This window comes from Mirounga leonina, unplaced genomic scaffold, assembly GCF_011800145.1.
Source record: "Mirounga leonina isolate KUSES-001 unplaced genomic scaffold, KU_Mleo_1.0 Mir_115, whole genome shotgun sequence".
NCBI classification, from domain to species: domain Eukaryota; kingdom Metazoa; phylum Chordata; class Mammalia; order Carnivora; family Phocidae; genus Mirounga; species Mirounga leonina.
This window is the reverse complement of record NW_023270268.1, coordinates 80509217-80642545: the sequence shown is the minus strand read 5'-3', so window position 1 is coordinate 80642545 and position 133329 is coordinate 80509217. Positions and strand designations below refer to the sequence as shown.

The window sequence follows — 133329 nt, the reverse complement described above, 5'->3', positions numbered from 1 at the left end:
TGTTTCCCGGGGAGGTTTCTGGTCCAATAGTCGGCCATACGGGTAAGTGCGACAGAGGTCTCCTTATCTCTTAGTCCCTAGTAAATACAGGAGTTGAGCCAGATTTTGCTTCTTAGCGTGCTCCCTAGAGCAGTAGCGTGGTCATCCCTTGGGAGATTATTAGAAGTGCAGAACCTAGGTCTTCACCCCAGACCTGCATTTTTAACCAGATCCTTACGTGATTCATGTGCATATACGGGCTGGAAAAGCACAGAACTAGGTGTTCTCTTATATCCCCATAACTCGAACAATCAAGAAGTCAATAATCAAGTTATAATCCTGGTTTTCCTCATTTTTCCTATATGTCTAACAATTAAATATGGGGACATTCTCCAAGGTTTAAGACCTTTCTAAAGAGTTAGTAAGAAGAAAGGAGAAAAACAGTGATCAGGTTGTCTTGTAATTTTCCTGGTCCATGATAAATACCTAAGGCCTGTCTCTCTCATTTGCATGATTATATGTCTTCTACCTGGTCTTCCTGCCTCCAGTCCTTTCTCCCTTCCACTCTTCCTGCAAATTTCTGCTCCCCTGCTCAAAAACCTATAGCTAACTTTTGTCCTCCAGCTCCCACAGCCCTGCTCTAACCCTATACAACTACACCTTATCTATTTTACATATGGTTTGCTTCTAAGACTGCATTTGAAAATAGGTTCCCTGTTTAAAAAAAAAAAAAGGAAAGAGAAAAAAACAAGCTCAATTTGTGGCATTCTCATATTTTAGCATTTTAGTATTAGTTAGAAAATGAAAGATGATTTACAGAACTATAAATAGCCAATAAGCATAGGACAAAAAATGTTACTTTCTCTATTAATCATGAATTGTGACTTAGAACAGATAGTATTTAATTGGACAGCCACATGCAGAGAATGAAACTGGACCACTTTCTTATGCCACACACAAAACTAAACTCAAAATGGATGAAAGATCTAAATGTGAGACAGGCATCCATCAGAATCCTAGAAGAGAACACAGGCAGCAACCTCCTTCACCTCGGCCACAGCAACTTCTTGGTAGACACATCAGAGGCAAGGGAAACCGAAGCAAAACTAAAACCATTGGCACTTCATCAAGATAAAAAGCTTTTGCTCAGCAAAGGAAATAATCAACGAAACTAAAAGGCAACCTACAGAATGGGAGAAGATATTTGCAAATGACTTATCAGATAAAGGGCTAGTATCCAAAATATATAAAGAACTTATCAAACTCAACACCCAAAAAATAAAAAAAATTCAGTCAAGAAATGGGCAGAAGACATGAATAGATATTTCTCCAAAGAAGACATAAAAATGGCCAACAGACACATGAAAAAATGTTCCACATCACTGGGCATCAGGGAAACACAAATCAAAACCACGATGAGATACCACCTCACACCAGTCAGAATGGCTAAAATTGACAAGTTAGGAAATGACAGGTGTTGGCAAGGGTGTGGAGAAAGGAACCCTCTCACAGTGTGTTGGTGGGAATGCAAACTGGTGCAGCGACTCTGGAGAATAGTTTGGATGTTCCCCAAAAAGGTAAAAATAGAACTACTCTATGACCCAGCAATTGAACTACTAAGTATTTATCCAAAGGATACAAACACAGTGACTTGAAGGGGCATATGCACCCCAATGTTTATGGCAGCAATGTCCATAATATCCAACCTATGGAAAGAGCCCAAATGTCCATCAACAGATGAATGGTTACAGATGTGGTATATATATTTACAATGGAATATTACTCAGCCATCAAAGGTAATGAAATCTTGCCACTTGCAACGAGGTGGATGGAACTAGAGGGTATTATGCTAAGCCAAATAAGTCAGTTGGAGGAAGATAAATACCATAGGATTTCCTCATATGTGGAATTTAAGAAACAAAACAGAGAAACATAGGGAAAGGGAATTAAAAATAAAATAAGATGAAGACAGAGAGAGAGGCAAACCATAAGAGACTCTTAACTATAGGGAACAAACTGAGGGTTGCTGGAGGGGGGGGTGGGGGGATGGGGTAACTGGGTGATGGGCATTAAGGAGGGCACGTGATGTAATGAGCACTGGGTGTTATATACAACTGATGAATCACTAAATTCTACCCCTGAAACTAATAATACAGTATATGTTAACTAAATTGAATTTAAATTTAAAAAAAAAGGGGAGAAAAAAGAACAGATAGTATTTTTCAGCAATCAAGTTGACAAGATTAAAAATAATGTCCAGGATTATGCAGGATAAAGGTATCTCTCAAAGTGGGAGTATATAGCATTGCCCCCATTCTGAAGGAAGAAACAGATATCACAATTCTTTTAAGATGCACAGTAATTATATTTCCAGGAACTTATCCTAAGAAAATATTTAATAATGTACACAGATATTTAGCTACAGGGATAGTCACCAAAAAGTTGTCTCTAATTAGGAAAGAAAAAAAAATTTGAAATGAAATAATATCAAATAAATATGAACTAGTTTAAATTGCTTATGGCAAAATCATATAGTGGAACACTTACATGGAAAGATATTCACAAAATTTAATTTTAAAGGATGTGTTACAAATTAATATCACATTTTAGTAAAATAAATATGTGCATTTAGGTGTGTGTTTGGCTTGAGAAGAATGTAGATGAGTTGTTATTTTTTGCTCTGGAATTTCCCCTTCTGTTTTCTTTTCTGTATTTTTTAACTTATCTACATTTTTGTGGCTTTTAACTAGAAAAAACTAAGGGAAAAAAAGGTATTCTTGGGATGCCTGGGTGGTACAGTCAGTTAAGCGTCCAACTTTTGGTTTTGGCTTCAGGTCCTGATCTCAGAGTCCTGAGATCAAGCCACACGTTGGACTCCGTGCTAAGCGCGGAGTCTGCTTGAGATTCTCTCTTCCTCTCCCTCTTACTCCTCCTGCTTGTGCTCTCTCTCTCAAATAAATATTTTGTAAAAAAGTATTTAAAAAGTATTTTAAAAAATAAATCAAAAAAAAGATTTTAAATAAATCTTTGAAAAAATCTTCAAGAAAGAAGGTCTTTCTCTCAAGGCTGATGATAGAAGAGATACAGGTAAAGCCTAAGGAAAAATCACCTTGCCTTTTACAATTCTATAATTTTTGTTGTTTTTAGATGAAAACTCCAAGTTAGCAAATTGCCTTTCCATGCACAATCATTATCCTGCTGTGGGCAAGCTCAATTATTTGGGGATTAATTTTCATTAAACAAATATGTAACTACTCATGTCCCTTAAATAGAGACAGAATATAGGGCATTTGTTTCCTTAGAGTTTCTCTGTGCCTGACTTTTGTTCTTTCTGGCACTTTCTAGAACCTTCATCAGTGGGTTTCAGGCAACTGTATACTTTATTCAAACCACTCAGTTTATCCATTTTTAGCAACTACAGTTAAAATTCCACTGTTAAAGTGGAGAACTATTGGTTAAAGTTTGGGAAAGAAGGGGGTTTTTTTTCCGTTTTTTTTTTTTTTCCCATGTTAGCAGCCAAGAGAAACCAAATACAAGGAAAACCACTTTAATTTGCAAGTATAATAATTTTTATTTTCTCATGTTAACAAATAATACAGTCATTTGAATAAATTAAAAAATACAAGCAAAAGGAAAATATATTAAAATATATTAAAATTACCCATAATCCCACGGTTAAGGAATGACTATCTTTAACATTTACAAAGTTATTGTTCCAGTCTATTTTTTATTCTAAAATATGCATGTACACATGGCTTATATAACTTGAATCACAGTGTGCTTATTATTTGATGAGCCTTCATCTTAGTCAAAAGTGAGTCATGAAGATATTTCATGGATCACTATCTTACGGCATAAATTTAATAGCAATAGGATGATCTACATGAAAATTTAGACTCACAGAATGGTTGCAGTAATAGTACAAAGAAATCCTAAAATCCTTTCACCTAGATTCCCTAAATGTTAACATTTTACTGTACATGTTTATCTGTATTTTTGTTTCTCTTTCACCCTTTCTCTGTTTATGTGGGTATTATATATTTTTTTCAAAACCATTTAAAAGTAAGCTGCAGATAGGAAAATGCCCCCTTTCCCTCTAAGTTGACTGCAACTTTCTAAAATGAAGGACATTATCTTACAGTATCTTAGTTTTTAAAATCAGGAAACTAACATTGATGGGCTACTTCTCCTGATATAGACTGCATATTTCATTCAAACTTTTCTAATTGTCCCATTAATGTCCTTTATAGGAATTTTCTTTTTCTATCCAGGACCCAATCAAAGATCACACATTGCATTGATGAATTGGGTAATAGTCGAATCACAGCGAACATTCAAATTCTCCCTCTAGAAATTTTAAAGTCCTTTTCTATTCATTTTTAGAGGGAATGGGGAAGTCTGAAAGCTGCATTTCAGAAATGCTATCATAATGGTTTTTAATTCCTTTTGCTCTTCTTACTGGTGCTATTTTGTGGAACAAGGAACAACATTGATAGGTCTTGTGGGAGTTTTTTAATACACCTTTTAAAAAATCTCAGACTTCCATTTTTATGTTTTAACATTTCCATAATTTTTTTTTTGTTTTTGTAACTGGAGCCATGTAACATGTATAGGGGAAACATTTGCCTCGTTTCAACAGTTTTGCTAATTTTTAGGCGGAAAGATGACGGTTGCCTAGAGTTTACCTTCTGTTGAATTAAAAGCAGTGTTTCTGTTAAAAAAAAAGTGTAGGTCAATTAAAAAGTTCTTACCTAATCTTAAAAAAAAAAAAAATAGAAGACATTGTGGGCTTTAAGTAAGGGGTAAGATTCTCAGATTTTGTTTTGTTTTGTTTTAAAAGTCATTTCATTGGCATTACAGAAAATGGTTTTGAAGAAGGTGCTTTAGTAAATTCTTGGAATAGTGAGAGGGGAGAGGACAGGCAGAGACTGGGGCTGGGGAGGAGAGGAAGTAACAGAGAGATCCAAGTCCAGCATGCGAAGTGGACCCCTGCTCCATGCTCCACAGAAGGAGTCAAAAGGTTTAGGTTTGTGATGCCAGACCTCTTACCACTTATATCAAAATTCATATAAAAGAAAGAGGACTCGAGGGCTGCCTGGGTGACTCCGTCAGTTAAGCGTCTGCCTTCGGCTCAGGTCAGGATCCCCAGGTCCTAGGATTGAGTCCCACATCAGGCTCCCTGCTCAGCGCGAGTCTGCTCTCCCTCTGCCTCTCCTTCACCCCCCTGCTCCTGTGTGTGCCCTCTCTCTCTCTCAAATAAATTAATAAAATCTTAAAAAAAAAAAAAAAGGATACAAAATGTTCCCTGCCTTCAACTGATGTTTGCAAAGTATCTTTTAATTGAGTCTTATTTCTCAGACGATGAGAGCCCAGTCTCACGTCTCCCCATTTCATTTCTAAAAGCCTTTTTATCCTGCCACAGTCCTCTACTGTTATACAGCAAATTGAGACAGGCCTTGAAAAGGCTTCACTTTAACTCATAGTGTAATAATGTTAGAGATCATCCCTAGTTTGTACTTGATCCCAAGTAACCATCTCTTTATCATCTCCAGTGCCAAACTTTTGTCATCTAACAAGCTAAATTAAAGAATTATCAACAGCCTATTGAGTTGAAGTGAAAACATATGCACAATATGTTATTTTACAATCCCATAAGGCTGAAAGAGCTTACCCTAACAAAATACATCCACCAATTAAATTTTAGGTCTTGTTTGAAAACTTCCTGTGCTACACATTTCAGTTTGCAACTGAATCTTCTAGGAACCAATTTAAAATGCAGATTCTGCTTCCATGGGTTTGGAATGGGGTCTAAGATTCTGCATTTTAACATTCTGCTCCCTATGGGGGCAGGTATCCATTCCACTGTTCTCCGACTACATTCTGAATAAGCAGAATGTAGAAATCATCTATTGCTTATCACTGGATGGTAGATTTTTACTTGAAAATAGAGGTGGAGGGCGCCTGCGTGGCTCAGTCTGTTAAGTGTCTGCCTTTGGCTCAGGTCATGATCCCAAGACCCACATCTGCTCCCTGCTCAGCGGGAAGCCTGCTTCTCCCTCTCCCTCCGCCTGCCACTCCCCCTGCTTGTGCTCTCTCTCACTGTCAAATAAATAAATAAAATCTTTAAAAAAGAAAAAGAAAATAGAGGTGGTGTTGCCGGTTAGGAAGAACACAGGGGTGAAGTCAAGAAATGAGGAAGAACACAGGGGTGGAGTCAAGGAATCTAAGACCTGTTTGCCACCAACAAACTGGGTGACTCCAGGTGGTTCCTGTGATCATTTTGGGCCTCAGTTTCCAAAATGTGGACATCTGCAACAGAAGAGTGAGTTGTTTTTCTGGGACATAAGGTATGTTTTTAAAACAAATTTAGCAAAATTCCCCTCCCCCTACTCGTGTTTGCTCTTGCTCTCTTTCTCTCTCAAAAATAAAATAAAATCTTTAAAGAAGGGGGGGGGCGCCTGGGTGGCTCAGTTGGTTAAGTGTCTTCAGCTCAGGTCATGATCTTGGGATCCTGGGATCCAGCCCTGCATCAGGCTCCCTGCTCAGCAGGGAGTCTGCTTCCCTCTCTCCCTCTGCCCCTCCCCCAATTCTGCTCTCTCTCTCAAAAATAAATAAAATCTTTTAAAAAAATTTTAGCAAAACTCAAACCTTCAGAATGAACAAGCTTGAGTTGGTTTAATTGCAGTAAACATATTTACTTAAAAATGTTAAATGTTTTCCTGCTGAGAGTGCAATCCCAAATAGCTATGGTGTGATTATATAAGAAAATGAAAAGCAAAATTACCTTACTGAGAAAGTGACCCTTTCTCTTTATGAAGTCACAGGCCGAATGAGACAGTAAACAGAGAATGTGGCCCAAGAGTCATGAATCAGGAGATTAAAATATCCCTTCTCATATAGAAATGGATACACTACTTTTCTGCCTCAGGCATGGCTTTTAGCAAAATAGACTCTTTGAATTTGGAATGAAGCAGTTTTTCATTTCCTTTCAACATCTGGCTCTGAAATGAGGGAAGGCAAAGAAACATCTTTTGCTTTTATAAAAGCTTTCAGATTAGTCGTGGCAGAGTTCCCCAAGAAATAAATGGGATCCAATTGGAACGCCCCAAATTCCAGAACGTATAAACATTGTACAGAATATTACTTCTTAATAATCTGCAAGTGGTACACTGGAAAAGATGGAGTTTTCAAAAGAGAAGGAGAAAGGGACAGAGAGGTCGTTGCACTCGCCAGAGCCTTATCCATTCCCTTTGACAGCCTGTGGGATGAGCTGTGCTTTTGGAGAAGCGTATGCAGGGGCGGCCTCGGGGCAGCTGCGGGAGCTCCGCGGCTTCTGCGCACGCTCTCTGGCAGATGTGATGGGATTCTTTCTGCCGGCTCCTTCCTCTGCCTCTGCTCGCTCGGCGTGCCCTGCACCAGGCCGCCTGCCTCTGGGGGAGAGCGCTCAGTCCTGCCTCCCCTGACCGCCCAGGTCCCTAGGCAGCTGCAGCTCTCCCTCCCAGCCTCGTGTCAGATTCAAAGTCCTGACCAGCTTCCCGCAGCACAAACTGCCTCTTAATTGCCGCAGATCAAAAAGCGCTGAACCTGTCAATTAAAACCGAGTGGAAGAGGGCAGAGGAAGATGGGAGCGATCTCGGCATTTACCGAGATAACCCAGTTCCTGCTGGGCGGATGGCTTGCTTTCTGCCTCCCCGGCCTACTTGATGAATGGGCAGGTCATTTCTCCACCAACACCACGAACACAGCAACCGATTTCAGGGTCTGTCTTACTTACCTTACTTGATGACTTTTTTCTTTCCGATCATCCAGTCCCCTCTGTGGCAAAAGGGTTTGTCCCGAGAACTACCACATACTTCCATTAGGAGAGAACCCCCTCGGGCCTCAAACACAGATGTGAAGGAAGTGGCCTCATTTCTTCTCGTTCACTTATTATCCGTCCTTTATATTTTCCTATTATATTTCATCGACGTGGCTAAAAACGTAATTTTTAGAGCTACACTACATAGTCTCCTAGAGGAGTGAAGTAAGGCCCAGAGAGGTGCAGTGACTTGCCCAAGGCTACACAGAAGCTCTACTTAACTAATCCACTTTCTAGCAGATGCCGGCTTCCGTTGCACAGCTATGTGGCTAACCAGCCATATTTCAAGAACCCGATCTAAGACCCAGCGAGGCAATCACCCGGCAGCGTGCCCGTTAGAAGCCAAGCCTACCTCGCCACGTTGGTTCTGCCACTTAGAGGCTTCTCCTCTGCAGCGTGGGAATTCATAGTCATCATGGAATTGCTGTCAGCTGTGAGATTGTTAGTGTTGGCAAAGCTCTCTTATCCTAACAATAATGAGTTCGAGTTTAGGGACTCTTTTTTCTTTTCTTTTCTTTTTTCTTCTTTTCTTTTCTTTTCTTGCTTTCTTTCTTTCTTTCTTTCTTTCTTTCTTTCTTTCATTTTTATTTATTTATTTGACACAGAGAGAGAGAGAGAGAGCGAGAGAGGGAACACAAGCAGGGGGAGTGGGAGAGGGAGAAGCAGGCTTCCCACAGAGCAGGGAGCCTGATGTGGGGCTCAATCCCAGGACCCTGGGATCATGACCTGAGCCAAAGGCAGATGCTTAACGACTGAGCCACCCAGGCGCCCCTAGGGACTATTTATTAAGTGAAAACTAGTGTTCAGAGGAAGCTGATGGGCTCAGGAAGCACTACCCCCCAAAATACAACACCTTGGCATATTGAATATCTTCAGCTGCAGGAGTCTGGGAAAACGGCAGAATTAGGACTTTCACCCTGACCTCTCCTCTCTTGCCTTTCTTCCCTGAGACAGGTCAGGAGACTGCCATGCGAAAGGTACTCTCCCCGACGAGCAGGAAGGTAGCTGCTCTTATCACTCATGATGGGGATTTGGGGGTCGAGAGATCTGTTCCAACCGACCTTGTTAAACTAACCCTGATCTTTCTAGTTACCTCTTCACCATTCACTATGCCTTAATAGCTTAACTCCTCTGTCTTGTCGATTCTTCACAGATTTATTATTTCTTTGTCTAAAAGGCATAAAAGCTTCCTGCTCTGATAATTTCTTCAGGTCTTTATACTTTGTGGAGGCTCCCAAGTACATGTAAAGATTCAGTGAAATTTTATGCTTTTCTCCTGCTAAATCTATCTTTTGTAGACCCAGTGAGGGACCCTAAGAAGGTCAAGGATAATTTTTTCCTTCCTTACAGAGTAAAACATTTTTTGTTCAATTTATTTAATGTATCTAAATAAGTCAGAGAACAATGGTCCCTAATTTGGTAGATCAGCAGATTACCAAATTTTGTTTTCCAAGTAAGCAAATAAAGAAAAAAATCCACTTACAAGCACATCTATCTTCTAAAGAACACTAAAATTCATAGTAGAAAGGGTATAATTTGAAAAGTAAAAAATAATCCTTCTCAAAAAGGAACAATACTTCTGCTTCTGATGAGAAAAATGCGGTCATGGGCCAGAGCCCGTACAAACAGGGCAGTTTGCAAGCTCTTTGTTTCTAGCTCATCTTCTGCAAGGAAGGAGCATGCCACCAGAGGCCATGTGGGGCCCCCTTCCCTCCTGCCTCCCCACGTGAGCAGGCAGAGGCATGGCTCCGGGGCCTTCAGTGTGAGGATAATTTCCAAGTCTCTCAGCGAAGCCAGCTGCCAGTCTCCCAAGTCTTAGCCGGTGTTCTTCAAATCTACACAGAAATCCAATTTCCCAGGATCAGGATCCCCCCAACATCATCAAAAGTAGACAATAGGCAAATCTACAAAATGAAATGTAACCTGGAGAAAGAGCCAGCCTTGCCCTTTGTTGCCAACTTCATCTGCATTTCTGGAGAAGTCCGTAAGAGTGGTGTGCAAGGAAACAGATGGAAAGCTTAACAGAAGATCTATGTGGGCTCTAATTGCATGAACTGTGTCCAAACTTAGGATGGCGATGGCCCTGCTCAGTGCTGTGGAATTCAGACCGTGCCTGGAGGTGAGGTGCCAGGAGGGACAGAGACAGATGAAAACAGGCAGGGAGGCAATGGGAAGTGCAAAGGCCTGGCCCTGTTGTGAAAGGACGCTGACGACCCAGCCGTGTCGAGGTTAGTGGAGTGGAAAGTCAGGGAAGACACAGTCACTGGCTTCAAATGTCTGAAGAGCTGTCACATCCAAGAGAAAACAGAATTGCCAGAGGGCATAAGAAAGTCAAATGATTGGAAATAAAGAAAAACAGATTTATGCTACCAAGGAGAAAAACTCTTAAAGCTACCAAGAGAAAATTCAAATAGAGAGAGAGGAGAGGAAAGAAAAAGAGCAGTTTTTTGTGAGCGGTGGTGATTTCCCTGCCCTGAGAAATATTCAGGGAAGCCAGGTAAAGGTTCTTTAGTAAGCGATGCCCACACTAAGAAGGACTTAGGCCAGATAGTCTAACAAAAGGAAAGAAGATGATGCTCTGGTTCTAGCAAGGAGTTAGTGATCCTGCTAACCCTGCCAAATGATCTTGAACAGCTCCTGGCTTCTTTCTCTGTTTCCCTGGGCCCACAACTGAAGCTTGATATATCATAAACTCAGAGGATCCGTCTAGTTTGAATATGTTCTGGGTTCTATCAGTAAACATACCTGGTTTCTCTTACTTTTGATTATGGTAACTGTCATTTATTGAATATTTTCTATGTAAAAGGCACTATAAAATTTTGAAGTAGATTATATTATTATCCACATTTTATAGATAGGGAAATTAACTTTCAGAGCTGATACATATTTTGGTCAAGCCCCACAGCCAGCAAGAGCATCAAAAACCTATTTCAAACCCAAATCTGTCTGATGCTCTTGAACCCCAGGGTGCATGGCCTGAAAACAGTCCAAATTTACTATCTAGAAAGTATTCTTATTTTATTCTAGCAGCATTGCCAAGTCCTATGCCTAGAAATTGACACAAATTCCTGGTTACCCAAGGATTACCTTGGAGATCGGCATCACGAAACTGTTGTCCTTCCCAGATCTGTTTTCTTTGCTTTTAAGGCAGGCCTCCGTGACAGTGCCTTCTTTCACGTTTTGGGCCTCAGTACCTATGTAAATAACACTTTAGACAACCTAGGATCCCATGTCCTTGACCCCAAACTATAGTCTTCTTTCTTTGCATTCCACTTCAATCACTTAGTCCTTGGGCTTAAGTCCTTTTCTATATCTAAGATATCCTCCTTCTGACCAAAACAGTTCATCCTTTACACTCCCTCATTTCCCGACCCCCGCACTCTGGTCCCCATGATCTCCTGGAGACTCTTCCCTCTTCCCACAGACTGTCACTTCTGTGCCCCGGGGCCTCATTCCAAGACCTCATGCTGCCTCACCTCAACCTCCTTCTTTCCTTTTGGCCCTTTGACGTTGCTGCACAGACTCGCCTACACATCAACAGTGGATCACTTCTCACCAGCCCTGTCTTCTGCTTCCACACATAAGCTGCCGAGGCAGCCGCCACAAACCAAGTAGCCATGACAACCGACGCTGCCATAAATGTGTAGAACCCAGTCACAGCTGCCCGCTCAATCTCCGGTGCTCAGCGCTTCCCAGTCAGTCCCTCCATCTTGTCCCTCAGGCATTTTTCCAGGCCCTCACATTTTCCATAAGCATCTAAATCCCACTCTCTGGTGCAGAATAGAACTTGCATCTTATTTCACATGCCTCGAGCTTCCAACCTTGCCCCCTCATTCTCGGCACTGAGAATCAATCCCCTTCTAGGACACAAAAGAAAGAAATTATAGACACTCCATCCACTTCCCACCACCAGATCCAGGTCATCTGCCACGCTTTCCTCCTGCCATCGTATCACATGTGGTCATGCATGAATAGGTCATGTAGAAGAGGTCATTCTCCGATGTGATCTACCCAGCCAACCCCTCCTCTGTGTTTGTCTGTTACACATATAGCATGTGTATGACTCTGTGTCTCTGGCTCCCCTCTTGAACAGGAACTTTATTCTCTCATTGGTCAATTTCTCTCCATGTTCAAGCTCTTCTCTCTAGTTCATCATTCCCATCAGCATTTGAACATGCTCAAAGATCCCTGAACCCCACACTCCCTTTAATATGACTACAATGACATGGAATTAAATCCTCCCTACAGAAAAGGGCTTGGAACAGAATGTGGTGAAAAGGATTTGTAATTGTGTTTCGGTGGGTCTATGGATGATGCTTTAATTGATTTAGATTGTACTTATCAAAATTCTAAAAATTTCTTTAATTATCATCTGATACTTTCATAGGTAAAGTGTTGTTTTTGTAAAAGTGTGATTTTTCCTAACTGCCACAGTGCATCGGTTTTTATAGCCAGCCAGTCTAGTTCAAAGAATGCCCTGTCTCAGAGCACGGGGCAAAGTTTAGGCTGTCTTGCCAGCTCCGAGCGCCCTCTGCTGGCGAAAGGCGGTATAACATAAAGACAGGTGAGTTTAAAAAAAAAAAAAACACTTCATGTTTATCAATCAGCTTGCAGTTTATGTTTTCACTTCCGTTATTGTATAATGGCTAGTGAACACGTTACGAGTAGGACTCGTCTGTCTCCATGTGAGCTGCATATAATAGTTCTGTGCTGTCTCGAACAGCAGGCGACTCCGGAGCACTTTAAATACACCTCTTTAGAACTGACAGGTTTTGTTAAGTGTAAAATGCACACCACAGTTCAAGAATTATAATGGGAAAACAGACTTCAAAACATCTAATTGATAATTATAGTGATTACTTGTTGAAACGATAATGTTTTGGATGTATTGGGTTAAATAAAAATATCTTTTGAAAATTAATTTCACCTCTTCATTTTTCACCTTTTTACATACGGTTATGAAAAAATTCTAAATTATGTATTTGGTTTGCATAGTGTTTCTACTTTACAACATGCCATAGATGCTTCATTCCAAAGTTAAAGTACCATGCATACACATCAAAGTAGGTGGCTAAAAAACAGTTCATGACTCACGAAATCATCTTGCATACATATTGGGGGCATAAAAAGACTTGGAAAGTAAAGATGGGAGAAGAGTTTGCCGATTTTTTTTTTTTTAAATCAATTTAGGGTAGAGTTAGTGATGTGTTAAGTACTGGGAACGGCCAGTTCCCCTCCCGCAGACGGGACAGGGTGGGAAGTGCCTGTGCTTCATTTCAAGCATATTGAGAGGTGTCAGTTGCACCACTGAGTGAGCTTCCCTAGAGGTTGGCCGTGGGGCCCGAGGAAGCAGAGAAAGAGATCTGTGACCAGGACAGTAGCTGTGCTTTCAGACCTTGTCAGAGTTAAGAACGCCTCTTTCCCCAGGCTAGGTGTGGACTAGTGTGTCATGGCCACAGCTTCTCCACGAGGGCCCCTGGAGGGTGAGAGGGAGTTGGAGTTGGACTTGTGACTGCTGGGAATTCAGTGAGTAAAGGGCCGTGAAGGGGGGTGAAGGGAGAGGGGAGCACACATGCCATGTGACACGCACTGCCCTTCTGAGTGGGCCCACTCTCCCCCACTCGCTGCCTTCACAAAAACTGCAAAAAAATATGAGAACTCTTTCACAAATTTCTGAACATGAGATGTGTGGCATTCATTTGAAATATTCATTTCTGCAAACATCATCTATAAGCAACTGATAGGTCAAAAACACACTGACCATCAGGGAAATACAAATCAAAACCTCAATGAGATATCACCTCACACCGGGCAGAATGGCTAAAATTAACAAGTCAGGAAACGACAGATGTTGGCGGGGATGCGGAGAAAGGGGAACCCTCCTACACTGTTGGTGGGAATGCAAGCTGGTGCAGCCACTCTGGAAAACAGTATGCAGGTTCCTCAAAAAGTTGAAAATAGAGCTACCCTACACCCAGCAATTGCACTACTGGGTATTTTCCCCAAAGTCACAGACGTAGTGAAAAGAAGGGGCACATGCACCCCAATGTTTATAGTAGCAATGTCCACAACAGCCAAACTGTGGAAAGAGCCGAGATGCCCTTCAACAGATGAATGGATAAAGAAGATATGGTCCGTATATACAATGGAATATTACTCAGCCATCAGAAAGAATGAACACCCACCATTTACACCAACATGGATGGAATTGGAGGGGATTATGCTAAGTGCAACTAATGAATCATTGAATACTAATGATCAAAAACTAATGATGTACTATTTGTTGGCTAATTGAATATAATAAAACAAACGAACAAACAAAAAAACACACCAACCGGGTGGCCTCTCTGATCCTTATGCTAGACTCTTTCTAACATTCATTAATTTATTCATTAGATTTTGAGTAAGACTCTTGTTGAAATAACTTTCTAGGCCCCAAATGGAGCTGCACCTGCCCTGGGCGCCATGTCAATAAGCCAAAATGTAGACAACTTTCATGTCCCTGTAAATGCTCCACTTGATCCAAAATGCAGTATATCCACTCAGCCAATCCCCAAACACCAAGCCAACTATGCACTCTATACTCATTTCCTTGTTCCTTCTTACCACAAATATATACTTTCCATTTATATTCATTCTTTTTTGTATTTCTGACCTTTCATCCATGATCATTTTCCTTTTGTCTGAAGAACACATACATATTTAGAGTGTGACTTCCCATAGTTTTAGTTTGAAAAGTTTCTCAGTCATTTAAAAAAACTTTACTAGTGGACAGTTTTGAACACATATGAATAGAGAGAACATTATAATATACCTGATTTACCCATTCCTAATGATTTACAGCTGATCTTTTCTTACCTGTATCTCATTCACTTCCTACCCCCTGACATCATACCATTTCATCAGTGTGTATCTCTGAAACATAGGGGCTCTTTTTGTTTACAATCTGATCCCAACATCATCACACCTAAAAAATCAACACTAAGTCCTCAATATCATCAAATATCCAGCCAGTGTGCACATCTTCCCCATCACCTTATGAATTCTATTTTCAGTTTATTTGTAATTAAATTATTGCTTGCATCTTACACTCCTCCTTCTCTCCAGTTTCCTCGCAGATATATTTCATTTTGGAGAATTTTTGCTATTGTTTTATAAAGTTTCTCACAGTCTGATTTTGTAGACTGCAACCTTATTTGCTATTTAAAATGTTCATTAATGCCCTCTACTTCCTATAGTTTGGTAGATAAATCTAGAAACTTGGTAATTTTGTTGTATTATTATATCCATTTAGAGGTATATAATATCCAATTCTCTCTCCTTTTATGATACCAAATGTCGGTAATCATTACCTAAATCTATTAGTTCTTTGAGGGTTGCAAAATGATCTCATTCTATCATTTTTTATTTATTCTATCATTTTATCCTGCCTATTTATATAAACAGGCAGGATAAATGCCCAATTATTCCCCTTATTCACCAGTTTCAAAAATAATGAGTTGGCCCATAACATCTGCCATAGGTAAGTAGTAAGGGTTATTTTAAGAGGATAAAGATGCTTATAAAGACATGTATTTAAACATATTTGATATGCTTTTATTCATTTCAGTTATTATCTTTATTAATGCACAACCTCCTATCTCTGGCTGGTTGGAGCATTTGATATGACCCTAGTAGTCTTCGATAACTTCTTTGCTATCTGGTAATAAAGATATTCCAGTTTTATCTTGTAAATTTAAACTCACACCTAAAACTAGCCATATCTCTATGAAAGTCTATTTTCTTTTGGTAGGAAATATTTCAAGACCACGATTTGAGTATGAAAAAATGTTCATTGCTACCAGGGTATCCATTCTTTCTAGGTTTCTTGGCATTTTCAGTGAACAAAAATGGTGGAAAATATTGTTAAAAATATGTATGCGTGGGGGCGCCTGAGTGGCTCAGTCAGTTGGGCATCTGACTCTTGATTTTGGCTCAGGTCATGATCTCAGATTAACTCTAAAAAATATGTGTGTGTGTGTGTGTGTGTGTGTGTGTGTGTGTGGAAAGAGAGAAGATATAAATTCATATATAGATAAAATCATTTGAAATAGTTCCCTCTGTGTGGTTATGTACCAACTGGGTATAGTTAAGTTCATTGTTTCATTTTACTTTGACTTTTAAAGTTTCCTTTTAATGTATAAAATTTTGTTTCAAAATTATTTAAAGTATCTGGTTCTAACATCAGATCTACAAAATAAGGTATATGCCACCATGCCTGGGCTCTACATCTCCCCCCTACACATGTATTTCTCCTCCCTCCTTAGAGCTAACTTCAAAAATGCTGACATTCCATTTTACTTGTTATAAAAAAAATGCATACACAGTAGCATCATTTCCCCTCCCCTCCTCTTACAACTACGTGGTAGAAAACTTTAATGCTTTCTCTCCCTTGCTTTTCTCGTTTGAAAATATATCCTGGAGATCAGCCTATGGCTGAGATTTCCCTCATTCCTTTTGTCGGCTAACTAGTACTCCATGATTCATTTATGAAAACAAAATGAAATGAATTTTTCAACACTGATCTAAAAAATGACTCAATTTGCTTTCTAAGAAATTGCCAAGAGTGATGTAAGTAAAGTGACCAAGTACACAGCTCCAAGCTTCCATCCCCCCCACAGAAATATAAAAAACACAAGCAGAAATCATCAGAACCAACACTGTCAGAACTCTGGAACTTAATCAAAGACTTATAGTAACCAAGTGAACATAGATTCACGAAAATTTAACTTCAACACAGTAGAAAAGCATTCAGTGTCTTGCTTGCGTTTGCCCTATCCGCTCTCTGGCTGGGCAGCAGGCTTGAAGACAGCAGCCTGCCTTTCCATTGGGGGGACTCCATTCCTGGTTCCAGAGGAAGCAGAGCAGGATTTATCTGCACATCTGTTCTAACCTGACTAGGGAATTCGCTGAAGGTGTGGTGCAAGGTGCTCATTTCTGTTTTCTCTAACTTGGAACTCACTGAGGACAGAAAAGCAGTGGGAATTACTTGAAAACATTGTAAAAGTAAATGGACAATTTGCAGACAGCTGAGGCAAGACATTACAGTTGAGACATGTAACAGACAGCTTACGTCTTAGGAGGGAAACGTGCAGAAAGTTTCTTTGTGAAACAGAAACAAAAAAAATACCCATATTTACGGGGAAATTTAGAAAGCCATGCACAAGTCCAAGGCAAAATGAATACTCAGAAAATATTCTTCTTAAGCTTTGACCTCAGATGGACCTTAGGCTCAGTGAAAATCCAGCTAAGTGTTAAAGGAAGGCTTCAGAACAGAGCCAATCTGCAAAGACCTTAAAAGAGATTCTTTTCCTTACCCCTAGTGTTCAAGAAAATCTCCATCAAACACAAGATGAACAAAACCTAAGGAACAGAGACTATAGAGACCACAAATGAAGGGAATACAATCTCTAATAAAAAAAAAAAAAAGGAAAAGTCACTAGACAAATGACTAGTGAAGGTTGACCTTCAACAACCTTCAACAATCAAACTGTAAAATAAAAACAAAGACCCTGGGGAAAAGGAAGAACATGACGTCCAGAGATACCATATTATTCAACTGTCCAGTTTTCACAAGACATACAAACTCACAAGAAACTATATGCTATCTACAAGAGACTCACTATAAATATAATGGCATGAATAGGTTGAAAGTGAAAAGATAGGAAAAATGAGCTAAGTGGCTATACTGATACCAGAAAAAATAGGCTTTAAGTGAAAAACTGCTACAAGAGACAAAGAAGGATATTACATAGGAGGGTCAATTTCATCAAGAAAACATAACAATTATAAACACATGTGCACCAAACAGAGCCTCAAAATAAATACAGCAAACATTAACAGAATTGAAGGGGAAATACATAGTTGGAGACTTCAATACACCACTTTGGATACAACACCTAGGTAGAAGATCGATAAGGAGATAGTGCACTTGTACAACACTGTAAACCAATCAGATCTAACAAATATATAGAACACCCAATCCAACAACAACCAAATACCACTCTTCTCAAGTGCATATGGAATGCTGTCCCAGAGAAACTATGTCAGACCATAAAACGGTCTACATAAATTTTAAAAGACTGAAATCGTACAAAGTATCTTCTCTGATTGCAAAGTAATACAGCTGGAAATCAAGAGAAGAAAGTAAGAATATTTACAGTATGTGGAAATTAAGCAACATATCTTTATACAACTAATGGGTCAAAACAAAAATCAAAAGGGAAATTAGAATATACTTAGAAAAGAAAAAAAAACCAGCAAAAAATACAACATAACAAAACTTATGGGATGCAACAAAGGCAATACTCGGAGGGAAATTTATAACTGTAAATGCATGTATTAAAAAGAAAGATCTCAAATCAATAACCTAACTTTACATCTTGTGGAGCTAGGGAAAAAAAAAAAAAAACACCACTACATTGAAAATTATTAGAAAGAAGAAAATTAAATTAAGATTCGAATGGAGATGAATGAAATAGAGAATAGAAAGAGAATAGAATCAAAACCAAAATTGTTTCTTGGCAATCTGCTGGTTGTGGAAGTAAGAGCAATGGGACAGTACAACCAGGAACGCATGGTCAGCAAAGGGTACAAACTTTCAGTTTAAGTTTGGGGGATCTAGCATACAGCCTGGTGACTATGGTTAATCATCCTGTATTGTATACGTTAAATTTGCTAAGAGTAGCTCTCAAGCACTCTCACCCCACCCACCCCCAACACACACAGCCCCACGAAAGCGAAGGATGAGGGAGTTGACGCTGTGTTAGTTTCACTGTGCTAATCATTTCACAATGTATACACACATCAGAACATCATTGTACACGATACAGTTTTATCAAAAATAAAAAAAGTTTTTAAAAGAACACATGACCAGATAGGAGGCCTTTCAGCCAAGTGTTTTAAGAAGTCCTTGTGACCTTCCAGGCCCTCAGTACTGTATGGGGCTACTCTTTCTGGGGCATTTACTTAAAGGAACCCGTAGCCTTTGATAGCAGGAATTCTAGAATGTTAGACTGCTGCAATGTGCTTATTACTGTTATGTAAAAGAACGGAGTTAGAGATGGTAAGTGGTGTCCCAAGGTCCTGAACCAAGTTCAAAGCCAGGACTAGCACCCAGGTCTCCTTATTCCTGTTGATGTATTTAGTACACTATGTTGAAGCCTTTATGTCTTTAAGCAGGTAACCCAGATATAATGGGGAGCCAAATCCCTACCCCTACCCTGTGACTTGTAGTAATCCAAAGACTTCTATAAAGACTTCACCCAATTTCCAAGGTGTAGGAGGTGAATGTTCTCCTGGCTGCCTGTGTTTTAAGAAGGGGCTTTCTAGGGGCGCCTGGGTGGCTCAGTTGGTTAAGCGTCTGCCTTCTGCTCAGGTCATGATCCCAGGGTCCTGGGATCGAGCCCCGAATCGGGCTCCCTGCTCAGTGGGAAGCCTGCTTCTCCCTCTGCCTGCCCCTGCTTGTGTTCCCTCTCTCGCTGTCGCTGTCAAATAAAATCTTAAAAAAAAAAGGGGGGGGGCTTTCTAGTGTGCCGAGCTCTCCACACATGGCCACAGTTTAACATCAGACTCAGCCACTTTACACAAAATTCGCCCAATCATACTGGGTACCTCCTCCTACTGCAGACCAAAAGGAGCTACTTTAATTGCATATTTAATTTTTTTTAATTGGCCTGTAGATATGTCTACTTCTTTCACGGTCAACTTTGATCCAGCAATTCTTTAGAAAAGGAAGGTTGAAATCAATATACCAACTTTCTTCAACACTGCATGTCACTGGTGTGTCTTATGCATCTGGTAGTGAGATCAGTAGAGCTATATTACAGAGATTGTTTAGATTTCCTATTATATTTGCCAGAGAAGAAACTAAGGCCTAGAGAATGTGCTCCAGGGAAGCTAGTTATCTCTTTAAAAATTTAGTAGTCATGAAAAATAGGATCATATTTTCAAGATACCTCCTAATTTCTGCAGCATCGGTTTCTGTATCACGGCTAATCAATCAAAAAAAAAAGAAGAAACAAACTTGTAAAGATAAAAAGTTAGGGGCGCCTGGGTGGCTCAGTTGGTTGAACAACTACCTTCAGCTCAGATCATAATCCCAGGGTCCTGAGATCCAGCCCCATCGGGCTCAGCGGGGACCCTGCTTCCCCCTCTGCCTGACGTTCCCTCTGCTTGTGCTGACAAATAAATAAAATCTTAAAAAAAAAAAAAAAAAAAGATAAAAAGTTTAGCGGTAGTTGTACTTCTATCTATTTTCTCAAAATCCACAGAGTACCAGGTACAGTGCAGACTTGAGTTGCTGCACTCATGGAGTCTTTAGTCATACAGATTATTCTGTGAATATCCACTTACCTGTTTTTCACCCACATACATCAAACTAAGACACCAACCACCACACACAAAACAAAGCCACTTCTCTAAGCAACTTCAGATTTAGGAATACTTGTTGAGGACTTCAATGTACTAGGTATCAGCATCAGATTTGAGAGTATTTGTTGACAATTTCCACGTACTAGATATCATCATCAGTGCTATACATGGTTACAGAATGTGGATGCAACTGGAGTAAGAGAAAATTCTACTGTTTTTAAACAAATATCTATTAGGGTTACTTCATAAAGAAAAAATACTCCTCCTCCCAGAGCTTCCCAAGTCTTGAATGCAGTAAAGAAAACATGAGACCATTGTTAAGAAATGGATGACTTTATTAAGAGAGAAGGACAAGACTGGTGTTTGCCTCAAACCATCCAGGAAAACAAGCACACAGACATATACATACTTTGGTTTAAAAATTATTCATAATATTAATGTTAAACCTGATATTTAAACAATCAAATGGGACATGAGTGTAGAAAACAAACCATAAAAACATAAGCTTGCATAGATGAACTAATGTAGATGTAGAACTGGCATTTAAGGGAGGCGTGAGCACTGGAGAGTGCTGACTGACATGACCACCTCAACCTCCCAAGACACACGGAAGTCAACAGCACCATGTTTCTCGTGTTCCTCAATGAGGTCATCAACAGGAACGACTTGTGCTGTGTGAAGGTGAACGGAAATAGACGGTTTCCATCAGCCTAGTCCAGATGGGTGTGTACATACCCACCAGTACTCAACACCAGTCACCTTTAAGGCATCCAGAGAGTGTCCCTCACAGTTTCATCTAATCTCTAAATAGGCATGTGGTTTGAGGTGGCCTCTTTGTTTTCTGTCCTCAGACAGACAACTGGATTCCATCAAGGTTCTGTTCAGTTCCATGAAGTAGCTATTTCAAAGCTGCCTTTCCTTCTGGGGCTCGGCTACAAGTTGATGAGCACTTGGGTTAACATCTCACTCATTTTTTAAACATATCCACATTCCAGATGCCAAAGGGCTTCTTACCAAAGAATCCAAAACTGCCTGGGCACTATGCAATTTTTCTCAGGAAAGCACTTTTCTGAATTTTAAGACAAATGACAGCACCACCTCTCATTTCCTGAGCAACTTGATTTATATGTGCATACTCCTGTACTTTATAATCCAGCACCTTTTCAAAATATAATGTTGTTCTGGGATGGATTCTTTTTAAGGAAAACCCTATTATAGAGAATTCTTATTGTGGAACACCTATATGCTACCTTCCCACTGTATCTCCTCATTATTTATAATACTTCATGAAACAAATATTGGGCTGTCTTTAAGAGGCAGGTGAAAAATCTAGCTACTTCTGAAAAAGGGCATTTGGCTTTCAGTTTATAGCAAGAGCTAAAGTTTCAGGGGCTAATTCAGTGATTTCAGGGGCTAATTCAATCAGAAATAAAAAAAAATTCTGACATCAAAAACCCTCTTACTAAATTTAATAGCTAGAAACTATTTTAGCAATTATGGTCTGAAATTCACTGCAACAAAAATATAGCCTAAGTATGCAATGTGTAATGGTATATTCTCTTAGCTGTCTTTTTACTGCTCTTAGTCCTTGCTCTTTTGTGAAGGACATGTCCCTCAAGAACCCTGTCTTTCAATTCTCCTCTTCTTTCTATATGAACCTCAGCAATGAGTAATGGGGCACTAACTAAAATGCCTAATTAATTCGGTCCTCATCTGAAATGCTGGCAGTGCCGGCTCACTTTGCTATTGCAAGTTATTCAAAAGGAGAAACCCATCCTCTAGTTTGCCAAGAATAAACAATAGCATATAAAATGCATTAGGAACATGCTCCTAGGCAGTATTCACAGATACAGAAGGGAAGAAGATGGTTTCCAGCACTAGATATTTCCAACAAATCAACATGATTACTTAGATGATTCTGTCAATTTATGGCATCAAACACAACCTTATAAAAACACTCTGGTGTTTTCCTTACCACAGCAAAAATTTTCCTGGTTAATTTTCTTCTAAAAGTAGTAAAATAGAAACATTCTTCACATCTAAGGAGCTCCCATTTCAAGTAAATGTCTCTGTTTCGTTTGGTTTTCTTTTTTCTTTTTTTTTTTGTCAATGGTATGCATTTAAAAACACAAGAGGGTTGGTGAAATCCTCACAAAACAATAATTGACTTTGCTACACAATACAGCCTTTGGAAGTATCTTCTACATGGTCACTTTGAACAGAAAGACAGTCAACTCTCTATTCAGGAAGTGATAACCGGGAGCATCTGGCAAGGGAATTCTCACTCTCCTTCCGCCAGCCTGTTTTGGCCATGCCACTGCTCGTTCACAGACTGAGAGGCAACTCAATGAAATGATGTATCTATCAGTGTATAGGTCACCCATAGCTCAGTGGGAGGGAATCCAGAGTTTCGGATGGCAAGGATGTTTGCGGATCACCAGTGAATTGTGTATCTCAATGGAGAGTTGACGGTCATTCACATATAGGAAGTACAGTGCACTGACTCGGTCAGAATCAAACTAATTTAAGGCAATACTGCTCCTCGAGACACTGCTGGCAAAAAGTGCAAGCCTCATCAGAAAAGTGACTCTGTAAGAAGTAAAATTTTCCCAGTTTACCCCTTCCTTTTTGACCTCTCTGGAAGAAAACTGCAGCATTTCTAACAACAGTTAAATGTCAGGAGCAACAAAAGCCTTGACTCTCCCCTTTAATAATCCTAAGTATCATCAGAGATAAATGAGATTCTCTGACCAGGAATCTGGGTGACACTGTGCCCCGTGCAGCATTATCAGAACAGTCTCCAGTTCGCTTCTCCCTGACCACATTCCCTGTTATAAGCTAAAGGAGAAAAACAGGATTCTATCAACAGTAAGATAAGCAGTTATGGCTTTAAGACTCACAGGCACCACCAGATATGAGGAGAAAATGGGACCACTTTATCTAGTCGCTTCTCTGACTATGAGCAGTAAGTAAGGGACAAAGTACTTTAAAAATCTGTTTTTTTCCTTTTGGCTGAAAGACCAGGTTTTGGTTATTTTATGATTGTTTCTAAAAAGCCTGCATTATGAGAATATGGCACACCACCTGCAGTGAAATCTACCTGAACGGTGTTCCTTTCACACAAATACTGTTTCCCCAAAAGGGAAAAAAAGCCTTTCAGTGCAAGTTCTATTCTGTTCTCAGTCCCTCGGAAAGCTGATTACACGGGGGTCTCACTCCCCTTATTGAGAGGGAAGCTCTTACGTCCAGTCACCAGTTATCTTTCAAAAAAACCATCACTGAATAAATGACTAATCCTGATATTCCCCAAAGTGATTTTTATACAAAGGCAACACCCATTAAAAATCAAGGCCCTAAAATGTTAACCACTGATGTGGTAAACTGAATGCACCATATTATATAGCAGGTGTTTCCAAAGAACAATTTGGCACAAGACAAAAATTAGAGAATATCTGACAGTATTGAAGAAAATAATTATCCATTAAAAGTTAATTATATTTATACTGAAAAGTCCTGATATCAATGGAAATGTGTGGACAGAGTCAGCAATGACTTTATTCACCATCCAGTTCGGCTGCAGACCATAGTAGAGAAGGAAAGGGGAAAACAGGTCCGGTTCACAATTTTCTAGAGTGAGTTCAGTGGAACACAAGGCCCAAGGTCACCTTGGAAAATGTTGATGGAGATCCAAGTGGCCGCTGCAAATGTGAAAAGGTTTTCCTCCTGGGAAACATCTATCCATATTTTCTTTTCTAATTTAGATGTTTCTCTATGATCAAAAACCTATGCCTTTTTTGAAGTTCGTTAGTCTGTTGCTGGTTGTTGTAAAGTCACTCAAGAAAAAGTAATTCAAAGGTATGCAAAGTCACTTTCTAAAAATCTCAATATTCTTTCAAAGCATATGTAGCAACTGTCCAGTCTCCTGCAAAATAATTATGTCTAACAATGGTTTCACACTACAAATTTTTTTCAACTCAGAACATTTAATCTGACCCTTGTCGGACCTTGCTTCCAAGCAATGAATTACAAAAAGTTAGGTTGGGGGAAGAGGGTGTACACATCCAGAAGCCTTATGATAAGGCTCAAAACATACTGTGCTCATTCAGCAATACTAGTGTTAATGGGGCCTCCAGAGAAAAGAAGTACAGAAAGATTGCCAAGGCCAGCATATTAGTTTACATCACAACATTAAAGCATAATACATTGTGGGCCTAAAAATTAAATTGTGTGTGGTCCAGTGGTATAAAGAGGAACAAAACGTTCCCACATTTATAGAAATACAACCAAGTGAAAAGCAGAGAACACAGTGAAGAATGTTTGGCAGTTCCTTTTAATATAGTTGTTAGTTACTTCTATAGTCTTAAAGATAATAATTATAATATTTGAATGAGAATTAGAGGATTTAACTAAGAAGAAGAAAAGAATTACTCTGATACTCTTTAAAAAGTGTTTGCTTTACAAAAAAAATAAAAATATTTTAAAATTCTAATTTTTTAAAAACCTAAAAAAAAAAAGTAACAGATTTTCAATACAGATGTTGAATTGGGTGTCACAGGGAACTACATCACCTCTGGCCGCTCACTAAGACAGCTGAAACACTAACATCCAAGGCTTAAATGTTAAATGGCCTCACATTTTTTTGAATGAAAATACCTCCAGATAGCATTTTACAGTAATAAATATGATTGGATAAAGTACATGAGAAGCAAGACAAATGCAGAATTTTTAAAGTAAATCTGATCACTGCATGATAGAAAAATAAACATTTATGAAATAAAAATATGGCAAATGATGTTGCCCATTTGCCTATCAAAATAAAAATACATTGTGTTTTCTTTAAAGTTACCACAAAAAAACTTTTTAAAATATGAAGCAAAATCACAGGGCAGACAAAGAAAAACATAGCATTACTAGAAGTCAACAAGGCCTAAGTTTTGGATACTGAAAGCACCCTATAGAATGTGACTAAGGCTAGGACCTCCATCTCATCAGCCCTTGCTTACTTAACTCTGCTTCATTCATTTCATCAGCGTCATTCAAAGTCCTGTTTGTTTTTCTCTTTCCCCATTTCTTAAAAATGACTCATCTTTTAGGGTTTCTTTCTTTCTAGATGATCATTTCCCTAAAACTTGACTCTTAGCAACCTTTTACCCAAGTTTCTGCAATCCAAAAACGTTATGAACTAAAGATCTTTCTCAAAATGAAAGGACCCAAATCCACTCTGAGAAACTATTCTAAATAGCTTCCTGAATATTGCCTGACTTGAAAGACTATCCCGAAAGATAAGGCAAACAATAGGCAGTTCCCAGTGGGAAAAGAATGGATTAACAACCTTTTTCTCTAGTCATCTGCGTATTTCTTTCCTAAACAAACACTACACTGGAATGTCAAAAACATCAGATTTATACAATGAAAAATAATGGAAAGTCAAGCCGAAGGGACATTTTTATATATGTGTAGTGTGACTGCCATTTATGTTAACTAACAAGTATGGGAAAATAAGCATTTCCACAAGGTTAAGGGCTGGACAAAGACAAGATTTCTCAAAGAGGGCTTTAAAGGTCCTGTACAAAGGAATCCAATGCCATGTATCACTAATGAATATGTAAAGCCAATACCCGGGTAAAGAACCATTTTCTCTACTTCAACTTCATGTTGAATTAATCTGATTACTGACAGATAAAATATTTTTTGAGTGGCTGCCAACAAACACCACTGTTTTTTAAGTAAGAGGAAAACTTATCTATGTCCAGAGAGAATGCTGGCATTATCACTTATATAAACATCCTTCCAATTCCACTTCCCTGGGCTCTATATGTAAATGTAATAGAAGAGAAGGGGTACAAAGTTTTTCACTTTTTCACTTTCAGTTGACTTTGCACAGACCTGAGTTAATAGTTCATAGAATTAAACTTTTGCCAATAAATACTAATAAATAGCCCAGTGCCCAGAGGCCTCCAAAAGATTTGCTCTTCAGCAGAAGCAGAGAAAGTGTCAGAGAATGACATCTGGGCCAATTCTCCCAGGAGAGCTTATAAGGATATGCAAAACTGCTAGTCCTGGTGGTCAAAAACATGTTCCAACTGTTCCAGGTTTTGTTTGTTTGTTTTAATACTTTATGGTTGTCATTTTTTTTATTTTCTTGAAGAATACAAAAAGCAAAAGATCCTTCAATATACCATATACTAACGCACGAAAAAAAGCTATTTCTTATATTCTTTTATTCTGTATTGCATCCAAACATTGTTTTACTCTGATCATAATCTCCACAAAATTCTAACTGCTAAATAAAGCCTAGTCTCTAGATACCAGTACTCCACACCTAACAAAAATGACATTTTACAGAGCTTTTAGATACTATATCCCAGGAAGCATATGCAGCAGAGAGGTGGCCAATATTCAGAAGCTAGATTTTCTTGTACTGCCCAAGTGATCAGGAATAACCAAAACTTTTTAAATGAATTAAAATTATTTACGGCCAGAAGAACACTTGAAGATAAATCCCAGGAATACAAACACAGGAGGGAAAAAAATGAGTGTGGAACGCATTCTATATCATCCAGTAATGATTGCTACAGTGAGTCCGTTCTCAAGGCAGATTCCTAGGGTTTTACTGCTTATGATGGAAACCTTGGAAAGGAGAAAAGAAGAAGAAACATCATTAAAGAAAAACCTCAGAAATGCTCTGCTTTCTCCTTGCTCAGGCAAAATCATTTATCTTTATTTCTATGCATGTTTTCTTTGTTCTTTACTGTAAAATATTTACATACAGAGTCGCTGTGTTATTTCAGTATTATATATCAAATGTATGTCAAAGACAAAGGGCCTCCCCTAAAAAGTAGTGCATCAGTTTGAGGGAAAAAAATCATGAGATACTTCCAGTTAAGCCAGCCATGATGGAAAGTCCACCAACTGATGGAAATTGTAGTGTATGGGGTTGTTTTGGTAATGTCCAACTAATTCCATCTTTTACATAATGTCTTTTGTCGGATCAACACTGGATGAATGTCTGAATGGAGAGGGTTGGGGTGAGGAGAGCTTTCTAAAAAAATATAAATGCTTGGCAACCTCCCTCCCCTGGAAATTCTGATCTAGTCAGTCTGGAGTAGCTCTGTACATTGATATTCTGTAATGACCACTGGAAAAAAAAAATTAAGTTTGGGAAGACTTGGAAAAGGATAATAAAAACATGACCTAAGAAATCTTCAAAAGCTGTAACAAACAACAGACATCAATTTACAGGACCCACTATTTGTAAAGTCTATTGCAATGTGCTTTCATGTATTTAATTTATATGATCCTGACAACACTGACACTATTAAAATCACTTCCATTTTTAGATGAAAAAATTAATATAAGAATTACCTTTTCATTATTTCATTTTATGAGTATCATAAAAATACACATAAGTGAATTTGTGTATGCTTGGAAGAACAGCTACATGCAACTGATGAGGCAACAGAAGGCTGGCTGAAGACAAAACATAAGCGGACAACCTACAACCTCCCCCACCCCCCACTCCTGAGTGGGACATGTGTGACATTCTTCCAGGAATCTCCTAATCTTAATGTTAATGCCTTGCTAGAGGTGAAAAACAACATTAACTTGACAATGGCAAGGCCTCCGGTATCTTGGTATCTTGGTATCTTGTAGGTCCTCCTTAGCAGATGAAAATTCTCCTGAAACCTCCCTTTTCCTTACCTCCCCCAACACCATAGTATATAATCAGTCACCCCTCACAACCCCTGTGCAGCAGCTCTTTCTGCCCATGGGTCCTGACCCCATGCTTTAATAAACCACCATTTTGCACCAAAGACGTCTTCTTAGTAGTTGGCTCCGGACTCCACCCCACTGAATCTCACCTATCTATTCCTTTCATTTTAAAGATTTGGTACATATAAAACAAAATGAAATACAATACAATACAATAAAGATTTGGTCCAACTTAGACTTCATATTCTTTCCTCATCTCCTTTGCCCTGATTTTCTTTCGTGTGATAAAACTTTTGTGTGAATTGTACATGTATGTATGTAGGTACTTTATTTTTTATTTTTTAATTTTTCTTTTTTTTAACTTTTTATCTAAATTCCAGTTAGTTATTAACATACAGTGTAATATTAGTTTCAGGTGTACAGTATAGTGATTCAACACTTCTCTACATAGCACCTGGAGTTCATCACAAGTGCCCTCCTTAATCCCAATCACCTATTTCACCCATCCCCCCCTTGCCCCTCCTTTCTGATAACCATCACTTTATTCTCTATAGTTAAGAGTCTGTTTTCTTGGTTTGACTCTCTTTTTTTCTTTTCCCTTTGCTCCTTTGTTTTGTTTACAGTCACCCTTTTAACAATCTGATGAAAGCTACAAATTCTCCCTGGAGGAAAATGCACATACATATACAATCTTGCATTCAGGTTAAGGTGTTTTGTTTCCTGTTTTATCTTTTTTTTTTTTTAACAAATGAAGAATACTGTAATAATCTTCCAAAAGGAAGGATAACTTATTTTGCCACTCTAGCAATCTATAAGATATCATCTGATATTTCCAGCATAGCATGAGGATTATTAAAAAAAATCCTAAGCTTGATCATATATAATTTTCTTACCTTTATGGGAGGATTCTGATTTTGAGAAATGACGTGTGGAATTATGGTTTGTAAAATGAGTGTAATCCAAATCTTCAGCCTCTGTCATGGTAGGTGGTGGTGGCCTGAAGGGAAGTCAGAATTTAAAGAGATATTCTAATAAGTGGTGACCACAACTCCACCTCTCATTGGAATACATGGTAAAACATTTTGTAGAAATGCAAAGCTACAGTGTAGGAGAATTCTCATCTTAGTTCCTTGTCTACTGCGGGACCTTGAATAAATTATTTTATTTTACTGTTCCTTTGCTTTGATGCACATAATTCAATAAAAACAAGTATTTTCTGAGCACCTAATATGTGTGAGGCACTGTGCTAAGGACTAGAGAAACAAACATAAATGAGATGTGTGACCACTGCCATTAATGAGAAATCGACTTTGTTTTGGTAGGTTTTATGAAGAAAAAAGAAAAGGATAGAAGGGAAGTAATAAAGAAAGTTAAGAAAGGAAGAAAGAAAAATGGAGAGAGGGTGAGGGTAGCAGGAGGACAAGAAAAAAGGAAAGGGGAGGGAGAAGACATGGGTCAGCATATAAAATCTAGAGCAAAGTCGCTCAATCCACTAGGTGGCAAAGCAGAGCTTAGAGAAGGAAAGGACAGTCCTACATTGGCAACTTTTCATGTCAAAAGAAGACAAAATGTAAAAAACACTGGGGAATTTTTGCTACTCCAAAATTTTAATTATTTTAAAATCATGTTACAGAGATTTTCTTGCAAACATTTGGCACTGATGAAGATAAGAACAAAATCCTTTTTTTGGTTGTTGTTTCTCAGAGGTACACTTAAATGTTGCATTAAAGCATGGAACCAGATGAGGTAACAGAATACATCAAATATATAACCACGTGGTAGGATGTTTTTTGTAACCATATATGCCATGTGGAAGGCGTCAGTATACTGCAGTTCAGAAAGTTATGGTGAGTTTGGTACAAAGGGCTCTGTCATATAAGAATAAAGACAAGTGATTTTAAATCTCCCACTCAGTCCCTAAGCACCAGGTCTCTTGCTGGGTATCTGGAGTCTGACACAGGTCAGCACAGGATGTAAACTTGTGTATATACTGAGGACTGTGCTGTGGGTTCTACTCAGATGATCTCAATTAACTTTCAGTACAAGTCTGTAGGGCAGGTATCACACACATATTTTAGAGGGAGATTAGGTTAGAGGAGGTAAGTGATCTGTCCAAGCTCAGACAGTTGTTAGGTGGCAGGGGTGGGGCTCAAACTCAACTGCACTTCAAAATCAGTGTGCTCTTTACTACACTCTGCTGTGCTACACAGGTGTGTATTTTTATCAGCAGCAGTATCTGCATTCAAGACTACACACATACACACACACACGTATCTTATACTTGCAAACGGTATTTGGCTTATTTTTTTTTATTTTTTCATCCTTTTGTTATACATATATAATATATAATTAATGTGAGCATAACAAATGATATGGTATTTTTGACTTTTCTTTCTGTAACTGATAAAGACAAGTGTTCCCTTCAAGTCAAAAAAGACTTCAGTTCTACCAGTCATAGGTCACTTTCACTCATTTATAATAGCTATTTTTAATATAGGCTCATTTGATTATTCACTCTTCAATATGCCAAATATTTTTAAAGTTAACTATTACATTTCAGAAACTTGTTTTCAACTTTAATACATCTTTTTAGATAGACATCCCAGATTGGTCTATCATATCTGATGTCAAAATTATTAGTGTTCTAAAGAGCCCCAAAATTTGGAAGACTCGGAAAAACCCAAAAGATTATTTTAATTCAGTTGACTAAAGAAAACATAATAAACCATGCCTATACTGAGAAGAGATTAATTACTTCTTACTTTACTTGGATATTGCAGGGATGAAAATAAAGTCGGCCTTAAAAAAAACCTTTGGCCATGTGCTTAACTAAAAGATACAAGAACCAACTTTAAACAACTGACAGAATATACTACTGTTGCCCTAAGAGCCTTACAAACCTGATGTAGTTTTCTGAAGGATATTATCTTCTAAAAGCCCATGGGTTTAAAAATAGAATACAGTTTTTTTGTTTTTTTTTTTTTTAAGTAGGTGGGCGTGGAGGAGCCAATGTGGGGCTTGAACTCATGACCCTGAGATCAAGACCTGAGCTGAGATCAACAGTCAGATGTTTAACTGACTGAGCCACCCAGGCATCCCAAAAGAATTTGGCCTTTTAAGGACCCTACATATATTCACTTTAAGTCAACACGTCTAGCAGCTTAAGTGTGGGCAATGAGTGGCAACAGTGTATATTTTCCAATGTGATAAAAGTTAATACATAAATTAATAATTAGGACCAATATTCAAAGTTTTAAAAGAGTTTTCAAATGTTAAATTTAGTGTTACTTTTGTCTTTTTGTATATAATATTCTTTCTATTCCAATCAAGTTTTGTTTTGAAAAGCAACGGAAAGCAATAAAGAACAAAAAGAAAGAAAAAAAAAAAAAGGATTGCTTCCCCAGAGACTTAAATATTGCCAACTTCAGGTATGAGGTAGAAAGACAGCAACTGCTCCATGAACTATGACCCCAGACTGTTTGAGAGAAGTCTGAAAGTACATACACCATAACCACAGCTATTTGATCTAGTGGGATTTAGAATAGTCTACCATGTCCTCAAATAAGTGTTTGCCAAGACTTTGAGAATGCAGAAACTAATTTAAGCATGTGTAAATGTCATGCACACACCAGCGTGACCATGAAACTCCAGCCCTGCATAGGTAAAACTTTGAACTTTAAAACCTGAGATTTTACTGGGAAAATGGTTAAGCTCATCCCTCCTTAGCTGAGGACAGTGAATCCAAAGACAAGTATTGGTCCTAACAAAAAACACATCATTCTTTATACGCCCTAGGTTCTATAAAATTACAATCTTCCTGATTTGACTTGTTCGATCCAGGTTAAGAATGGAAACAAAGTTTGAGAATAATCCTGCAAGACTTGATATCACTTTACAACTGCCGACATCTGGATCTCCTCTCTAAAGAACACTCTTCTCAGACAATCCACATCTCCTTACTCACCCCAAAGTCAAGTTCCTCACTCCCCTTTTCAGGTGGCATCTTACCGTGCTGGCCTGTCATTCTTAGAACGGTGAGGGTCATCACTCTCTTTTGACTTTGAGTGTGCCGATTTAGTTGTTTTTGGCTAAGGACAGAAAAAAAAAAAAAGAGAGAGAAAGAAAAACACACATATAGAAAACGGCAAATAAACAGAAAGATTGTTAGGTTTAGAAAATATCTAAATCATGTCAAACTCTAGTAATTTCAACTTACACTTATATTCAGTTAAACAACCTACGGTATTTTTACATATGGCCACTCAGAGATTAAAAAAAAAATTATAGTCACATACGTACACTGGAAGCGGTCAGGGCAGCCAGATCAGTGGGCTAACTACACATGAACATGCTCCCCAACAGCAGTGTGCCAGCTACCCATTATTAACATAATAGCTGCACAGCAGCTGACAAGAACTTCCCGAGTCTACGGAATGTAGGTCTGTGCTCTTAAACTTATTTCTGAACATCTGACTTGGGGATGGCGATTTTCAAGCCAGGAAACTAAGGAACATTCAATCCAACCTTTCTAAGAGAAGAACTATACCAGCACCAATTACAGAATGTAGAAATTAAAGAAGTCTTGATACTTGCTAGAAATGTGGCTTTCCCCTTTTATTTGCCTGATTTGCAATTCTTAAAAATACTTAACTTCTTCATGGTTGAGCTAACAAAGAATTGAGTAACTCCCAGGCAATTATTTGTAGCTTAACTTATATAGCAGAAGCATATGGGAGCCCTTCTACTAAAATGAAATACATTTGTTAAGAAAAATCCTGAATTACTAAGAGGGTAAAAGAAAGAGAGACCTATACATAATTAATAATGCTTTCATTTGTTTTCAGACTGACAACTGAATAACTGAGCAGCAGGAAACAGTAGAGCAATGCTATTATCATGGTTTCTAAGTCCTCTTTTTCCTCCTAATCAGTGCTGAAACTGAGACAGAACCAGAGACCCAAAGGAGGAATTTGTTCGAAAGAGAGAGAAAGAGAGAACAGTGCTAAACATCACTACGTCACGAATACACAGCCTAGCTGCATCCTCCCAGGCCTAGTACAAATTCCCTCTCTGAAAACCCTTTACCTTAGGAATTCTTCCTCCCTGCAACTCTGCTCTTCTTCTACTCTGCTTTCTTCAGCCAGCTTGACCTTGTATTTGTTAGCTGTCTACACTGTCCTGTTTGTCCTCCTACATTATACAGTATTATGAGGAAAATATATCTTTGACCGTCCCTGTTAAGTCCAGAGTGGTGCACTGCACACAGTAACTAAAGAGTCAAGTCCGTGAAACTGGACGTGCAACCACCACGTACAATAATTACGTTACTTTACAGCAGAATAAACTGCAGTCACTATTTTGTCTAGTGTTTCTGATTAATGAGGGGAAGACGACAGTCCAGGCTCTTGCTAGACAGTTCCTACTCTCTGACATAAGCAATGGTTGCTGGTGGTATCTACCAGTCTGCCATGGATCAAGTTATGTCAGAGGAAAGAGAAATAATGGGTATGTGATCATGGATGGACAATATAAGCACACAGAGAAAGGAGAAAGAGAAAGAAAAGGCCACTGGAGAAATAGGAAAGCATGTGAAAATACTATATTCTCCTGTAAGGTAAATATTAGTAAAACTAAGATTGCTCATGACCAGAGGCACCTGCACCTCAACTGATCTTAAAATCAATGGAATGAGTTTTCAATCTTAGCAGTTATCTTTTCACAGTTACTTTGAAGAATTACGATTTTTTGTAATGAAGTCATTTTTACAAATTAGATTCATATACGCAATAGAGAATTTGTATACCCTAAATACAGTCGCAGAACTTATCCTAAAAGCAAAGTCCCCATTATAAAAATCAGAAAAACAATAAACAGAACTTACCTTCCAATCAGGGTCATGCTTCCTTTTGTCCAAAGACGATTTCTCCCGCTCCTTGACCTTCTTGTAAGCTTTCTTTTCTTCAGCCATGAGAAGTCTAGCGATTTCCTAAACAAAATCCAGTCAATACCATTGACTGCAGAGTTGTGGGCAAAAACTCCTGGGATATTTCTAAAGAGTACTGGCTAAACAGACTTATTAACTAATATGAACTCACCTCATCCTGCGCTACTTGAGCTGCTCTCACGTCCACCTGGGTAGCCTAGGGTATAGAAAATACACAAAAGAGTAATTTAATTAGAATCTGTGCTGTCCATTTGTGCTGTCCATTTTAAAAAGTCTTCCATAAAGGGGCGACCTGGGTGGCTCAGTCGTTAAGCGTCTGCCTTCGGCTCAGGTCATGACCCCAGGGTCCTGGGATCGAGCCCCGCATCGGGCTCCCTGCTCGGCGGGAAGCCTGCTTCTCCCTCTCCCACTCCCCCTGCTTGTGTTCTCTCTCTCTCTCACACTGTGTCTCTGTCAAATAAATAAATAAAATCTTAAAAAAAAAACCTTCCAAAAAATAAACCGGTATTTCAAACCAGTTGTAGTTAACATCCCTCAAGTTTAGTTGGTATACTTTCACCAGCCAGAGCAGGGGCTATTTTTATCAAATTCCAAAGCAGATTACTAAAGGATTATCTGAACTCAATAACAGAGAGAGAGGGATATGGAATTCTGTTGCTAATGCTTACTCAGTAAGTGAAACTGGACAGTCTATTCCCATTGTGTGGATTTTTCCACCCATAAAAAAAGATACCAGCTTCTCAACTCATAAAGGTTCATTATGCCTATTACATAATCTCAAGAATGATTCAATTCAAGAAAACCTAGTGATTATCACCTAAACTTTTGCATGAAAATTTGCTCACCAAAATTTCCTCCTCTTGCAGTTTTCTGGCAATTTCAGCATCATACCATTCTTGATCTCTGTGGGCCACTTGTGATGGAGTAGAGACAGCTTCTTTCATCCCTCTTGGCTTCATTCCTAGAAAAACTCAATGTAATGAGGCAACTGCACTTGTTTTCTGAAAAGGTGCAAAACTTAAAGAAGTTCTTCTTTAGTATCTACCACTGACAATACTGGGACCACCACAGAATTCAGGGTAGGGTGCGCCTGAAATAATTTTTCCCCTAGGCATAGAAGTGGCAAGGCAGATTATCCACACATTGAAACAAAGTTACCCACACAAAACTGCCAGGCAAAAAACTCCCCTTTCACATAGTTTCTTCAACAGCAGAAAATCACGCAATGAACTCTAAGTGAGGCTTTTGCAAAACAGCAAGTGAAAAAAAAGGTGAAGTCATTGAAATAAAAAATAAAGAAAGGTACAGAGTTGGGAGCTTTAAAGAGGCTAAACTGTCAAGACTGGATGAAATGAGGATCTTCCTTCTATTTAACTCAGCCTTGCATACTTTACTTCAGAGGAAAGAGAAACAGTATCACCTGGGAGTTATGTGACAGTACCTTTGAGCCGACCAGTGACTCCACCATAGCTTCTGCTCTGATGGTCAACAAACCCACTTGCCTTTAGATCTTTCCTACAGCTTTGATTAGTTCAAAGCTAAATTTTAGGCAAGATATAACGTAAGGGAAATACCAGAGAACATAATGAATGACCTTAGATTTCTATTCCTCTGAGGGAAAAGGTACATGGGGAACTGATGGGAAATTTTGGCATTTTACTTTGAAATGTTATAAGCAACATGTATTCCTTTTATAACTTTTAATCAAGTGGTAACTGCTAATGTTTATTTCAAAACTGCAGATATATCCCTCTTGGTATCCTGTATAAATTACAATTATTCAACAATGTGAATGTATTGTATTCAGAAGTAATACAAATCTCTAATGCCATGAACAAGATTAACCATCTGGAACAGTGACTTCCAGTAAATGAACTACTGAAGGGAGAAAGAAAATTTACTCCTAATTGCCTACTTCTTTGTATCAGTGGTTGTCAACCCTAGCTATATATTAAACTCACTTGGGGTGCTTTAAATAAACATAAAAATCTTTGACTCAAACCTCAAGGATTCTAATTTAAGTAGCCTGGATGAGATCTGGCTGTCGGTACTTTGGTTGATTGTTTTAAATCCGGCCGTTGGTACTCTGGATGATTGTTTTAAATCCTAATAGTTGATGCTTGTTTGAAATTGGCATTGAAACTACTAGTTTACTGTATTATAGCCATCAGAATAACCATACATTAAAACAATTTTTATCGAAATGCCTCACTACACTGACAAAAGGGAAGAAAAAAAATACAACTAAATTCTGGGCACATTAAGAAATTTAAATTATCTGGTGAAGTCTCTCTTTATAGAGCTTTATACCTAGCTTTGTGGTAAATCCAAAAGCCACGGACTCATCTGTCTTCCCCACAGATACAGACTATTAAACCTGGCTTTCTTAGCTTCAGGCCTATTAGCACCTGTTTATTCAGAATACAGAATCCACTTCAACTTCCCATCATTTCTAGAGCTACTGACTCTTATATTGCTGGGCTGGGCTGGCTCTAATCCAGATTTCTGAGTGGTTTGGGACAGTCAGGAAAAAGAGAGATATTCCCAAGAGTGGACCATATTTAAATGAAATATAAACCTCCCTGAGTTACCATTAGTTCGGTCATAACTAGAAAACAGTATTTCAGGGGAAATAAATGAAATTAGATAGGGAACTGGAAATTGGACAAAGTCGGTAGAAAAAAGGCTGTGATACTATTCTCCCGTCTATAGGAAACTGATACTTCTTTAAGCAGCTCAAAGCTTCACTGAGTCTCACAGGAAAGATCACACTTAGGCCTTACTCCTTCCATTTTGCCACCAGTGAAAGAAACAACAGAGTGGGATGTGCTCAGATTTCAACACACTAAACCTTCTCCACTCTTACTCTACATCACAGAATTCACTGAGAAAATATTTTGTTTTAGTATCTTTCAAAGACACTTAGAAGACATTCAGACTTAATTGGTTTGACAGGGTGATATGACTGTCACTTCCAGTCAGTTTAAAAGAAAATTATACATAGGTCAGTGGAACAGAATAGAGAGCCCAGAAATAAATCCATGGATATATGTTCAATTAACCTATGACAAAGAAGCCAAGAATATACAATGGAGAAAAGACAGTCTCTTCAGTAAATGGTGCTGGGAAAACTGGACAGCTACATGCAAAAGAATGAAACTGGACTTATACTATATAAAAAAATTAACTCAAGTGGATTACAGACCAGAAACCATAAAACTGAGAAGAAAACATAAGCTCTCAGAAATGATTTTTTTGGATTTGACACCAAAGTAAAGGCAACAAGAGGAAAACTAAACAACTGGGAATACATCAAAGTTAAACACTTCTACCCAGCAAAGGAAACCATTAACAAAAGAAAAATACAACCTATGGAATGGGAGAAAATATTTACAAATTTGATAAGAGGTTAATATCCAAAATATATAAAGAACTCATACAACTCAATAGCAAAAAACAATCTGATTTAAAAATGGGCAGACGTTCTGAATAAGTATTTTTCCAAAGAAGACATACAGATGGCCAACAGGTACACAAAAAGGTGCTCCACATCACTAATCATCAGGGAAATGCAAATCAAAACCACAATGAAGTATCGCTTTGCACCTGTTAGAATGACTATTATCAAAAAGACAAGAAATAATGAGTGTTGGGGAAGATGTGGAGAAAAGGGAACCCTTGTGCACTGTTGGTGGGAATGTAAATTGAAACAGCCACTGTGGAAAACAGTACGGAGGTTCCTCAGAAAATTAAAAATAGGACTACCATGTGATCCGGCAATTCCACTTTTGGGTATTTTTCTGAAAGGAACAAAAACACTAACTCAAAAAGATATACGTACCCCCATGCTCACTGCAGCATTATTTACAAAAGCTAAGTCCTGGGAACAACCTAAGGGTCCATCAACATATGAATGGATAAAGAAGATGTTATACACACAATGGAATATCATTCAGTTATAAAAAAGGGCATCTTGTCATTTGCAACAACATGGAAGGACCCTGATGGCATTATGCTAAGTGAACTAAGTCAGCTAGAGAGAAACAAATACCTTACTACCTCACTTATATAGAGAATCATGAAAAAAGAAAATAAAAAAAGAAAAGCACTCATAGATACATAGAAGAGACTGACAGTTGCCAGAGGCAGAGGGTAAGGAGTGGGCAAAATGGGTCAAGGGGGTCAAAAGGTACAAACTTCCAGTTATAAATAAATAAGCATGGTAACTATAGATAATAATAATGTACTGCATATTTGAAAATTGTTAGGAGAGTACATCTTAAAAGTTCTCATCACAAGAAAAAAATTTGTACCTGTATATGATGTTAACTAGATTTACTGTGACACATTTTGCAACATACACAAATATTGAATCATTACGCTGTATACCTGAAATTAATATAGTATGTTAACTATACCTCAATATAAATGAATGAATGCATGAATGAATGAATGCATAGTTAATGAGTAAGTATTTGAGGTAATACTCTCTAAGTCCCAAATATCTAGTGGGGAAACAGTTTATTTGAACTGTTGATACATCACTGGAATTTACATGTCTCACAAGCAGAAAATCTCAATATTAGATTTCTGGCAGGACTGCTCACTAAATGCAGTATGCGCTGTACCAGAGGTAAAAAGAGCTCGTGTAAGTATGTAAGAAGAACTTCAGATACTACATTGGAAGGCTGTACATTATAGAAAACAGAGATGCTTAAAAATTTTTAAAGTACAGTTAATTAAAGGAAATTAATAGAATGGCTGCTCTTATCTCAATAGCCTAAACAATCCAAAAACTAGCTTTCAGAAGATCAGGTGAGGGCCACCTGGGTGGCTCAGTTGGTTTAAGCGGCTGCCTTCAGCTCAGGTCATGATCCCAGGGATCGAGCCCCAAGTCGGGCTCCCTGCTCAGTGGGGAGTCGGCTTCTCCCTCTGTCCCCCACCCTGCTCTCTTGCTCTTTCTCTTTCAAATAAATAAATAAAATCTTTAAAAAAAAAGATCAGGGCAGCCATACTTAACGGCTGCACATTCAATTCTTCTATTTTTTCTTTTAGAGACAGAGAGAAGGGGGGAGAGAGAATCCTAAGCAGGCTCCACACTCAGCACAGAGCCTGGCAGGGGACTCGATCTCATGATCCTAAGATCATGACTGGAGCCGAAATCAAGAGTTGGACACTAAACCGACTGAGCCACCCAGGCGCCCCTGCACATTCAATTCTTAATCTAATCCTTGCTTGTCTCTTTTGTTCATCATTCTCCAGTTTAAGGACACAAGAACCTCCCCCAACAAACACAAATAAAGCTTACCTTTAAATTCTCACACAATAAGCAAGTACTAATATTGAAGACACATCTATCCCAAACTTGGGATAAGGTAAAATGAGGACTGATAGATTCTTGGATATCATGCAAGAATATTTTTTCAATAAGCCAGTCTGAAGCTTGGGGAATGTCACAGCAGAAGGGTACAAATGTTTTATGGCCCTGAGAGGCTAGAAGTTAACCTGCAGGAAGTAATAAGCTGTTATGATTTAATAGCTCATTAGAAAAGTTACCCTCAAGGAGACAGGGTTTTACTGACCTTTAGAAAGTTAACTAATCTTATATTTAATTTAGCAATTGTATTTTGCATTCCTTTTTCAACTGACTATGCAAATTGTGAGAACTAGCTCTTTGTCACCCTGCTAGTTTGTTCATTACTAACTTAAATAAAACCTTGGCCTATGCTAACAACTTTAAGTTAAACTGTGCTTTTACAAAAACAAGAATAAACACCAGTATTTAATAATTGCATTTTAAGATTGCCAGTAATCTTCTATTCTAGGGGGTCACAAAATCAAATGCCTCAGGTCTCTAGGAAGGTAAAATTTGTAAAGTTGAATACAAAATGACAGATTAGCAGCTACATTTTGGTACCTGCCTAGCCACAGTGTTTTCTAAACTACTTGTGGGGAGTGCAGGGAAGAGGGAGTTTACCCACAATTCCAGTAGGAGGGTTGTGAATCAGTGTTTCATTTCATATTAGTTTTACCCTTCCTAAGCCTGTTTAAGAAAGCCTCAAGTATAACTAAAAGCCATAAAGATTAACCGGCCCTCAGAGCACACTTAAAAAGTCAGAATCACAGAATCAGGAATGTAGAGGTAGGAGCAATCCTCCCCCATGTTAGGACTCCAACATGTCTTTCTGTATTTGGGTATAGATAGTATAACTTACTATAGATAGATTATATCACTGCCTCCTCTACTCCCACATAGCTCTTTGTTCAAAGTATATCTAATTTGCAATTGTTTGTTTACATTCATTCTACTTTCTGGTTTGACTTATGCCCCTGAGGCTCAGATCCAAGCATTTATCCCCAAACATAAAGCCCGAGGCAGGAATATTTTCAGCAGATACTCAATATGGTTGCTGAACTCGTTTCATTTTCTTTATGACCAAGTCTTTTAATAACTTAAATGACTAACATCAAAGGCAGAGATAACATGATAGAAGAAACCAACTGAATCAACCTGAATCTGCAACACAGAAGCCAGTTCCAGACCCAGAAGTAGAGGTTGGCTGGGCAGTGATAAGGAAGAAAGTAAGAACAGATGCCTCCATGGTACTCCCCAGTAACCCTTGTGTCTCTGTAAAACTTCAGGAAGAGTAAAATAGAACCAGGGAGAGGATTATGGTCTATTTACGACTTACAGTGAGTGGTAGAGCCACAAGGAAAACATCACCACAGCAGTTTCCAGGTAAGAACAGAGAGAACCATTACTGTGTCAATGAAGGATGTCAGAGTTAAACCTCAAAGATGCCAGAAATTTGAGGCTCAAGTCTAACATTCACCTCCTTGCAAACAAATGCCAAGAACATACCCGATGCTGACATTTCAGAACACCAACTGCAGCCTTAGAGTCGAAGATGGTTACAGCTTCTAAAGTCTAAAACAAGTCCAAATCACCAGGAGCAACTACAGAAACGATCATATGAGATCCAGAAAGCTGCCTCTTTAGGAAACAGCCCACCTGATTCTGACAAAAATAGCCTAAGGCCCACAATTAGAAATATGCTGTTATAAGAGACTGCCTATTCAATCTCTCACTTTACAAATGGGAAGGATGAGACCAAGAGAAGCTAGTATTTCCAGCCTTGTTGGTTTTCTAGTTAGGTAAATATTATGAAGGCAGTGTCAACACATCTGACTTACAACCCGAAATTCAGGAGCTTTGATTTGGTATCTGATTCTCTGGTATACGGTCTTGGCACATGAAGAACTGTATCTGGGGTGGGCACCTCCACTGCAATCTGGGGCTAAAAGACCTTGTAAGGCATTGGTGTATTTTCTTAGAAGGCAGCAGGAAAAAGGTACTAATATTTTTCCTCTTAGTATAAACTTGTTATTAAGTAGATACCTTTTATAATATTTAGCTCCAGGATTCATTTTAAAGCCATGAGTACAAACTAGAGAGAAAGAATAGGTTGCTTAAGATGCTTATTAAATACATTTGCTTGTATGCATATACATGATACCAGGACTTTCAAGGTGACTGTCCTTCATTACCTGTGTCACGGAGCTGGAGCTGTTCCTCACTCTCTGAGAAGGGAGGAGTCCTGGGCCTGTGTCTCCTTTCTCTGTGCTCACCTTGCCCATGGTCCCTCCCATATACAGCTTCCTTGCAATGAAGCCCTGCTTTCTGTGAAGACTTGGGTGAAAGTTGGTCTTGGTGTCTGGACTGTTTTTCCCAATTCCAAGTTCGATGGATACTGTTAGCCTCCCCATCATCAAATCCAGTGCTCAGAAACACCTCACCACTGATCTTGGGAAGCGGAGGTCTCCGAAGTCTCTCATGATCAGACCGTTTCCTTTCACGCTGCTCAGTGTCAATTTGGGAGTTGGCCCTCACTTTGCCCAAGCTATAGGATGAGAGAAATCTCCCTGATGAACAATGATCTTCTAGTTCTTCCAAGTTCTCCATTGGATGTTTGGGTTTCTTGTTCCTTTGCTTCACATGGTTTCCATCACTTTGGAGTCTACATGACCTTGAGACTCCAGAACCCAATTCCCTTGCCCTCCTTGACTGTGGCTGGTCTGAGTGGAAGTGCAGGGATGTGAAAAATAGAAATGCAGGTTAACTTAATGAGAGTATGAACTCACTATACAGGAAAGATGGGGCCCAAGTTTAATGTATTTTAAAATGGAGAAGACTACTTTTTCCACTTAACAAACTGAAAAGAGGGGACAGGCATTTATTGGAACAGTCTGTGGATACATGAAGGATTCTGGGTACCCAGTCAAAAACGTAAAAGACTAAAATAAAATTATATGAAATGTATCTGAAGGAAGAGCTTGATTATGACCAGGGAGTTAATACAATACTTTAATATTTGCCAATAACAAAACCCACAGCCATTAAATGTTAAATTCTACTTATAACACCAATTTGGGACTACTTTAGGGAGAAAATAGGGGGTGAGGGAGTCTTAAAAACAGAGAACAACTAAGCCTGGTGATAACTAAGTTTTCCAGGAAGAGGCTTTCAAATATTCTTATTGGAAATGACAATAAATCTCTATCAGAATGTTGCTAATTTCCATTTAGTTTGGAGAAATGACCCAGATTTTAGTATTTCCCTACTCTCTCCCGCCATGCAGTTCAATGTGGAAAAGGACGGAATAGAGAATTTTGAGTAAATGACTCTGTTATCTTTAGATAACTCTGCTCCCAAACTTCCTTAACTTCCGCAGAGGAAAAAATTAAAAAGGGATGCCATAACAGAATACGGGAAGAGGAGTCACTTCCACCCTGACATTCATTCCAAAAAATGATACTGTACTCTTTGTAGAAAAATACAGAGTGTGCTAACTATACAAGTCCCTCAATGTAACACAAAATAGCACACAGAGTGGTGCTTTTGTTAGGTCTCATTGAGGCAGGAGCATACTATGAAAACAAAGGAAGGATGTTACTGTGCACTTTGCAAGGCATATTTATTTTAACATTTTCTAAGTACATTCTGTAATAAAAAGACATCCTCATTCCACAGAAAACGGCTAAGTTAGCTAAGATACATTCCCTGTTGAAATTACCCACTAGCTGAACTGCATTTGCAAGAGCTACCCCAATTTGATGGGATACAGAGGAAATAATGAACTATACATTTTCTTAATTTTTAGGGGTTTTGTTTCATTTTTTTTAAGTTTGTTATTGTTAATCGAATAAAGGAACAGAGGAAGAGGAGATACGTGCTAAATGTATCACTGATGCCATAAGGGTTCTCAAAAACTTCAAATTGTTTCCTCTCGAGCTTTCCAGAAGAAACGGAAATCTGCTTCAAAGATGACATCTAAACTAAAATCTGTCTTCTAAAAAGTTTACAAAATTATCTGCAGAATTTATTAAATTTATTTTTTACATAAAAGTGAAACAGAACAATTATTCTCTATGACAGAGAAGTATCTATTCTTTTACCAAACTATTATTTTAAGTATATCTTAACAATTGATAAAGAATCAATTGACTACTGCTGTGAATTATTTTTTTTATTTTTTTTTTAATTTTTTTTTTTTAAGATTTTATTTATTTATTCATGAGAGACAGAGAGAGAGAGGCAGAGGGAGAAGCAGGCTCCCAAGGAGCAGGGAGCCCGATGTGGGACTCGATCCCAGGACCCTGGGATCATGACCTGAGCCAAAGGCAGACGCTTAACGACTGAGCCACCCAGGCACCCTGCTGTGAATTATTAATATACTACTGACTCACTACTTAAACGATGACCACATCTGGGGAACTATGGTTTAGTGTTAATACCAGTGTTCCACAGAGAGCTGCATGAATGAAGTCTGCCTTCCTGCCCCCCAAAAAACAAGAAGGGCTTTATTTCTGACATGGATATGTGAGGCTATGATTGTTTTGTTGTTGCTTTTAATTCTTTCTAAAAAGTTAACTGATATTAGTACTTCTACTTTAATAAGTAGAAGTGCTCCAAGAATTAGCACAGAGCTGGCACTATATTTTCACAGAGTTGACAGGAAAAAATATATGCCGTCTAGTTCATTTGTGGTATCTTTAAACCTGGGAAAGAAAAGACTTGGGTTGGGGAATCTGTTTGAATCCTTTGAAACCCTATCCAGTTACAGGACTGAGACTTGTATGTTTCTTGGGACCAAGTTATTTGGCAAATATAATTAACTTACTTATAGCCAATGCATATATATTTATATGCACACATACATATATGTACACATTTTATCTGTGTGCTTCCATGTTTGTCTTTCAGAATAAGATGATTTTTGCATAGATATGCAAGATACTGTTATATACATAATACTGATATATGCATAAACAACAGTACTTTAGAGTTTAAGTCCTCACCAAAATTACATTATTTGACCTTCTCAACATCCACGTGAAGGATGTATTTTTAAAATCTCCATTTTATAGATGAGAAAAAGGTTAGTGTGTTTACAGTAGATAACTTCCCAACACTACAGTTATTCTAAGGAAGGCATGGAACTTGAACTAAGGTCTTATAACTCCAAAGACCATGACTTAAAAAAAATTACTAATACACCTATGATACAGGTATGGCTTTGAAAGAAAAACATGGATTCGCAAAGGAACAAGACATACCTTTTCAGCTGATATAAATCTGACATATGTTTTAGATAATTTCAAATTTGCAGAAAATCTATAAATGATCATTTTTAAGATTTAAGCTTAAGTAAAATAAAAGCGAAAAAGAAAACCATTTCTATAATGATCTACTTTAATTATTATGTAATTAAGGCAAAAATCATAGTATACATAAAGATAGAGAAGCGCAATTAAATAATATCCCTATGTGTTGGGAAAAGACCACTGCATATGAGCTGAATTATAATGTGGTTTCTATGGAACTTAACTTGGTCTGACTCAAAGGCAAATGAATGAGGATCACACATGTTCAGCAATCTATAAACTCTCAACAACAACACAACTGAAGAGGAATTCTAATATTTATATGCATATGCTCAGGAGGTCACAACTTCACGATTTTCTTTTTTTTTACTTTAAGGTGTCCCTGAAAAACCACTGAATTCTTAACATAGTCTCCTGCCCTAGAGGATGACATCACTCTGGTTAAAACAACCAGATTTGAGCCCTGATTGAAATCAGTCGAAGGTTTTAATAGAGGAAGGCCAAATTAATACTTTAGTATACTTAATTACTTGCCATCCTAATGTTTTTATAGACTTTATAGTTTTAAACAGCTGCTTTTATTTGCAGTGAACATGATTCCAGAGCAGAAATAAAAATAAAAACAAATGAAAACTACCAGAGCACATTTCTAAGCTTTTAATTAAAGCTCAAGAATAAACTCTTTACCTTCTGGTGTCTAGCACAGAAATATATGGCAATATTTTTTTTTTCTTTTTAAATGATGTAATACATGATTTCATTAGGAATACCAGCATAAGGAAAATGTCTTTCAAAAAAGAGCTGAGCATTTAACATATGGAAGAAGAGCACAAACAATAAATAGAGAATCAACCTGCTTATTAACTGCAATAGAGCCAAGCTCTACCGATAACAACAAATTTAAGAGCGTGACTGGGCAAGATTGTACCCAACTATAATAATCCTAACATCTACATGTGCATCCCTTTCATTCTCCTCGTCAAAGACAAATACCTACTTCCTTTTTCCAATGAAATTATAGAGAAGTAATTGATAATTAGCTCACAAGGGCCTTGGGAATCACTGACCTTAGTATCTTTACTCTCTAGAAGATGCTTTAGGTTTTACTTACTTGTTATCCTAAGTCTGGTCTCCAAGCCGAACTACAATAAACACTGATACTAGGTAAGAAATGTCTTTCCTTTGACAGATCTTTAAAAGAGATGGACCAATACTTGCAAATACTCGTTTCCCAACACACTTTTAAGATAAAGAATCACCGGCACCACAATTGCCACAACAATGCCATCACCACCACCACACTGCAAAAGCAGACACGAGAGAAGAGAAATTCGGAAGGGACTTCTCTCCCTCAGGAATTTTTCTGTATGGCAATCAAACAGCAAGGAAGCATCAAGGACAAATAATGAACACAGTATCTTTGAATTTAATTTTGTCATCAGCACACATTCTCATTGGCCTATGTTTGAAACACAAGAGGCATGGAAAGAAGCTTTGTTACCCAACTGATGCATGATGTACCATCTTCATTATTAGTGGCACTCTGCGGCTTCGGACATTCTGCCCAGACTCCTTGAGAAAGATCAAGCCCAGAGACTCATCCCCATTTTCTACACCCCAGTTTATGTGCTTAGAATGTAGTACAGCATTCCAAGTGGCTACAGCACAACAGAATGCATGTCAAATCTTACAAAACCACGGTTGTTTTAAGAGCCATAAAAATAGCTCTGGTCGTTCAACTAAGGAACAGATGAATTCATTAGATTCAGGGAGTATTTGGCCACAAATCCACATGGGCCCTGAGGTCACTTTACAGACAAATTTAAAGGGGTGTCTTATGGTTGAGTCTAAGGGCAGAGTAAATCATAACGTAGCCATTGTTACCTCCATTTTCATAATAGTAACTATCTCCATAAGCACTGGATCCAGAGGGCTCTGGAAAGTGTTTCTTTCGTTTTTTCTCTTCCTGTAACTCCTTTTCTTGCAAAAGGCGAGCTATGTCCTGCAAGTACAAAGAGAATGCTAATCAATATTACCAGAAAATGAACAAATCTTTTACAATGGAACAGATTCCATCCAGTAGCCCTACAAGTCAGTGGTTTGATATTCCATTGCCAAGCTTTTGTGGGCTCTGTCCATAGCTTTCCAGACTTTCTGGCATTAAGCTCATGCTATTCAAATGCCATACATAACTGCTCAACAGGAGTGGCACATGATCCAGATGAACAAGAAAGGCTTTTTTTTTTTTAATTGAAATTTAAATTTAATTCAATCTGGAGACATACAAACCTAGTATTCCTAAAGCTGGCTATACAACAGAATTTCTAAAATACTTATTTGTGGGCCCTTTTTCCAAGCTGATGATTCAGTAAGTCTGGATGGAGAAGAGTGCAGTAATCTATGCAACTTTATAAATAGTGTGTATAATTTAATTTTAAAACTTTATAAAAGAATTCTTCAGCTGATCCTTGATTTAGCTTTGCATTAGAGTACCATTGTCTTAACTGAAAAAAGAGAAAACAGTATTATTTCTGTCTCCCCCTTGCTTCATCTCCAGGCAAGTTTTTAGCAGTTATTGAGTGATGAGTAACATTCTGATCCTGCCCCCCAAAAGATTACCATCATTGTATGAAAACAAAGGTATGTGCAAATAACTACAATACCATTAAATCATAAATGCCTCAATAAGAGGGTAAAAATGTCAATGTGAGTATAAAAGAGGCAAGTCTTATTTCTGCTTAAGTTAATTAGTGCAAGTCTTTGCATTTGCGTTAGGTTTTGAACTGGATTCCAATAGGCAAAGTAAGGAGGGAGAACAACCTCAGAAAAAACATGAATGTTTTAATGGGCAACAACCAACAGTCCATTAGAACACAGGAGGTGGGGTGTTACAGAGAAAGGTGAGGCTAGAAGAACAGTCTGAGACTGGATCACAGGCACTCCTTACATAATCTCAACAAGTCTGGAGTCCACAGTGTAAGGGATCAAGGGTTACTAAAGGTTTGAGCTAGAGAGTAACAGTGTTCTGACTCTGAAGCTTATTTCTATGAAAGACCCACAAAGCAGCACATAAACTTTGTTCCATGTACACTTTTTGGGAAAGACGGTCCCTAGGTGTCACCAGATTCTTAAAGACCAAACAAATATGCAACAGCACTCCCTGGTGAAAAATAACAATCATAGGTAGTTTGAGGTGCTTACTTTATATTTATAATAAGGAATACATGAAGTGCTTAGAATTTGATATAAATTTTGAAGCAAGAATTCATTACTACTCTCCCTTTTGCAATTTTCCAAATAAGTCAAATGAAGAATATACTAAGACTGGAAGGCAAACTTCAAAGATAATTCATCTGAATGAATCAATTACTTTCATGTCAGTGTAGAAACATGATGGATGCCGTAGCCAGGTAAATCAGCAATGATTATCCACACACTCGGCTTTTAATGTTCACCAAAATGGCCTTACAAATCCGACCTTATGTTAAATGAATATCTAAATTTAAACTTACGAATATACTATTAATATAATATCTTTAACTGATTTCTATGCTGGAAGCTTCTCATAAATTTTTGTGAAAGATATACATACCTTTCTACCAATCAACTACTCAATCATCTCTCTATATATGGACATGTATATACACACACATACATATATATCTATAGATATATGTACATATCTATATCTACATATTATATACACACACACACACACATCGATTTATACACATACATTACCAATCAATCTTAAAGTCAAACGTCTTGATTCCCTAATGCATCATTTTAATAAACCTGTTACCAGGTATAGCCCCTGTGCCAGGTCCATCATATTTGATGTCTTATAAAGTAATATATCAATCAGGGCGCCTGGGTGGCTCAGTTGGTTAAGCGACTGCCTTCGGCTCAGGTCATGATCCTGGAGTCCCAGGATCGAGTCCCGCATCGGGCTCCCTGCTCAGCAGGAGTCTGCTTCTCCTTCTGACCTTCCCCCCTCTCATGCTCTCTCTATCTCATTCTCTCTCTCAAATAAATAAATAAATAAAAATCTTAAAAAAAAAAGTAATATATCAATCAGTTCAAGAGACAGAGAACTTGTTCTCCCAAAGCTAGTATTATTATAGAAGAGTTTTCCAAATCCCTATACTTCTTATTGCAGAATAGGAAGAAAATGCAAAATTTCCCTGAGTTGCCGTCATGTTTACTAAGAACCTAATACTACAAATGGTTTGCTTTATAGGAAACAAGAAATTTCCCTTGCCGTAATGGAGTAAAAATATAAAGGAAAACTACCAGGTCCAACTGCCCGCAGAAATTATGAAATTAAACTATGCTTTAGAGACCTTATACTTGCTTTTCTGCTAGTGAATTTTGTCCTAATGAATACACAATAAAAAGCCGTGTTCTCTGTGTGAAGAACCAGGAAAGAAACAAGGATGATGCCGCTTTTTGACTGGGCATTAGCTAGTCAAAGAAAGTGCTTTTCATCAAGGAAAGTAACAGTTATGCACCTTAGCACCCACACCTGTTGCTCTCTTAAGCTCTCAGCTCTTTTCTGGGTGAGAGGATAGGCTGCCAAGGCCTATGAGGGAAAGGATCAGGGCGTCACTGACAAGGGACTGCTGTGTTAAGAGCTGAGGCATGGCCCAAGTGCGTTCCCCTCCCCCCTCTCCAGTATTACTATGCACTGCCTTCAGGGAGGTGATGTCAGGAGATAGAACCTCCCCTGAAACAAACTGAAGATGGCAATTAGTCACGGTGCTATGTGCAGCTTAGTCACCCGCGACATAAACAACCTCCCTGGTCCTCCTCAGCTTCTTTCCTGTTAAAGGTTAGTCTAGAACAGCATTTCCAAAGCTCTGTTCCTGAGAACCCCAGTCTCTAAAGGTTCTCCAAAAAACACAAGGCACTCAGTGGAAAGCATGTATTACATCTAACTCTTTAAAATGCACATTAGCGGGCGCTTGGGTGGCTCAGTTGGTTGAGCGACTGCCTTCAGCTCAGGTCATGATCCTGGAGTCCCTGGATCGAGTCCCGCATCGGGCTCCCTGCTCGGCAGGGAGTCTGCTTCTCCCTCTGACCCTCCCCCGTCTCATGTGCTCTCTCTCATTCTCTCTCTCTCAAATAAATAAATAAAATCTTTAAAAAAAAAAAAAAGCACATTAGCCTACTTTAAAACTTTGGTAAAAGAAACCTGTTATCTTCCTATAACCTAAATATACTCAAATTTATTTTGAGAAAGAAGCTTTTTACATAAAAAGTATAAACCTTATGGAATTACTGTTTCACAAAACAGAACTTGAGAAAACAAACCTAAAAGAACTCATAAGCCCTTCTGAAGTCATTTTCAATTATTTTTTAATTAATCATATTAATCAGGTAGGCTTACTGTGGGCTCATGTGTAAAAAAACAAAAAACAAAAAACACAAAACACAAAAAAACTCCATAATTAGAAGACTTTCTGGTAAATACACTTATTGGAATGAAAATTCACCATTGTATCCAAATCTTGAAAATGTGAAACTGTGAGCATAGGACAGAACACAGTTAAGGATCTCTAGATGCTAGAAAAAAAGTCATTTTAATAAAAACATAGTTTTACTGATTGCCTTCAATAAGCCAAACATTTTCCTACAGACCTATGAGAAACAGGATATATGGCCAATATTCTCAAAGTTCTTACCTATTAAGTTTTAGAAGCAAAATGATTAGTGTAATTTAAGACATGCAAAGGTGAGTGTTCTAAGAGAGGCATTATCACAAACAAGGTGCAGCAGAGCCCAGAGGAGCCTAAAACATCTTTCCCAAGTAGATGACAAATTAGGAAACCACTGGGGCTCAGGGGGTTCAGTGTCCAACTCTTGATTTCAGCTCAGGTCATGATCTCAGGGTCCTGGGATTGAGCCCCGCACCAGGTTCCACACTCACTGGGAAGACGGCTTGGGGTTCTCTCTCTCCTTCCTTTCTGCCCCTCCCCCCTGCTCATACTCTCTCTCTCAAATAAATAAATAAAATTTTTAAAAAATTACTAAACTATTATATTGGATTCCTTAGGCTATTTTTTGGTTTATATGATTTTATATCAGGGTTACTTTTCCCTGAAAGTTTCCACTTCTATTCCTCAATGGTAGTAGGTTTCAAAATGAGGAAATCTTTGGCATAAAAACAATCAAGGAAATCTAACAATGTGATTGTCAAATGACTATTGGAAAGAAAAAAAAAAAAGAAAGCCACTCCATTAGATTGCTACATTTCTTTATCAACTAGCAATTAACATCTAATTCAGTAGGGAACTCATAACAGGTATAATCTTCAGAGGGTGTAAGACCAGAAAACAACATACCAATTCTATGGATGTAAAAACATCCTTATGACCAAGATAAGAAGAGAGAAGAATTTTCTCAACCAAAAACCTTCTACTCATGCCCCCTTTCTGGCCATATATGTATAATCTTATTTTTAAAGTGCCAAAACATAGGGCATCTTTTTTTTTTTGTAGCTAAAATGTACTGTTATTTGAGCTATGCTCTAAATATTACCAACTTACATAAATATTCTTTTAGAACATGAAATTCTAATCACTTTAAGAATGTTATGAAAAAGTACCATGGTTCACACTAGATTAATTTTTAATGTAAACTGGTTACTAAGTCTATCCCTGAACAGTTCATATTATAAATGGCTTCAAACTGTTGGACTAGTGCCACAGATCTTTCATAACATGGTCATGCTGTTTACTTAAGCAAAAAAAAAAAAAAAAAAAAAGTTTTGCGCTAAAATAGTTGCACATTCACATATATTTGGATCTAGGTTCAAAAGACACATGTGTATCTATAGATATTCACACACACATACACAAACACACACACATATGCTTAAGAGTTTTATTTAAAAATAACTTCAATCAACTAAACACACATTCCTTAGCTTTACGAAACAATGACAAATGCTTATGCTATAACCCAAGAGAATGATCCCAATGGGATTAGCCCACTTTTCTTAGTTACAAACTCATACAGTCCAGTATTCCCAAAGGCTATAACCCTGCTTCAACAGGGGCCTAGAGAGCAATGCAACTAACCATAGTCACACTACGTAAAAAAGTTTTAAAAAAAAAAAGGAAGAAAGGGGGAAAGGAAGGAAGGGAGGGGGAAAGGAAGGAAGGGAGGGAGGAAGGGAGGAAGGATGGGAGAAAAAAATAAAAAAGAAAGAGAAGGGGGAAAGTAGGGGAGAAGCAGGAGAGGGGAGGCTACAATCTGATAAGAATATTGAAGACCTTTCTTTCTTTCTTCCCTTCCTTGCTTTTTTAAAAAAAAAAAACAAACAAAAAAAACTTTTCTACATCTGTCTCCCTGCATGGAAATGCTACTTTCCTTACATCTATGCTCTGTTAAAAAGCACAATAAAATTACAGCATAACAAAGCCAGAAATGGTAATTCACCCACACAGAGTTGTATAACTTCTCATGTACAATGTTGTTCAGGAAAAATACTCTGCCCCAAGGGAAAAGAGGCCTTGGATTCTACATCTGGTTGTTTGGGGGTTATAAACTACTGAAGAGAGTTGACCCCAAAAATCTCTGAAAATGAGATGTGGGTGATCAGAGAGGAATTTTCCATAGCCCTGCTGTTCAGTAAGGACTTACTAGCTAAGCAGACTCTACAAGGAAATAGAAGAGCATAGACAGAGAAAAAAAAATTTTTTTTAAAGATTTTATTTATTTATTTGAGACAGAGAGAATGAGAGAGAGAGAGCACATGAGAGGGGGGAAGGTCAGAGGGAGAAGCAGGCTCCCTGCCGAGCAGGGAGCCCGATGCAGGACTCGATCCAGGGACTCCAGGATCATGACCTGAGCTGAAGGCAGTCGCTTAACCAACTGAGCCACCCAGGCGCCCCCAGAGAAACATTTTTAAAAAAGAATTAGGACAGTTCATGAGTAACAGGCAATGTTTTTTTAAGAGCTGGCCAGAAAAACTTCCACTATTATCTCATCTCAGTCTCAGTCTCCTCTGTGAGGCACAGGGACTAAAATAAACAAATAGGCATTATCATACATCCTTCAATGACAAGCTTTATTACTCAAATTTTGTTCACTTAATATTAGTAACATACCAGTCAACTAAGAGTCCTATCTATTTTTTTTTTAAGATTTTATTTATTTATTTAAGAGAGAGAATGAGAGAGAGAGAGAGCATGAGAGGGGGGAGGGTCAGAGGGAGAAGCAGACTCCCTGCCGAGCAGGGAGCCCGATGCAGGACTCGATCCTGGGACTCCAGGATCATGACCTGAGCCGAAGGCAGTCGCTTAACCAACTGAGCCACCCAGGCGCCCAAGAGTCCTATCTATTGATAAGAGAATATCTCGGCATGGTAGGCATCTTCTAATCTAAGGCATCAGCTGGAAAATCAAAGAGTCTGAATGGAGTTTTTAAGGCTAGTCTCACAAAATCTCCCCCAACTGGATTTCTCCTTTAATCTCTCCACTGCACTGGGGAATGGGGCCATCAGAGCAGGTCAAACAGTACTGGAAGGCAAGCGAGCTGGGAGGCTAGCAAAGGCAAGGAAATGCTTGAGGATTGCTCAGATCACACCAGACTGGAATACACTTAAGCCTGTTTATTTCCCCCTTTCTAATTTAGCACACATCTCTTTCTATAAGAGAAATCAGCGCTGTTATAAAGGGCCTAGTGGTGTGGAAACGACTGGCAAGAAAGTAAAAAAGAAAGAGAAATTATTAACTTAGTATGTCCCAGAGGCCTTACATACATGATCTCACTTAAACCTCACAACAGCCCTCCAGGATATGTACAATTATCATGGCTTTTCCAATTTGGAACCTGAGGTTCTACATGGTTAAGTGAGATTCTGAAAGTCACAGCTAAAAGTTAAAGAGCTAAGATTCAAATCCAGAGCGTTCTAACTCCAAAGTTTACATGTTTTCTGTTGTGTCATAGGACATCTGTCTCAGAAGCAGTCAGTCAGGGGACCTGAACTATACAGACATTTCTCTGGCATCTTATTATAGCTGGGGACTAGTCACTGATTCTTCAAGTCTTAATTAGTTCATTTGAAAAAGAGTTAATCACTAAACTGCTTACTTTACCTAGTATTACCATGAGACTATTTCTTGTGATTGCTGTTTAGATTCTACATGCCTAAATAAAGTGTTTGGTTTCTCTTTCTTTCCTATTTTTCCTGAATGGGGGGAAAAAAAAAATCACAGGACACCAGTAGCATTTATAAGAAGCCAACTTCATTACTCTGTTATTTTTAAGATAGAAGCTTTCCTGTTTAGAAAATATAATCACTTCTTTCAGTTCCCAGTTCCATCCCCAAAGCAAAGTATTGACTACAGAGAGGCAACACATCCTGTAGTAAGAAAGAGTTCCTGTGTTGATAACAGGAAGGCTAAAAAGCAACCCCTAATTCTTACTTGCAGTTCTGATTATCACAAAATCATGGTTTGTTTCTTAAAGACACAGCTAAATACACACATACCAGGTGTCTCATGCTCACCTGGCATAGAACAAGGAGTCTTACAGGAACAAGGATGGCTCTGTGGGAGCAGCAATATATCCAGGCTAGTTTACTGATGGCCCTCATCCCACCTATTTAATAGGGTGACCATGTGTGCTGGTACCCAGGACAGGCCCAGTTTATGTAATTATTAATAGCACCCCCTTTAACCCAGAAAAGTATTTGAGTACACATACAATAAATCATATGGTCATTCTATTATTAAAATTATAAATCATTTTCTTCCTAAATATAACCTTAATCTGTGGCCAAGAACAGCAAGGCAGACACAGAATCAATACAAACTGAACAAGAACTGTTTGTAAAAAATGCTAAAAGTCCAACACAAAGGCAAGTAATATTTAACTGCAAATTCAAGTCCTCTTACCAACAAAACGCTATTGCTACTTTTAGTCATTTTCAGCTTTAAAAACAATACAATTTAAAAATACCTACAGAATCAAACAAATGAGTTAGTTCTTTGAGGCAGCACCCACAGGAGAGTGAAGCCACGAACAACGAAGAGTAAGAGCAACGGTGGCTCCTGGCTTCTCACAATGACACCCCCTGACTCTTGTTCAGCCTACACTCCCGTCTGCTCTCTCTTAAGACTGTAGGAATAACCCACAGACATACAGCCTGTATTGGGTTGAAGAGTGTCCCCTAAGAATTCATTTTTACCAAGTACCTCAGAATAGGACCTTATTCAGAAATAGGGTCTTCACAGATGTAATAAGTTAAGAGAAAGTCATACTAGACTAGGGCCGGTCCTCAATCCAATGACTGGTTCCCTTACAAGAAGAGGACGCAAAGATACAAGAAGAAGGCCATGTGACAAGAGAGGCAGAAACGGAAGGGATGCAGTGACACGCCAAGGAATGCCAATGACTATCAGGAGCCACCAGAAGGTAGGGAGAGGCAAAGAAGCATCTTTCCCAGAAGGTAGCAGGGTCCCACCAAAACCCTGATTTTGGATTTCTGGCCTCCAGAACCGTGAGAGAATATATTCCTGCTGTCTTAAGCCATCAAGTTTCTGGTGATTTGTTAAAGCAGTCCTAGGAAACTAATTCACACCTTATGTTGAATTACCGTCATTTTTTAAGATTTCACTTAGGTTATCAAGGGGCAATAAAAGGTGGTCCATGGAAGGCAATACTTGGACTATGCACCCCCAAAGACAAGAGCTGCCCTTCTGGGAACCCTACCCTGAGCCCGTGAATACTGAAAGCAGCCCTTCCTCTGTGCTGGGGAGGAGGGGCGTTATTTAGGTTGTACCTCATCCTTCTTCTCCTGAATGCGTCGTCTCTCTGCCTCAATAGCCAGCTTCTCCTGGATTTCCTGAGCAATTTCACAGTCTTGTTGTTCACTAAAAAACAAAAGTGAAAATAGTATAAATAAGGAATGATTTTTCTATAAATATAACACAATTTACTGGATACTCACTATGAGCCCATAGCACATTTTTTATCTCACTTAATCCTCACAAGAGTAATGCAAAGAGGTTGATATTATCACATCTTACAGATAAAAAATCTGGGGCCCAGAGTAGTGAAACCATTTCTCTAAGATCACAGAGAAAATAAGTGGTAGAACCAGAATCCAATCCCCAGACACTACAATGGAAAGTCCCATGCTTTTTCTACCCTACTGAATCACCTCATCATACTGGGGCCACTCTACAGAGAGGCATGTTTTCTCAAGAATATGCAAAGGAGACATCAACTATGAGATTAATGTCCACAAATATCGAAATATAGATATGGAGTACACAGAAAAAAATTGGGAGAGAGTTCACTAAATGTCACTGTGGTCACTTAGAGGTGCTGGTATGACTTTAAAATGATTTCTATAAATTTTTAAATTAGATGTATTTTTCAGTTTCACTAATACTTAAATTCCTCCCCAGCTTCAGTTCCCAACAGATACCTCTCTGGATGATGCCAGTTTTCTTAATACTCAGGCCCCTAAGAAAATCAAATGTAATACTGTGGCCAGCACAGTTTGTTTTGTTTGGGCATTTATGCATTCAACAAAGATTTAAATAACAGCTGCTGTGGTCCAGCCACTATGCTCAACACTGAGGATACAAACATAAGGAAATCTTCATTCTGCACTCAGAGGCTCACAATACTTTTTGGTGGAAGAAACAAGAGAATGTTTTTGGTGGAAGAAACAGATCCTTAAAACAGCAATTCAAACACAAAATAGGATTTGGATCTCTCAGAGGTGGCTACAAGTGCACATGTCTTTTGGCTTCAGGTTTCAAGAAAAGTCGACGGACAGCCCAAAACTCCCGAATGCAATAGCTCTGGAGACCAACCTTTACATAAAATTGTTAGCTAAGAATGAAGAGCAGAAACATGCATAGAGTTTACTATTTAAAAAGATGATGGAATAAAATTACATTTGTGACTTATGGATGCGGTCTGTTTCCTAAACAAATATATCTTCTCACTGTCCCCCTGCCAAGTGAACTTAAAATATTCAGTAGGGGTGCCTCGGTGGCTCAGTCAGTTAAGTGTCCGACTCTTGATCTCAACTCAGGTCTTGATCTCAGGGTCCTGAGTTCAAGCCCCGCGTTGGGCTCCATGCTGGGTGTGGAGTCTACTTAAAAAAAAAAAAAAAATACTCAGTGAATCTCAGTCTTGGTGGTATACTCCATGTTTAACAAACAACATTTTGTAATTCAAAAGTGCTGTAGGGGCAATAATCCTAACTGCAATTAAGGAATTAAAACCCATATACTCTATTCTGACAAAACTGAAAGGATAAAAATTATTCTCATTATTCTATATGGAAATGGGTCACTTTCAACATGCTTGGAAAGAGGTGTAGGTGGAAGATGTGTGTGTACACGCAGGTGTGTACACATGTGTTATGCACACACAAGACAGAAAGGAAGGAAGAGAAAGTAAGACAGCACAAGTAAGGGGTGGCAAGATCCTCAGAATCAACAGGAAAACCACTGCAGAAGGTGGCTGCAGACTTGATTTCTGGTCCTGTCACTGACAGCCAGAAAGCTGTGCCCTCTCGTGGGCAATTTACCAGCTATAAAAGTATGTGGACTTAACGACTTCATCTTATAGGTCTAATATTTTCGGATTCTTAACCACTCAAACCAAAGAACTGAAAATCTACTCAGAACAATTTTTATTTATACATCGTCTTTTCATTTACTCACTTCTAACAATTAAGAATCATATACAAAATCATGGTCTTAGTTTTCAAAGACTTCTCTACTCGGATCTCCCAAACTCATGTAAAATCTGTACAGGAGTTAGCAACTATTAATTATATGCAGATGATAACAGATGGGAAGAAAGCAGAAGCTCAGCAGAGAAGACAAGTCCAAATCAAATGTTAAAGGTCAAAAGTGACATAGATGTACTTCCTAGTATAAACAACAGTCAAAATATGGAAAGAGCCCAGATGTCCATGGACAGATGAATGGATAAAGAAGATGTGGTATATATATATACAATGGAATATTATGCAGCCATCAAAAGGAATTATATCTTGCCATTTGCAACGACGTGGATGGAACTAGAGGGTATTATGCTAAGCGAAATAAGTCAATCAGAGAAAGACAAGTATCATATGATCTCACTGATATGAGGAATTTGAGAAACAAGACAGAGAATCATAGGGGAAGGGAGGGAAAAATGAAACAAGACGAAACCAGAGAGGGAGACAAACCATAAGAGACTCTGAATCTCAAGAAACAGACTGAGTGTTGCTGGAGTGGTGGGGGGTGGGAGGGATGGGGTGGCTGGGTGATAGACATTGGGGAGGGTATGTGCTATGGTGAGCACTGTGAATTGTGTCAGACTAATGAATCACAGACCTGTACCCCTGAAACAAATAATACATTATATGTTTATAAAAAAAGAAAAAAGAAAGAAAGAAAAGAAAGAAAGGAAGGAAGGAAGGGAGGGAGGGAGGGAGGGAGGGAGGAAGGAAGGAAGGAAGGAAGGGAGGCAAACCATAGGGGACTCTTAACTCTAGGAAACAAACTGAGGGTTGCTGGAGGGGAGGGGGGTGTGGGGATGGGGTAACTTGGGGATGGACATTAAGGAGGGCACTTGATGTAATGAGCCCTGGGTGTTATATGCAATTGATGAATCACTAAATTCTACCCCTGAAATTAATAATACACTATATGTTAACTAAATTGAATTTAAATAATTTTTTAAAAATAATAAAAAAAAACTAAAGAAGTGAGATTTAAGCTGAGCTTAATAACTTCAAATCATACTTCCATGAAGGACCAGGTCCAGTACACTCAGCCAATTATACAGAATTCTGAGGAAGAAAAATCAAGTGAGAAAGGAGTAGTCAACAACTGGCAAACCTGACATTGGACAGGGGCCCCAGGATGCAGACGGAGTGAGACGTTCCAGGTCATTAATATTTACAGCATTTCATTCATCCACTGATGTGCAAACGTCAAAATTACCAGGGTGTGAAAATCAGAAAAACTTCCTTTCTAACTTACTTATTTCAGCTCTAAATACCTCTAAAACCCTGAAGTCCCAAGGAGAAATGTAATACCTGGCTCTCCTCTAATTTAAGACCTATAATCCATCACTGTCGGAATCCTCATTTATATTTAGTGTTTTATCTCGATAATCTCTGAATAATCTCTTTATACGATCATTACCCTAATTTAGGATCTTAAACCTCTGCGCCAGCCTCAGAACTGCCCTTCAGAGTAAAGCATTGTGAATCCTGTAAAGGGCAATAACTGAGAACTCTAGAATATTATTCTAGCTCTGGCTCTGACTTTCCCTCTGGTTATGACCCTGAAGCTCCACACATCTCGAGTCTCTTTCTTTTTTTCTTTTTTTAAAGATTTATTTATTTATTTTAGAGAGAGAGCGAGAGAGCAGGGGGGAAGGGCAGAGGGAGAGAGAGTCCCAAACAGACTCTGCCCTACGCATGGACCCCAACGTGGGGTTCGATCTCATGACCCTGGGATCCGGGCCTGAGCTGAAATCAAGAGTCAGTCGCTTAACCGACTGAGCCACACAAAGGCGCGTCAAATCTCTCTTCTAATTCTATTGCCATTACCCTCAAATCAAGCCTTGCCATCTTTTCATCTGACCACTGCTTAACAGCTGCCCCCACAATCCTTCAATGATCCAGCCCCCAGAGAAGGCCCCAAAATGAAAACCCTAACAGGTTCTCTGCTGTTTATAATATAAAATCTACAAAATCTAAATTCCTAAAAATATAACTTATGTAACTTTTTGGCCCAGCTTTTGTCTACTTTTCTGGCCTCATCCCCTACCATGCCCTTATTCACACCCTGCAGTCCAGCAAGACTAAACTTCGTGTAGCTACCATGAGATTCCAGGTTCTTTTACCTCCTATCTTCCCTTTTACTTCCTCTGACTAGAATCTTTTTCCCCAGCTACGACTACATACTTCTAATTAACCATCAAGGTTCAGATTAATTGTACTGTCTGCATTGGGATGGTTTTTCCAGTCTCTCCCCTCTTCATGGGCATGAAACATATTCTCCAATTCTTCCCTGTGGCTTGTGCAGGTATCTGTAGATTTACAATGCTCAGAGTTTTATTCTGAGGCCCTTAAAGGCAGTGGCTACATTTTATTCCTATCTGAGGTCTCCAGTGCCTTTCATGGTAACAGGCAGAGCAAGAGTCAGTGAGAGTGTTTATTTCCAAAATAAGGAAGCTGAACAAAATGATGACTAAAATTCTCTCTATGAGTAATAAAACAAAGACAAACCGTTCCTCAAAACAGCAAAAATGATAGGTTTTCCTGTTTCTTTGAACATGAACTACAGTAAATTAAGAGTCCCTTCACTTCTTCCTTTACCCTTTCCTCCTCCAAACAATACCTTGTGATAAAATCCACCATCTGAGATTTAGGGATAGGGGCCACTCTCAAGTAATGCAATTTGTGAGCTTTCAAAGCACATTAAAAAAAAAAAAAAGTCATTGTGCTGGAAGAGACTTTAGATGTGATCTTTCCATTTTTCTAACCTATTAAGAGAAGACTGAGAAAGAACTTTTGTTAGTTGCAGAAGTTATAAAAAGAACTGAGGGTGTAATTCAGAGCTTTCCAGAAGATTCTGCCTCTCCCTGAAAAGCAAGAGGTTCAAGGAAAATAAGAGCAGCAAACACCACCAGGAAAGAGGAAAGGAATCCAATACAACTCATAACGTTCTTTGATAGCCAGTATTTCACTGGACTCCCCCAAACAACCTATGAGGCAAAAAGGACAGAGATTATTTTCCAAATGCTATAGGGAAGGAATATAGACTCAGAGAGGTGGACCAAATGCCTCAAAGTCATACAGTTAAAAGTGTTAAGAGTTCATACTAGAATCCACATGTCCCAAAACTTAGAAAGTATTCCATCAGTGAACAAAAATTTTCAAATCAAAGAAAACTATGGGATAGCCACAACAGGATTTATAATCTAATAGTGAAAGGCATGAGAGGGACAGACACAGAGTCTTCTTCCCTGCCCTGGTTGCTGACTCCACAGAGAAAACCAGTCCCAGCATGACTCCCTCCCACACCCCAAATCCTCACAGGTCTTTGTAGCGCTTCTGGAGCTGAGCCTGAGCTTTCAGATCTTCTTCCTGAAGCTGCTTAGCCACCTGGAGATCATGTTGGACCAAACGGTTCCGCTGAATGTTCGATGCCAAATGATGCTCGACTGGAAAGAAAGATTGAAGAGAGGAATGACAATGCTGTGTTTTTTGGGTTTATTAATCCTATGCCTCACAATAACTGAAGAAGAGCTTTTCCATTAAAAAGAGCTTCACATCCACAACTTCACTGTATGCTCTCAATAATGCTATATTAACAGGCAGCAGAGGAATTACTCTTCTTATCTTTCCATTAATAAAAGTGAGGATCAGAAAGGTTAAGTAATTTGCCCTTGGTCACACGGCAAACAGTGATAGTACCAGGTCTTCCACACAAATACTCCAAGGCCAAGGCCAAGGCTCCTCCTGCTCCACAGTTGACACTCTCTTTATAAACTACATTTTTCAAGACTTAATTTTTATATTGACACATGAATGATTCTCAAATTACATATTCACAAATATGTATTTTATATAACATATATAGCTTAGATTTAGCTTCCATAATTACATACATAAATATTAAGAAAAATCCTCAATCTAGATACTGCCAATGCCTGGAAAGATCTGGTTCAGGCCCCTCTTCTAGGGGAAGGAACAGATGCCAGATAGTGTCTCCCTCCTGTAACACTAGGGCAAGAGAAAAGGTTCAAGTCCCTCTTTTCCTCCCATCTACCCAACAGTCTCCTCCTCCCTGGCAGATGCCATACTTCAAAATACCCAGAATTTCGTTCTCCACGCAGGTGACATTTGCCTAGATAAATCCCTCAGGATAGATGGGACAGTGTGGCCTGGTGACGCTGTTCTCTCCTGCCTCACCCTAAGAAACCTGCCTCAAGCTACCACTAAAAAAGAAAACAGAAGGAACATAATGAGGGCCATTACTCACTCTCTTGTTCCTGTAGGCTGTGGGCCAGGGTGTGGTCCTCTAAGACAGCAAAATCTCGGCACACTGCAGAGGATGAAGGAAGAAAAGCAAACAAGAAGACTCATTGGTGATATTTTAATATATGTTAAAAAAAGAATTGTGTTTACTTCAAAAATAAATTCAAGTATTTTAGGATGATCAACTTTATAACATGCAATGCAAAACAGTGACTAGTTAGTATTAAGTCTTCATTCACAAAAATCCACATAGTACCTGCTCAGTGCCAAGCACAGGGTGTCACAAAATAACGGTTAGCTCTGGTCCCTGGCCTAACTATATTAACCATAGAATCAGAACCCAGAGGTACAGAAATTCTAATCCACACCTATTAAGAGAGGGCAAGAACTGCTGCCATAACTCAAGAGACAAGAACGTTCTGCATACTGCAGCTGAGAGAAAACTGAGTTCTCGCATTGTCAGAGGAGTTAAGAGAAATCTAGCCTTTGCCTCAGTCATCTAGGGTTGAGGGGATCCTCTCCCAGAGACTGACATCTAGCCTGGTGTCCCTAAGGAAAAACACCCCTTTATTAGTCCCTTGGGACTAGGAACAGATCTCTACCTCAAGGATAATCACATTCTTTAATGGGTCCACACCCTCAGACATGAGTTAGAACTGGCTCCCTAGGTCTCTCTAAATGTAGAGCTCCCTAAAATGAATCTGTATACCAAAAGAAAATAGGAACCTTAGGGGATACAGAAACCTGCCCCTAATGTTGCCTCGATTTGGAGATCCAGGCAGGAGCACTCATTGGCCTATCTTTTTAGAAGCAAATGGGAAGAGATGGTCTCCAAGGTCCACTCTACCCCAAAACCCCTGTTTCTTAACACAAGCATATACATAAAACAATACTTACGAAGGACTCGTATCATGAAATTTGCTTTTTATTTGTTTGTCTTAAGGACATGTAGTTTAGGTGATACCTTCTTACTCTATTCCAAACATGTAACTCACATTAAAAAAGGAAAATTCCTCAAAGCCATAAACTACTACAATAGGTAGGACTCAGAAAACTGTACCATAGGAATACCAGAGGTTATAGATTTCTTTCTGCAGCTCTGGATTTGCCTATGAGGACATTTAACTAAAATGGAATAAAGAAGCACATCTTTGCCATTCTTAGCACTTACATATGCTGACATTATACATTCATGTAGCCCTGTACCTGAGAAATAATGCAATAAAAAAGTAGGTAGATCTTGGACATTAAGGTTACTCCAAAATGGTTTTACGAATCATTTCTGCCCAAGAACCATTTAAACTATATATGACCTGTTTACCCCTTGTTCCAATGCAACTGTGAAACTAGTAATTCCAGTAGAAAGTCCTATTCTTTAACATCAGATATATTCTCAGCAAATTCTAACAACTGTGTCCCAGATCCTAGTCTGTATTTCAGAGAATGAAAGTGCTTTCAAAAATGAGCTAGTTAACCCTTTCGATTACTCGGTGAGGAAAATGAGGGCCCGAAGGAACCAAGGACTTACTAAGGTTGTATGCAGTTTGTTAGTGAAAAGGCGAGAAGTCAGTGCCTGAGCCCGAAAGAGCTCTTTCCTTTCCTGACACCGTGAAAGCTCTCCCGGACTTCAGGCAGACCAGGAGGCTGGGAAAGACCAGAGGAGACATCCAATACTGACCAAATGCTTAGCTAATTAATAGTAATTGATTAAATGGCTAAGACATGTAGGATTTAGTTCCCAGAAAACAAATATTCAGAATCAATTAACCAAAATGGATGTAATCAAATCTTGTGCAAAAGAATGCTATTTTAATATGCTGCCTTATTATCTGAAGTGCTTTTATTGTACTATGAAAGTTTATGTCTGTATACTAAAGTCAGTATTAGTTTTAGATTAAGATTAGATTGATTCTTGAGATTAATATTTTCCAATTCATGGATGGCAACCTATTATTAGGTCATAAAATCAATTTACTAAGACTAGAACAAGCATTTACAAATGAATAGGCCAGAGAATAGAGTATAACATACACAGTGGAGGAAACGATAGTATGGAGAAACTTTTTCAGTTTTACACACATACACACACATGTACACACACACACAGGTATATATACATATATATGATGTGTATTAGGCCACAATATAAAACATAAATCATCCTGTAGGTTACAGTCAAAAAAACTTAAAAGCCACTTCAATTTATGTTATCAGGGCAGAAAGTTATGTCAAACAATATATTTTATATATTTTTAATGTCATGCTGAATAAAATTAAAAACCTATAAAATTATTGCAGTTTTCCATGTGGATAACCATGTGAAGAACTGCAATATTTAATATCTTTTTCTTTTAGTCAGTGCAACATTAAAAACACAATGTTTATGGCTATAAACACCTGTAATAAAAATATGTTTTTAATATACAACACTGAAACAAACTGAATTTAGAATTGTGTTCACCTACAGAGAGAGACAAAGGGCAGGAGTGTCTCTGCTGTATCAGATCAAGTTCTATTGCTTTACGAACAAAATAGAGAAGACTAAAGCAATTAAGGCAAATAGTAACATCTATTAAATTTGACCAATAGGTTTGTGGGTTTCTGTATTTCTTTTGCTTTTTGTAATATTTTATATATTACATTTTAAATTCTGTAATTAAATACAAACTTTTTAAAAATCGACATCTTTAATTCCATCAACAGCATATATTGCTAAATCATAAACATGGAGACACATTAACATATCATAACAGGTGCAAGGAGTTTATGAATTACTGGCTATGGTAACAATGACTCTTCTCAATGATTTCTTAATATTTAAACAAGAACAAATTATATTCAATTATTGTGATTTGATCCTAAATCTTCTTAGAGCATATATGGGTTAGGGCTTGAGTTAGAAGAGAATCTAGAAGATCTTCAATGATTACAAGGAAGTGCACACACTCATACATAGAGTTGTACTGTCAATACACTGACTTAGCACTTCAGTTTACTAAGAACTTCCAAATATATAATCTCATTTATACCAAGTATTATGTGTTTAATACAGTTTCTTCTGCATCCACTTTAGTTCCCTTCAAGATGTGCCTCTGTATTCTTCACAGCATGACTCTACTACAAGCTGGAAAACAATCACACACCCAGCCAGCTTTGTAAATCAGTAACCAGACGGGCAATTATAGAAAAATGTCATAGCCAGGCCAAGTTCAGAGCCTAGGTCTTTGCTCCTTCCCTAATCTACTTCCAAGTAAACAGTATAAACCTTACTGAGGGTAAACAGAATAAATTCACCATACCTGACCTTTCCCTGCAGGCAAATTTAAGATGTACCCCTGGAAGGGCACCTGGGTGGCTCAGTGGTTAAGCGACTGCCTTCAGTCAGGTCATGATCCCGGGGTCCTGGGATCGAGCCCCGCATTGGGCTCCCTGCTCGGCGGGAAGCCTGCTTCTCCCTCTGACCCTCCCCCTGCTTGTGTTCCCTCTCTCGCGGTCTCTCTCTCTGTCAAATAAATAAATGAAATCTTTAAAAAAAAAAAAAAAAAGATGTACCCCTGGACCCTGAACTCTTATCCTCCCCCTTCTCAAACTTTCTCCCTCCTATGTTCACTTTCACTCACCCAAATTCCAGGCTGATCTTGCCATTAAGGCAATGCCATCACTCCCCTCATTCCTATTCAGACTTCCCTCTAACCCCAAGTATTTTCCCCACAATTAGGGCATGGTAGCTAAGTCTCCTTTGAAAACTGATAACCATGCAACTCTGCCTCCTTGCTTTTTAAGAGGATCAACAGAAAGTAACATATTTATCCTTCAATTCAAATACACAGCTGCCTCCACAACCAGTTGCAAACTCTTCAGGGCAGGGACCTTGTGGGACTACTCTCTGCACCTTCCACACAATCAACACTGGATGTAGCATGTAGTAACACTTCAAGAGATATTAATAGGAAAAACAATGAAGAAACACTGGTCAACAAAGTTAAAAAACAGTAAAAATGCCAGAGACAAAAGAAGAACACAATTTTGTGAATAGAATTAAGCTTGTTGTTATGACAGCATCACCGAGACTTGTAAAATTTTCAAATATCATTTAAATAAAAACTAGAAACCTTCCCATTCCCATTAAATGAAAGAGAGTTTTAGTGATTTTTTTAATCCAGATATATACACATAAGTATACAATGAATTAGTTTACATTAACCCAAGCAAATCTCAGAAATAAGTGGGATTTTTATACACACAACCCCCCCCATCCATTTTCCTTGAAGAGAGAGATTTTCATTCATTTATGAATCTCCCTAAATAAAAGACATAGCATGTATCTAGTAAAACATTCATTCGACAAACACTTGCTGAGCTCTCTTTTAGGATAAATAAATCATCTCCAAGCCATCAAGAAGGTAGAGATGACAGAAAAGTATATAAACATAATATAATTTAATAAATGTTATAAAGACCTACAGAATATTCTTTGAAGGCATAAATAATGGAGGAGTTATGCTTGTTATGAACTGGAGGTAAGTATAAGGAATGGGAGTGACTCAGACAGAGGTATCAAGAAACCTTAAAGTAACTAGCATACAAAACAAATTTCAAAGGAAGGTTAAAATTCTTATAAGGGCAAAAGGGGTAGGCATTCTCAGTGGAGAGACCAATTAACTCTTACAAACCACAAAAACAGTGAAGAAGTCATTCCCCTTCTGTCCTTTTACCCACATCCCAAAACTTTCTGAAAATACAATTCTAATGAGTCAATCTTTACAAGCTTCCACCCACATACAAATGCCTGGATTAATAATACATTCACTAGAAACTATTTCTTTCAACTGTGTCTGTATTGCCTTTTATGTTCTGGTATAACTTGTGAATTATTCTATTTTTGCATAAATGCTGTTAGCAGCAGATGGAATACATACTCATTACACTGAGAGCAGGGATGATACTTGCTTTCCTTTGTTCTGTACACATGAAAACTGCCTCTATGAATGAGGATGATATCCCAGAAACACATTTTGTCTTGAAAAGTTTGGTAATGACAGGCTGCCACAGTTGATGCTGATGGAGCACTCTGTTGATGACAATGTACTTTCATATTTATTCCTCCTAACCACCTGAAGGTAAAGGCTTTATCAATATTCTCATTTTATTTATGAGGAAACGAAGGCTCAGAGAAATAAAGTAACTTGACCAAGATAGCCCAACAAATAAACAAATGAATTGGAAACCAAACCAAGTTCTTCTGACCCCAAATATTTCTGCTCAAAGAACTCCTGGAAGAAGTAATGAGTCTATAATTCATTATGTCAGAAAAGAGTAATAGTAAATAAGACAAATCTGCATTCAGTTCTCTGAAATAGCGGATACAAAAGAATTTAGGTAAGGCTGGTACATGCGCTCAGAAGGTGGATTCTAGGTCCCAAAATAGAGCAATAAAAATGGGACCTCAGAGAGTCTCCTAAAAAAAATGGGACCTCACTTATTTTGTCTATCTCCCAAGAATAAGTCTCGAGGAATCAGTCTGTGTTCACTTCTGAAAAACAAGGGCAATAAAAAAGTTCTTTTCATTTGCAGTGTTTCATGGGTGATCTACAAGAAAATCCCTCAGCTGTGAGTATGGTGGGAAATTCTGAGGAAAATCTCCCTTTGGGATCTAACCATCTCCCCCCACGTCCCCCACTCTCCACCCAACATCAATGAGCTTCCCTCCCTTTGCAAAAACAGTATTAATGAATTTCAGACTACTGTGTCCAAGAGATGCTGAAGACAATTTGAATGAAGAAATAACATATGTAAATCCTTATGCCTTTGTTTGTTGCCCTACAAAAGAACACCCTAATGACAAGTCCCCAACGAAGGGACTAAGAGTATACCAATATCACCAACACTGATACCAACACCAAAACGGACCCCTACCCCCAGTACCACCACCATCAGCCCGGGAGCTTCTTAGGGATGCCCAGCTGCAGACTGTGGACACTCTCTTAACCATCTGCCCCAATAATGAGTCCCAAAATAGCAGACATAGCTTTGAGTCACTGACCACTCTGACAATTGAAACTTCCCTTTCAGGCAGAAGGTTGAAACAATGAGAATAAGATCTCAGTGATGTTTGAGCAATTAATTTACTAGCGAATAAAGGGTAACTGAAACCTTTGATCCTTCTGACTTTTAGTGTCCTAGATGTCCATCCTGTTGAAATTAACAAAATCCAAGTACGGTATGACAGAAGGAGGAGAGTGGCACCTAATTTTGGCTGATGAAAAATTGGTAAACGACATTGTGTTCTGTCCTCATTTATTTTGTTCCTAGTCAAAGTAGCCAATGGCAGGACTACTTTTCTGATCAAGTCTCCAAATCCCCTGTTCTATCCCATATAGTATGGTTATTCCTTCTGTCTAGAAGATAGAGGATCCTTCTGAGAAGAGACCCATGATAGAATTAAGTCAGATCCACTTTTCTGTAATAGTTATCCTTAGTATAACTGCCCCCCTTACTAAACTACCTGCAAAGTGCACATAGATTTCCGTAATTCCTTTATGAAAGACAGACTTTCATCCACATTTTGTACAAATGATTGAGTCAAGTACTATTAACCAATGTTTCAACTGTTTGGGGATTTTTATGGTTATTGGTTTTGGTTTATGTTTTGGTTGGTTGGTGTGGGTGTAGAACACAGAGAACAGGAGAGTCTTGAAAGTCTGAAGGAAGCTTAGTCACCATAATACAGATTGTGTGAGTGTCTGCCTGAGGCACCTCTCCACTGTCTAAAAAATTCATAATCAACTTTCAAAACCCTCATTCAAATGTCATTTCTCTATTAATCCAATCATATAGAATAAAACCCAAACCATCACAACTGACTCTCACACACCCAGCAGATTCACCTATGCTTTTTTTTCCCCTGGTGATTTCACAGCATATAGTAAATACAGTACTATAACACTAATCATATTATAATTACCTTTACCTATCTGTTTCCCCAGCATACATTCAAGATCCTGCAAGGCAGGAAAAATATTATGGGTCATTTTCTCTCCAACATTTATCACAATGCCTGAGATAATGATTTTCAAATAAATACTTGTGGAAAGGAGGGCTCCTAAGAAAAAAGATGACTAATAAAAATAATGATGTACAATTAAATACTGCATTTTTTGCAGATATGAGCCATCATCACCTTCCAGCTCACCTGAAAAAAGGCTGAGGAGCTGCATGTCTACCCACATTACTTAAAATGACAGTAAAGGCGGGGGGGGCGGTGCATGGGTGGCTCAGTTAAGTGTGCGACTCTTAATTTTGGCTCAGGTCATGATCGCAGGGGTCATGAAATCAAGCCCGTGTCAGGCTCCCTGCTCAGCGGGGAGTCTGCTTCTCCCCTCTGCCCTTTTTCTTGCTCACTCTCTCTCTAAAATAAATAAATAAATCTTAAAAATAAAATAACAGTAAAGGGTTTCTGCTTCCGTCACCCAAATTACAGATATATGTATTATAATGGATAGAAGCTGATAGAATCCTAGAATATCTAGAAAGGTAGTACACTCAGACAGATGGTCAATTGTTGGTCCCTTTAGATCGCAATTAAACGCATAATTCAATTAATGAAGAAGAAATGATGGCTCTGAGAGTTGGAATAACAATGCCAAGATCACACAAATAAGTGTTATTTCTAAGATTAGACCCCCAGACTATGAAAAATGTATCTATACAGCAGGATATGTGTTAAGCTAAATAACCCAACAGGATACATAGGATGTACATGGCATTTTGAAGCATAGAATGCAATCTGTACTAAGGTGCTGATAGGAATTTTCAGAATCTTGGAGCTAGCATCCTGAATCACTTGAGAAAAAGTTCCTCATGTCTTCAGAAATACTCTACAGTAGCAGGCTGCCAAATAGTCCTGAAAATTAGAAAGTGTTAGTAAATTAAGGTAAATGAAAACAGGTCAAGGTTGGAAGAAGCAAAAAAAAAAAAAAAAAAAAAAAGGGCAGGGGATCTTTGTAACAGGAAAACATCTTCCAGGTGAATTATCCTGCCACAAATATTAAAGATAGAAAGCTACCCTTTTCATAAAAACCTCTACAAGGACCAGAATAGTGTAACTCAGGATCTTCTGCAAAGTTTACCAAATATCTGGTCTGCTAAAGCCACTGCTTTGGTGACGGCACCAAACTGTTTTAGAGTATCAAGAATCTTAATCTCATGTGAATATCTCTAAGAATAATAAAGGCCCTGGATGATAGGCCAGGTTCCCTAGTTTGTTCAAATATTTCCAAACTTCAAACATTGTTCATAAAAATGTGCTGATTCATCACTTTATAGAAACTGATTATCAGAAAGAGCTTTAGCAGTTGTCAAGTCTAGCCTTATCCTGTCCAAATAACCATCCTCTTAAATATTTCAGCCCCAGGAAGCCCATTTCCTTTCAACGCAGTCCCCCTGGAAATAACTCTAAGTAAAAGGGTCTTTAGAAAGGTAAAACTTGCCAATCTATAGAGATTATCCACTGATCCTATTTCCAGCTTTGGGTAGAGGAGGGTGTTTTGTATAAACAATGGCACTCTGAAATCTGTTGTTTTATATACTCTATAGATAGATGACTATCCATGTGGCTTATCATATGAACTAGGCACAAGTAAAGGTACTCTGCTTTATATGGGCTGATCTTGGGAGACTTTCTGACTACAGATGACATAACTGACTTTTCAACTTCATAAAATATTAGGAAGGATAAACACTAAAATCCTAACACTGATCATATACTATAGAATTACAATGTCACTCATTTTCCTTTTTAAGCATTTCTATATTCTCCAATTTATCTACCATGAAGGGTAGTCTTATTATTTATAATCCTTTTAATAATATTTTATAATAAAATATATGTTTTTAATCTAATTTTCACATCTAAACAATGAAACAACAAATATTTACTAGGAAAAATGAGTTGCACTAGCAATGTTTTCTTCATTCAGTTTAATTATACTGTTTCCTTAAGGTAACAGAATCAAAGGTTTATTTTTGTTATTGTTAAGGAAAAAAGTATGTTAGCAAATATAAAGTCTACATAAGGCCCCCAATTTGTATCTGATCTTCCTGAGAACCAAAGCAAGCAGGGAAATATGAAAGTTGCTCAGTTTTCATTATCTAAAAAACAAAGAACACCAGTTCTTCACTGAATAGAAATGTTTTGGGATGTCTGGGTGGCTCAGTCGGTTAAGTGTCTGCCTTCAGCTCTGGGCATGATCCCAGGGTCCCAGGATTGAGTCCGGCATCAGGCTCCCTGCTCCACGGGGAGCCTGCTTCTCTCTCTGCCTGCCACTCTCCCTACTTGTGCTCTCTCCCTCTCTGACAAATAAATAAAATCTTAAAAAAAAAAAAATGTTTTACTAGCAGCAAACAAGAAACTAAATTGTTATAATGCTAGAACTTAAATAGGAAGCACTAAATTATATAATGGACATCATCAATAGTTGAAGCATGAGTTTTAAACGTGTGCCTAGCCACACACACACACACCCCTTCAACAAAAGCACAAGACTAAGCACAATAAAAAGACATTTTAAAAAGCAAAACAATTGATTTAATCCCAACATTTCACTCTGATGCAATTTATTAAAATCGGTTCCTGAGTTATTTTTTTTTTTCTAATCCCCCAAATTCCAAGTTAAATGAAAACCCCAGTAACCCAAACCACTTGTTTGGCAAGTGGATATATTATAGTTAACCGCAGACACACTAGATTGCAGGCAAGTGGGTTTTGAAAATGCTGAGATAATGTAAGTCCTCAAATCAGAAGTACTACTTTAATATCACAAACCATCTACATCATTATCAGAGACCACAGAGTAACTGGGTAACTTACTGGAAAAGTGAAAATGCCTGAGTCAGAAATTTCCATCTGACAGAGCAAAAGATTGAGGGTGAGAGGAAAAGTGAGAAAGCGGGGGGGAGGGAAGGTAGCAGGGTAGAAACAGAGCAGTATTTACCCATCCTGGTAGAACTGTCAGGTAAGACTTCCCATAAGGAAATACCTGACTCAAGTTATCATAAAGGATAAAAAAAATACCCACAAACACAAACAACCTCACAAGCTTCCTGTGTTTGCAGGCATCAACTTTATGGATCAGTACTCTGAAGCCAAACTTTTTTGTGTTGGCAGTAACAAAAAAAAAGCTACTCAAGAAAAGTTACAACTCAGACCTTGTCTATTTTCAGAAAAAGCAGATCTAGATACTAACGCAAATCACTGAAACTGAGCTTCCTTTCTTCTCAAGAAGCATCCCATAATCTCAAAAGGAGCTCAACCTAGAGGTCACTTGGTCTGCCTTCCCAACAAACTGGTGCTTGGGGTCTGTCCTTGCATTCCCACCAAGTGATCATGAGTGAGGCTCCCTTCAAAATCCCATATGATGTACATCTACATCATCCGATGTTGGAACAGATGTTAGAAAAGATTTCCTTAAACTAGACCAAATCTGAATGTTCTATTGATCCATCATTATTCTGTCCACTAGGGTCACAATCTTTTCCCCATACTGTATATGGTAGCCACTACTCACATGTAGCTATTTCTTCCAATTAACTAAAATTAATTTTAAAAATTCAGTTCCTCAGTCTCACTAGCCACATTTTCAGTGCTAAATAACTATGTGGGGCTGATGCCTACCATTTTGGACAGTGTGGAATACAGAACATTTCCACCACCACAGAAGCTCTATTGGACAGCACTGCTCTAAACAATAATCACAGTGTGATAAATCGGTTATTGCTAACTTAGACAACTGAACCACTCAGTAGCATTCAAAGCCATTTTATCATTCGTGGCATGTGTACACACACACGTGCATATGCACTTATATTTTAACTAACAGATGTAACTCACTTTACAGTATGGGCAACCAAGGGTTTTGAATATATTATTGGTTTTGTGTTAGCCACTGATTTATCTTCAAAATTCTTGTAAGGTATTTCTCCTATTCCTTTTTCTTCAACTATAAAGTGATGGTAATTTTGCTAACTTCAGCAGAGTGAAAAAAATCAAAAGTTGTTCTACATTTATCAAACAACTACTCTGCAGATTTATGTCACAGAAACAAAGTGAGCAAATCTCCACTTAGAAAGGAAAGTGAACAGATTTTTAATACAGTTAAAGGAATTCAATTCTGGGAAATACACCTACTGGTGGGCTACTGAATAAACCCACCGGAACACTAATACTTACTTAACCAATTACTGAAGAACTCTGCATTCTAATTAGCAAATGTACATTTGTGAACCTCAAATGACCTTGAAAATTAAACTGATCAAAGGTGGAGAAGATTCTCCTAAGTTTACTGTCTTTGGTGCACTCCTTAAAGAACAATTACATTTCACGTGGATGCTCCACTTCAGAACAATTCAGAAATATATGAATTTACACAGCAGCTAAATAATTACTTTTAATATCACAAAAATGATTTAAAAGAAATCACTCCTGCTTTAAAATGATTTATTTTTTAAATGGATTTAAAATTTCCTAATTGAACATAAAAAGATGGCTATCAAAATTACACTTAGAGGGGCACCTGGGTGGCTCAGTCCATTAAGCTTCAGACTCTTGGTTTTGGCTCAGGTCATGATCTCAGTGTCCTGGGATCCAGCAGCGAACTGGGCTCTGTGTTCAGCACGGAGTCTGTTTGCCCTTTCCCTTCCCCTGTTCCTCCCCCCAACCCCCACCTCAAATAAATAAAATCTTAAAAAAAAAATTACATTTAGAAAATGATGGGGCGCCTGGGTGGCTTAGTTGTTAAGCGGCTGCCTTCGGCTCGGGTCATGATCCCGGGGTTCTGGGATCGAGTCCGGCATCGGGCTCCCTGCTCAGCAGGAAGTCTGCTTCTTCCTCTCCCACTCCCCCTGCACAGTGTTCCCTCTCTCACTGTTTCTCTCTCTGTCAAATAAATAAATAAAATCTTAAAAAAAAATTAAAAAAGAAAATGATGAAACTCTTTACACAGTGTTTTCTGTAATACACTACACAGAACACTTGTATTCAGTGAATACTCACTGCATAAGGATGCAGTACAGTGTAACTAAGTACTCTTACTCTGATTGCAGTCCTGGCTGTAACACTCAGTAGATGAATAATCTTGAACAAATTAATATAACTTACGTTTGCTCTTTGAAATATGGGAGTGATAGCAGCCACTATAAGTACTTGAGCACTGCAGGAAATTTGTACATTAAAAAAAAAAAAAAAAGTATTGGGGTGCCTGGGTGGCTCAGTCGCTTAAGCTTCTGCCTTCAGCTCAGGTCATGATCCCAGGGTCCTGGGATGGAGCCCTGCATCAGGCCCCATGCTCCTCAGGAAGCCTGCTTCTCCCTGTCCCACTCCCCCTGCTTGTGTTCCCTCTCTCGCTGTCTCTCTCTCTGTCAAATAAATAAATAAAATCTTTAAAAAAAAAAAAAGTATTCACAAATTATTCTGATGGAGATAGTCAGACTTTCTACGTAGAAAACAACAGACCCTTAATAACCACAAGCAGTCCTCAAGATACCCAAAATACTTAAATACCTTTAGATAAGCAGTAGCAGATTTTTTTTTCAAAGCAATTTTCCACTAAGAATATCCAGATTGTAAGAATTTATTGCTTTTATTTTTATTGCATGTATCCCTAAAGAAACTCCAACCTTCTGTTGTTCCACTATTTGAGTGGCACTTTTCCTGGCATTTAAACAAGCCCTCAAATGGTTTGGCAGTCCTCAAATGGTTTTGGTTTCTGTTTGCCTTAGCCTAGAAAGAAAAGCCATCCATCTCCTTAAACCCCTGTAGGATAAACCCAGTCATGCCCATTAAAACCCAAAAGATCACATCCAACCCAACTTAAGTACAAGTTTACACCAAGAAAAGAAAACCATTTTGGTTTATTGGCTTCATATGACAAGAGAGTTTCCTTAAGTACTAGCTACTGCAAATTCTATTTACCCTGAGTCAGATATTTCCACTTTCAACTTCTCTTCTGCAAGGAGATACTTTAGCTAGCACTTTCTTTGCTATTAGGATTAGTAAACACATTTCAATTTCAAAAAATCAAGAGTAAGGGGCGCCTGGGTAGTTCAGTTGGTTAACCGTCTGACTCTCTATTTCGGCTCAGGTCACGATCTCAGATCATGAGATCAAGCCCTGAGTGGAGCTCTGCCCAGCATGGAGTCAGCTTCAAATTCTCTCCTTCTCCCACTGCCCCTCTCCCCTCTCACACTCTCTCTAAAAAAATAATTTTTTAAAAAAAATCAAGAGTAATACTCAAAATCCCCCCCGCCCCAAAATTCTGTTTCAAGTATCAGTCATGGGGTAAGTAGGCATGGTAAAAAGATTCTCTTAGAATCTTGCTCCCATAAAGCAAATTGTACTACTCACAGTTCCACTCTGGTAACCATTTGTCAGAACTCTACACACAATTCTAGTGATCTTAGATCATATAAATCTAAAAGTATGAATAAAAAACAAATGGGTAAATCTTGAGATTTTTGGAATTTCACTCTGGTATGCTGCCATATGCTCAATAATTGGTCATGTTTACTGACCAGAAATGTGTTTTTCTACAAGATATCTTGAGATCATGGGTACATTCTTAGAATTTAGGGGAATGCCTCCCCAGAAGATCAAGAGATTTATCTTCCTAATTATAATACAAGTTGGCTTACATTTAAATCAGATTTCCTAGAAATACCGTCTAAACAGAAGGAAGCAACCCAACAGTAAATTGAAAGAAGTTGGCCTGTATTTCAAAGCACACCTAGAAAATCCCTACCCTGATAACAGGGAGTTGTGCCAAGAGTTTAAAAAGTGATTCTGTCAGGGCGCCTGGGTGGCTTAGTCGATTAAGCATCTGCCTTTGGCTCGGGTCATGATCCCGGGGTCCTGGAATCCAGCCCTGCGTCGGGCTCCCTGCTCAGCGGGGAGCCTGCTTCTCCCTCTGCCTGCTGCTCCCCCTGCTTGTGTGCTCTCTCTGTGTCTCTCTCTCTGTGTCAAATAAATAAATAAAATCTTAAAAAAAAAAAAGTGATTCTGTCAACCACTTTGGCTCTCTGTGTAGTTCATCAGAGGGGATATTTTATTTTATTTTGTAAAGATTTACTTATTTTTTAGAGAGAACATGTGCGCATAAGCGGGAGTGGCAGAGGGAGAGGGAGAGAGAATCTCAAGCCGACTCCACACTGAGCACAGAGCCTGATGCAGGGCTTGATGTCAAGACCCTGAGATCACAACTTGAGCCAAAATCAAGAGTCTGACATTTAACCAACTGCACCACCTAGGAGGCCCTATCATTATCATCATCATCATCATCATTATTATTATTATTATTATTATTATTTTATTGAGAAAAATTTGTGTTCACTTTAATGGTACTTAAAAGTTAGATGTGCACTTTTGATGGTTCCCTATTCCTAAAGAGAGCTGGAAACACAGCTACTACTATGGTAAGAAAGAAGAAAACCTGAAGCATAGAAGTAAATTCCAATAAGAAAGCTGAGATTTCTTCAATAATACAAAAATAAAGAGTATATAAAGTGGCAACATTATTCTGTTTTGGGTTTTTCCTACTGTTGAAGAGTTATTTCAGAGGGAAACAAAATAAAACAAACTTTGGAGCTATACAGATCAGGATTCAAATATTGCTTTCTTAATGGCTATAAACGACCCTGGGCAAGTTATTTAATCTCTTTAAGCCTCAGGTTCCTCCTTTGTAAAATGAGAATAAATGTCTTGAGAACTGAATTAGGTTAAGTGAGGGGCCAAGGAATACATCTGTCACTCAATAAAAGGAAACTCAATAAATGGAACCTATTATTACTGGCAGCATCAGAATTAAGGAATTCTTAGGTTCCATAGTTATGTCCCATTAAGTATTTCTTCCAGTCAGGTCCCTTAACTAAGTCACTGATTAACACAGATCTAGTCACTTGTCTAGCATAGAATCTATAATAGAATATGCAATCATTGCTTTGTCTTGTGATGTGTAGAAATGTTTTCTGACAAAGAATTAAACTGTAATCAACAGCTTACTACATTTCTATAGCTCTTTCTAACTTATGTCCAACTGAAGGAGAATGTTTCCTACACATATTGTGGGCCTGAGTCAAAGGAAAATCAGTATGTATAAAATGTTTAATAAGCTCCATCACTTCAAACTTTTTTTTAATTGAATATCGAGTTAGAAAGCAAAGTAGAATTATATACGAAAGTCATATAATTAATAGTTTAATCAACCTCAAGAATGACAGGAGGGTATGAGTAGAGGTATAACTGGTCAAAATATAAACACACTAACATGTAAAAACAGTGCATGCCTAAAACTAGATGGATTTTCCTAATTTCTGTTCTTTGAGTTGCTCTAGTGAAGACTTTCTGCCAAATCCACATGACATCTTGGTATCTTTACTATAAGAAATATAGATATTTCTTGCCCAGTGTATGGAAATATGGCTAACTTTACTACAGCATATAAGGAACACACAAGTACAAAAGAGCCTTGTTCTTAATTCCAGACATCTGACAGAATTTTAGTTCTGCTTCTGTCAGCAGCTCACCACATGACCTCTGACAAGTCACTTTCCAAATTAAAACCTCAATGTCCTGAGCTGTAAGGAAACAGTCCAAATTAAGAATTCATCCAACTTTGGGGCACCTGCGTTGCTCAGTCCGTTAAGCATCTGCCTTCAGCTCAGGTCATGATCCTAGGGTCCTGGGATCAAGCCCCAGGTCGGGCTCCCTGCTCGGCGGGGAACTTGCTTCTCCCTCTGCCCTTTCCCCTACCAACTCGTCCTCTCTCTCTCTCTCTAATAAAATCTTAAAAAAAAAAAAAAAAAAAAAAGAATTCATCCACCTTAGACATAGGGTTGCATGAAATGTACTTGATTCAGAGTAAGTGATATACACTTGTCTCTTGGACACAAGCATATCATCAAAAATGTGATCATCACAGCCTATATAAAAGACTACCCTATAGAATAACTTGTGTTTCTCCTGCACCAAATACTGCTTTCTTCGTAAAATGAGACCATGTTATCAGTCATTTAGTGTTCAATGAATATAAATGTGAACTGTGTCATTAACTAAAAGGCTTATGTGGTGCCAGATGATCACAGTACAGTCTGGGAAAGTGAGCACCCTCCATATTCAGAATGCTTCTCAGAGATCACCAAATGTTTTAAGTTCGAGTGGAATGTGTTAAAATGCCTTGGATTTCTCTCTGCAATGCTACTGAAACTGGCTTCAGTACATTCTACAGTATATTTGGTTATCATGTAATTCCCCTGCAGAGGAAGTGAAAGAAAATCAGGGGCAGCTGCGTCTGTGAACAGGAAGACAAGTTGTCCAAATCCTTTCTGCTCTACAGGATTTACTTGCTTCACTGTTTTTTAAAGGAGTCAAAATTATTTTGGTGGTTTTTTTTAAAAATTAAAATAATAGCTGCCTACAAATATAAATTTATTTTTTATAGCACTGCCTGTTTTGAAAGCAGTGTTAACTCCTAATATATCATATGAAGCTCTTTGAAAGAGACTCAACAGTGTGCCCTAAGTTAGAAAATCATTCCAAATTAAGTACAATTGGACATATTCATGCCCAAAGCAAAAACTCTTGAGCTCTTGCTCATGCTTTCCCACCTTCTTTTGATCATAAATCACTCAAAGTTTGCATCCATCTCTTTGGTCTCCAACCCAAAACTTTCAGATTCTTCACAATTATCTCCCCTTATAATCAAGAACTTTAAAAACACGTGTTATGCTTGATCCGTTTAGTCAAGCTTTATAAGAAACTTGCTCCCTTTATGTCAAAATAAATCTGAGAGAAAATAGTAAACATAAAAATTATGAATGGACCCCAACACCATCTAAGAAACTTAACTGGATTCTCTAGTAACAGTGACAAAATGATACCATATAACATTCCTGGAAAATATGCACACATTAGCACTGTTTTACATAACTAAAGTCAATCCATAAACAAGTAAGCTCACTGTCTGCAAAGGAAATTACTGTGTGTTTTCAGGCCTTGATTTAACCTCAATACCAATCAACATCTTACAGAAATTTGAGAAATGGAAAAAAAAATACAACAAAAAGTAAAAGCGACTTGTTCCTAGTCTTCTTTTCCTACCCCTATGAATTCATGCAAATGATCATAGCTCTTACTCTAGTGTCATCAGTTCAGTTAGCTCAGGTCAGTCTGCCCACTGAGCACAAGCTGTCAGATAGTCTGACAAGTTTTCTGGATATCTCCTATATGTAAGGATCCCCCAAAAATACTGAAATCAGTCAGCCGCCAGTCTCATGTTGAGAGAGAAAGAGTAAATTAATACACAGAATGATCATGTTGCTTTAGGAAGTAAGTAGTTCAAAGTGGGTTGAAGAAATCACAGAAAAGAAGAAACAGGGCAGGGCAGACTTAACAGAAAATGAGCACTTGAGCGAGACCTGGTGGGGGTGGGAGGGTGTACAAACAGGCCGAATTTGGATAGTGGAGAAAGAAACTCCAGGTAGAGCAACAGGGCTCACAGGAACAACAGTCTGGAAGAAGTGAAAAAGTCAAAGTATTACAAGGCAATCTGAACAGTAATGTTATCAAGAGCTTGACTGTATACCACTACATTTTTACAGAAAGTTCTCATATCCATTTCTTCAGTTAACTGTCATCACAAGCCCATGTATTAGGCACAGTGAATATTATCTCCAATAAACAGCTAAGGAAACTAAAGCTTAGAGATACTGCATGTTATCTCTGAGTTCTTACACCTAATAGGTGGTAAATAGGAGATGTGAAACCAGGTCTTACAAGTCTAGGTTCAAGGTATTTCCCTTTAGAAAGAAGTCAGTCTGCTGAAGTTAAATTTTATACCATAAGTCTGATTTCAATTGGGATGAATTATTTAATGTATCAGTAAACTAGTGCAAATACTGCAAAATAATTCTAGGAAGAGCTCAATTACTAAAAAGATGCTTGGCAGAGTAAAAAGGTAGTCTTATTCTATATTTAAAAATAAAAAAAAATGATAGGCATATTACACATTGCCAAGTAAAGGAATCAGAAATGTCTGCATTTCTTACCTCCCTTTAATTGGCACAAATCTTTTCAACATCTGTTCTTTACATTTTGGGGGGAATATATGGAGAGAACCCATAAATGGGGAACAGAAAGAAAACTAAAAAAAATAAAATTCTGATAAACCCAAATATGAATAGCTGAATGACACCCTAATGATTTCTATTCTATAATCTAAAGAATAAGTTTTCATGTTTTACATAGTAATCAATTATGAAACAGAAAACAAATTTAGAACCTCAAGACAATCTATGATAGACAGGTACCCTTTGGGTTTTAAATGCCAATGAAAACTTCACATATCCAGAAGAGGACCTCATTCAGTCATCACATCCAACTGCCCGTGGTATTTCAGCAATGTCTCCTTTAGTTGTGTGATTACCAGTATCCATCCACTCTGGTGAAATTATTAGAATCATCCCTTTTACTCACAGTGTCTAGGTTTGGCCTATAAATTCTTTGGCAACCCTGTCTTTAAGCCTAGTAGTTATCCTAGTGTGGGGAGCTTGAAAGTCACTGACACCAAGTTCCTGGAGTTCAGGGATGTTAAAAGCACAGTAAACTGGGGTGTATCCATGGCTCCCCAACCATTTTCTAAATCTCCAGTTTCTCTTCTCCAACATACACACACAGCCAAAATGACCTTATGAAGACTGGCTCTGTGAATCTCTAATGGGGTAACTATAAAAAGAAAAGAAGAAATGCTTTGTGAGTCCACTAAAACCCAATTTGAAATAATAAGGTCTGACCATGGAAACCTGGGAAAACAAGAGAAGCAGACATGTCAAGTTAAAATCTAGCCATCACTGATAGGATAAGGGACCTTTTGTAGGCAAAGCCAGAAAGTGATTGTAAATGTAGACACTGAGAATGGGCAGTTCTTTCCAAATAGCTATTGGCCCAGATGTTAGACCAAGCTCAAGAAGTGCAGATGGGGCGACAATGATCTTTAATCAAGTCTCTTCTTTCTCTACTTCAGGTTTCCCACCTAGGCAATAAAGACTTTTGACAGTATTTGTCAACCCTAACATTCTATATTTTACAGACCTTCATAATATGAAAGAAAAAAACTAACATTTTAAAGCATTTGATAGAAAAGTGCTACTAAAATATTACTGTAATTAATACAATAAAGTAAATCATGGACTCCTCTATATAGTCATTAAAAAAAAAAACAAAGACAAAAACAAATGTTGTTGATTGGGAGGCAGTGAAGAGGGAAAGATACCCTTATAAACCACTCACACTTTTTCTATATGCAGTTAAAAGTCCTGAAGTAAAGTTAATGGAAAGTGACTCAGCCTTTATGACTCATTAGAAAAATAAAAGCCAAAAAGTCCAATGGAGACTCCCCTGGTATTTGGTCATTGAGGAGCTGTGTTGAGACTGGAAACAATCATTACACACTAAGCCTTCGAAGTGGAGTGGTAAATCAACCTAGGTACTTCTGACAGAAGTTTCTAAGAAGACGAAGTAACACTTCCTTCATGCAAACGTCAGTAATACATTTTGAAGAGAGCCAGTGATAAGCAATAAGCTAAAAATCATAAGCAAACTTTTTTAAAAAGTTCAATCTGTTTATTCATGCACTTCACTCATGAAAGCCCACAGACCCTTACTCAGAGCTGGCATATGACATACTCTTATTTTACACATGGCTTCTATCTAGAGAATCAATTTTGAAGTACCTAGAAATATATATGGAGTGTAAAGTTTTTCTTCCTCAAAAGAAAAAATCAGGTATGTCTGTATTTTTAAAAGTCACTACAAATATAAAATACACTATCATAAGAGTTCAATCAGCAATAGTCCCCAACAACACTGACATATTAAAGAAAAGTTATAATTGATGCTCATGGTGATAAGTATCAAAAAAAGTTAAATAAGGAAGATTTTTTAAAGTTTCATCAAAAATGGTCCAAAAAAACCCACTATTTGTTCCTATAAAGTACCAGATAATAAAAATTTTAAGCTTTGCTGGTCATATGGTCCCTGCCACAATTACTCATCTCTACTTTCGTAGCATGAAAGCAGCCACAGGCAATAGGCAAACAATGAGCACGGTTTTGTTCCAATAAGACTTTACTTATAGAAACTGATATATGGGGCCCCTGGGTGGCTCAGCTGGTTAAGCGACTGCCTTCGGCTCAGGTCATGATCCCAGGGTCCTGGGATCAAGTCCCACATCGGGCTCCTGGCTCAGCGGGGAGCCTGCTTCTCCCTCTGACCCTCTCCTCTCTCATGCTGTTTCTCTCTCGCTCGCTCTCTAATAAATAAATAAATAAAATCTTTAAAAAAAAAAAGAAACTGATATATGAATTTCATAGCATGTTCCTATGTCACCAATCTTTCTTCCTCTTTTTTTTTTCAATCATTAAAATACGTAAAACCCATTCTCAGCTCACCTGCTATGAGAAAACAAGTGGTGGGTAGGCTGCATTGGTCCATGGTCCATAGTGTGCAGACCCCTACCTTAGAGGAACAAATTTCAATTACTAGAGAGGGAAAAAAATGCTGCTCATTCTTGAACACTAACAGAGAAATGAGTTGCCACTGCAGAAGCTTGAGAGATTAGAGTAGGGAGGATTCCTGCACTAGGGTGACCACAGTATTTTCAGTCAGTATGTTGCAAATGTCCATTGTGTAAGTCCAAGTATATAATCGGGGTATAAAAACTACAAACTCCTGGGACTATATCCAAGAGATTTAGCTGGTATCTAGTAGGGCCAGGAATGTGTTTATAGTAAAGCTCTCAACATGAACAGTCTAATGTTGCACGAAGGTTTAAAAACCATTGACATCTGCAAAATATATATCTGATATAAGACCTGACTCCACAATATATATAAGGAACTCTCAAAACGCAATAAAAAGAAAACAATCTAATTTTTTTTAAAAAAGGGGCCAAAAGCTTAGAACACACTTCAACAAATATATAAAAATGGTAAATAACATAAGAGACTTAACATCATTAGTCATTAGAAAAACGCAGACTAAAGCCACGTGTTATTTACACACCTAATAAAATAGCTAAAAGTTAAAAACAACAACAACAACAAACACCCTGACAATGCAAACTCTGGGCAAGGAGAGCAACTGGAGCTCACACACACTGCTGGTGGGAATGCAAAATGGTACAACCACTTCAAAAAACAGTTTGACAGTATCTTATAAAGCTAAACATACACTCACCATATGACCCAGCAATCCCACCATAGGTGCTTACCCAAAAAATGAAAATTTTCTTTCACCAAAAAAAACCTCTATATGCAAATGTTTATAGGGACTTTATAACCACCCTAAGTGAAAACAACCCAAATGTTTTTCAACAAGTGAACAGATAAGCAAACTGTGGTACAGCCAAACCCTGGAAATCAACAATAAAAAGAACCAGAATTACTAATACATACAACATAGTATCAGATACATTATGCTAACTGAAAGAAGCTAAACTCAAAAAAGTACTTACTATGATCCAAATGATATGACATTTTTGCAAAGGAAAAAAACTATAGCGGCAGAAAACAAATCAATGGCTAGTGGGAGACAGGAAAACAGGGTAGAGAAGTTTGGGGGTTATGTAACTATACTGATCTTGATTGTTGGAATAATTACAAGACTATACATTTGTCAAAACTCAGAACTGTAAATTAAGGATGAATTTTTACTGTATATAAATTATGCCTCAATGAACTTGACTAAAAAGAAAAAAAACACTACTATATAAACAAAACTGATTACACCTGGTTCTGTTTTATGAGAAACTTTTCACTGTTTTTATGTCAGTGTATGGTTACCAACTATCATATGCATATGCATATGTACTTTAATGTATATGGGGGTTTTTCTTGTAAAGGAAAGGATATCAAAATAAATGGTTGTGTGTGTGTGTGTTTGTCATAACTTCTAACAGTAATATTATCTGGGAATTCTTTTGCACTGATTTCTAAATTCAAACATCTGGGAATAAATGGCCCAATAATCCCCAAGGTCCTTCTGCATGTATAAACCAATTATCCTTTGTAGGTCTTATTCAAGATCTAGGGTATCCTAATTTTACATTTTGAAGCACAGGACACCTTTAAGTGGGTCATCAGTTAAAAATATTAATTCAATAGACCTTCCACTAGCTACTTCTGAAACTGCAAATATAGCTACGATAGGTTTGTTTTTCCCCCATGACTGAGAGTGGTTCATTTTATTTTTTATTTTCTTTTTTTTTTAATGGTTCATTTTAAAAATACGCTCCTGTAGTTAGATTTCAAGCAGAGTTTACTAAAGTTTTGTGGTATCTATAAATGCTTTCTTTATGAGCAGAATATTACATAGCTTTTTATCACTAAGACAAATTCATTTATCTCATTAAAAACTCCTATACCCCTGACAAGGACTGTGGAAAAACCACGGCCTGTGGCTTTCTTTGAGTTTATTTCTCTCTATGTTCAAAGTGCCCAAGCCTTTAAACTTGAGCCCCATCAGGCTGAATACAGCAGAGAAGACATGCATGTTTTTTTTTTTAGATAGAGCATTGAGGCAGGAGTGTGACCTCCCATAGTTTACTCAGTAATTCATTTGATGAATCAAAAATAAAACCTAAAAAAAGGTTTTAATTAAAAAATAAAATAAAGCCGATATTAACTCATTAACATTCATATCAAACATTATCCCTAAAATAACTTCAAAACATCTCTGAAATTGTCATTATGTTCATTCTACTGTTCTAAGCATAAGACAGTATTAATGAAACACATTAGAAATTAATCTTAAGTATCGACAAAATAATTTAAAAGACAGAAATGACGAGCGGAAGGGGGAAAAGGAAGAAAAAGGAAGGGAAAAGGTGGGAGAGAAGGGAGAAAATGGGAGAGGAGGGAGAACGTAGGAAGGGAGAGAATATTTGCAGCTTTAAATGTTTCTAATTCTAGTCCCAATGTGCTAATTCCTAGCTACTTAACCTCAGCAGTTCCGTACAACTCACTTCCCCATCCTAGCCCTCAGACTTTCCTCCGGAAAATGAGGAGGTTGGCTTAGATTAGTGGTTTTTAATGCTTTCTACTCTGAGATCCTTTGATTAAAAATCAATTAACTTTACAGTTTGACATAAGGAAGAAGTTGTTCTTTAGGTACCTGTTAGTTAAAAAAAAAAAAAGTTCAATGACTTAAAAAGTTTATTAAAAAAAATCTTAATTTACAAATGACAGCTATATCCATTTTTTAAAATTCATCCAAGCAAGAAAGTATTGCATCCTTGCATATAACAACATATTGGAAGAGTTTTTCTTTTTCTTTTATGTGAGAGGCATTTTGGGTGCAGTATGAATTTAGAGGGTTCTTTACAGCAACTCCTTGAACTCTACACAACTGCCTCTCCACTACAGTGAAGATCATGTCCATGCACGACAGGGCATGTTTTATTGTGTAACTACCCTTGTGCAACAGGGGGCACACATTTTTTTAAAATATGTATCTAAGATTCTTTCCAACTTCCAAATTGTGAGATAAGTGCATTAAACCTATTACTCAAATAAAAATCAAAACCACAAAAGAGCATTTGTTAGGTGTTTTCACTAAAATTTTATTCTTAATAATGATTACCTCCAAGGACAGAAGGAAGAGCATAGCTTTTTTTTTTTTTTTTTACTTTTTATGTTTTATATATTTATACAGGATAAATCTGTTTTTAAGATGCACCTATGAGAAAATAAACATTAGAAAAAAAGATTAAAAGGTTTGGTATAAAAAATAAAATTAAAAAAAAATTTTTATAAATTTAATTCTGGCATTGTGATCTGTGAGCCCATGGTTAAAAGGCATTATCCCTGCCCTTTAGGAGCCGAGACTCTGAGAAGGAATATAAATATTATTTTTAATATATAATAATAATATACTATGCCAGAGGTATGATTCCTGAACCAACAGGGAGCATTTAATAATACACTCATTCATTCATTCATTCACTCACATATGCAATATTTGCTGAATATTTCCTGGCTATGTTAAAGCCAGACGAGGGTAAAGAAAGATAAATAAGATACAAATCTCCCAACTCAAGTAGATCCAGCCACTGTCTCCTTAAAAAACAGTAACAATAAAAACTTGCTATAGAATTTTGAAGAAAAGAGAAAGTGAGTTTGCCCTGGAACCAGATGCTATATATCTCACAGACAATGCCTTCACATTACATGCCTAGTGTGCACGTGATATGCTTAAAATCTCTGGGAAAACTTGCTTAACTTACTACACCAGACCTAACTTTGTATCTTTCCCCTTAAAATTCTGGATTTGTACCATTAATTTAATTTACCTCATTAGGTCACTGGGGTGTCCTGGACCTAAAATGAATCAGTGCTTTCGAGACATATTTTTGAAAATGTATTACACTTTATCTTTCATAAAAGAAAAAATATTTTCTTTCAGAACAGCTAGCTGCTTTTACTTCAAGAAAAATCACTAGGTGCATTGACTTCAGATGTGCACCCACACACAGAGTTAACCAACTCTGGAGATGGTGGAACTTTCCATCTGAAGACTAGTACAGACATATAATACATACTGCATTTCTTACTGCTGCAAGAGAAGAAGAAAGAAGGCTGGCACTGGGAACTGATGGGAGGGTTGGTGTATTGTGCTAAATGGTTATAAATGGGAAAACTCTAATGCCTATAAAATTACAAAGGAGTTGGTAAAAGTTTAAAAGGGTCTAGAAATGGCTTTGATGGACAGGCTAACATTAGCTCTTGGACCAACACTTTAAGGGTCAAAACTCTGTTAGACAGGAGAAGGGTCAAGAGTATGATGATAAATGAGCTACTCCAAATTAAGTAGTGATATGGGAATCTAAGTGGAAAGGGCAAAAAAGGAAAGTGAGAGGTCTGGACTATTGTGTCAGAAAGAAAATTTGGGGGCACCTGGGTGGCTCAGGTGGTTAGACGTCTGCCTTCAGCTCAGGTCATGATCCCAGGGTCCTGGGATGGAGCTCCACATCAGGCTTCTGACTCAGGGGGGAGCCTGCTTCTCCCTCTCCCCCTTCTCATGCTCTCTCTCTCTGTCTCTCTGTATCTCTGTGTCTCAAATGAATAAATAAAATCTTTAAAAAAAAAAAAGGAAGAAAGAAAGAAAATTCAGCAAAGAAGCTAAAATTGACCAAAAACCTAAGTCTGTCAACTGAAGAAAAGCACTCACTTTTAGAAAAATACATACCCAGCTCGGATCTAAACTAAGAAACTTAGAGAATACTGTTGGAACCTGACTACACCTTTGTCTAACATTCGCAAATTGCATGATGCATTTGAGTTATACTTTAAAAAACAACAGCTGGAATTATTTCAAATCTTGTTGGGTAGAAGCTCAAATGTTTCAGAAGAAATAAAGGACTATTCCTAAACATTGGCAACAGTATTTCCATTACAAAAAGTATGCATGTGTTCCAAATGTGCTTTTAAATCAGAAATAATGATGTGTTGGCATTTAGCTAAACTTAATTCCTTTCACCTACATATGAACTCAAATGTGTCCCTTTATCTCCTATTTTAAGAGATTTCCTAAGGTAAAAATACTGCTGTAACTTTGGTTTTTTTAAAGGTCTGTCCAAATGATGAACATCTTTGACCACCTTAAAACTAAACAAGCAAGCACTGGATTTTAACCTAGAAAAGAAAATTTTAAAATATTAAAATATTCCCTGATGTCAGCTGTTACCCATGACCTCTGTTGACATGTTCACAACAAAGGTCACAAGGCTCCTCAACCTCTCCCAAAGAAAAGGCAGTGGGAAGCCACAGACATCCACTGCATTATTCTTAATCTCTATTGAAATCCACCCTATGACCCCAAATCGTAATTGTATATCAATCTACCAAAGTTTAGACTGAAAAGAGAAGTGGAGGAGACAGATTTTTAAAAACAGAGCTTAAAAATCTATGCCAGGATATTAAGCAATTTACCACTAAACTTTCCTTACAAACTGAGTTGGAGTTTCAGTATTAAGAACAGTCTCAATGTGTATGTTTTATCCAAACATGGGCACCACCTTTATTCTCTTTAAATTAGGGTTCAAAGGCATTGTTAGGGAGTTACTGGGCCATAATTAAGAGTTATATTAGAGAAAGATATCCTTTATTAAGACTTGAATACTTCCCAGATCAAAAACTACACCACCAATAGGAGGTTCCTAGCCTAATACATCATTTCCTTTGAGGATCTTGGAACCAGAAAAGTCAGATGCTTACAAAGACAATGATCTCAACAATTTCTGACCACCTTCAAAATCAATCAGTATTTAATTCTAACTTAATGAAAGAGCCACACCAAATTTCCTTCCTACTTAACCATATCACGCAAACTGGATTGCCAAACACCACATTATGCAAAGTGAAAGCCAATTTGAATGTGCAAAAATTCCAGAGTTTAGGAATAGAAACATCTTGCATTTTTAGATGAAAAGTGTTTTTTTGAACTCCTTGAGAATGTACTAGAATAAATCATTCATCATTCATGTCTTGGTTAGAAACCAGAAGACCTAAGAGTCATATAAAAGCATATACAGAAAGTGAGTTTCGAGTTTGTTCCAGGTCAGCGACAGGTACAAGGGGCTGGGTAAAATCACAGCACCACAGGATTAATACTTTACCTGTTAAGGTTGTGTTTGAACTCCAGTGTTCACTCTACTCATCACCCACCCCCAAGGAAGCACGACACACTATACAGGGTCACTTTTTCTTTAGGGACGTCCAACATACAGACATCTGTCCATAAAACTCCTACCCAAAAGGCTAAGTACAACCAGACAATCTCAGAAACTAGGACTTTTTTTTTTTTTTTTTTAAGATTTTTATTTATTTGACAGAGAGAGAGAGACAGCGAGAGAAGGAACACAAGCAGGGGGAGTGGGAGAGGGAGGAGCAGGCTTCCCGCCAAACAGGGAGCCCGAAGTGGGGCTCAATCCCAGGACCCTGGGATCATGACCTGAGCCAAAGGCAGACGGTACACGACAGAGCTACCCAGGCGCCCCAGACTAGGACTTTCAAAGTGTAGATCTGCCTTTCCTCTCACTCAGGCACCAGACTTGACAGTGCTGTGAAAACTACATTTGAATGTGAATACCTGAATCTTCACCAAAGCCTTGCTAGAAACTGAAAGGTTGAAAGATCTCAGGCCTAAGCTCTAATACCCTTCAGGAACAATAGGACAAGCCTGGCCCCATTAAAAATTCTACATAAAACCAGTTACTCTATCTCCCAGTGTTTCGAACTCTGGGAAAAAAAAGCAGTCAAGCTTACTTGGTACTTTGGGGTCGGCCTGAACACCCACAAGACCATCAGAGTCAAATCAAGTTGTCAGTGAAACATGCAGTTCCAAGAAAGCAAAAATTATTATTTTCAATTCCACATTCCCAAGACACCCCAGGCCACATTGTTCAACTGAAACAAATGACATTCACAACAAAGACAACCTCTGCAAGCCTGGATAGCACTCTGGGATTTCCACACTTCCGGGGCCAAAGAAGAGCCAAAGATAACTAAAGGTTAAGGTGCTCCAGCACCCAAAATTTCAACAACAACAACAAAAATGCTAGATCTTGGAGCAGTCAACCAAGAGCAGGGGAGGGAAGTCAAAAGGCTAAGTGCCAGTAGCTAAACCAGACCAGTACTGATCAACCGTAATTTCCCAGGACATCAGTATAAAGAGCCTTTAAAAAAATCAAGGTCACCAGTCAGTCCTCCGTTCCCCCTTACCCCTTGCTTTTCCTAAGAAAATGCTTATAGCAGCTTCCCATCAGCCTGCCCACGCTGGGCTGTGCCAAGACTAAACTTTTAAACCTTGAGGGAGGTGGGAAAGTCAGCCAGCCAGACGCTGGGCTAGGAAAAGTGGCGAGAAGGAGGGAAAGAGTCAAGTTTCAAAACAAAGGCTCCACAAGGAACTGAGTGTCAACCCCTCCCCACTTCCTAGCCTTCAAGCCAGCTAGGCTGGGCCTTGATTTTTAAGGACACAAGTAAGTCAGATGTACCCAGCTCTTGAGCGTTCACCAACGCTTTGCTCTTCGCTAGAACATTTGCACAACCACTTGCTGAGGGTGGTGCTATCCTCTCTCCCCGCATTTCCTCGCACACGAGAAACTGGGCTCAGGACGTAATGACTCGCCCAAGGTACCACAGTAAAGCCTCAGTCAATTCTGTCCCCGACCAGGGCGCCAGGGCCTCGGGGTCCAAAAAGACGGCTTCCCCGCCCGCAGAGAGCCAGGCTGGGAGAGGCGAGGGGCCCCGCGCGCCTCGCGCCCCGGCCCCTACCTTCCTTGACTCCGGGCAGCTTGGACTGGTCGATGGTGACTTCAGCCATGTTGGGCCGGGGTCCCGGCCGCCGCTCGCCGCCCGCTTGCCCGCCGCCGCCGGCCCCGAGCGCGGCCCCGCGCGCAGCAGCAGCGCCCGACGCGGCGCAAAGTCCGGCCGGCAGCGCGCGCCGACCGGGGGGAGGAGCGGCCGCCGCGGAAGGGCTGGCGACAGAGGCGGCGGGAGACCCGTGCCGGCGCCCCAGGCTGGCGGCCCAGCTACCCCGCCGCCGCCACCTGCTCCCGCGCCCCCAGCCCGATTGACACCAAATATCCGGAGCCCGGAAATGGACCCGGGCCGTCCAGTACGGAGGGAGAGAGGAGACAGAAAGGCAGGCGGGCGGGCCCGGGTGGGGAGGGGAGGGAGGCTGCAGGTCTGTAACCGCAGCTGCGAGTGGCTGGTGAGCGAAGATCGGCGCCCGCGGCCGCCTCCCCGCTGTCTCCTTTGGGCGGTGCGACGCCCCCGAGGCTGGGGCTCCCGCTGTGCCCCCGCCCCCGGGCCTCCCTATCCTCGGAGGGTCGCGTCTGTCGGTGGGGCCTTTGTGTCCGGAAGGCCTCAACAAAAGGGCCACCTGGGTTACCCAGAACATAGTCGGTATTGTCACCGGCGTCTACAGCATTCTGTGCTCTGGTTCCGGGGCTGAGATTCCTGTTGCCTGGCTCTGTCTCAGGCATTCTCTGCCTCCCGGGATTAGGGAAAGGATAACATATGGACAGGAAAACCTCCAAGACAACCTACAGTAGAACTAGACAACAGCTGATATCTGGGCCAGTTTAGAGAAGAGAGCGTTCACAACCAGCTGGGGAACTGAGTCATTCATTCATCAAAAACGCACGACTGTCTACCAAATGTGATGTTAGGTACTGGGGGTGATAAAACGGATCTCAGACGTTTCAGACATGGTCTCTCTTATGGCATGTCACATATTGGACTATAATTGTGAGATTTCCATCTCCCAAAAATAGACATCCTGTCTGCATCTTCTGGCAATAGAATTCTCCCTCCCTCTGGGACTCCGTCCTCAGCAGTGGGCTCTTCTCCCAAGCCTGTGCAGTCATAGAACCTCCCTACCACCACCACCACCCCCACCACCACCCACACATGTTCATCGAAGGATGGGTGTGTGACCAAGACAGGTCGAGCAGAATACTTCCCTGGGATTATTGCCTAAAGAGGGACAAGTACTTTATGTTTTCTATGGGGAAGCTTTGCCCTCCCTAGTAACAATGAAACCAAACTACAGAAAGAGCAAAGATAAGAAAAGAGCGATAAAGAGGGCATGTTCTGATACTACAATGCCTGGAATAGCTGGGATGCCTGCAGCTCCTGGATTCCGGGATCGACCTCCAACATCCTCTCAAATTTAAGCTAGTAATTTTACTCTCTTAAGCTTGTAAAAATTGATTTTCTTTCATTCATAACTCAAAGAGTCTCAGTCTGGCAGGCCACATGGAGGAGGTTTTATTTGGACTGGCTATTTAAAAAATAGGCAGATGTAGGCTAACAAAAATTTAGAAGACTTTCTAGGACTTTCTAGGCCAGAGCGTGATCAACTATGGCTCACAGGCCAAATCTAGCCCATTGGATTTTTTTTTTTTTTTTTTTTAGAGTGGGAGAATAGAAGGGTGGAGAATGGCAGAGGGAGAGGGAGAGAATCTCAAGCAGGCTTCCAGAGTGGATCCTGAAGTGGGGCTGGATCCCTCCACCCTGATATCATGATCTGAACCAAAATCAAGAGTCCTACCGCTCAACTGACTGAGCCACCCAGGAGCCCCAAGCCCACTGGATTTTAATGACTGCATTTTATATGCTAAAAGGATTACATTTTAAGTGATTATGTCAATACAATGTAATATTTTCAATTTGGCCTCTTAGGTTTCAAAATCTAAAATATTTACTATGGGACCCTTTTCAGAAAAAGTTTGCTGACCAGTATTAAGTAGAAAGAACACTCAGTAAGTTAAATGTTTGAATAGGAAGGTGATAATATTAGGAAGGTAGTTGTATGGTGATTTTTAAGTTCCTTGCCTTCTACTGACTTTTTTTTTTTTTTTTTTTTTTACTTTATGGTTGTAGAGAATATTTGTAATAGATATTTTTGGTTTCCCTCTCCAAATCCATTGTCTCCGCTTCTCTGCCATACTCTGCCCTGGGAGCTGACATTTATGAATACATCACCAGGACCTCCTTGCCTTGTGCTTCCTGTTGAGTTAGACCAATGGGAAGCGCTGTCAGAAGATCAAAAGAAGGCGGGAGAGAAATACCAGCCTATGAATTACACTCTTCTCCCCCTCGAACTAGGCCAAAGTTTTGGCCATACCCTGGCCTTCTGATTATAATGCCTGTCCCGAAGCTTCTTTTCCATGGCTATAGCTCTCATGGGTCTCTAATAATACCATTTTCTTCCAGTGCCCCTTCAGGCCTAGGGTTGTAAAGGCTTACCACCATTGCTAGTTCCTTGAACCACACCCACACCTCTGTAATAGTCCTTCATTATATTCTTTTCAATTAAACCATTTTGAGTGTGGCTTATGTTTTCTGCCTAGACTCTGACTGATATGGTAAATAAGATATGCCAAAGGGTCACTGCTTTGTTTTCCTTAAAAACATCCACATTTCTGCCCTAGAGAAAAAACAAATAAATATATACAAAGTCATGTCTATTATTTAGGGAATTAGCCGCCTTCAACAGAAAAAGTAATGAAAAGTGACCAGAAGCCCCTTTCTGTTGCTGGACCAGATGACCTGGAAATCCCCGCAAAAGTCAGGCTATCCTTCTCCACCTCCACCCTTACTCTGTATCTAACCCTGACCTGAGCAGTTAGAGCTCGGGGTTACAGGATCAGCACTTTCCAGCACAAGACTGAAATGACTAAATGTCTTTTGATGATTTAAAAGGAAATGAATGCATAGTGAATTCCTATAACTAGTTTATGTATTTTAATGTCCTGAAATGTCAATTTTGCAGTATCGTTCCAATTTTAGTATATGTGCTGCCGAAGCGAGCACTCAATTTTGCGGTAAAAAGAATCAAAAGATAGGCTTCCCAGAGGAGGTACAAATCCCTAATTTTAAGCAGATCTCAAACAAGAAATTCAGAGCTAAATTGCAACTCAAATGCCACAGGGAGAAATAAGAGTTTATTTATAAGATAGTATCAAACCACTAATTGAGTAGATTATTATAAAGGAGAATTATATGATACATTTTCTATGTGAAGAGGGGAAATTTGGGAATAACAAAACACATGGATTGGAATGGGGAGAGTTTGGCCATAAGAAGTCAAGTAGGGGGCGCCTGGGTGGCCCAGACGGTTGGGCGTCTGCCTTCGGCTCAGGTCGTGGTCCCAGGATCCTGGGTCGAGTCCCTCATCGGGCTCCCTGCTCCTTGGGAGCCTGCTTCTCCCTCTGCTTCTCTCTCTCTCTGTCTCTCATGAATAAATAAGTAAAATCTTTAAAAAAAAAAAAAGTCAAGTAGGAAAACCAGAACACTCAAGAGACAGCCAAGTGGTACAAGATGGTGAACTCCATGAGGGCAGGGATTTTTCATCTGTTTTATTCACTACTATCCCTAATACCTAGAACAGTGCCTGGCACCCCATTCTTAAATATGTCTAGCATCTTTGAAGTTCATACCCTCAGACTCCCTACATCTCCTATGGTAGTTATTTACATACCCTTGGGTAACTTCTTGTTCTTTCAAGATGATAGCTTCTTTCTCATTGTGTCCATCATCATGTAACTTGGTGATTTCAATGTCTACATAGACAGTCCTTCTCCCAACCTGATCTCTCTTTTCTTAACCTCCTTATGCCCAGTGATTTTTTTACCCCACCCCATCTTAGCCCAAAACTCTCAGGGTCATTCACTAGAATTTGGCATTACTAAAAACTGTGCTCCTTCATCAATCTTGAACAGCCATTCTCCACTTACCATTTCTATCTCCCCAACTTACTCCTACTAATACCCCAACTCCAACAATTCTTCAACAGCAGCAGAACCTATCATCTCTTTGCCCTACCACCTTGGTACTGATTCTCACTTGCCTCTATACTCCTACTTCTGTTTTAACTAGTCTATGACCTATTTTTATAATCACACCCTACAAGATACTCTCACTTCCCTTACCTCTGTCTTCCTCTTTCCTACTTGCATGGCAATATCCCAACCATGGCTAATTGACTATAAATTCTGCATATTGCCCACACCAATTTATTTCTTCTTATGCCATTAGACATTAATTGCACATCTTCTTCTCTCCTACCTATACGATCCCTTGCCCCTCTTTACTCTTAGTTTCTTAGACTACTAAGAAAATAAAAGCATTGAAAAGAGGACTTTCAACCTCACCCTTTCCAAATCTATCAATCCACCTGTCTATTTCTCCTCTATAAGACTAACACCTCCACTGTGCACTGGATCCTTGGGTGATATTCAAAACACTTAATAACCAGAATGGTGGAAGTACAAACATGGCAACAGAGCTGGTTTTGGATCCTCCCCCTGTTCCAGCTGTTACCCTTTGGTTTCTGGATGATGAGAAGACCCAGGGAGTCCCAAGGAAAAGGAGATGTGGTCCAGGTGGGGGTCGGGGCAGTCAGGGGGCTCAAGACAGCATTAAATTATAAACCAGCCTGAAAGCGTTAGTATTTTGGCCATCATTATGTCTGTAGTTATTCACATCTGCTGAATATCAGTCTCGATTACATCCCATCCTCTCACTTTTTCAAGGATATTACTCTCCAACAGTAATCATTTTTCCTCTCTGGTAAATACTTTACAACAACATTCAAGTGTACTGTTATTCCTGCACCTTAACAAAAACTTCCTTTGACCTAAAATTCCCCTTCATCTATTACTACGTTTTTCTGCACCTGTTTACAGCGAGCCTCCTTGAAACACTCATCTATTCCAATGATCTCCTCTTGCTACTTCCCCATCCTTTCTTGAACCCATTCCAGTCATACTTTTTAGGCCCACCACTCCAAAAAAAATTTTTTTTATTGCATAAAAAATGACCTTCATGATGTCAAATCCCAAGCTCAGTTTTCAGCCCTTCTCTAAGTAACTTATTATTACTATTTAAGAGATATGATCCTACCTTCCTTCTTGAAAAGTTTTTGTTGTTTTGTCTTTCGTTTTTTTCTTATTTCATTTTCTCCCAAGGGCCTTTTCACTTAACTAGCCCCTCTTCCTGGAAAGCCCCCTATCCTTGCCCCACCCCTTGCCAAATAACTGCAGGATGTGCTTCTCCATTTTTATTCAGGTATCTGCTCAAATGCCATTTTCTCAGATAGCCCTCCCTGACTTTATCTAAAATAGTAACTTAATCTCTGTCATTCCATATCTTGCTCATGCTTCTTTTTTTCTCTCCAAACCAGTTATCTCTGCAGATATTATACGTTTAAATGTTTGTTTATTGTGTCCATCCAGTCTACCAAGAGGAGTGGAACTTTGTCTGTATGATTCACTACTATATCCTCAGAATAGTGTTGGCACACAGTATCTGCTCATAAAATATGTGTTGAATAAATTGTTGGATAAAGTATTTGGTAAAGAATGATTAAAGCAGGGCGCCTGGGTGGCTCAGTTGGTTAAGCGACTGCCTTCCGCTCAGCTCATGATCCTGGAGTCCCGGGATCGAGTCCCGCATCGGGCTCCCTGCTCAGCAGGGAGTCTGCTTCTCCCTCTGACCCTCCCCCCTCTCATGCTCTCTCTCTCTGTCTCATTCTCTCTCTCAAATAAATAAATAAAAATCTTAAAAAAAAGAATGATTAAAGCAGATAATGACTATGTTGATCAAACAAATCTTTTTAAAAGTAAGTTTTTAAAAAAAGATTTTATTTATTTGAGAGAGTGAGAGGGCGTGCACACACAAGCAGTGCGAGGGAAAGGGAGCCCAACACAGGCTTGATCCCAGGACCCTGAGATCATGACCCGAGCTGAAGGCAGATGCTTAACCAACTGAGCCACCCAGGAGCCCCTAAAAATAAGTTTTTTAATAAAAATGTGTTTTTCAGAAATGAGTTTTAAGAAAAAACTGAGACCTTAATAGATAGTAGACATACTTAAAAATTTTTAGAGAAACAGAGAAATCTCACATTGAAAGAGAAATCTGTAGCTTATACTGTTGTATCCTGAAGCCTATTTTTTGTTTAAAGGCCTTTCATTTATTGCAGGTAAATACATTTCTAATGTGGGAAAGAAAAAAAAATATATGGGCACCACTGTCATTTGGGAGGTGTTTCCATCCAAACAGTGATGAAGAAAGTGAGTCTATATGGAGCCAGGGCAAGAGAATCTCATCCAGAAGACTTGGCAGGGACTAGGGTAGGATGTCAACCATTTTCACATCCAGGGATATTAAGCATACAGGCACAAGTATTGATTAGTGCAAGGAGCATAGCATAAGGAGAAACATGAACTAACACGAGAAAGCCAAGTTCAGTAGTATGAGCTATGGTAAAACGTGCCTAACCTCTGAGCTTTGTACGCTGGAGTTATTATGCTAAGTTTCATAAATTCATATACACATCAATTATATGCAGACTGCATAAACTACAAATCTCTCATAAAGCATGTTTTATGTTTTAAATGAACACAAGTACAGTTGTGATAAACTTATTTACAACTTGTGAAAATTAATAAAGGGAAACTTCACTAAAATGCAATGCGAGGCTAGAAGGGGGCGCACAAAAAGGGGAACCCCATCATTCAAATGTCAGTTATAGGAAGAATCTTCAATGACAGACCCCAACAGAAGCATAATCAACAAGAAAGTATCACCGATTACAGGCCCCAAAAGGGAAAGATGTACATTGCCGCTCCTACAAGTAATCAACTACCCTTGCAAGTCAGCCAATGAGAAACCATCATTACCCTGAACTCTTGCTTTCACCCAAAACAACCCCTTCCAACTTCCTTCTTCTTCTCTGTGAAATAACCCTCTTCTCTCTTGTTTGTGGGACTCGCCTATGGCTTTTCCATAGCTTGCACGTTCCAAGTTGTAATTCTCTGCTATTCCTCAGTAAACCCATTTTGCTGATAAAATACTGGCTATTTTATTTTTAAGGTTAACAAAGTAATCACTAAGATCAGTATAACTTTTTATCTCTAGGTATTTTTTTCAACCAAAGGTTAACAACAACAACAAAAATTATATATGGAGAAAGGTCTTAATAAAGAGGAGAGCTTCAACCTGGCAAAGACTGGAATCTACCTTTAAAGGATGAACCACACTGTTAGTTTTTCTGCACGAGACCCATAATTTAGGAAACTTTTTCTACATGTGATTTTTCCCATGATACCTATAACTAGAAAGGCAGGGCTGTAAGTTCAAATTGAGAGAAGGAAAAAGGATGAATCTGTGAAGCTCAAGCCATCAGAAATGTGATGGCCTTAGCAGATTCTTGGGTAAACACATCGAGGGAATCCCTGTCTTATAACACATTTGTGAAATTTCCTCAATATTTTGCTTGGCTCTATGTGGAAAATGCTTGATGTATAAAAGGGATTCAGTGCTAGAAAGAGCTATGCTAACAGTATAAAAATATGAATAAGAAGGATACATATCGGGCACCTGGGTGGGTCAGATGGTTAAGTGTCTGCCTTCGGCTCAGGTCATGATCCTGGAGTCCCGGGATCGAGTCCCGCATCGGGCTCCCTGCTCGGCGGGGAGTCTGCTTCTCCTCCCTCTGACCCTCCTCCCTCTCCTGCTCTCTCTCTCATTCTCTCTCTCTCAAATAAATAAATAAAATCTTTTTTTTAAAAAAAAAGAAGGATACATATCAATTACAGTGACCACCTCTGAGGGAAAGAAGTAGGGGATGTGAGGAATATGTGCCAAAGGTTGTATCTGTAAGAGTGACCACAGCATCATTTCCTATCACATATGCCATCCTGCAAAATGACATTGTAGCTGCTATCAAAGTGTGGAGTCTGATTCTCCTCCTATTCAATCTGGGCTGGACCTTGATGACATTGATCAATAAAATGCAACAGAAGTGACATTCTGAGACTTGTAAGTTCTGGCACTAAGAAGACTAGGCAACTTCTACTTTTAGAAAGAAGTCAGTGGACTTGTAAGAAATCTGACTGTCCTGGGGCGCCTGGGTGGCTCAGTCGTTAAGCGTCTGCCTTCGGCTCAGGTCATGATCCCAGGGTCCTGGGATCGAGCCCCGCATCGGGCTCCCCGCTCAGTGGAAAGCCTGCTTCTCCCTCTCCCACTCCCCCGGCTTGTGTTCCCTCTCTCTCTATGTCTCTGTCAAAAAAATAATTTAAATCTTTAAAAAAAAAAAAAAAGAAATCTGACTGTCCTAATATCTCTATGTTGTGAGAAGCTCAACTAGTTATATAGAGAGGCTAGGTGAAAGGGAATAAAGATGCCCAGCCAACATCTCTAGTGGAGCTTCCAACTGACAGCTAACACCAAGATAATTGCCAAGCATTTTCTTCAAAACCCACCTGAGACATTCTAGGTAAAGCCATGTGGGACCATGTCCTCACTGATCTTGCCCAGTTTGTAGAATATTAAACAAATAAATGAATGTTATTGTTTAAAGCTAATAAGCTGTAAAGTGGTATATTATAGATATATAGATTATCTAGATCATTAATAATATAGATTATCCATAGATAACCAAAAGAGTATACTTCAACTGTATCTGTGAAGATTCAATTCTTTGAGAAAGGGCCACATATTTGAGACAAATATGGAAAAATGTTGACCTTGAATCTGGGTGTGGTACTGTGGTGACTGTATTATTTTCGATTTTTTCCTTTACATAGGAAATATTATGTATTTCATAACTCAAAATTTAAAAACCTATTTAGGCTTGCATTTCTGGTTAGGATAGAGTAAATAGTTCAAAACACATCCTCCCTGCATAAGCAACTATACAGCTAGAGAAAACATATGTGGCAACTGTTTTCAAGTCCTAGGCAATAGGTAGTATGATCCCTGTGGAAAGATAGACACATGAAGTGAGCCTCCCAGTCTCTTGCCAACTCTGTAGCTTGGTACAATTTTCTAATGTTTATAAAAAGGGCGTAGGCTCCTGAGTGGCTCAGTTAGTTAAGCGTCCAATGCTGGATTTTGGCTCAGGTCATGATCTCAGGGTTGTGAGATAGAGCCACACATTGGGCTCCATGCTGGGCATGGAGCCTGCTTGAGAATCTCTCTCCCTCTCCTTCTGTGCCCCCCCCCCACCCCCCATGCATGTTCACTCTCTCTCACTATAAAAAAATAAAATAAATAAATAAATAAAGGGGGTGTAATCCAAGCAGAGTCTCTCTGGGGAGGCACAGAATTGAGTGCAGGGCTGCTGACATGATTGGAACGTGTGGGGTAGGGTACTGAAGAGGTTACTGTACATAGGATTTCCCAAGTGCTTGGACGAAGCCTGCACATATGCAAAATGAAACTCTGCGAGGCCTAACAGAGAGCAGTATCCCTAGAACAGTGGATGGAATGGTAATTCAAGAGGTCACTAGATGATAGAAATGTCAGATTAAAGACCCATTCAGAATGGAGAGAACTCATTAATATATTTGGCATTCAGGTAAGTTACCAAAGAGGCCATAAGTTATATGGATAGCTTACTTGCAAAGGCTACTCTTTAGGTAATCTAACAAAGTCTAAAACCAAACCTTGACAGAAGGAAAGAGAGCTTCTAATAAATAACTATCTGCCAGGACAAAAGTCAACAATTGATTTAAAAAAAAAAAATCTAATCCAAATTAGATTAAAAATGTGTATTTCAAAATGTTCAGAAAAAAGAAATCATCTACCAAAAACTTGTAAAGGAGTAGGAAAATGTGATGAATAATTAAGAAAAAAAGGCATCAGAGGTCACAGACACCAAGATGACCCAGATGTTGGAATTAGCAGGCAAGGGCACAAAAAGGCTCTTATCCCTCCTGATATTGGAGGGATATTTCCTATCTGGGGTTTAATCTCCTGCTTTCAGGTAGAAAAAGAGGAGTCACAGCTCCCCTCTTGCACCTGCTGATTTTCAAATGTCTTTAACTCTAAATAATCCTTATGTCAAAGTGGCGTATTTTGAGGTGGTATATTCTGCCAGCCTTTAATACCCTCCAGTAAAACATCAGACGTAATTTTGTCTCAGGATTTCTTTTTGGAAAAATTTGGGCTAAAACACAGTGTATTAGAAATATGGAGGGCATATGGAGCCATGGTCAGCAAGGAGACGGTAGAGGCAGGTTGAGGCCAGACCATGGAGTACATTCAAAGTCAAGCTAAGGATTCAAAGGAAGCTCAGGTTTCAAGAATCTATGATTCTATATTCACACAGAGTGGTAGGAACAGAATTCTGCATCAATAAAATGACTTAGTGCCTGTCCAGGCATTCATTAGCTAATGAAACTGGGGAGCAGAGATTGCTGATTCTTTCTTGTCACGTAATTACTAGGAATCTCTCTTTCGTTTAATTATGTGCGGTGCACTCTGCTTCCCGTCAGCAGCCCATCCCTCATGTGCTGAAGAGGAACGGTCTGCCAGAGGTGAACTAGAGCTTCTTCAGGGAATTAGTTAATAGGAAATCTGCAGCAACCTTAAGCATGAAAATTTCTCCTCCATACCAGAAGAGACTTTTTAGTGCTCAAGCAGCTTAAGAACCGTCAAGCACGTCTTCTGGATTATTATTAATATCTCTATGATACTTTGGGCAATTTTTGAAGCTAATGTGGAAACTGTTGTATTTATGTTTCTGATGTTTTTTGGGGTAAAACAAGAATAGCTATAAACTAACAAAATACATGACAAAAAGACTGTGTTTGCTAATTATAAAATGTGCTAGAGTTCAATCATCATTATGTCTAATTTATAGACAGTGAAATCAGTGAGCAGGTTGATTTTATCTCTGAAGTTAACTTATTTTAACATAACTCCTTATGTTTTAAAGCAATGTAGTCTTTCTTTATCTTATGGGGTAATGAGGGAAAAGATAAATGATATAAATATATTTGGTGAGTTTCCTTATCGAGGTTAAAACGAAATGTGAATATTATATTCACATTGTGTTAGTGGTTTCTTGATTTGATTTCTACAGAAGTACACCTTGAGACAGGGATTCAAATGAAAGTAAATTATTTGGAAGGAAATATCAGAAGAAATCTGATGGGGAGAGGAGAAGTGAGCCTGGGAAAGAAAGCAAGCCCAAACAGTATGTTATCAAGCAAGTTACCACTGTGGGCAAATGGAGCATAATCCACTAGGGAACTTGGGGTGACAGTGAAGTACATACGTCACAGTTGTCCCAGTCAAGGTCAAGAAAGCCAGCATATTTATTTTCCACATCCCTGTCTTTCACTGGATGAAGTCTGTTTCAGGGAGCTCTACTAGATTTCCTTTTAAAGTCATCAGCCATATCTCTCTTCTGCAATTTTCCAGTGAAGGATCTGGTACCAACTTGCATCTAAAGAAGTGTGCTCACCCTAGTCTATGTCTTGCTAGAGTGAAAATTGTAACTACAAATAGATTGGATGTGGGTCAGGGTCACGCACATAATACTCCATAGACAACTGCTCACTGTACCATCAGCTTGAACTATTAGGAAGAACACTGCATGTGGAAGAAGAAAAAGAAATCAGGACTCACCAATTGTCATGAAATTCATGGGTAGTATATCAGAGATTGAATTTAGACCTTATGAATCTTATTGATGGGTCTTTTCCCTTATGGAACACAGCTTCTTGAGTGATTGTATTCCTCGTATCACTTACCTCACTGATGGTCATAATGTTGGGGATAAATAGACACTTGTGAATCAACTATGAGGTTTTTGTTTTTGTTTTTTGAAAGGGAATGTGTTCTTAGATACTACTGTCCAAATCTTGTCTTAAATTCTTCCCTCTTAGAGGGAATGAATATCTGTTCAAGGGATGTAAGTTGCACCTGATGGGGGTGTCTTATACCAAAACTATCTATGGAGCTGAATCTCAACAGCCAACAAAATTGATTGTTTCTCTGTCCTCCAATTTCCAAGGACTCTCTTGCTTTCAACTCACACCTCTTTGCAAAGCTCCAGGTAGTGGCAATAAATCTGAGTTCATCCTGTTATAGTAGTTAATGGACTTAAGAACAACTGAGATGAAAAGTCATACCCAGGCAGGAGTTACAAATTACACAAGTCAGGATAAAAGCTTCATAAATATTGACTCCACCTAACGATTTGTGTCAAGAGAAGAAATCTCATTACAATAATGGCATCTTCTCCCTAAAGCACTGCTCTTTGGACTGAAGTTCTATAAATGTATCGATATCACCAAGAATTTAGTTAATAAAACTGAATTGTTCAATATCTATCTTTATTCATTATTTAATGTATTGATAACATAGAAGGTTTCTGAGAGTGAAATCTTGAAAAAATATTATGGTGAGAAATGAAAGGAAATTTGTGGAGAGTGAGGTAGCACTGTGAATCATATAGGACTGAGCAAAGTGGATTATGTAAAGCCAAGGATGTTTGAATTTATTGTTTTTCATTCAAATCTTCAGGCCATCAGCTAGAATGGAACAAGTTCTCCTGCTGGTTTGACTAAGTCTTCTGTAAATTCATAAATATGTTTGGTCACCCAAAATGACTTGATGCAATTCACCTAAAAAAGAGGAGATGGCTCAGTCAAGGAGAGGAAGGTGACATATTATGGGTAAGGAAGCAGTCACTCCTATAAATGAAAGGAAAAGAAGTGATAAACTCAAATGCATACAACAAGATTTATGAGGGCAAAGAGTAACCATTCAGAGTTAAACAAAGCAGTGACTTTTTCATCATTCATCAATGAATTTTTTGTAAGTTCTATTATTGTGCTAGATATTATGTTGGATGTGTTAATGTACAAAACTAATCTTGAATTATCTTTTTTCTTTTTTTAATCAAGATGATTATACATACTACAAATAGAGAACAATAGGTTTTAAGAAAGTGTTCAGCAGAATATTGCCATGGAATGTTCAAGGGGAAGAGATGTCAGATATAATTAACCTCACCATTTTACGTGAGAGATTGAAGCCCAGAGCTTGGAAGTACCAATGTTATGTGGCAGAGGCAGAAGGTGTTAACTTTTTTCTTAACTAGGTGACCAAAGAACATTTAACCTGGCTGGATGACAATGTAAATATATCTTTAAGTGCGTTACTATGATGAATAATGTTTTCTTAAAATTAATTTTTTTAGTAAATAGAGATTATTTAAATGAGGATAATCAGTGGTGGAATTATTATTCACTTTAGCATTTGCAATCACAAACTATGTGCCAGGAGTCATGCTAAATATTTTACATCTATTTTTTCATTTAATTCCTACCACAGGCTGGATGGTATATGTTACAATGAACAATAAGGAATTATTATCCTTATGCTTAAGCAATTCAGATTTAGAGAGAGACCCACACACAGACCTAATTAGTAACAAACATAATGCAACAAGTTCAATAACACAAGTTATATGATGCCTTGAAGTATATGGAAGAAGAAGCAATTAATTCTGCCCAAAGAAGATCGAGGAATTCTTAATTGGAAAATATAATCTTGGATCTCTGACTGTTCCTTTTTTAGTGAGTTTCCCATGTAGAATAATGAAGGATAAGGATCTTTTAGGCGATGGGAACTGTGTGGACAAAAGAATGGTCTCTTGAAAATATTCTCCTATCTCCACTGCACAGTGAGGCAAGTTCTAAATCAGCTCTCAGAGTAAGAGAAAGGAGAAAGCTGAAATCAGGGTCAGAGAAGAGCTAACAGGACTCCCGAGATTAGTTCCTAATAAGCGTCAAGGCAGGAAAGTGGTCAAACACAGATATATTCTTCTATGAGTTAGACACTTCTAAGGGACAAACCCTTTAATCTGCAGTTCAAGACCAAGAGTCACGCACAAGGAGAAAAGGCACAGAAGTTACAGGGAAGATCTTCATTTGAAGAGATTCTCATTAAAAAAATGCTTTTTGCTCCTCTGGAAGAAGCTTTGATTCAGACCTCCAGTGAATCTGTAGGATGCCTGTCACTTTCCTTTTCTGACATCTCTTGGCTTCAACACTGTTCTTCCTCACAGATATTGACATTCTCTCTCAAGCAGAGTGAGCTTCATTACAATGTATTGCATGGCCTATACAGATGTTCACATATTAGTTAATTTGCCTATTACATGAAAGTCATGTTTGGTCCCCCTTCACCTCACTTGCTCAATGCCACCTATTTCCTCTATTTAGGAGAAAAACAACAACAGAAATATGCCAGGCTTTGCCTTCTCTTGTCCTCTTTTCCTCTGAGCACTGAGACTCAGAATTTGTAAATCTCGGCCCTTTCTATTTTGGAAACATTTGTCTTTTCATCTTCCTTGAAATAGCCTTATTCTGCATCTAGAAGAGTCAGTAGCCTTCTTCCCTTTAGTAGGTGGATTTGAAATAGTCAAACTAATGGGAGGTACCCAAGCAAAACAGCACTACAAATGGACTCTTACTCTACTTATTTATTCATTTGTTTAATCATTAGATATTTTGCTAGGGATTATTATGTACCAGGTCCTCTTGTGGTTGCTGAAAATATGGTTATAAACAGAGCAAACAGAAACCATGACATATTGAATCTGATAGTGCAATAAAGACAGATAATGCAGAAAAACATACATAGTAACTTTTCAGAGTTGAGACACTAATCAGGAAATGTACAGTGCAGTGAGAGCTATGACAGGCAGACTCACGTAGACTGGAAAAATCAGAGAGATTTTGCTGAGGAATTTTAACTGAAGCTTAAAATGGAATATGTGTGTGTGTGTGTGTGTGTGTGTCTAAGTAGGGAGAGGGAGTGTGCCTCCCTGCAGACACAAAGTCCTTGTGGGAGAAAGTAGCTTGACATTTTTGAAGAATTAAAGATCATTGTGGCTGAACTGTAGTAAGGGAAAGATGGGTCTGGACAAATTTAAGATGTAGGTAGAGGCAGATAATGCAGGACTTTATGGACTGTGTTATGACTTTCAATCTTTATCTTAAGTGTAACAAAGAAGGGTTGAAGAGTTTTAAGTAGGAATATTACAGACTGGTATTTGCATTTCCAGAAGAGTATTCTAAAAGCTTTGTGGGGGAATGGATTAAAGAGGAGTGATGGTGGGTATAAGGACACTTGGTAATAATGGTATGTCAGTAGGATAGGTGTGAGATGTTGGCTTTCTAGTCTAGGAAGATGCCAAAAAGATAGATGTGGAAAGATTTGAAAAATACTTAAGAGGTATAATGACAGAACTTGGCAAATGGGTAGAAAAGTTGGGGAATAAGGGAGAGGAAAAGAGTTCTTGAATAAATGACTGGGTAAATGACCATGCTGCTCACTCAGGTAGTAAACTTTGGAAGAGAAGTGAAACATGAGAGTGAAAAATGAAGGGTTCACTTTTGGATGTGGTTGAGAACCTTGTAAAAAAAATCCAGGTATGGTACTCAAAAAAAAGGTGAGGAGAGGCAGACATTTTGGAGTAACTGGCATGTAGGTAGCAATTAAAGTTATGCATTTCCTGGAAGAGATTGAAGCATGATAAGAAAAGAGAATCTAGAACAAAACTCTGACAAAGTTCATCTTTCAAAGGTCAGAGGAGGAGGAAATGTTAAAAGAAACTGAAAAGGAATGGCTAGAAAAGTAGGAGGAAACCAAGGAGTTTTTCAATGAGAAGGCTATGGTCAGTGAAGAAGATTCTGAAAAATATATCCAGGGAGAGGAGAACCAGAAAGGGTTCATTGAGTTTGGCAGTAATGAGATTCTTGGAGACAGCTGTTTTGTAGAGCTGGAAACAGAATGGTAAAAGCAAAATTGAAGTGGGCTGAAGTAAATATGTGGGAAAGAACCAGAGGAAGGAAATTATTTCTGGGAGTTCGGCCTTGATGGAGAGAGAAAGTAGGGACAGTAATTAGAAGACACTGTGAGTAGTCTAGTAAAGTTTATTGTTGTTTAAGATGAGAGAGAGATAGTTTTGTTTAAATGATAGTGGCAAACGGAAATTCTAATTCCTGGTGTGAGGATAGATCATCTTTATAGCTACTATCGCCATGGTAGCTGAAGGAAGAGGGTGAGTTTAGAGGCATTTGCTGATGGCCAGGGTGTCTATCTTTTAAACTGAGGCCTAAACCTTTTTCTTGATGGTTTCTTCCTCTGATTGCTATTCTAAGAGTCTGGTTTCCTGCTGCTTAACATCTGTAGACTTAGACAATGCTAATAGATCCTGGATTTTTTTTTTTATTCTTATGTTAATCCCCATACATTACATCATTAGTTTTAGATGAAGTGTTCCATGATTCATTGTTTGTGCATAACACCCAGTGCTCCATGCAGAATGTGCCCTCCTCAATACCCATCACCAGGCTAACCCATCCTCCCACCTCCCTCCCCTCTAGAACCCTCAGTTTGTTTTTCAGAGTCCATCGTCTCTCATGGTTCGTCTACCCCTCTGATTTCCCCCGCTTCATTCTTCCCCTCCCGCTACCTTCTTCTTCTTCTTCTTTTTTTTTTCTTAACATATATTGCATTATTTGTTTCAGAGGTACAGATCTGAGATTCAACAGTCTTGCACAATTCACAGCGCTTACCAGAGCACATACCCTCCCCAGTGAGATCCTGGATTTTTAACCCAGTTTTTCCTCTCTATCTGTTCCCATAGACTGTGGTTTCACCTCAGTTACATTTTTTAAAGATGTTTTGTTTTGCATCATGTGCTATAAGGGAAGAAACTTCTATCTGAACCTTGATTTTAAGCCTCCAGTTTGACCAGAATCAAAGTCTCTATTCACTTCTACTCAGACATCTTTTATGCTTTCAACCATTATCAAAAGTCCTACTTGAAAACAGGCTAAACTCCCACATTACAATATGTCTATGCCTGGAAATTTCTGTTGCCTTGCCCATCTACTGGTATAAAGCCCTTTCTGAATGTTAATTCTTACTGGTGTTCAATATTAAGTGTATATGTTATTATGATTATTACTCTGCCTTGGATTCTGCCAGAGAGGTCTCTATATCTCATGGTTCTTCTTAGTAAAGAAGTGACAAAATACTTTTGTTTTATTTCTATACTAAAAAATAAACAAATTCCGTGGGGATATTACTTGTTCACTGAAAACTACAAAATAGCTTTGAAAGAAATTAAAGACATAAACAGTTAGAAGGACTATGTTCATGGATTGGAAGAGTTAATATTTTTAAGATGGTAATATTTCCCAAATCGATCTACAAATTCAATGTAATTCCTATCAAAATCCCAATTGCCATTTTTATAGAAAGTGGCAAACTAATTCTAAAATTTATATGAAAATGAAAGAGATCCAGAAAAAGGACAAAGTTGGAAGTCTCACATGTCCTGATTTCAAAGCTTACTACAAAGCACAAGATAATATGGTAGGGGCACCTAGCCAGCTCAGTTGGTAGACCATACAGCTTTTGATCTCAGGGTTGTAAGTTTGAGTCCCAAATTGGGTTTAGAGATTACTTAAAAACAAAATCTTAAAAAAAAAAAAAAAAAAGGTAGTATAGGGCGCCTGGGTGGCTCAGTCATTAAGCGTCTGCCTTCGGTTCAGGTCATGATCCCAGGGTCCTGGGATCGAGCCCCATGTCAGGCTCCCTGCTCGGCAGGAAGCCTGCTTCTCCCTCTCCCACTCCCTCTGCTTGTGTTCCCTCTCTCGCTGTGTCTCTGTCAAATGAATAAATAAAATCTTAAAAAAAAAGGTAGTATGGTAGTGACATAAGAATAGACAAATTGATCAATGGAAAGGAATTGAGAGTTCAGAAATAAAGCCACATATCAACAAAAGGTGCTGGGACAATTAGATATCCACATGTAAAGGAATAAAGTAGGACCCATATGGCACAACATATGCAAAATTTAGTGCGAAATGGGTCAAAGTCCTACATTTTAGAGCTAAAAGCATAAAACTCTAAAAGAAAATGCAGTCATGAATCTTCATGACTTTGGATTAGGCAATGGTTTTTAGATACACTAAAAATACACACACACACACACACACACACAATAAACAAATTGGAGTTTATCCAAATAAAAACTGCACTTCAAAGGACATTATCAAGAAAGTAAAAAGACAATCCATAGAATGTGCAAATATATTTGCAAATTATGTTTTGGATAAGGGACTGGCATCCAGAATATAAGGAACTCTCACATCTTAATAAAAAGACAAATAACCCAATTTAAAAAGTTGTAAAGGTATTTGAATAGACATTTCTATTTTATTTCTATTTTATTTTGACAAATAAGGGCTTTCTGAACTCTTTTAAATGAAAAAAAAATCCATGCACACATCTATCAGAATGCCAGAGCCTCTACTTTTGCCTTCTCCCTCTCTCTGCTGTTTTTTTTCACTCATTTAACTGTATGTTAGGAATTCTACCAAGAAATAACGGGGTCAGAGGCAGTTCAAAATGAAATTGTTGAATTTTCTTTTACTCACTGGGAAAAAAGCCCAACTGTTTAATAGAGTCAGAAAGTAATTATTCAAATGTATTTGAGTCACCATATGGACCCTAATTATCTGTGCTTTTCCTGTCACTCATTATGAGAATAGTTAAGATGTAAATGAATCTTAGAGTTATCTGTACATTATAATATAATGACAATGTCTTCATTGACAAAATAGAAATGTTTAGAAGCAGTAACTGAGATACAGACTAAGTGATCAAGAGGATTGCTTTTGAAAATTTGAAGCAAAATGTTGTAAGTTTCCTTTAAAATTGGGATTTCTCTGATTGGAACAACCAATCACTTTCCATTTCTATGTTTTCCCAATCATGGACATGGGTGGGTAAGGGTATGACTCTGAGGTAGATCTAGGTTTCCTTTTGGCTCCATAACTTTCTTCCTTTGCTGTAAAAGGTGAAAAATCAAAACAACTTTATAATTTTTGAGGGACTATACTATATGTGAAATGCTTAGAATAGGGCCTGGCATGGATGATGGCTCAATTAGTGGCAATTATGTACTATTACTGTGTATGCTAATGACTCCAGAAATAAATATTCTAACTTCATTTATCTGTTTAATACAATCAATCTTGAAAGTTTGTTTTTATTTGAACAACTAATTAGATTATATACTTATGAGAAGAATTTAGTAAAATATTTTGATTATTAAGAGAGTGAGAGATAAAAGATTTAGTTAAGGATATTCGTGGGCTTTTTTTCCCCAAAGTAGATGGAATGGTCAGATAAGGAACTTATTTTTCATCACTTCGCCAATATCAGCTAAAATATGACAGAAGATTCAGGGGGGTTACATGAGATTTCCTGAAACAAATGTTTGTGGAACAAAAGTCATACATAACATTTTGTTTAGACATGAGTCATCAGTGCTCTTTCTTCCAGCCATCCAAGACCTTGAAAGGAAAGAAGGCTAAGGGGAAGAAGGCGGCCCCAGCCCCTGCTATTGTAAAGAAGCAGGAGGCCAAGAAAATGGTCAGTCCCCGGTCTGAGAAAAGGCCCAAGAATCTTGGCATCAGATGGGACATCCAGCCCAAAAGGGACCTCACCCACTTTGACAAATGGCCCCGCTACATCTGGCTGCAGCAGCAAAGGGTTATTCCCTATAAACGTCTAGAAGTGCCTCCCGGGATTAACCAGTTCACCTAGGACTTGGACCACCAAACAGCTACTCAAATGCCTAAACTAGCCCAGAGACAGAGCAAGAGAAGAAGCCAAGATTGTTGGCCTGGGCTAAGAAGCCGCCTGTCTTTTGAGCTGGGGTTAATACTGTCACCACCTTGGTGGAAAACAAGAAGACGCAGCTGGTAGTGATTGCACATGACGTGGATCCCACTGAGCTGGTTGTCTTCCTGCCCGCCCTGTGTCATGAGATGGGGGCTGCCTATTGCATTATCAAGGGGAAGGCCAGGCTGGGGCGTCTGGTCTACAGGAAGACCTGCATCGCTGTTGCCTTCACACAGGTTAACTCGGAAGACAGGGGAGCTCTGGCTAAGCTGGTGGAAGGTATCAGGACCAATTACAATGGCGGATATAATGAGATCCACCATCACTGGAGAGGCAATGTCCTGGGTCCAAAGTCGGTGGCTTGAATTAGCAAGTTGGAAAAGACAAAGGCTAAAGAACTGCCCACCAAACTGGGCTGAGTGGATGCTGTTGAATTTTCTGTACAGAAAAGTAATAAAAAGTTCCCTTTCAGTCAATTAAAAAAAAAAAAAAAAGGAAATGAGCCATCAGTACCCAACCTTATCAGAGAAGGCAATTAAATTAAGTTGCCTCTTTTAAGAAGGCAAACTCCATGGGAATTGGGGTTCCTTGTGCTGCTATTTAACACAAAAATTTTTAAAAATCCAAACAATCTTATTTATATTTAAAAACACTTTTTTAAAATTAAGGAACCATGAGCTGAACATGTTTTTAATACTGACCCATATTTAACTTGCATTTCATTTGTTATTTATTGCCAGGTCTTCATTTTGGATTAATAGATTTATTATCAATATATTTTATATATGATTGATCAGATTTATTATCAGAGTATTTTATATTTTGTTTTTACTTTTTTCTTTAATAATTATTTGCCATTATACTATTTTTCATCATGGTTGTATATTCTTTGTTCACTAAGTAATACTCATTTCCCATTTTCCATATTGACATACTTTAAAAAAATTAGAGTTAAAATACGTAATCCAAATAACTTATTAAATAAGTAATGATAGATGGTATCAAGATATGTTTGAATGATGGAAGGTTTTGAAACACTGAGGTATGATAAGCTTTAAGGATCAAGTTGCAAACACATTGTTCTTGAATTTTTAGGCTCAAGAGAAAACAGACATTTAAGGAGGTGCAATTTTTCTTTCCATTCATTTAGCTTGATACCTAGATATAAAGTTTAAGAGCATTATACATTTTTGCCTTTAAATTACCAGAAATTTCAGTTACTTCTTATTCACAAATCAAGTATGTTTTCATTGTTTTTCCTTTGAATCGCTCTGAAATTTGCAAATCAGGACAGAAATGTCTATGACAAGAACTGCCCTCCAAGTATTCATAATTTAATAGGAGAGGCAGACACACAAGATACGTAACTGTAATGAAAGGAAGAATGGATTTGGAGTAATGATAGATACCTAAGCAGTTTTGTGGTAGTCCAAAGGAGGTAAAAAGAAAAATTGTTAACGTCTGAAAGCAAAAAAGAGAAAGATCCAAAAGACTAAACAGAGCTGGTGGCATTGGATCAGGGGCTTAAGGGATGAGTAGGTAAAATGGTGGTGGAATGAAGGAGTCCAGGTAGACAGAAATATGTCAGCAATGCTCTGAAGTGAGGAAGTGCAAGATATGTTCAGGAATTAAAAGCCTACTGTGACTGGTGCAGAAGGACATGTAGTGGAAATGAGCCTATGAAGGAAAAACAAGCCTGAATATCAAACTAAGTAGTTGACACTTTATTCAGGGAATTTATTAAAGCAATGGGTTCACGAAAAGTTGGGATATTGCACTTCTTACACATCATCACGTGCTGCCCTTTATGCACAGGGAACTGAGTCAGTTTTAGAGCTAATGCATTGAGAGTCCTCCGACAGAAGTAAATGCCAAGGCCAGAGGTCATTAGTACATCTTTGGAGCCATAAAATTGAAATTGTTGATATACTGAAAGACTTTGACTTAAAAAGAAAACCGTTACAATTAAAACAAGCACTAAAGAATGTAATTGACGGGACATTTGCCAACTTTGAATTAATTAGATTTAGCTTTAATCTCTAGAAGTGCTGGTTGCAGCAAAATGAAACCATCCTTCTTCAATGTAGTAAGACATTAATGTTCCCATTATCATTCATTTCCAATTTGAGCTCTTCCCAACTCAAATCTATTTGCTTGGTTAAAAATGAAGCGGTGGGTGCAAATAACATGGGCTATTAGGAAGACCTCCGTGGGGCTCTAAATTAGTCAAATGAAAGGCCTTCTTCCCATTTCCTTGTTATGAAAATCTAACCAACAGGTTCTACATTGCTAATTTTGGCTCTAAGCTTGTGTATGTGTCTGAGTGCGTGGGCGTGCATAGGAATGCCTGCTTTTAGTGAAATGGGCAGGTATGAGATGTATCGATTGGGTTCTTCCTGTTATTGACCCAGTAGCAAACTTGTCACTTCTCCAAGTAGTGAATCATGTTGACAGAATGCATTACATTGTATAAGTTTTTTTTTTTCTTTGTCCAGATCATTTGTAGTTGAAGCTCACTTGCCACCTTTTAAAAGTGATCTCTGCAGCATTCCAGAGCCACTGAAGTATGCATCTTGACCGGGAGAGTCCAGTTTCTCTACTAGCACAGAAGAAGATTTTTAACATGAACAAGATCCTTTCAGCCACTGTTTGTTTTGGACTCCTAACTTTGTTATCTGTACTGATTTTTTTGGAATTGGTGCATGGACGGCCATATCTGATCCAAGGTATGTACACATGAGTCTAAAATCCTACAGATGGGTAAATAATCCTTATCCTCCTCTTTGCATTGCCTTGGTTTTTCTGCCAGTATCAAAATAATACTTTAAGGCATTAGTACGATGTAATCATTAAACATCTCTTCAGAAGTTGCTGTTTTAAATTAAATGTAATCTGTGAGGCTGTTCTTCACAAGTAAATTAATTTTAACCAACATTATACTAAATTTATTTCAACAACACTTTATTTTTTTTCTAATTATGAGGCACATTTTTCTTACTTCTACTCTATGACCAAAGGTAGCGAATGTATAAATAGTAATACAATCAATTAACTAATATGTGCATATTCTTAAAGTACATTTGGGGAAAGAAAACAGTATTTTTATCCAATGAGATTATGAATAAGTTACTTACGAAAGGAGAATGGCTCAGAGAATAACACATTAGGACGGAAATTCGTGTTTGCAGAGATTTGGAAAAAAATAATGCATGGGGAAATCTACATAGTATTTTCAGGAGGATGATGCTAACACCCACATTATTCATTGACTGTATTTATCAGATTTCTAACATATTTATGATACTTAGGTTAAATGAAATAATTTAATCTATGACATCTACAAATATTTACCATGTAAAGTTGGAAAAAATAAGTTTCTGCTCTTGTAATATTGTAACTTGTACTGATCTTTCTTTAAAATTTTCAATGTATTTTGTAGTGGAAATAGCTCTTCATCTGAGAATCAGGGGAGCTAAATTTAATGTTGATTTATTAGGCAAACAACATCATTGAAACTTTTATATATTTCTTTATGTTTGAAAAATAGTAACTTAAAATAGTGCTCTCTATTTTCCCTTCCAGCTTGAGAGTTTGAGGTTACTGTCATCTAACTGACCTCCTTGATGGGAAGGAACGAGCCTTTTGTCCTACATAGAGGAACCAAATCAGAACATAATACATTTGGTTTACATGATATGGGTTGAGAAGAGGGATCAAGTTTCTCTTTTTTAGATGGAATTCAATTTTACTAGACCATGTTGCTTAAATGTGGTTTTAAAAGTCAATGAGAAACAAACTGAGGGTTCTAGAGGGGAGGGGGTTGGGGGGATGGGTTAGCCCAGTGATGGGTATTAAGGAGGGCACATACTGCACGGAGCACTGGGCGTTATACGCAAACAATGAATCATGGAACACTACATCAAAAACTAATGATGTAATGTATGGTGATTAACATAATAAAAAAAAAGTCAATGAAAGGGCGCTTGGGTGGCTCAGTCCTTAAGCATCTGCCTTCGGCTCAGGTCATGATCCCAGCATCCTGGGATCGAGCCCTGCATCGGGCTCCCTGCTCGTTGGGAAGCCTGCTTCTCCCTCTCCCACTCCCCTCACTTGTGTTCCTGCTCTATCTCTCTCTGTCAAATAAATAAATGAAATCTTAAAAAAAAAAGTCAATGAAAGTTAGAGCAGTTCTTTTGGCAGTGAAAATAAAATTGCATAAATCCTCGTTATTTATTTATAGGGATTTTCCCATTGAAAAACAAATTTTCCCAGAGATATAAATAGAAGCTTGGGAATCAAAAAATCTGGATTTTACCCATGGCTCACATTTTGTCTTTGGCCAGTCAAAATCAACTGCACTTGGTGGGCCTCCATTGCTCTTCCTGTGAAATAATGAGATTTTCAATGTTCTTAGCATAGTGCAAACGTGTGAGGAAAAATGAGACTATTCATTGAGGACTTTGCAAAATTAGGATGTTAGTAGTAAATGTAACTTCTGATTTCACGTGGATGTGGGATACAGCAAAATCCAACTCTACGGCATTTTTCTAGGTTAAAATTAAATAACACCTCTGACCCCAGAAGACCAAACACTGATGTCCTTCTATCACTGGCAGCATATTGAAAAGTTTTCTCTCTGGGATGCCCTTGGATCTGTTGCCTTGTGTGTAAATGGGAAAGATTAAATTACTTCTAAGGTTATTTTCTGATCTAAATTATCTATGATTAGAGTGAGCTTCTCTCCATACACATATTTGTCAAAGCAGCCAACCATTTGACTTATTGTGGTCTTTTGACACATTTTTCAAATAAGCATTTGTCCACTAACAGAGTACAAAGTTGTGGTTACCACCCCTTGTTCTTTCTGTGTTAGACAATACTCAAGACAAATGGCACAGTCTGCCAGCTTTCATTTGGTCGGGGCTATAGAAAAGCCTGGCTTGATGGGAAATGCTCACACTGAGCAAATTGCCTACCACAAAAGATTGAAGAGTGAATATCATGACCCAGAAGACTGCAGAAAATTTATTAATTTTTTTTGGTATTTTATCATTTTGGGGGGTTTCCAGGTTTCTTTCTGGGAAAATTTCTCATCTGTCTCCACTAAAATGCTTCACATTTGAACGAAAAGCAAGGAGACAATAAAATCTTTTGAGTCAGTATCTTAAGTAGTAATGAACTAGTTTTATCTGTGTATTTGCAAAAGCATTCACTCTGTCATGTCTGGGTAACTTTGCCATCCTCTGTGCTAAGGATGCATCTACACTCAGGTAATTTTTATTCAAACATTTCTTTTATCAATATTAACTTTTATTTATTTATTTATTTTTTCAAATGACTTTAGTTCAAAGACAGAAACATAGTCAAAGTATGTGTAATTTTTTTCTTTTAAAACTGTTATCCTTTAAAACTAAAAATGAAAACTAGAAAAAAACATATTTTATATTTCTTAGACAATATCTTAACTTTAGGAATAAAAAATATTTAAAAAATTTTTTGAGAAAATTTTTTCTTCAGAGATTCCTGTAAACGTTGGTTGCCTTAAAAGGTAGTGACAAGACTTTCTGTGAGGACAGTTAATACAAGTGTAGTTACTGGAAACAAAACTGGTAAAGAAAGGCAAATAGATTAATTTTCTTTTGTGAAAAATATTCCACTTAAATATGCAGAAGTGGGTTGTGAATTAAGCACATAAAACCTTCAGCTCTACACTTTCCTCCTTACTTCCTTCTAGTCTTTCTTTTTTATTATGTTATGTTAATCACCATACGTTACATCATTAGTTTTTGATGTAGTGTTCCATGATTCATTGTTTGCGTATAACACCCAGTGCTCCATTCAGTACGTGCCCTCTTTAACACCCATCACCAGGCTAACCCATCCCCCCACCCCCCTCCCCTCTAAAACCCTCAGTTTGTTTCTCAGAGTCCATAGTTTCTCATGGTTCATCTCCCCCTCCGATTTCCTCCCCTACATTTTTCCCTTCCTGCTATCTTCTTCTTCTTCTTTTTTTTTTTTTAACATATAATATATTATTTGTTTCAGAGGTAAAGGTCTGTGATTCATCAGTCTTACACAACTCACAGCTCTCACCGTAGCACATACCCTCCCCAATGTCTATCATCCAGCCACCCCATCCCTTCTACCCCCTACCACTCTAGCAACCCTCAGTTTGTTTCCTGAGATTAAGAATTCCTAATATCAGTGAGATCATATGATGCATGTCTTTCTCTGATTGACTTATTTCGCTCAGCATAATACCCTCCAGTTTCATCCACATCATTGCAAATAGCAAGATTTCATTCCTTTTGATGGCTGCATAATATTCCATTGTATATATATATACCACATCTTCTTTATCCATTCATCTGTGGATGGACATCTTGGCTCTTTCCATAGTTTGGCTTCTAGTCTTTTTTTTTTTTTAATTTTTTTTCTTATGATTTTATGTATTCATTTGAGACACAGAGATACAGAGAGAGAGAGAGCATGAGTGGGGGAGGGGGAAGGGGAAGAGGAGAGGCAGAGGAAGAGGGAGAAGCAGGCTCCCCACTGAGCCAGAGAGGGGCAGAGCCGGACGTGGGGCTCTATCCCAGGACCCTGGGATCATGACCTGAGCCAAAGGCAGATGCTCAACCATCTGAACCACCCAGGTGCCCCACTTCCTTCTAGTCTTATACTTTCTCTAGTTAAGGCAATGAATCCGTTTCTCTTATCACAGTTCTCTTTCTGAATTAAGTAGCCATTATCATTTGGCTATAAAATGTACCTTATGTCTTTTTTCAAACTGAAACATTTTAAAGTTTATGATTTAACATTTTCATAAACAACTGTAGTAACAATTACCTTATTGCATGGCCATGTCTTAAACTAAACTATCTCTGAGGGTCTTCATTTAATTAATGTGAAGCAAAAGTTCCATTGATATTCTATTAGTGTTTTAATTAATCAATAGAAAAAACCAGAATGTCACAGATAATTTCTATGTTTATGAAGTAAAGGAAATTGTAGAGCTGAGCACCAGTGAACTATGTTTGGTCGGTGTGGAAACAATGCTGTCACTTGCCCCAAGTCATCCATTTGCTTCCTCACCAAAGCATTCTCATTCCTTTCATTAGCCTCTTAGTCCTTTGAGCGCATCAATAAACATTTTGTAGACACAGGAAAGGCAGATGATTTCATCGAATAATATAGTCAAGTTATGAGCCATTTCTGTAGCTACAACCACAATGTTCTCACTTTTAAACTTCAAACTCACAAATCTACCTTATGTTCACACTGTCAGCTAGTATGAGGAGCTAGGAAATGGGGAAGATGATCCAATAGAAGTTCTATGATAAAGGTTTGATTTTTCAGGCCACCTCACAAAAGTTTATTTTGTTTGTAATACACTAGTTGTTATTTCAGTTGCATTGTTAATAGATATCTTGTTGAGTCTTCATGTTTTATAGCTTGAGTAAAGGCTATTGTCCTGATTTCTACTCCAGAATAAAAATATTTACAAAAATTTGGGTAATATTTCTATTTTTAAAGTGCTGAAAGAGTTGAGCATCTAATCAATGAATGGGCTGGGAGTGAAACTGACAAAGATGGAAAGATGTCAATAGGGAGAAAAGAGACATTATACCACCTCTTCCACAGGTTTCCTTAGATGGTTTAAAGGCACTCTCCGAACACAAAATGGCTCATATTTAAATGTGTGTAGCAAATAAAATCTTAAAATCAAAAATTATTTTTTCTTTATAAATATAACTTTTATGTTTTTCATATTACACACAAGAGTAGAAAATTTCAACAACACAGGTAAAAAATAAATTTACCTGCGATTCTACTACCTAGGAATGATGGCAGGTAAATTTTAGGGTGTCATCTTTCAGACATACTCTCTGTCTCTCCCTCTTCCTCTCTCACAATCTCTGTTTGAGAGCTCCAGTACATTCAATGATTTTTTTTAACAGCCCATCTTTTTGGATTACACACCCTTCTCCACACCCCTTTTATCAGTGACTATATGCATTGATAGTTACCTGTAAAATGTATTTAATTAGAAATACTTTCAGTGACACAGATTGAAAATAGAGGTTTTATTACATTGAGGTGATTATTACAGGAAATGAATTGTTTCCAGATAAAGAAGATACAAATCGTGAAGAACTACTGCTGGCTCTACTGAATAAAAATTTTGATTTCCAAAGACCTTCTAACATTGGTGAGTCAAGAAGTTATTCTGTCCTCTGACTTGCTCTTTCTAAATGTATATTTATATTAAATAAAATAATAACTACTCCCTTTTATGCTGCACTGATGGCTTAAGTGTTTTTATTATTTCATATTCATGCTAAAAGCAATGGCATTATTAACAAATATTAAAATCCTATTTTCTTCAATTAGAAGGTCCTAGTCAGATCGGTAACCATCTAGTTACACACCAGTGATCTTTTTTTTTTTTTTTAAATATTTTATTTATTTATTTGAGACAGAGAGAATGAGAGAGACAGAGAGCACACGAGAGGGGGGAGGGTCAGAGGGAGAAGCAGACTCCCTGCCGAGCAGGGAGCCCGATGCGGGACTAGATCCCGGGACTCCAGGATCATGACCTGAGCCGAAGGCAGTCGCTTAACCAACTGAGCCACCCAGGCGCCCCACACCAGTGATCTTTACTCATATTTTCTTCTTATCTATGCAAATCCTCACTGGTACAGTTAATATATATGTATTTTTTTTTTTTTTACTGTATGTTTCACATCTGTTCATAGGTTTCCACTAGAAATTTCACAAATTAACAGCAATCTCATAGCAGTTTTAACACATTTTGCAATCAAATTCTCCCAATGTGGGAAGTGGTTGGAGTATAAACCATTGGGAAATGTAAGCTACACCAATTGAGATTTTTTTTTTCTTTGAAGAACAGGAGAATCTAATTTACAATTACGTGTCAGAATGTTCTCCAAGAAATGACAAATACTGTCAGAAACTTAGTAAGTCTAGCCTGAGAGAAAATGTGACAATATGTTAATGTGGTATACTCTCAGAAAACATTTGGTCTTCTAAAGAAAATGTCTATTTATGGGACAATGTGCTGACTACAACAATATCTTAATAAATACTTCAAAAATACAACATTTTAAAATTAGAAGTAAGATATTATCATTGAAGAAAATGAATGAAATTATAAAAAAGAAAAATTTATACTCAAATTGTAAGGGAGGGAGTTACTATTTATATTTTGGGCTTATCTTTCTCAACTGAATTATATAGATGCTTGTGTCCTGCTTTTTTCACTTAATATTGTTTCATAAGATTTCCTTATGTCAGTAAAATAGTTTATTTCTAAATAATAGTGCTTGTTGGAACTATGGTCTATTTTATTTTATAATGATTTTTTTTAAAGACTTTATTTATTTGACAGAGAGAGAGAGAGAGAGAACGAGCATGAGCATAGGCAGAGGGAGAAGCAGACTCCCTGCCCAGGCTCGATTCCAAGATCCTGGGTTCAGGACCTGAACCAAAGGCAGACATTTAACTGACTGAGCCACCCAGGCGCCCCAGAACTATGGCCTATTTTAGAAATCTTTGTGCTTATTGCTAGAAATTAGGTATTTTCTCATTATATAACTGGTTGCAATTCAATATTATAGGCATTGAGAAAGTATTTGGGTTTTATATCAGGGATGATGGGTGGTCTTAAATCATATGAAAAAGACCTTTGCCTTCCACATAAGATCCTGAATGTGTGTCCTGAAGTGAATCAAATATTACTTACAATGAAATTTTTCATATGACAAATGTATCTTGCAGATAGAGAACTGGCTAACAAATTGGAAGAACTTAACCAGGTGAGAATGTGAAATACTTAATTTCAATTTTAATAATCATTCTAAGGCATTTTCTTATCTTTGGGCATAGTTTGAAAAATTATTAGTACTATACTGTAAAATTTTTGTATTCCTGCTAGAGAAAGAGTAAAGTTAATCACTAGGGAAAAAAAATAGTCAAATTACACTTAAAAAAATCAAGAAAGAAAAGAAAACCAAAACAAAATTATATATAGCTGAAGTGATCTTGAGATAAAATGTGTAGAAAATCTGGATTCTTATCCCAGCTCTCCAATTACCTAACTATAAGACCATGGACAAATCAAAATTCTATGGATTTAAATCTCTTCATCTGTAAAATGGGAGGCTATACTTAGATTGGTGATTTTCAATAATATACTTACTCTTTTTAAAAATTGAAATACTTTTTTCCAAATCAATTGGATGTGTTCCTAGTAAATGAAGCATATGAAAGTGGAGCTGTCCTGTTTAAAGCAGCTGGTTGGGGACATGAAGGGTCATCTTCCTGACCTGCTCTCAGCCCTCCTGATAGGAAGCCCCTTAGCAGCCTTATTCCCCCACTGCTTGACATGCTGGGAAGAAAATTTGAAAATCACCAGATTAGATGATTTCAAAACTTGTCCACATACATGCATGCAAATCCATTATTATACAACCACATACATGCATGCAAATCCATTATTATACAAGCCGTGTGGCTGTTTGGGAGAGAGAATCATGCCCCATCACTCTGAGCAGGTCAGACATGGACACCCTCAGCAGCCAGGCTGAACTCTATTTTGGAGTAGAGTTCAAAAAGAAGTAGGTCTTCAGAGCATGGGCAATCAGAGAGCTTGCTAAAAATTAACATGGGTTGAATTCCAGGTAAAAACTGTAGGGCCTCAAAATACTTCTCACTTCCTGCTGGAAAGGAGAAATATTTCAGGAACTTCAAACATTTATACAACCCTTTGAAGCTCCTTGAAGAGGACTGCTTGTTAGAGGTGACATCAAATCCAGTCCAGCAACACAGGCTGTCTTAATAGGCTCCCCATTAACTAACACCCAGAGTTGACATCCTTCACTATAAACCTTTTTTTTTTCCTGATCTCCTGTTGAGTCATGTGCCTTTCCCAGCCAGTCTCTAAATAGGTTTCCTTGGATTTTTCCACTTAATTATTTTTGTTTATTTTCTTTATTACTTTTTCTCCTTTTCCATTCCTCTTTTTTCTCCTTTCTTCTATTTTTTCCTACTCTTTTTCCTTTCTTATTCTAATTATTCCTCTTTTTCAACAGGAAGCAGCATCGTTCTTTTTTTTTTTTTTAAGATTTTATTTATTTATTTGACAGAGAGAGAGATAGCGAGAGCAGGAACACAAGCAGGGGGAGTGGGAGAGGGAGAAGCAGGCTTCCCGCCGAGCAGGGAGCCCGATGTGGGACTCGATCCCAGGACCCTGGGATCATGACCTGAGCCTAAGGCAGACGCGTAACGACTGAGCCACCCAGGCGCCCAGCAGCATCGTTCTTATTAAAGATTGATAATTTTTATATTTGCTTTTTAACAGCTAAAAGAGCAGTTCATGGAGGCAAAAGATGCTGAGATATCCTATGCTATAGATGGTCTATCTTCTTCCCATCCAAATAAGCGAGGTAAATTTTCATTTCAAAGTTTTATAATTGACAACTGAAAGATTACTTTTGCAATTATTACTAAGAGGGAAATGGTTAACTTGACATTTCTTAATCCTATGGTGATTATCAAGATCAAGGTTGATATTTTTAAAGAAGATGCCAATGAATATGTTCCCATATGATTATATCTGAGCTCTGTCATGTTTACAGGAGTGGATAATAAGGTCTTATGTTCCAGGATTAAGTAAAATATGCCCTTATTGCCTCAAATTGTGAACTATGGCTTGCTATTTTGCTTAAAGACTAGAGTTGGGAGAATCACAAATCGAAGCAGTCAGGTTTTAAGTCAATGCAAATTTTAGAACATCTTTATTGAAGTAAGGAGAACCCTCATTGCTCTAACACTGGGTTCAAGGTTTGAATCATAATATTTAATTTTAAAAAGATTTGTCTTTTGGATCCCTCTTATTTTTTATAATATTTCTTGGGAAATTCTTGTTTATTGCTGAATTAGTTCTTATATTTGAAAAATTTGATTATATATTTCTCCATTCATATAGTGATGTAAGCCTTCCTAAGACTCATTTTATTTACTTACATTTTTCCCCTCCTCCCAGATTTGTCTTTAACTTGTTCAAAAGCCTATTTCACAATGCTACTAAGTGGGAAGAGGATGAACTGGTATTATTTAAATACTTAGCATATACCAGACTTTTTATGCTTTAAGATGTCAAACTATTGTGGCTAAATACATAGGCTCTAGAGCTAAACTGCCTGGGTCCAAATCAACATTGACATTCCCTACCTGTGTGACCTTGAGCAATTATGTAACTTCTTGTGTCTCATTTTCTTTGCCCCCAAATGCAAATTATAGCAATAATTATCTTTATGAGATTGTCGGGAGGATTTGATGAGTAAATAAATGAAAGGCATTTAGAATAATGCCTGGCATATAGTAAGTACTATGTAAGCCTAACTTGTTCTTTATGGTTTTGAGCAGTACTATAATTATTATTTTATTTTCATCATAAACCACATAGGATAGCTATTACTACGCTTATTTTATAGATGAGGAAATTACATCTCAGAGAGGTGAAATTATATGCCAAAAATAACCCGATTGCTAAGTGACTCAGCTAGTGAGCCTGAAGGAGAGGGTAGTAGAAGATGAATTGGAAGCTGTAAGAGAGAGAACCTTCAGGATTCTTAAGGACTTTAGCTTTTACTGGGTATCATATAGGACATCACTGGAAACTTTTAGCAAAAGGAGTAATATGAGATAAGTTTTAACAGAACCACTCTGATGCTTCACAGAGAATATACTGCAAAAGATGGGCAAAGGTAGAAGCAGAGAAACCATTAATGAAGAGAATTTAGTGGTTCAGATAGTAAGTGGTAGTAGCTTGGATTAGGGTGGCAGTAGTGAATCGGTAAGAAGGGGTCTGATTCTGGATATAATTTGAGTAAAAAAAATCAACAAAATTTGTTGTAGGATTACATGTGGTTTGTGTTTTTTTAAAAAAGGGAAGGCATCAAAAATGATTCCAAAGTTTTTGTTTTAAGCAACTAGGAAAAAGAGGGCAATTTCTATTTATTGAGCCAGAGATAGCTGGAAGAGGAGAAAGTTTGGTGGTATAAAAGCTTTGGGATGGAGATTTATTGGGCCTTCCCATAATTAGCATAGTTTAGGCTATGATGTGGTACCAGTTTTAATCCCAATCTCAGAGGCCTATTATATAGTAAAGTCCAATGCATGTCGTACAACCCTCTTCTATTTTCTGGCTATATCATCTAGAAGGTTGTTATATCTTGACTGCCCCTAATAGTGCCAAGACACAGGAAAGGGATAGAGGACACATCCCAGCTCCAAACTGCCTCAGTTCAGTGACAAGTGTCACTTCTCCTGAAGTCCATTGGCTAGAATTAGTCATGTGGGCTGACACCAAAATATTGGCAAGATAGGCTGAGAAATTTTAGGAAGTACATATAATACTTGGGGAACACTGTCTCTACCACACACAGTCAATCCTTCGATCTCTGCTTAACCACATAGACTATACTCAACCCATTGCCATTAGAGACATTCCCAGATCTCATTCACTGACTGAACTCAGAACAAAGAACAGTCTCTCCAGGAGGAGATACTTACTAGTCTTCATCAGCTACAATGTAGCTTCTTCCTCTTCATTCACAGACCTGTTAGCTAAAAGGACAATTCCAATAATTGGTAGAGGGCCAAGGATGGGATAATCCCTTTCATAAAGGAAATGAACAAGACACAGACAGAGTGCTACCCTCCAGCACTTCTGAAATCCCACTAGGCAAATATTATAAAGATCTCCTACCCTGGGGATGAGAAAAGTTGTCTTGACTGGAGCCTCTAGTACCTAGGAGGAGTCATTTGTTCATTGTAATGCTTCACTGGCTGCACTGTTTGAAATTTTTCCTTCTTCATTTTTATCCCTGGACACATCTTATGTGCTACTTGGGGATTATTCCCTTCTCCAGGATGGCACAGTTTTCTCAGGTCTTATCCTACGTCTGCAAAGTTGGAAGCCCAAAGTTTATTTTGTCTTTAAGTGTCAAAGATATTTTTATTTTAGGCTTTATGGTTTCTTTGACAACGATGTTCTTTCAAAAATTTAGAAAGCTTCTCATGTACTTGCTCCATGCAAATACTTTTTAAAAAAGCAATTTTAATTATTCTGCATTCTCACCCCCAACTTAGTAGCAGTTGCCTTGAAAGTATCTGGAACATACCTTAAAGACTATACGCTCGATCTGATTTTGCCCTGAGTTCTTTATTCCAACTGCTTTTTACAGAGTCTCTGTCACTTGGAGTAGTTTTAAATCTCATTTTATAGTGTTTGGGATCTAGAAGAGGTTAGTTCTTTCAACATTTTGAGATCTTGTATTTCTGGACTCTCTTTATTCCCTTTGTATTTGTTGTCAAATTGTATTTGGGGATAAATTAGGCAAACTACATTAGCAAACTAACCTTACAATCTCAGTGAATTAGCTTGCTTTAAGATTTATTTTTTGATTACATGAAGTCTCGTGTATGTTGGTCATTTTCCTTTGCACTGTATCTACTCTATGTGTCTCTGTAGTAGAACAGGAGAGAAATGGAGGTAAACACACTCTTAACTGCCAAAATTAGGCACATGATCTTAATCTAACTTAATAGGCTCAGGGAATCACCCGGGAGATGTAAAAAAAAAAGCACAAGGAATATTTGGAGAGTCATATCCCAACCATAGATATTTTGAGCTTGTTATGCCATGCATAACAGTATCTTCCAAGTATAGTAGCCTCCTTAGGCACATTTTGAAGTTTCAGTTACCTGTGGTCAACCATGGTTCAGAAGCACATGATCCTCCTTCTGACATATCATCAGAATTCTGGTCAATAGTAGCCTAATGCTACGTCATAGTGCTTGCGTCATTCACCTCACTTCATGTCATCACGTAGACATTGTATCATCTACATCATCACCAGAATAAAGGTGACTAGAGCATAATAAGATATTTTGAGGGAAATAGACCACATTCACATAACTTTTATTGCAGCATATTGTTATAATTGTTCTAGTTTATTATTAGTTATTGTTGTTAATCTCTTACTGTGTCCAGTTTGTAAACTAAACTTTATTGTAGGTATGTATGTATAGGAAAAACATAGTATTTATAGCATTCAGTACTATCTGCAGTTTCAGGCATCCACTGGGGGTCTTGAAACATTTATCCCATGGATAAGGGGGGGACTTCTGTAGTGATCTGAGTAGACCATTGAATATATAAATTTGAAGTTTAGGGAAGCAGCTCATATTGGAGATATAAATTTGATAGTTATCAGCATATCAATATTGCTTGGTATTTTGATCAGACCATCTAAGGAATGACTCTAGATATAAAAGAGAAGACAGCCAGGGCTGAAGCCCAAGTGATTCCAAGGTTAGAGGTTGGGCAGACAAGAGAATCAGCAAAGGAGGCTTAATAGGAGTAGCTACCAAGGAAGGAAGTGACAAAGAAAGGAAGACTACTGTTTCCAGGAAGTAATGAAAGTGTATTTAAAGCTATAATATGTCCAGTAAGTTGACAACTGCAATTTTCCTTCTGAACAGGAATGAAAGGTTATTAATGGCTTTGACAAGAATTGTTTGATGGACTTTGGGCTAAAGAGAACATGATAAAACAATATTTTTATCATCTGTCAGGAACCACTGACAATAGACACCGCATTTGAGAAATTTTGTTCTAAAGGGTAGACAAAATTGGGATATTAGCTAGGTAAGTTTGAAGGCGGTCAAAGAAACTTCTTTGTTTTTAAGCAAGAAGATATTAAAACATATTTGTATGTAGTAGGAATAAAATAAATATTTGTGGTGATAAACATATGAAGTAGATGCCCAGGTTAGGTCACAAAAACAACCCACATTATATTTAAACTGTGCTTCTATTGCATAACTAGAAGTTGTCTACTATAATATTGTGTGAAGATAAGATGGACCCAGAGATCCAGCTAATGCAATAGTAACTTATACTTAATGGGGAATATTATAGTTTGCTTTAATCATTTAATATATAACTGGTAGACACCTGCTAAATTCACTAAATGGTGCTGTCTAATGTAATAAAATACAACATCTTTTCATGATAAAAACAGGTTGGGTATTGAAGGAACATGCCTCAACATAGTAAAGGCCATATATAACAAACCCACAGCTAATATCGTATTCAGTGGAGAAAAATTGAAAGCGATTTCTCTGAGTTTGGGAATAAGACAAGGTTGCCCACTCTCACCACTTCTATTCAATATGGTACTAGAAGTCCTAGGTAGAGCAATTAGGAAAGACAAAGAAATAAAAGGCATCCAAATTGGGGAGGAAGAAGTAAAACTGTCACTAATTACTGATGATATGATCTTATATTTACAAAATCCCAAAAAGTCAATCAAAAACCTGTTGAAATTAATTAATGATACTTAATAAGTAAGGTGGCAGATTACAAAATCAACTTACAGAAATCAGTGGGATTCCTTTATACTAATGATGAAGCATTGGGAAAAAAATCCCAATTGTAATAGCATCAAAAACAATAAAATACTTAGGAATAAAATTTTATTGAATTACAGTTGATATACAATATTATTTTAGTTTCAGGTATTCAGCATAGTAATACAACATTAGGAAGTGATCACCAGGATAAATCTATCCACCATCTGTTACCATATAAAGTTCTTAAATATTTTTAACTATATTCCCTATGCTGTACATTATATCCCCACATCTTACTTACTTTATAACTGGGAGTTTGTACCTTTTAATCTCCTTCCTCTATTTCACTCCCTCCCTTCTGCAACTGCCAGATTATTCTCTGTATCTAAGAGTCTGTTTCTGTTTTGTTTTGTTTGTTCATTTGTTTTATTTTTTAGAGTTTCATATAAGTGAAATCATATGGTCTTTGACTTATTTTATTTGGCTTAATACCCTTTAGGTCCATCCATGTTGTCACAAATGGCAAAATTTCATTTTTTAATGGATATTCCATTGTGTGTGTGTGTGTGTGTGTGTAATCAATCTTTCTATCTATTCATCTACTGATGGACACTTAGATTGCTTCTATATCTTGGCTATTGTAAATAATGTTGCAGTCAACATAGGGATGCATGTATTTTTTTAAATTACTGCTTCCATTTTCTTCAGTTAAATACCCAGAAGTAAAAGTGCTGTATCATATGGTAGTTTTATTTTTAATTTTTGAGGAACATCCATACTGTTTTCCATAGTGGCTGTACCATTTTGCATTCCCACCAACAGTGCATGAAGATTCCTTTTTCTCCACATCTTTGCCAACAGCTGTTATTTACTTATTTATTTTCATAACAGCCATTCTGACAAGTATAAGGTGATATCTCATTATGGTTTTGATTTGCATTTCTCTGAAGATTAGTTATATTGAACATCTTTTCATATGTCTGTTGGCCATTGTACGGCTTCTTTGGAGAAATGTTTATCCAGGCCCTCTGTCCATTTACTTAGGAAAAAATTTAACCAAGGAAGTGAAAGATCTACACCATGAAAACTCTAAGACTTTGCTGAAAGAAATTGAAGAAGACACAAACAAATGGAAAGAAATCTGTGTTCATAGACTGGAATAATAAATATTGTTAAAATGGCCATATTCCCCAAAGCAATCCACACAAAATACCAAAGGAATTATTCACAGAAATAGAAGAAATAATCCTAAAGTTTATGTGGAACAACAAAAGACTCCAAATAGCCAAAATATTCTGAGGATAAAAGAACAAAACTTGGTTTCAAACTATACTGTAAAGCCATAGTAATAAAAACAGTATGGTACTGGCACAAAAATAGACATACAGGCCAATGAAACAGAACAGAAAGCCTAGAATTAAATCCTGGCATATAGAGTCAACTAATACTCAACAAGGGAGCCGTGTACACCCAATGGGAAAAGGATAGTCCTTCAAAAAATGATGCTGTGAAAATTGGAGAAACACCTGCCGAACAATGAAATTGGACCCTTATGTCACACCACTCACAAAAATTCACTTGAAGTTAATAAAAGACTTAAACATAGACCTGATAACATACAACTCCTCTAAGAAAATATAGAGCAGTAGCTTATCAATACTGGTCTCGGTAAGGACTTTTTGGACATGACATTAAAAGCACAAGCAACAAAAGCAAAAATTAACAAATGGGACCACATCAAACTCAAAGGTTTCTGCAGAGCAGAAGAAACAACAAAATGAAACGGCAGGCTATAGAATGGAAGAAAATTTTAGCAAAGCATATATTGGATAAGAGGTTAATATCTAAAAAATATAAAGAACACAACTTAATAACAACAGAAAAACCCTTAAAAACATCTAATTAAAAAATGGGCAGAAGAACTAAATAGATATTTTTTTTTCTGAAAAGGATATCAAAATAGCCAAAAGACACATAAAAGATGCTCAACATCACTAATCAGCAGGTAAATGCAAATCAGAAACACAGTGAGATGTCACCTCACACCTGTTAGAATGGCTATCATCATCATGATCCAACACTTCTACTTCCAGGTATATATCAATGGATGAATGGATAAAAATGGTGTGTGTGTGTGTGTGTGTGTGTGTATAATGGAATATTATTCAACCATGAGAAAGGAGGCTATCCTGCCATTTCCAATGACATGGATGAAATGAGCACATTATGCTAAGCAAGATAAGTCAGACAGAGAAAGACAAGTACTGTATGATATCACTTTTATCTGGAATCTAAAAAAGTCAAACCTGTGAAAAACCAGAGAATAAAGCAGTGGTAACCAGGGGATCATGGAGGCAAGGGGTTTGGATAAGATTGATGGTGTTTAAGTATATAAACTTGTTATGAGCAGTAAATAAGTCATAGAAATCTAATGCAGTGTAATGAAAGTGGACAATAATATTGTACTGTAAAGATGTAATTTGACATAGACTACTTCAATCATATTGCAATATAGAAATCTATCAAAGTAACACACAGTACACCTTAGATTTACAAAATGTAATGTCAAATTATCAAATAAAAAAAAGGAGAAAGAAAAAGTCTCCTAGCTCTCACTCTGGTCTATTTACTTAGCTGCACTCCTAATGACTTCAGCTTTTTGGATTCATAAGCTGACGTAGGATAGGAGCAGCACATTTGAAGAAACTTGAGGATGGGAGATGAAAAAGAAATATAAAGCTGTCCAACACATAGCATCCTGATGAAAACAGGGTTACCAGAGTGAACCGAACAGACATCAGATGACACCAGGATGCTAGCGAGAGATTTCCTTCACACGATGATACATGATAGATAAGCACTGAAGAGTCTGGCTCTGCTGGGCATGTCGTCATTCATGACACTTCCTTTCATCCAGGTCCAGAAAATTTCCCTAACTATATTCCATTGCCTACTTAATCTAGCCACTCATGAGTAATTTTTGGATATGTGTACATTTATATTTTCCTAACAGACTGAGATATTCAATGATATCTGAAGGGCCAGAAAGGGCAGTGATGATAACTTTCCAAAGCACACTATAAAGAGAAGATTGGAGTAGTGGGCCGGGGTCCTCAGTTTAATGTCTGAAAATAAACTCCTTTCATAAGATTTGAATGTGGGTTCATGTAAAGGAAGCGTGGCTCCTGTAGAAATGAAAAGTAGACTCTGAGTGCTGTCATAACACTGTGTGTGTAGGTGGTGATGAACTTGAGGGTTCTAGGTTAGAGAGTTAATAGAGAAGGAGGGAAACCTGGCAAGCAGACAGACTTTTATCATTTATTTCAGAGTATTTCAAAGAGTATCTTTTTTAACTCTTTTTCATTGGGTGTCCCATTCATCAATTGCGAATCAAAGACCTGTCACCCTGAGGTCTTAATTTTATAAACCATTTAGATTGAAGGAAATTAGAGAAATTTATAATGAGTCTATGAAGCTACTATAAGTCAGGCGATTGGAAACCACCTACAGAAGATTTTTAAAATGATTCATTCGTGCATTTGAAGATTAAAATACTGTTTTTTTATTTTTATTTTTTAATTTAATTTAATTTTATTATGTTATGTTTTTGATGTAGTGATCCATGATTCATTGTTTTCGTATAACACCCAGTGCTCCATGCAGTATGTGCCCTCCTTAATATCCATCACCGGGTACCCCCCTCCCATTCCCATCTCCCCACCTCCCTCCCCTCTAAAACCCTCAGTTTGTTTCTCGGAGTTAAAATACTGTTAGAATTGGTTTGATTTTTCTGAAGCATCATTTTAATGATCAGAATGTGAAGACTCAATGTGACAAATAAATTACTTAAATAACATTTGGTGATCTGCAAAGTGAACTTTAAACTCTCTTCCTTCCTTTCCCCCCAGTAAATTGAAACATATTTATCATAGTTTTTACTCATGTGACTTCCTCTTTGAGATTTCAGTTACCCCAAATATAAAACAGAGGGATGTATCTAATAGGATGACCTACTGTATTCTCTGAACTGTATTACATGCATTATCATGTAGAACAGTGCTATCCAATAGAACTTTCTGTGATGATGTGACCATTCTCTAATGCAGTGCCCATTATGGTAGTCAGTAGCTACAAGTCACTATTGAGTACTCTAAATGTGGTTAGTGTGATGGAGAAACTGAATTTTCAAATTTTATTTCATTCTAATTAATTTACAGATTCACATGAGGCTAATAACAACCATATAGAACATTCCTTTTACAAAACTCCCTTTCTCATACTGAGGCACACATAACCTATTTTATTCAAATGTAGTATTTCATCAAATATCCTCCTAATAAAGAATTTGTTTTGCTTTCTCTTTTAGCCTGCTTTTGGAAATACTGTGTCTGAAGTTTGTTCTCTGGATACAAAAAGAACACTAGAAAAAAGATACACAGCTACTCACTACTGCTTGAAGATTGTAGCTCTTTTAAGCATAAAGAAACAGTGGCATTTATTCTGCCCATTGTATACTTAAGGTTTAAGTTGTGAATAATGACAAATCGGTTGTCCTTTTGCCTGGCATGGGCTATCAAATGGCCTTGTAGTGGTCAAGTTGACAGTGTTGTATCTAATTATTATCAATTAAAATATTTTAAAAAGCACCTTGGAAAATTAAAATAAATTATATTGTCTCAATTTATGGAAAAAATATGCATCATTGTCCTTTCTCTTTCTTATGATTGTGCTGGCTACTATCTCTTTTCTGTTCATTTGGACAACTGTCACTGAAATTGCTACAACCAAATGGATACATTACTAGAGAGCAGGAATGTATGGTTTATTGGACTATAGGAGAAAGTAATGCTAGATGTCTCGGAGATAGATATTAAGAAAACTTTCTTACAAAACAATTTGCCTTTTGGTTTCTTAATTCTCATCTCTGCCTTCTCCACAGCATCATGAACTATTTGAGATTCAGCATGTCTGTAAGAGATTACACTCATTGTGCTAAAAAATAAAGAAAACAAAACAAAAACTCATTGGCTTTCTCTTGATTCTTTTTTTTTTTTCTTTTTCTTTTTCACATCTGTACATCAAAATGCTCTTGCCTACAACTGAACAAGCTTATTTAATCAACTCAAGGCTGGGAGTTCAACTTCAATTTTGTCTGTCACTTGTGCTGGCCCAGAAACATTGTCAAAGTAACTTTAAAGAGTATTAAGGACTAGAATAGATGGTCAGATGAGCCTACACACAGTTCCTTATTTCACAATATGGGGGAAAGGCAGCTTATCTACGTAATATAATTTTGTGGTGCTTAAAGAGAAAACTATCTCATAAGGGAGTATGAATAATATTGTTTAAGTTAAAAAAACATAAAACAAACCAAGTTGAGTAATATATCTATAGTGCTATTTATATACTTGTTAGGAGCCATTCAAATGTACATAAGTATTAGTTGTTAAATAATGCCTAATTATTCCCACATATTTACAGTAGTTGTAAACACAAACATAATATCGTTATAAAAAAAAGACAACTCCTGTGCTCATCATCTCATGTTTATTAACTTTGGAATAGTTAAACAATATGCAGGCATTTTGAACCTTCAGGGCTAAGGTCATTCAAAAAAGCTTTTGCTACTTCTTTTTAGAAGAATCCATTAAATTATCTTTTAATAATTTGCTTTAAGAAATTTAATTCCCTAAAGCTATCTGTAGATTAAAGGTAGAATTTGCTAGACTTTTTGTAGAGTGAGAAAATTTTAAAATGTTGTAATCAGGAATGAACATCCCTCATGAAAAAATTGGTTATGTAATTGATTCCAGAACACGGAAATCCATATTTACAATTTGCTCTGTGAAGCTTCCCAAATGAATGAGATGACTCATCATGTTCTTAACAGAAATTATGTTTTAATTTCCTGCTGTGTTAAAAGAATGCCCTATTTCAAACTAGTGTACTGCTGACTTATTTTCTACTTTGTATAAAGTAGTGGCAGAAATGAAAATATGAAATAAAAGAGTTTTAAGTGGAGGAAACATTTTTCTCTTTTTGTTCATTGAAGTCTTGGGCATATATTATGAGATAAATGCATTATACATTAGAATAGAGTATAAATCCATATATTGTGACCTTTGACTTTAATTAAACTGAATGCCATAAGCATAACTTTGCATTAAAAAATAAAGATGCTAGGAAATCAATTTGTTTAATTTGACTTTAAACCTGCACCATGAGAAAATTTTAGGCTAAAGTAGCTTACAAATATCCAGATGGAGAAAAAGGGAAGAAAGAACTTCTAAAGAATAGAACACATTCCTATAATTCAACAGAAGGTTGGGGGAAAGTGGCAAGAGACAGTCTAACTTCTTTAAAAATTCCTTCAAATAGTGAGTCCTACAGGATATCTGCCTCTGTACCACTGCTAACTTTCTTATGCAAGTTTATGAAAAACAGAATTGGTTAGCTCTCTCAAAATTCAGTTCTCTTTGCTATAGCAGAAGTTCTCTTTGCTATAGCAAAATTTAGCCTGCTTTTGGAAATACTGTGTCTGAAGTTTGTTCTCTGGATACAAAAAGAACACTAGAAAAAAGATACACAGCTACTCACTACTGCTTGAAGATTGTAGCTCTTTTAAGCATAAAGAAACAGTGGCATTTATTCTGCCCATTGTATACTTAAGGTTTAAGTTGTGAATAATGACAAATCGGTTGTCCTTTTGCCTGGCATGGGCTATCAAATGGCCTTGTAGTGGCCAAGTTGACAGTGTTGTATCAATTAACAGAATCATTCATTTATTTTTTTTTCCTAAACTTAAATTTGAAGATTTTCAGCAGTTGGAAAAATTTCCCCAAAACTAAGAATTTATATACAAAGCCACTCTGTATTCTAAGTATACATGTTCATTGAAACATGTTCATATACATGTTTCTTTGAGTTCATTTTATTCTTTGAATCATACATTTACTCATTTTTTAGTTAAAAATAACAACTATCCATTTTTCTCCCCTTGTGATATGAATATACCTTCTCATAATATTCTTCCTTTTTTATGCTAAAATAAACATCTGTCCTACTGACCAAACGTTTTTCCTCCAATGTATCAGGTCTGTTGACAGTGATTAGTAGGGTTTAAAGAAGTGTTTTCCAGAGGCTTTATGAACTTTTGCAAACTTGTGCTAAATG

General features: G+C 38.0%; 2 protein-coding genes and 1 pseudogene across 6 annotated transcripts; 2 read left to right on the top strand and 1 right to left on the bottom strand.

Annotated features, from left to right (window-relative positions):
- Window positions 1-20565: 20565 nt before the first annotated feature.
- CCDC50 (coiled-coil domain containing 50) lies at window positions 20566-90610 on the bottom strand. 4 transcript variants are annotated; one of them, XM_034999825.1, is made up of 12 exons: window positions 89968-90610; window positions 61598-61660; window positions 60650-60776; window positions 55363-55453; window positions 46455-46572; window positions 41454-41981; window positions 34751-34866; window positions 34057-34101; window positions 33843-33947; window positions 31970-32049; window positions 28855-28958; window positions 20566-26878 (listed from the first exon to the last, which is right to left on the bottom strand). In XM_034999825.1, the coding sequence occupies exons 1-12, from the start codon at window positions 90593-90595 to the stop codon at window positions 26859-26861; spliced, it is 2025 nt and encodes a 674-aa protein (XP_034855716.1). In that variant the 5' UTR covers window positions 90596-90610; the 3' UTR covers window positions 20566-26858. The 4 variants fall into 4 exon arrangements, with proteins under 4 accessions (XP_034855716.1, XP_034855719.1, XP_034855718.1 ...); XM_034999828.1 differs by lacking the exon at window positions 89968-90610 and adding an exon at window positions 82087-82841; XM_034999827.1 differs by lacking the exon at window positions 89968-90610 and adding an exon at window positions 68558-68697.
- An 18734-nt stretch (window positions 90611-109344) lies between these two features.
- Window positions 109345-110132, top strand: LOC118000799 (annotated as a pseudogene).
- A 2080-nt stretch (window positions 110133-112212) lies between these two features.
- Window positions 112213-130817, top strand: UTS2B (urotensin 2B). 2 transcript variants are annotated; one of them, XM_034990223.1, is made up of 5 exons: window positions 112213-112439; window positions 117824-117922; window positions 119512-119549; window positions 121094-121178; window positions 130523-130817. In XM_034990223.1, exons 1-5 carry the CDS (start codon window positions 112280-112282, stop codon window positions 130546-130548), a joined length of 408 nt encoding a protein of 135 aa, XP_034846114.1. In that variant the 5' UTR covers window positions 112213-112279; the 3' UTR covers window positions 130549-130817. The 2 variants fall into 2 exon arrangements, with proteins under 2 accessions (XP_034846114.1, XP_034846107.1); XM_034990216.1 differs by lacking the exon at window positions 130523-130817 and having other exon boundaries at window positions 121094-121479.
- Window positions 130818-133329: the final 2512 nt, after the last annotated feature.

Coding starts and splice junctions, on each gene's coding strand:
- UTS2B (XM_034990216.1), top strand. CDS start 112,280: ATGCATCTTGACCGGGAGAGTCCAGTTTCTCTACTAGCACAGAAGAAG. Junction 117,923..119,511: donor CCAAAGACCTTCTAACATTG/GTGAGTCAAGAA, acceptor TGTATCTTGCAG/ATAGAGAACTGGCTAACAAA. Junction 119,550..121,093: donor AATTGGAAGAACTTAACCAG/GTGAGAATGTGA, acceptor GCTTTTTAACAG/CTAAAAGAGCAGTTCATGGA.
- CCDC50 (XM_034999825.1), bottom strand. CDS start 90,595: ATGTTCTGGGTAACCCAGGTGGCCCTTTTGTTGAGGCCTTCCGGACAC. Junction 41,982..46,454: donor TTACTATTATGAAAATGGAG/GTAACAATGGCT, acceptor ACTTCCACTCAG/ACCAGCCACAGTCAAGGAGG. Junction 34,867..41,453: donor GCTCCAGCTCCGTGACACAG/GTAATGAAGGAC, acceptor GAGTTTTTCTAG/GAATGAAGCCAAGAGGGATG.